The sequence below is a fragment of the Pelodiscus sinensis genome, chromosome 18 (assembly GCF_049634645.1).
Source record: "Pelodiscus sinensis isolate JC-2024 chromosome 18, ASM4963464v1, whole genome shotgun sequence".
Classification (NCBI taxonomy): domain Eukaryota; kingdom Metazoa; phylum Chordata; order Testudines; family Trionychidae; genus Pelodiscus; species Pelodiscus sinensis.
Genome location: NC_134728.1, coordinates 24,166,168 through 24,306,336, shown reverse-complemented (window position 1 = coordinate 24,306,336; position 140,169 = coordinate 24,166,168). Strand labels below are relative to the sequence as shown.

The window sequence follows — 140,169 nt, the reverse complement described above, 5'->3', positions numbered from 1 at the left end:
TATGCCTATACTGCTTGCAGTTCTGGTCACCTCATTTCAGAAAAGTTACATTAGGAGTGGAAAAGGTGAAAGGAATGGCAACAAAATTAATTAGCGTTATGGAACAACTTTTATAAGAGGAGAGATTAAAAAAGACTGGGATTGTACAGCTTAGAAGAAAAACAATTAATGAGGGACTATAAAAACATGGTATTGAAAAAGTGAATAGGGAAGTAATATTTACCCTTCACATAATACATGAACCATCTAAGGAAGTGGGGTTTGCCCACGACAGCTAATGATACTAGATGTATTTTTGTTAGTTTCTAAGTTGTTTTTAAAGTTACAGACTAACACAGCTACCCCTCTAAGACTTTTAAACATGAACAAAATACACATGCAACCGGTTTAAAACAAACATAAACCCTACTTCACACTAAGGATGTTAAGAAGTGGGTAACCGTCTAATCGTGTAGTCGATACAAATTGTATCGGCTACACAAGTAGTTGAAAAGGGGAGGCATTCGCTACCTCCACTGTGGCTCTGCAGTTTAAATATAGTAGGAGCCAGGCGCGCAGGCTGCCCAGCTCCTACTACATTTAAACTGCAGAGCCACAGTGGGGGTAGCTCCCAGGACCAGCACAAACCAGGACTGTTCATGCCGGCCTGTGGACTGCTGCAGCTCTGCATTTTAAATGCAGTAAGAGCCCCGCAGCTCTTCCTGGGGCTGGCGCAAGCCAGGGCTGAGCAGTCCCGGCTTACACTGGCTCTGGGACCACTGTGGCTCTGCTTTCCTGCCCCCCCTCCAACCCGTGCACTGCAGAGATGGTACTGTGGGGAACCAACTTTCAAGCCAGCTCAAAGAGTGGGGGGGAGTTAACCTGATAACCCTAGACTTATGGATTAGTCAACTATTCAAGGTACTAGTCGCTTACATTCCTACATCACACAACAGTGTCAACACATGGAACTCATTGCCATCAGGTGTTGTGAAGGCCAAAAGCATATCTGGGTTCAAAAAAGAATTAGAGAAGTTTATGGAGACTAGATCCATCGATATCTATTAGCCAAGATGGTCAGGGACACAACTTCATGCTCCAGATGTCCCTAAACCCTCAAATGCCATAAGTGGAACAGACAACAAGGGATGGTTCACTTGAAATTGACCTCTTCTGTTCATTCCCTCCGAAGCATCTGGAACAGGCCACTGTCAGAAGATAAAATACTGCGCTGGATGGATCATTCATCTGACCCAGTAAGGAGATTTTTGTATTCTTAATATTGGACCTTCATGCTACCTGCTTGACTCTGAAAGGAGAGAAAGAACACAGATACATAGAAGAGAATGACAGCATGGAAAGAATAGCAAATGCAATTTAATTTTTCCACTGTAAATTATAGATAATTATTGCATCACTAAAAAAAAAATATTTGAGAGCCTGAACTACTGAACTATTTTGCAAGTAATTAACCCTCCATTGGTCTTCAGGTAATAGTATAGTATCCCTATCACAATTTTAAAGAAGAAAAATCAAACCAAAGTAGTCTATAAAACAGCGGCACAATTATTTGTCATGTCATCCATCTATGCTTGCATCTCAGCAGGAGGTGTAACACAACATCCACTGACACGAATTATATGCCTGTTATAATTAAAACAAATTTTCAACATATTTGTTCAGCGCAGTGAGCCCTACCAGGTCAAGCACTGCCTTACAACCCTCAACTGCATCCAAATTACAAGCCTGGCTCATCACCAGCAAAGGAATGGATCAACAGTAAACAGAACTACTGCTGTTTGTGGCTGTCAAATTTAGCCCAGACCAGTTTTTATGAGGTGTGCACATTGATTTTTTTTTTAATTTAAAAAATAAAGCTGTGAAAACTAAGAACTGGAATAAAGGACATCTATAGACCCAAAGGACATGAAGGGGGATTAGAAAAGAACTACATGATTACAGTGGTTCTCTTTTATAATGGTAACCCCTCTGACACAGCAAGCCTCTAGCATAATCCCCTCCCACTTAAAAAATAAAACATTTTTATATTTAATACTATTATAAATGCTGGAGATGAAGTGGGATTCTGGGATGGAGGCTGACAGCTCACAATCCTCCATGTAATAATCCTTGGGGCCACAACCCCCCGTTTGAGATCCCTGTGGTAGAGGATTCAAAGAGGAGGGGACTATGTCGATCTAGAGAATTCAGTCAAATGGCTCAGCAAAGAAACGGCAACGGAGGCCACATTCCACGCCCCTCCCAGTGCACGAAAGGCAGACCTGCCAGAGCACCCTGCTCTGCTCTCCGCGTACCTACCAGCCCCTGGCGAGACGGGGGCCACCCCTGCCGTTTACATCTCAGCTCTAGAGAGCGCCCCGCGGCTGATCTTCGCCGAACACCGGAGTCAGACCCCCCCCCCCGCCCCGGCTTTAAGCAGCGCGGGACCCCCCAGGCAAGGGAGGCCCCGCGGAGTCTCCGGAGTCACTGCAGCCCCCGGGCGAAGGGAGACCCCCCGCCGGCTGTCAGAGCCCGCGGCCCGCCCACGAGGCGGCTGACGGGATCCGTACCTCGGGGGCAGCAGCCGGGCCCCAGCGCGCTGAGCGAGCCCCGGCTCCCAAGGCAGCTACCGGCCGGCGCGGGGCGGAGCACCGGAGACAAGCCCCGCCTCCCCCGAGCCGGGGGCCTCCCTTGGGCTCGGAGAGACCCCTGCGGCCCCAGGCCTCGCAAGCGGCCCAATTACCTGCGCTGTCCGCCATGGCGCTCGCCCCAGCCCGGACCGCCCCGCTCCCCTTTGCGTCCGTCACTCTCTCAGGCCACGAGCTCGCTGCCCGACGGGTCCTCCCTGGGGCTGCCCTTTACAACCGCCTGACTCTCCACCCCATGTCACCCCGGCGGCCTTGCTCACTAATGGGCAACACGCTTCCCCGCTCTGTCTCAGCGCCCTCCGGGAAAACCTGGCCCGATGGAGCTGGTCTGGGCGTATTTTGATCAGGCAGCGTCATGGACAGCCCCGGCTGCGTTCCGCGGCCGCCTGGAGATTCCAGGCTCGTGCAGCAGGCTGGTGGGGAGAGGGACAGAAATCGCTTGGAACCTCGTGGTCGAACTGCAGCAGGCCGGGCTGCGTGCGCTGTAAAAGTCGTAGGTGCATTCAGATGGCGGTGGCAACTGAATAGCTCTGCTTGTGTCTGCAGCGCATCCCTCCCCAGGCACAATGCAGCGGGGCATTTAAAACCAAAGCAATGCACGCATTTCTCTGGGGATCTTACAGATCCAATTTTGCAACGCCGGGGGCTGCGAGCTGCCTTCATATGCGCCCTGCGAATCAGGGGAGCAAACTTCTGTGCGGGCGGAATTTGCGGTGATGGCTGGGTCAGCCTCAGTGGTGCATCTCTTTGATATTCTCCTCTCCTCCTCAGAAAACCTCTCATGCACAACCCAATCATCTATCATGCACTGCAGTACATAGTGAGGGGAAACGCACTTTTTATACCCAGAAACATGACTACCCTGGCATAGCTTGCATAATAAGGACATACATTAGTTCAGAATCCAACAGGCATAGCTTAATTGACTTTAATGAAGGCTCATCAATTTATCCCAGCTGAGAAAACAGACTTGCCAATTTCAAATATTAAAAATATCATGAATCAAGCCCCCCAAAGCATTAAACAGGCTTAGTAGTCTTTAGAACTATCTTATACTTTTATCTTTGTAGCAGATTCAATGAAAACACTAGTTCCAAACACCCTTTGCACATCAGTTTTAATGGCTTTGGCTTACCTGTAAAGCTAGGTAATACCTAGAGCCATGGGGCTAGTTTGTCTCGTCTCTCTGGTGGAGAAGCATCATAAAATGCACATAGTAGGGAAAGGTAAAGAGCTACGTTGCTGATGTTACCAAAATTACAGCCCTTCTGTGACTTTGTACCGTACCGTTGTATCTCCAAAAACCAGCATTCTCTGGTCTGGCAACAAACATCCGTAATCCAGCGGGACCACTGATGCTCCTGGACCACAGTGTTTTCATTTAATCTGCTACAGGGCTGTGGCTGGAGCCCCCTGGCTGCTTCTTGGAGCACAGAGCTGGGGCACTGCAGCAGCCCATGGGAGCTTGGGGCTGGAGTCAAGCCCTGCAGCAGAGCAAGGCCAGAGCCCCACAGCAACCTGCTGGAGGATGGAGCCAGAGCCGGGGCTAGAGCCCCGCAGCAACCCCGGTGCCACGGAGCCCTGCAGCAGCCTGCTGGAACACGGGGCCAGCGCTGGGGCTAGAGCCCCGCAGCAACTCTAAGGCCATGGAGCTTGGAGGGCAGAGCCAGTGCTGGGGCCAGAACTCCGCAGCAGCTTGCTCGAGCAGGGGTCTGGGTACAGAGCCTCTGCTGCCTAGGAAGCTGGCAACAATAGGGCAAGGGTTGCGGGTGCGGGAGGGTGAGGCAGGATGCTTGCTGCGGCAGCCTGCCAGCAGTGGGCAATGGGCTTGGGAGCCAGTGGCAGGAGACCTCCCCTGGTCTGGCAAATTCTCTCATTTGGGACTGGTCAGGTCCCAAAGGTAGTGGACCAGGGAGATCCAACCTGTAATAGAAATATTGTTTGTTCATGTACATCTCATTCTGTGTAGCAGACTCAATTGTTAATGGTTCACAAACCTGCTCGAAAGGTATAACAAGTGGGGTTCCGCAGGGGTTTGTATTGGGACCGGCTCTGTTCAATATCTTCATCAACGATTTAGATATTGGCATAGAAAGTACGCTTATTAAGTTTGCAGATGATACTAAGCTGGGAGGGGTTGCAACTGCTCTGGAGGATAGGATCATAATTCAAAATGATCTGGACAAATTGGAGAAATGGTCTGAGGTTAACAGGATGAAGTTTAATAAAGACAAATGCAAAGTGCTCCACTTAGGAAGGAACAATCAGTTTCACACATACAGAATGGGAAGCGACTGTCTAGGAAGGAGTACGGCAGAAAGGGATCTAGGGGTTATAGAGGACCACAAGCTGAATATGCGTCAGCAGTGTGATGCTGCTGTAAAAAAAGCAAACATGATTCTGGGATACATTAACAGGTATGTTGTGAGCAAGACACGAGAAGTCATTCTTCCGCTCTACTCTGCACTGGTTAGGCCTCAGTTGGAGTATTGTGTCCAGTTCTGGGCACCGCATTTCAAGAAAGATGTGGAGAAATTGGAGAGGGTCCAGAGAAGAGCAACAAGAATGATTAAAGGTCTAGAGAACATGACCTATGAAGGAAAGCTAAAAGAATTGGGTTTGTTTAGTTTAGAAAATAGAAGACGGGGCGGGGGGGCCTTAATAAGCCGTTTTCAGGTATCTAAAAGGTGTCATAAGAAGGAGGGAGAAAACCTGTTTATCTTGGCCTCTGGGGATAGAACAAGAAGCAATGGGCTTAAACTGCAGCAAGGGAGGTTTAGGTTGGACATTAGGAAAAAGTTCCTAACTGTCAGGGTGGTTAAACACTGGAATAAATTGCCCAGGGAGGTTGTGGAATCCCCATCTGTGGAGATATTTAAGAGTAGGTTAGATAAATGTCTATCAGGGATGGTCTAGACAGTATTTGGTCCTGCCATGGGGGCAGGGGACTGGACTCAATGACCTCTCAAGGCCCCCTCCAGTCCTAGTATTCTATGATTCTATGATTGTAGCATGATTACAATGTGTCACTCCTATCTGATCACACTGGGAGAAACCCATGTTGCCCCCTTTGACCTGAGTAACTAGCCAAAAATAGGGTCTAGTAGGTTTTTTTGGTTAGGAGTTGAAATTGGTGACAATGGTGTATTTTCTTGAATGCAGCTTTGTCTATTTAGGAAGAATGTACAAAGCCCTGTGTCTCTGAATGCAGAAGGGACCAAATAGAAGGAAGCTGCCTTTGTTCAAGCTCCAAGGGTGCTCTTTTCAGCCTGTACCCCTGACCCAAAAACCAAGGTTTCTTCCTGGGACAGTCACAGGGCTTTCAACTGCTCTTTCAGGCTTTCTGCAGTCCTGTGTTCTATACCCAGCTCTGGCACAGAGGTCCTGTCTCCTGCATCGAACCCTGTCTCTTCATTATACCTGTGCAAAGTGGGGAGTTAAACAGCATGGTAGATCTTTTTGCTGTGCACAGATGTTGCCTAACAAGAACTTCACAGTGTCCTGCCCAGTCTCTCTTAAAGCCAGAGCCCCTGCACAGAGTTCCTGTGTGACTTTGGGCAGTTACTTGGGTCCCTGTGTATCAGTTCTCCATAAATGGGGGCAATAATACTTCCTTTCCCCCATCCTTGTGTGTCATCTATTTATGGTGTATGTGCTTTGGAAAAGGGACTGTCTTCCTTTTCATGTACATACAGTATCCAGCATGTCAGCAGTTGGGTCCTGTGGTGTACTAAGAATCAAGCTACAGGTACAGGCTATTATTTTAAGTTTTGAAGCGGTTTCCTAGTCCGGCTTGCAGACGAGGGGGCTCTGTTGTGACGCATGTGATCTGGAGCGAGTGGTATCTTTCTGCCTTAGTAAGCAGCCTGTTTCTCACGGGGTGCATCTACACAGCACCTTTTCCTCGAAATAAGCTACTCAATGTGCACTATGCAAAAAGCGTAGTTTATTTTGAGGTAATTTTGAAATAGCTTATTTCAAAGACAACGCCAAATTTTGAAATAAGGCGTGAATCTGAAATGTCCCTTAACCCTTGTGCAATGAGGTTTACAGGGACGTGGGAATAGCGCACCCATTATATTTCGATATAACGGGCTTGCTCTTAATATGTGGAATAGCTCCACATTGTAGACGTCACCTCAGTGTTTGATGATTGTGAGGAAGAGTTCTGGATTATTAGAAATAAAGAGATGTTACATTTGCAGTCTTCCAGTAAGATGTATGGGAAGAGGGATTCTAATATTTTATGCATATGCCATCAGTGTAAGAGGGGTGCTTCTGTAATATGTCATAATCCTAAATTGACCTAGACTGTAGTGTAGGTTCTTGGTACCAGCTGATAAATATGCTTAGTGACGTTGCAAAGAAACCTCCATGTTAAAGTGGTGATGTCTCTATGTCAGATATTTGTGCGGCTGCTGAGGTCACAACTGTAGTATAGATAGGCCCCAAGTACCCCCTAGTGCTGTGGTGTCCAACACACTAGCCACATGTGACTATTTGGCTGGTTGAGTGTGGCTAGTTCAGAACTGGTTGGACACCGCGGCCCTAGTGGCCTAGCAAGACTCATGAGGCATAAAGGATCTGATAACAAAGGGTTCTGGGGGCAGCTGACCCCGTATAGACTACCGCTCTGTGCTGACAATCAGCTGATTGGCACAGCGTGGTGGCCATTTTTATGTACATTTTGCTATGTCTAGTAAACTCATCTACATGGCTCTATCAACTGAGCCATGTAGTCTAGACACACCCCAAGGTTCTAATGTGGTTCCCTGCTCCAAAAGAAAGCATTAAGGCTCCCCAGCTGCCTGTACAGCTGCTGTTCAGTGTCAGCATGAAGCATGGATGTCTATACTTACATACCTGAGACCTCTGCCAACCCATACAGTAGGTAGTTATCATTGTCAGTTTAATTACAACTCTGCTACTGTGGTGCCATGCAGTGACACATTCTATTATTGTCTGGTATGTGGGTCTCTCATCCCAGAAGGAGCCATGCTGCTGTCAGTGCTCACGTTACAGCCCCACTATGAATCCGCTCTAGCTCTGTTTGTGGGACTAATGGCAGACTAGGTAGTACCCTACTGGTTCTGTGAAAGGCTGGGGAATGCTACAAACCTGAACGGGCTCCTTTGCTCTCAACTGCTGCCAGCAAATGCGGGAGGCAGGAGAAATGTGTGTTTGAAAGAGGGCTGGAAAAAAAAGGTAAGGATCACACTGACTTCAGAAATCCTCAAGGCACAGCTTCAAGGGAGGTTTGGGTTGGATATTAGGAAAAGCTTCCTAACTGTCAGGGTGGTTAAGCATTGGAATAAATTGCCCACGGAGGTTGTGGAATCTCCATTATAGTGAATTTCTAAGAGCAGGTTAGACAGACATGTGCCAGGGATGATCTAGATGGTGCTTGGTCCCGCTGTGAGAGGAGGGGACTGGACTTGATGACCTCTCGAGGTCCCTTCTAGTTGTAGAATTCTAGGATTCTGTTAGGGACTATGAGGATAATAGACTTGGTGCTCACTCCCAGCCAAAGGTATGGGGCCTCCTCACCAACCCCTGATGTTAGTGTAACCCAGGGCCTGTAACACATGCTCACTAGTGGGTTACAATGGTTCTAAACTTGTGCCATGGCTCTGCTTCCATTTGCAATGCAGTGCATCTGTGGGTGAACATGCCTGTGTTCACCTGTAATGCCTGCCCACCTATGTTCGCATGGATGATACATAGGCAAGTGGGTGTGAAGCCACAGCCCCCTAACAGCCTGAATTCATTGACATCTTCAGTGAGATGGCACAAAGGTGGTTGCAGCAGAACAACAGGGCTTCCTGCTCTCTATACCTTTCTGAACTGTGGGACTTCAGCGCCTCATGTTCAAACCATAGCAAACCACGAAATGGTCAGGTAAGATGTCTCTAGAAAGGATGGTAGTGTGACAGGAAAAAGCAAACCCCAGGCTCACCAAATGCAGGAAATGCTCAGCTGAGCTGCTGCTTTACACACAACATAACCTTAACTCTGCCTGGCACCTTTTAGTCTTGTTCTTGTGGCAGTGGGGTAAGAGGACGATGATGGACTTGTTTAGGACACACTTTAAGGATGACTTCCATAGGAAGTGATAATATACCACCACCTGGAAAAAAGAGGACCACCAAGAGACCTGTAACAGAACCACAGAGAAACAAACCAAATCCATCAACATGACACTCAGAAGCTGGAATAAACCAGCACAAGTCTGAAATAAATGGCAGAAACTGATGGATACCTAAACATCTGAAGGTGCAGGAGGACAAGGAAGATGCTAATAACAAATCAAAATCAAAATGAATGTTTGATCTAGTCAAACAAAATGAGTTTGAGGGCAAGTTTTAGAAAATCACAATGAAAAAATTTTAAAATTCAAAATCTTTCAGGCAACAGAACTTCTGGAAGCTGCACAGCTCTGATTATTCACCATTTGGCTGTGACTGAAACAAAGAGGAAAGGCAGTTCCATGTGCCCTGCATGGTACATGCCACAAAAGGTTACCCACAGACCTACCTGCCATTATTCTTGAACCCCTGGGTGCTGGATAACATACAAAGCCTAAAGAAGAGGACAAATGTAGAATCCTGCACTTGGGACGGAAGAATCCCAAGCATTATTACAGGCTGGGGACCGAATGGTTAAGTAGCAATTCTGCAGAAAAGGACCTGAGCATTACAGTGGATGAGAAGCTGGATAGGAGTCAACAGTGTGCCCTTGTAGCCAAGAAGACTAATGGCATATTAGGTTGCATTAGGAGGAGCATTGCCAGCAGATCTAGAGAAGTGATTATTCCCCTTTATTCAGCTCTGGTGAGGCCACATCTGGAGTATTGTGTCCAGTTCTGGGGCCCCCACTATAGAAAGGATGTGGATGCATTGGAGAGGGTCCAGTGGAGGGCAACCAAACTGATTAGGAGGCTGGAGCCTTGATGACCTGTGAGGAGAGACTGAGGGATTTGGTTTGTTTAATCTGCAGAAGAGAAGAGTGAGGGGGGATTTGATAGCAGCCTTCAACTACCTGAAGGGAGGCTCCAAAGAGGATGGAGAAAGGCTGTTCTCAGTAGTGATGGATGGCAGAACAAGGAGCAATGGTCTCAAGTTACAGTGGGGGAGATCTAGGTTGGATATTAGAAAAAACTATTTCACTACGAAGGTGGTGAAGCACTGGAATGGGTTCCCTAGGGAGATGGTGAAATCTCCATCCCTCAAAGTTTTTAAGTCTCCGCTTGACAAAGCCCTGGCTGGGTTGATTTAGTTGGGATTGGTCTTGCCTTGGGAGGGGGCTGAACTTGATGACCTCCTGAGGTCTCTTCTAGCTTTTTGAGTCTATGAAGCAACAGTCCCTGGTTCCAGGAGCTGACAGTCCTGCTGTCAGCACTGCTGCATGGAGGATCTTGAGACTGCAGGGCTGTGTTACTGAGGACTCATGAGATCTGGAATTGTGATGGGCATAAAGTGACATTGCTGTTAGGGGCAGGTAAGGTAGCATGATGATCCCATTACCAAAAAGGACAGAATTAAGTCTGTGTGGTTGTAGCATATTTTTAAAAGTTTTTCAGTTTTTTAAATTCTTATCTGGATGATCATAACCCCTTACTTATCATTTGTATTAGTCTCCATCCTCACAGGTTGGATTTCATCAACTGCTCTTTGCAAACACCTGCTTCTAATAATTTCCTCATGTCCCATTTAGACACCTTCATCAATTTAATTGTGGACAGTTGCTAGTCATCACTGTCACCAGCGCATGTCACAAAAGGGCTACCCAAAGACATGGTCCTGGAAACACAACCAAATCTTACTGGCTTAGCTCCTACTTTCTAATTTAGTACTTTGAGTACACCTTGTGGCTAGACTGAGCCATTGCAGAAATGTTTGTAATGACTAGAGAGAGGAGAGGAGAAAAAAGTAGAATGAAACTATGGTTATGGGAAGTTTATTGTCCTGTATTGAATGGGATGTTACTCCTAGACTAGGGGTGACACCAGCCTTCAAATGTGAAACAAGATGGGTCTTGTAAAATTTTCCTTACACAGAAGCTGAGGGCAAGCAGGCTTTTCTTTGATGGAAAGAAAAATAGCAACAAGGTGCAACTGCACAAGAGTGATCAGGACTCTTAAGACTAGAGAACTGTGTGAAGAAAGCAGCATGGGAGCAGGTGGGATTAATTGCTGATGAATGCAAAGGGATGCACATTGCAAGGAATAATCTGAGCCACATGTGCACCTTGCTGGGATCTAAAATTAAGTGTCTCAGAAAATAGAACTTGGTCTCATTCAGTAAAGAGCTCTGCTCAATGAGCAAGTTATAAAAAAACAAAAGCAAATAGCTAAGAGATAAAAAGGACAGGCTAGACTAGAGAATCGCACTATAATTAGGTTAGCAGTGGTTGACCCTTACCTGGAATACGGGGTTCACTTCTGGTCACCCCATTTCTAGAAATCAGAAGTAACAGAATTAAAGGGGATTCTGATACAGATAGGAAAAATAGCTAATGATCTACAGAGATTTCATAGGTAAAGAGAAGCGATTAGGACTGCTTAGTTTGGAAAGGGAACACAGGGGAGGAAAACACACTAAATGACAAGTACAACAAAGTTCAGAAGGTGCTCCTATTTATCTTCCCATTTTGCCAGGGAACAATTAATGAAATAAGGCAACCTATTTAGAACTGTAATAAAGGACACATCTCCCCCAATTTCCCCCTCCCTCATAATTAATCTGTGGAACTCCCCACCACAAGATCTCAAGGATACAAAAAAGGGTCAAACACCTATGAGTACAGGCAGTCCCCGGGTTACATCGGATCCGACTTACATCGGATCCCTACTTACAAACGGGGTGAGGCAACCCCGCACTAGCTGCTTCCCCCCAGCAGACCAGGGAGACGCGAAGCGGCTTTTCTCAGCAGACACCTCAGCTTGAGAATAAAGGACTGAGGGAAGTGAGGTGTGGGAGAATAAAACTGAGCTCTGGAGAAATGTTTGGCTAGAGTTTCCCCTACAATATGTACCAGTTCCGACTTACATACAAATTCAACTTAAGAACAAACCTACAGTCCCTATCTTGTACGTAACCTGGGGACTGCCTGTAATGAGCACATCCTCAGCTACTCTAGAGAAGGCAATAAAGATAAGGGATCTGAACCTGCAAGCCTTGTGCCACACACGTAACACATACAAAAGGCATACAAACCTTTTTGTTCAGCACTGGGGAAAAATAGTTGCCCACAGCAGTTTCTCTCTCTAAAACAGCTAATCTTTGCCCTGGGGAATCAAAGTATTGCAGAGTATAGCTGTAGCTGTAGCTCTAGGCTGACACTATGCAGCTGTTCTTTTGTTACTAAGGGATAAGAAGTTAGCTAGAACATACGGTCTTTTAAGAGATCTTCCTGGCACTGACTAAAATATAGGGAGCCCCCCAAGGACTCAAGTGAAGCTCATGGGAGTCTTGCTAAGGACACTGATCCCAGATCTGGGCTAGGGAGATGCAGTTCCTCTCTAGGTGCATTTATAGTGTGTTAATTGCCCACTACTCAGAGCTGTCTAGATAAGACCAGCCTGGAGTCCTGGGGTGTAGCAATGACATTGTGGAGGTAGTTTTTGCTCCAGATGATTGCTTCATACTCTGAAATCCTGTATCATTTTCCTCACTGCACCAGTGGGGCCATGTCACTAAGCTGGATGTATGGTGAGAAATAAACACATGGATGTGGACCCATAAGAACTAGGGATCATCAAATGAAATTAATAGGTAGCAGGTTTAAAACAAAAAAGTTAGTTTTTCTTCATACAGTGCATAGTCAACCTGTGAAACTCCTTGACTGAGGATGTTGTGAAGACCAGGATTTAAATAGGTTTCAGAAAAACTAGATACATTTATGAGGATTAGGTCCATCAATGACTATTATCCAAGATGGGTAGGAATGGTGTCCCTAGTCTCTGTTTGTCAGAGGCTGGAACTGGATGATAGGAGAGGGATTCACATGATGATTCCCTGTTCTGTTCACTCCCTCTGGGACATCTGGCATTGGCCATTGTCAGAAGACAGGATACCGGGCTAGATGGACCTTTGGTCTGACCCAGTATGGCCGTTCTTGTAACCCTAACAGGTCCCTTTGTGTCACTATGGCTCAAGGCCAGAAGAAGCATTCAAGAAGAAATCATCAACCTCCAAGTCTGGCCAAAGATGAACTTCAATGTATGATTATGCCACCAATCCACTATTCCCAGCTCCTATTGGCCCTGGTTCCATCTACAGTAAGATTCCTCTCCTCCATGTCTGTTTAGTGTTACTACAGCAGCTGAGGTTGAGAATGTTCCCAGGGAGCAGAAGAGACTGTAAAACAGCTTCTGACTGAACCTCAAAGCAGGGCCATGGCTCCAGCCCCACTAACGGTATTCCTGTTGCAACATGGGGAGGAGCAACAAACCCCAGAGCAGAGTGTAGGACTTGTGGCCACATGGGGTTGTGGCTGTTGCTTCTCCCCCTTCTGTACTTGGTCTTCAGAATTTTGCCAGCTCAAGCCCAACGTTGGCCCCAGCAGGGCAGCATTGCCAAGGGATTTCTACAATTCTATGTCCAAGTTCTCGGACGTTTATACTACAGAAGCTACAGAGAGAACAGTAACTGTTCCATCCTGCTACAGAAAAGTCTTGAGTGCAGACTCCTGAATGTGACAAAAAACCCATGTGGCCAATCAAAACCTGCTTCCTGTGTAAAGCTAGATAGATAAATCACTCATTAACTTTGGCCTCTCTTTCTATGAATACATTTTAGTTTGTATGTGATTCTCTGAGTATCTGTATCGAAAATTCAAGATCTTTTGCTCAGTTACATGATACTTTTCTGTTCTGACTGGATGAGAGCAACTCTTGTAATCAGGATCCAGGGCAAATAATTACAATTACACTAACATTTTCTTACCACAAATATTTTCCAAGACGTCATTAATTCATTTTTAATGCTCCAGACAAGTTATCACATTCCTGGCAACTGAATGCCAAAGGAGTGAGCCTCACCTCCAAAAAAAAGAAATGGAAAACTTCAAAGTAGTATTTAAGAAAGTCTTTCCAATTATCCAAGGCAGAGTACAACTGCCAACAATGGAAAGATGCACACATCTACATTTGCATGTTCACGTAAGCTGTCTGTGCAAAATCAAATCACTGTCCTTTCACATCCATTTGCTACTCATGCCCTCACTAGAGACACAATCCTGGAAGAGTTGCCCTTCTGCCAAATTTTTTTTTTAGACCCTGGGCAACAGAGACCCCCTGCTAGCGAGATCCCCAGCTCATGACTACTGCATTGGATTTGACTGACTGTCGTTCTCCATGCTTAGTGAAATGTAATTAAATTTCAGACTTCAGAACGTACAGTGATCCAGGCAGCAGTCAGGGGAGATTTTAAAATCTCCATGCAGCATTGCTCCATCAGCCAGGGAAAACATGGGGAATTATTAGTGTTTCATGAAACCTCACAGACAGGCACTGACCACTGCTGCATGCTGGACATGCCCGTGAGCTGGTGCAGAATGGCAGGTAGAAGCAATTAAAAAAAAAACAAACACCAAAAAAACCCCACCACACACAAACAGCACAGGCCTACAAAAACAGCTCAGATTTATTTCTTGAATCTTTTTACAGAACATAAGTTACCCCTCCCCAGAACTGGACTATAACACTTCTTTCCTGATTATTTGGCTCTGCATTTCCCTGTGACAACAATTCCCAGCAGCCTCTTAACTGGTGGAAGTTCTCTGACCTGTTAGTTTCAAGGACTCCAGGAGACAGAGGTACATGAGGCAGCAGGGCGCCTGGCCTCTCTTCAGGAGGAGGTAAAGCAGCAATGTTTTTTGTCCCCTTGCTTTCCCTGCAAGCCCTGGCTACAGCATTCCCACTGAAGCCCACATTACATGCCAACTGCACTGGCTGAGTTGGCTCCTCTCAAAGGGGTGGAACCCCTCGGACTCTGCGGATAATGTTGGCCAGTCGCTTTGCTAAGCCATCCCTGCTTGGCTCTTCCACATGAAAGGTTCTGGTCAGCAGATTGTAGAAGGAGCCATAACACACGGCCACCACAGTGCAGGTCAGGCAGATGACGTTATATGGCATGCTGAAGTCAGGGGTTGGCAAGTTCACCAGTAGTGGCTCCGTGTAGAGACGCACAAAGTAACTGGAGCCATCGGAAGAGGGAAATCTGGAGATGAAAACAGGAGTGGGAAATGTCACCCAGCACAAAACATTCCTGAAGGATCCTTCCTAGTGTGATGGAGAGCAACACTGCCCAACTTCTCTGACAGACACCCCAAAGGAGTGCCTGTTAGATCCCACTCAAAACCCCTCTCTCCAGCCAGCGTTACAGACAGCACCTGAGCCCCATGGGAGAGGCCAACAGCATCAAAGGGAAAAGCAAATGTAACCCACACCGCCTTTGGGTGTGGTGGCACCAAGATCAGTTAGAGAGAGAATAATGAGTCTGCTCTACAGTCTTAGGTAACAGGCTTTTAAGCTCATGTGGTAGAGGCTCACACATTAAGCTCCAGAGGTCCCAGGTTCGATTCCTCCCACAGACGACTGGGCTCTGTCTGCATTACACAAACAAGAGGAATAGTTCATCTGGGCACAGGACTATCCCAGACTAAGTGTAGGGCTTACAGGGGATACCACTCTACAGACTCTATAGGTTCACACTGAACCTGTAGCTGTCCAATCTCACAGAGATGGTCACACATGGTTCCCCCTCCTGGAGCTGGCCATTCCCCTCACTTGGGCTCCTAAGGGATGCAGCGTGGGGCTCAGATTCTGAGCATGCCACCAGCAAGACTACCGAGTAGCTACAGGGAAAGAGTGCTAGCACATGTATTTTAGCACTTACGAGGTGGGAGACCCGTGTGCAGTAAGTAGCTAGGAATTCCAGCCCAACACATGCAACCCTCCCTTTCCCCCATGGTCAGAGACAAGGTCCACTCACAGCGAGGTGAAGAGAGGACTCTGCTCTGCATCTTCTGCCTTCATTGCTATGACACTTGGCACCAGGGCACTCAGGACAGATGGGCTAAGGAGACAAAAGCAGCAGCAGAGTAGGAAAGATGCTTGAAAACAAATGGCAAGTAATATACCCAATGGGAGCCAAATACTGTGAGCTGCACAGGGCCCGGAACCCATGACAGATCTAGAACAAGAAAGCCCAGCAGAAGCCTGGCTCAGTTCTGTAAGTTGCCCCAAAACTTGGGCACATGGCCTTACCTAACATAAAAGCCATGGTTGGGGTCAGGGGTATACTCTGTCCACTTCAGTAAGGCTCTCTCAAACTGGATGGTGATTTTGGTGACAGAGTTTGCTGGGAGCTGGATCAGCATCTCCAGCAGATGGGGCCGCCTTCGGTCCTGAGCCGGCTGGTAGTGGATATAACCTAAACCAAAGACAGCCACATGTCACCCTGCGGGGAACTTTCCCCACTAACAGACTGCCCTGAGTGATACTGATGCCTCCACCCTCCCCTTCAAGAGTCTGCGAGAAGGGGAGAGGGAGGGAGGGAGGACGCACGCACGCACGCACACACCCTTCTGTTCTTCACAACTAGAACATGAACTCCCTGAGGCAGGGACTGAGTTATGCTCTGTTCTGGACAATTAGAGCTCAGCATGTAATTCACGGGAATATTACAAGGCAAAAGATGCTCCAGTTGATCAGCTCTCACTAACCCAAAATGACACACAAAGATAAATACGATTCTCATGTCCAAGGCTCTATGATGAATACACAGGATGCCTCTTCCCATCCACGGGGACACCATCGTAAAGGAAGAAGTTCCCACCCACCCTGTTCCACATCTCAATGGAGGAGAACGGAACATGGACAGACGGACTGTTCTATGTCCGTTATCAGTCCAACCTCTTTACTCTTAAAAGTGTAATGCCCTCGAAAGCCAGGCTGTAACTGAATTGATATGTGCAAGCTTCATGAATGCACAGCTCTGACACCCTAGGCCTGGCCTGCTGCTATTCCAGCCCAGGGCGCTCCAGAGCAGACACTGCTGTTAGTGGTAAACTTGAGAGTGTTTCTGAAATTAGCTTTCCACAATAACACAGCATCTAAGGAGCTCACACTGAACCTCTGGTGATCTGGGCAGGGACTGATCTGTCTGGAATAAGACCCTGTTTACCAGGGGAGGCTGCAGAGTGCGTATTCCTTACTTGGTTTGTTTTCCTTTCCCTTGGTGGTGATAACCAAAGTGTGAACGTAGAGTCTCAGATACCAGGGCACCGTCTCCAGTAGTATCACAGGGAAAGCCCGGTATGGGTGGGTGTTATAAACCAGGGTGCAGATTTCTCCTGTCTGCAGGCCATATCCACTCACATAACGCTGAGCATAGAGCACAGGAGTTGACAGATCCGCTGCAACAGAGTAATCACACAGGAACCAGTAACACCTAAACCCAGCTGGAATTCTGAACACAAAAATATTCCTATTAACTCAGCAAGGAGCTGAGAGGCAGGGGGCACTTCCGTTTCACATGGCTCCTACTGCCTCCCGTTTCACAAGGAGCAGAAGAGGGGACAAGGAGTAGTTTTTTATCTCACGCCCTGAGGAATACAGGAAGGGTTTCCTGAATTTTGCTGCTCTGTGGCTCTCTGCAGCAAGCAGCTCGCAGTCTTCTCCCCCTTCTCAAGGCTCACTCAGTGGGTAACAGCAACAGGAGCCTGAGCACCCCATCCCAGATTGGCGCATTCTGAACTGGGGAGGGAAGAGGGGTAGAATGAAGCCACTCATCACTCACAGCTGTCCTGCGGACGTTTCCACTTCAGCTGCACATTGAGGCTGCGAGATGCATTAAAGAGCAGTGGGCTCAGTAAGTCGTAGACTGCATAGGTTCGCCTGTCTCCTTGCACAGATGCTTCATGCAAAGACAGTGGGGACGGGGTTACCTCCAGCAGTTCATTCGCCTGAGAAGGCAAGCAGAGCACAACGGAGGGGAAAGCAAGTCCTGCATTAACCAGTAGACAGAGAGGCAGTCCTTAGCATCCCCCTCATGGGAGTGACTGGCCTACAGTCTAAGTATACTCCCCTACCTTGCATGGGGATGGTTTGCATAGGGGCCAGCTGAGGCTCTTCCCTAACACAACTGCAGTAGCTCTGTTTCTGGACTGTACTACAGTTATTTCACTCTTCCAAAAAATAGTCACATCTGCCCAACTTGCAACAGGAAGCCTTTGATCAAGAATCCCATTCTTGCAATGAGCTCTAGATGGGGGCATTCCAAGGAGTTCCATCTCTGTGCTCTGATGCAATTAGAGATGGCAAACAATGCTGTAGGGAATCCAAATTCCTCCTACCAGGGTGCTATGTCAGGGTACTAGGCAGAAGAATGAACAAGTGTTACCTGGGTCTTACTAGAAATATCAACATAGATTTTGCTCTCAGATGCAAGAGGACAAGCATCAGTGATGGTGCGCGAGAACATCTTAAAAAGGGACCAGTCTGGAGGAGAAATACACAAAAAGAGAAGTCAGCCAAGATGCAAGTGAATGAGGCTCAGTGCACCCATAGAACACAACATATTGAAGGTTATTCCAGTTACCACTCTTTCCTTGACCAATGGAGAAGGTGTCAAAGACCACGGTAAGCGTCTGTCTGAGCTCCCAGGAGACACTGAGACACAAAGCATCCTGCAGGACAAGACAAACCAGAGTCTGGGTTCAACACAAACACAAGGGCAAAATATCATAAGAGGGAGATGGGGCTATAATAGGATAATGAGACGCACTGCAGGGCCCAGATGGGACTGATAAGAGTGGAGAAGAACAGCACAGAGTTGGATGAGGGTAGATTAGGTCCCACACAGCCAATTTCACAAGACCAAGGGTAGAGCTGTTCCCTAATGAGTATTCTCCAGAGCTTTGTCTGGTTCAGTTTAATGTCCCAAATGATTAGGAAATGATACACTGCCAGTTTTTGGACACGAACAATGGTACTCACCCTGCAGATGGGGCGAATATGCACTGCCTGGGAGTGGTAACTTGTGTGGAACAAACGTTCTGCCTTCAGCAACACCGCAAGACCAGCCTGCAGGCAGGGAAGGAGAAAATGTGATTTACTCACCAGCCATATATGTAACCAGCCCCACACTATCAGGCATCCCAAACTTTCAAAGAGCCAAGGAGAGGCTTCACCACTCACCAAGTATCCCAACTCCATCTGCTCCTACTGAGATGGGAGCAGACTCCAATGGACGGTATAGCCATTCAGTAACATGCTATTTGGGAACCCAGTTCCAAAGACTCTGGCTATGACCTCATCGGGCAGTAGAAAGCTTGGAATATGCCCTTACCTTTGAACCACATGGCAGCAGCTTTTTCCAAGGTGTGAGGTTCTCAGTGCAGACAACCTCCCGGGGCAAGACAGCATATCTCAGGAGATGGTGATCTGTAACTGGAATGGGAACATGGAGGATTAGGAGCATGGGGTCAGTCTGACCAGGTGCATCAAAGCAAAAACTCTTCTCTCCCCAAAGCTGATCAGTCTCTGAAGGGATCTAGAATCCCAAGAGTTCTGTGGAAAAGGGAAGAAACTACTGCAGGGCTACTTCATCAAATAGATCTGAGGGGACAGCTATGTGGTGTGAATCCAGCATATAGGAAAAAAATCTGTTGGTCTAGTTTCTGGAAGACAACCTGAAAGCTTCCAATCCCCATTACTTTCCAAAGTACTTTGCATGGACAGGCCTGAACAACTTGAGATATGAGAGGGTCTTTGCGTCACAGGTTCAAATTAAACCCAGTTTGGTAGGGACTAGAAGATGCTTCCAGCTGCCTAGTATCTGGTCTGAAGTTTAAGATTTGAGACCTGTTCTTGCTATGCAGGTATCCATATCACAATAATCAACTGGCACTAACTGACCCCCTTGTCAGAAGTCTCAGAAAAGAGGCAGAGGACCAAATGAGTCAGAGAACCTAAATTCCTCTTTTCCCTAAAAGTGTTCCCTTCAAGTTAAGAATGAGACCCAGATGGGGATAATCTAGCATCACTGCTCCCATGCTTTTTATGTCTTGTGGACATAGGTAGCTTCCATTTCTAGAGCTGTCCAATACCTCACCACTTCCAAATTCGCTTAGAAGACCTACGATGTTAGCATAACCAAGTCCTCCCAGGACCTGCATCCAAACTCTGCACTCAGAACAACAGTGACCTGTCAATCTACCAGCATTCTCCCGCAGAGCAAAGCAGCCCTTCCACATAGGTTGTCTGTCTGTCTCACCATTAGCCAAACCCAGAGGTTTGAATGATGCTGTTGGAGTGACGGTGTTGGTGGAATCAATGAAGTTCAGAGAGGCACAGAATATTCCAGAGAGGATATTACTAAGTTCTTTCCAGGCTTTATCAACACTGATGGAAAAATATAAGAGCAACAAGTTATACGACTATCATTCTCCCCATAAACTATAGGGGTCTGCTTAAAGTTAAAAGTTTGGAGAGTTTTTTAAATAAATGAATAGATCACTGCAAAGAGAGCTTTGTTAGTAAATGTGTAAATATAATTACTGGAGCCTTAACGAGACAATAATAAAACAAGAGCACAGGAGACAGCCAGAAGGAAATGAGGTTATGGAGCACTGACATTGGAAGGAGGATAGGGATGATTGCTATGTACAGTAAAAACTCCAGTTGTCTGGCATCCAGTGGTCCAGCACTCCTGATAGTCCGGCACCACCTGGAACCCAGAAGTGCTCCAGGCAGCCAGACAATTGGAACTGCTCTGCCCTGGGCTTCCCCAAGTCAGCCGCTGGTCAGTTTCAGCAGCAGCTGACTTGGGGATGCCTGGGGCAGAGCAGCTGGGGTGCTGCCGGGTTGGTCCTGCAGCGCCGCCCCTCAATCTATGCCCCCCTTACTGCCATAATGTTCAAGCATGATCATTTATGCCATCAGATGAATCACCCCACATTGTTTGGAGCATGTGTGAACAACAAGCAGCACCATGGGCTGGATACAGTTTGTCAGGGCTATCTCTTGGCAGGATACTGAACTGTTTACTTGATAGTCCACAGGTACAGCTTCTTGCAGTAGTTGTGGTTTGCTGTTTCCAGCCAATGGCCAGTAACGGCAAACTACGGCCAAAGGGAGCTGCAAGCAGTCATATCTGCAGAGGCTCATATAAATAAAAGTGTCTGGAGGGTCACCAAGGGCTAAGCCTGATGAGTCACATGTGGCCTGTGGGCCACTTATTGCCCATTCCTGGTGTCAAAGCTACCAATTAAAGATATGAGCAGCTGCAATAGAGTCTATCGGGTGAAAGCTCAGTGTGACCCATGGGCTGCTGGGAACGGGCATTGCTACATTCTTGGATGGGGAAGCTATAATACTTCCCTTTGGAAAAGTGACTTGTGCTACCACCTGAGACACTCACTCGGTCACAGTGTCCTGGAACCAGACCCAGAGCTCAGCCCCGGCTGGAGCTTGCAAGTAGGGTTGTCCCCAGGTCCGCGTTCGCCAGAAGCCCTGGGTGAGGGACAGGTGCAGTTCCCGCACCAGGTACTTGGAGAGGAGCTGACCCAGAGCCTTGGGGAAGAGCCTGTAGTGAGAGACTGCGGGACGCAGAGTGAGCGAGACACGTGCACAGCGGGGCCAGTCATCCCGTAGCGCCCGCGCCCCCTTCCATCCCGCCGGACACGTCACCAGCCCCGCCCCTAGAGCCCCCCCAGGCCCCGCCCCTCACCTCCCTCCCGGTGCAGCTCCGAGTCCCAGCGGGCCCGGAACTGGAAGGTGGCAGCGAGATCGCCGGAGGGGAGCGGGCTGAGCAGCAGCTCCTCCCGCAGACTGTCCCGGGGGGGGCCCGTCGAGCCCCCAACGCCGCCGGGGGCCCCCAGCAGCAGCAAGAGGCCCAGAACCGCAGCCGCAACCCCCGCCATCCCCGGCGCTTCCGCTTCCGGTCCGCTCATCCAATAGGGCGGCACTTCCGGCACCCATGACGGAGACTGACGAGCTCTCAGAGCTTGTCGGGAAGGGGTGGGGGTGGGGGTGGGGCGCGATCAGGGCTTTCAAGCAGAAATGGGGCGGGGCCTTATGGTAGCCTCTCGCCAGCGGCGTTCCCGTTGCCGGGGTAACCGCTAACCGCCCGGTGCGCGAGGGGGGGGGGGCACGTGCAGCACACGTGCTTGGTCTCTCGCGCAGGGAGTTCGCAGCTGCCCATCCAGAGCGGACAGGACGCTGGTCCCCCGCGGGGCAGCCACAGAGCGGGGCTTGGTCACCGCCATAGGGAACTGGAGCCTGGGGGAACGCGGGGTGCAGAGACGGCCACCCAGACCAACAGGGAGGGGGCATCCGGGAGCGCCCTAATTAGCAATTAACATTTTGGCCAAGGCACCTCCCCTATGTCCGACTGGACTGGATCCAATACGGTGCTCGCCATGCAGAATGCTCCTTGTGCTCTTCCCTGCCCCTATATCCCCAGCTAGCTAGTACCCCTCGCCTAGGGTCACACTGGAGATGAAGGCCTCTGTATCTCCATTCCATAATTGCAAAGACACATTCTCTGGCCTGTCCAGTACCTTTCTTGGGGTGTGTGTGTGTGTGTGTGTGTGTGTGTGTGTGTGTGTGAATGCAAGTCAATATCTGTTTTTCAAGGAAAGAATAGATGGATCATCCTGGGGAAATGAGACTTTTATGTGAATGGAGACTTTTATGTGTATATCAGATCCAACTGCAGTCCATCTAAACCACTGGCTTGTCTCAGACAGTGTGGTCTGTTGTAGATACTTCAGAGGAAGATGTTAAAAACACACAATAGACAGTTATGTCTTAATTTGCCCAAAGGAATTTTCTTCCTAAAATGGCCATACTAAGTCAAACTAAAGGTCCAAATAGCCCTGTATCCTGTTTTCCAACAGTGGCCAATGCCACCTTCTCCAGAGGGAATGAACAGAAAAGGTAATCATCAAATGATCCTTCCCCTGTCACCCTTTTCTGAAAAATGCTAGGGACACCGTTACTGCCCATTCCTGGCTAATAGCCATTGATGGGCCTATCATCCATGAATTTATCTAGCTCTTTTTTGAATGCTGTGAAGCAGGAAGGTTTCTATTACATTGATATGTTTACCTTAAAATATATCTGAATATATGTGTACCCAAGAACCCCTTAAAGCTGTGTTGGTAACTAAGTGCATTTGCTAGAGCCCAGAGCCAGAGCAGGGTATGCTGGTCTCTCCACTTTGCCTTGCTTTCTTATAAAATTCTTCTACATGAACCTGAAATTCCAGTTCTGGGAGAGTGTTTGGTCTTTTATGGCCTTTGCTACGTGCTCTAACATTCTTTGCTTTGCCACTGTGGCCAATGTATCTGTGGTTTAGCACTGGGATTATTCGTCTAATGAACATTCTTCAGACATCATGTTCCTGTTGTTTTGAGGTTTTGCAAATTTAATCCTGGAGTTGTCAGTATGGACAACAGGAGGCCAGACCAGTTCCCCCAAACAGCTAGCGTGATAAAGCAGACTCTGATCCTGGCAAACTTTCCCTTGCTTGAAATGCTTCATTAACAGTACTTGGCAGTTGTTTAAATTCTTCTGGAGCTAGAATGTTGTGTTTGTTGCACTGTACAAGTGCCTGGCAGTTGTGTTTGCTCTCTATACCAGTGTAAAACATATCAGCAGGCCTCCTCTGTAAGAGCATGGCATAGCGTATAGGCCAATTCCTGAACTCATTTCTAATATCTAATTACATTCCCCACTAGGGGGCAGACACAACACACATCTTAACTTGAAATTTTATTGAACCATTAACCCCCATGACTACATTGCAACCTCTTCAGGGTTAATGGATTATATAACGCAGGGCAGGTTTAGCATCTCACTATGAATAGTCTGACCTACCTGCTGGAGCAGGGTGCAGCCTTTCAGCAAAGCTTTAACATATGCTAAAGAGCAGGATCTTACATTATAGAGTAGACACAGTACAAGGACCCCTCAGCTGTACAAGAGACCTCCTGGTCCCGCCCTACTTATCCTTAACTGTACATAAAAGCTACTCACATCAGTTTGTATCTCAGCCAGACAAACAGTCACAACAGTGCTGTTGTTTTGTCCAGTAAGTGCATATGTAAAAAATCATTCCTAAAATACCACAGTCCAACCTTGTGCCATTTCTGCCATCTCCAATGTATGCTGAATTCCAGAGCTCCCCAAAAAACAAAGATAATGAATACTACGATCCATACAAAACATTCAGGGTATCTCTAGACTACAGGCTTACGTCGACATAAGTTTTGTCGACAGATACTGTCGACAAAGCTTCTGTCAACAAAGAGCGTCTAGACTACATTCAGTTCTGTCGACAAAGCAAGCTGCTTTGTCGACATGGCAGTGTAGACGCAAAGGACAGTTTAGATGCAATAACGCCTTCTGTTGACAGAACTCTGTCGACAAAAGGCGTTATTCCTCGTAAAATGAGGTTTACCAGCGTCGACAAAACTGCTGAGTTCTGTCGACGTTATGTCAACAGAACTCAGCGGTAGTGTAGACGCAGGTTTAGTTTTGTCGACAAAAGTCCACTTTTGTCGACAAAACCCTGTAGTCTAGACATACCCCTCAGAAACAAGTCCCGTATGTTGGAACTACTCCCTAAGTATTGACATGAGTGTAGGGGAAATTCAGCTAGCCCATTTAGGGCTTGATCTTGCAGTGTGTAGAGCATGCTGGCTCTGATCCAGTGAAAGTCTTATGCTTAACATTCAACATGTGCTTGTGAATAAGTCCATTAACTTCAATCGGCTAGCCACCTGCTCTAATGTTCATGCTTCTCTGCATCAGGGTCAGAGTGCTCCACACCTTGCAGGAACAAGTGCTTGCTCAGAAGCCCATATGGAATCTAGACACATGAGCTCTGTGCCAAGAATTTGTAAGAGAATGTGAGGGACTCCATGCTTAGGAGATTGGCTGGGGGCTACAGATGCCGCACAACAGATCTAGCTTGAGTTTGTGAACTAAATCTAACAGCTGGGAAATATCTGCCAAATTCTGCCTTGCGAAGTCACAAACAAGTATTTGATGCAGCCCCAAGCAATTCCCCAAAAGTCACAACATATGCCCAGCCCTACCTCCCCCAAAACAGCTGGGACCTGAAAAAGCACTTCTATAAGGAACGTGCCAAGTTTCCTAACACAGGAGTAGAGACTTGCAGTGCTGGAATGATTAAGCTACGCATGAGCCCAAATGGCCAGAGGCACTGGACAAATTCTCGGTGCTTAGGCAATTCCATGCACAGCTCTGTCCCCAGACTGCTGCAAACTGGTTCTAAAACCAGGGTTCTGGGGACAGCCCTTGCTCAAAAGGGCTCTTTCATTTCTTGGAGTTTTCCATAGGTTTAACTGATCGCTAGAACTTTGTATGAGCTACCCCCATCTCTCAGGAGTTGCCAGTCCCCTGAGTCACTTCCTCTTTTCAGTAGAATAGTGATAGAAATGTAGCCGTGTTAGTCTGGTGTAGCTGAAATAAAATACAGGACTATGTAGCACTTTAAAGACTAACAAGATGGTTTATAATAAAGTTGGTTTATAATAAAGCACTTACAAAGTGCTACATAGTCCTGTATTTTGTTCCTCTTTTCAGGCCTTTTCCCTTAGTCTCTTTCTCTGGATAGTGCTTTAGGAGGCAGTATTGTGGACAGGATGTGACTCATCTGCACCTGGCTAGTAGTTTTATGGTACCTGGGGTGCTAACTGCTGCAGCCAGGGGTCAGCAGTGTCTGCTGAAGTTAGTATATGTTCTGTGCTGCTCTGAGAGCTCCCTGGGAAATGGCCTGGATCTACAGCACTACGCAGCCTCTGTTAATTATATCCTAGACTCCCCTCCTTGCTGTTCTACATTCATCATGGTCCTTACTTGGTTTTTCCCTTTACATACAGTTTCCTTGTGGCCAAAGCTTTCCTGTATTAGAGCAGTTGGTGGCAGTAGCACACCTCCCTAAAATGGTAATGCAGCTTGATCTGCATGTGGCTGTGCTCACTGGAGAGGGCAGGGAAAGGGCAAGATAAATAGCAAGGAATCTTTCACTCAGCATGTAACATCCTGGGTAAGGCAGCCAGCGGTCAAGCTGGGTGTTGTGCTGTACTTAAGGGGCTAGTCTGCTATGCTGCACTAGATGGGTGCTAGAATTAGGGACATAAAGTTCATGGGGAATTGCATTCTCATGGGGTCATGTTACAGATGTCAGCGCTCTCACGCCCACCAGTCCTGTGGGTTTAGCCCTGTGGGAATCGGTGTTCTCACTGCGGTCTCAGGCTGTCTCGTCTGTAAGCGTAAGTGCAATCAAAGCCTATTGAAAATGCAAAGCACCAGAGAAGTTCTCAGTATTCTTATTGGGATGGGTTGGTGATTTTGCCCCATTTACCCCCATAGTTCTCATGATGTGTGATGAGGACTATGCTACTTGTATTTATCTTGGGCATAGGAATGGCCACTGGATCGGGCTGGTGTCTGGTTTGGGAACAAACAACCTAAGACCCGCCTATACTCCAGCAACTGAGAAAATCTGGCTCATCTGCTACTGTGGTCTTGTCCTTGATAGTGTAGCTGTGACTGCTTCATCCCCTCCCTTAAGCCTGTCTCCCTTGCTCTCTGCCCTTCTGAGGCCAACCTTCTCCAGCCCCACATCCCCACCATCCAGTGAGCATTCAGGGCTCTCCAATAACACACACCACCCTGACTGCTTATTTGACAGGTTATTGAGTGTTATTGCTCTGTAGATTCTTGTTACACATTTGCCTGGAGAGGGAGGTCCCACTGGGACTGGGGGGACTAAGATCCTGTGGGGAGGCCTTCCCAGGAATGGGCACAACTCAATCCATGGCTCATGTCACAGCTGAGGTGACTGAAGCGGGGGTTAGTAGCAAAGCCTGAAGAGTTAATTTCGGAAGCACTACAATACCCCCTCTGCTTCTGCACCACTCTCTTCCCCTGGCTGACTGAAGAATGTGCGGGGAAAGACGTCTCTCCGCATTTTGAGGGCGGCAGCAGCTTGGGATGGGGAGATTGCTCGGCGTGCACTGAGCAGCAGTCAAACAGCCAGCAGCCTTCCTTCCTCTCATGCTGGCAGGTCCATGCGGAGGGTGGACGAGGAAAGAGCAGGGAGCCTGCTGCTAGCTTCTGGCTGCCTGCGCTTCAGGGCTGTCCTCCTGTGGCTCCTCGTCATCTGACTGCACCACGGGGGTCTCAGCCCCCTCCTCACTGGTGTCCAGGCTATTCAGGTCTGTGGAGACGGAGGATGTGGATGAGATCCGAGATTTTATCTCAGCCGTGTTGGGCACTTGCAGGGTGATTTCCTCCTGGTAATGGCTGGGCTCTGCCCAAGAGAAAAGCAAGATTAGCAGAAGGAACCAACACCCTAGCACAGTGGTCACAGACCAGTCGATCGGGATCTGCTGGTACATCCTGGAGCCTCTGACAGGTGGTCCTGACTGGTTTGTCCAGGAGGTTATCACCTGCCAGCACTTTGGCTGCCCCTCCCCCTTGCTGCCATGGTTCTCCTGCTTTGGAGCCTGCACTCTACATAAGAACGGCCGTACTGGGTCAGACCAAAGGTCCATCTAGCCCAGTAGCCTGTCTCCCGACAGTGGCCAGCACCAGGTGCCCCAGAGGGGGTGGACTGAAGACAATGATCAAGTGATTTGTCTCCTGCCATCCTTCTCCAGCCTCTGACAGACAGAGGCCAAGGACACCATTTTATCCCCTGGCTAATATCCTTTTATGGACCTAACCTCCATGAAATTATCTAGCTTCTCTTTAAACTCTAAACTCTAAACCCTGAGATCTTCCTGCTTGCTGTGCATAATGGGGGAGAAAAAGACGGAGTGGTAATGTCAGGGTTTCCCCCTCTTCCTACCCCTCTACCATATCTCCACAGGGTGAGCAGGGCGAGGCCTCTGAGAAGGAGTGGGGCAGGGGCAGGGCTTCAAAGGGGTGGGGAAGGAGGTGGGGCAAGAGTATTTGGGTTTCAAGTAGATCCTGGATTGACTTAAATAGAAAAAGTGATCTTGTGCTTAAAAAGGTTGGAGGCCCCTGCGCTAGCATCTTCACTGGCCCTGTGCCCAGCCCCCTTCACTTCCACAGCAGGCTAAGCCGTCATCCCTTCCCCAGCCCATTGCAGGGGCTATATATGTGCAGAGCGCCACTTCCGCAGCGGCAGTGAGCCTGGTGCACGGGGTTTCTAGGCCCTTTTGGAGGAAAGGAGACGAGGCTGGAATGATCCCTGGCAAATAGAGATGGGGTAGGAAGGATCTGGGTGGGAGGCCCTGGACTCAAAATGTGCATGGTCCAGGAGCTGTCTGTAAGCAGGGCTGCGATGCAGACCCACTGACCTCCAGCACAAGCTGAGCTACTAACCCCTACGCCCTGCTTTGATCCCCAGCGGCAGCCAGCTGCTGCTGGAGCTGGGTCTCCTTCCCCAGTTCCAGACTTTGGCAGCAGGGCATGTGGCTCACATTCCTTCTCCATTTTTGGCAGTGGAGCCTTTTCTATTTCACTTGTAAAATTCCAGCTTCGGGCCTTCATGTGTGCAGCCGTTTAACTGGAACAGAGGGGAAGCTGCTGGTATATGGCTTGACTCACTCTCGGTGACTCATTCTCAGAGTCACTCCAGGGAGTGCAGTCTGGGGCCATCAGGCTCCTGATGGCTCCTCCTCATCCACTGCAGCCTGCTCCTCCCCCGACTGAGGCTCCCCTCCCCAGGTAATGAGCTCAACACAGGGTACCTGGGGTCTGCCTGGCTCCCCACTCTCATACGGTGAGCCCAGCCTGGGTGCTCACGCTACCCCTGCCATGCACAAGGTCGCTCACCGCAAGACAGGGCCTTGCCACCACCCCACACTTCGTGCAGAGAGCTCACCATGGGCAAACAGGCCCAGGGGGAGTGAGTGTGACAGAGCAGTGGCTCTACAGCAGGTTGGAGGGCCCAGACCTGCAAACACTAAAAAGCTCAGAGTGCCTCCGCCCTGGCGAACTTGGATCTAGAAGTCTCTGCTCACTGCAGTGGTGGCTATTAGACAGGGGACAGGTGTTTGTACAATGGTATTGCTCCCTCAGATTAGATGTCGTCATGCTGAAAATGCTTGCGCCCTTTCTGCTCAACAGCTTCCCATGCCCATGTCGCCGAGGGAGCTGCACTAGGGGAGCTGGTGTGTACTTTTCCAGCCCTACCAGCCAAAGCCCAAAGTTTGTTTCCGGGACTGGGGAAGTCACAGTAGTTCTTGGACTGGGTCGAAGAACTAAGTAGGCAGGCAGCAGGGAGCTAACAAGCAGGAGTGAGGATGTACCTGGCAGGAGACCAGCAACACTGTTATCCTCTGTCCCGCAGCTGAGAAACACATCCACAGTGTCCTGGTCAGAAAGGTCCATCATGTCCATCTGCTCCAACATGTCCACGTTCACCTCCATGGAGGAAATGCTGCCCAGAGGAGCTGCAGAGACAAGGACCAGAAAACCAGGGAGAGACCATCACTTAGCCCAGCCACATGAAAACCTATTCGCCCTGGACCTTTCATGGAGGTTAGGTCCATAAAAGGCTATTAGCCAGGAGATAGAAATGGTGTCCCTGGCCTCTGTTTGTCAGAGGCTGGAGAAGGATGGCAGGAGACAAATCACTTGATCATTGTCTTCGGTCCACCCTCTCTGGGGCACCTGGTGCTGGCCACTGTCGGCAGACAGGCTACTGGGCTAGATGGACCTTTGGTCTGATCCAGTACGGCCGTTCTTATGTTCTTATGACCAGCAGCAGCTGGAAGATGATGCCATAGGAGGCCAGCCCAGGAAACTATCCTACTGGCTTGTTTATATTGTGAGCTCTTCAGGGCCCTTATCTCTATGGCCTGTTCAGGGCTCAGTAAATAACAGGTCAGGGACTGTTATTCCCCCTCAGCACTGCCTTCCATCCTCTGATGTGTGTGACAGGCACCCCCTCCCGGCTGCACTTACGTCTCCTGTGCTCGATCTGCAGGTGGGACATGGGGAAGTAGAAATCCACATCATGCTGGAAAACCTCCTCAAAGAACTTCTGCCTGTCACGAAATTTGAGCTGCTGCTGCATCTGCTCTGGCTCCAGTCCCCGCTGCCCTTGCTCCATGTCAGCTGTAGAGGAACAAGGTGGAAGATCAGGCACAGACTAGATGCTGTCATATGTGGCATGGGAGACGAGCCAAGGCCAAATGGGGGCTGTGCAAGTCCTATCTGTTCCTTCAATGGGTGCCTTGCAGGAGAAGTACTGCTCTCTAGGGGTGCCTTTTGACTTGGTAGCAACGCAAGAGAGATTACAAGCCATGGAGCTTGCTCCAGCAGTGCAGTCTGTGCTGTGTGTGGGGGGGTCACTGCTACAGATTCTGCTCCTGTGATATGGCCCAGATAGTTCCAAACTTTGGGCTTCACCACCCGGGATCTCAACGCCCTCTACAAACTTTAATTCTCACCCCTCAGTGAGGGGGGGGGGGATGTTGGGTGATCCCCATTTCCCAGTGAGAGAAACCGAGGCATGGAAAGCAGAAGTGACTTGCCCTAAGGTCACACAGCAAAACAGGATCAGAGGCAGGAATAGAACCAGGTCTCCCAACTCACAGGCCTCTGCTCTAGCCACTAGATGATGCTCCTGCCTCTCATGGCAGAGAAGAAACAGGGCAGCCCAGATGCTGAACATTCAGCATTGTGTAACCAGGGAACTCAGGTGTGTGTGCTAGGAGGTAGTCTCAGCTCCAGCCTGTCACACTCTGGTTTTCCTGCTGCCTAACAAAGGGTTAACCCACGAGTTGCTTTTGAATATTAACATGCAGCAGAAACTCTCCAAGGAACCGAGTCCCTGTGATACTCAACTAAGAAATTTGACAGTAATATAATGGGATTAAGATTCCCAGCTCCACCTGCAAACATTCCCTTCCATAGGCCAGTCTGTAATCCCAGCCCCGCTCTCCTCCCACATGCACACACACAAACAGGCTCCTCCATTCGCCCCACCCCTTCCACACACAGCCAGCCTGGATTTTGCGTCATCCCTCCCATGGTTTAACTCTGCTCCAAAGTGCAAAGAGGAGCCACTGGGAAGTGGCAGGCTGAGCCCTCTGCAGGGAACAAGGCATGGAGGGTCAGTTCCTCCTAAACACAGCAGGGCCTCTCTCTGTCCCTCCGGCTTCAGGAACCCAGAGGAGCAAAGAACAGGGAGACCTTCTAGCTTGGCCGGTTGCTTTCTTGGGCCCAGATCCGCTAAGGTGTTTGAGTTCGGTGGAATTTAGGAGCCTAAATACCTTTGAGGAACTGGGCCTTGCTGGAATATTCCAGCAGCTGCCTGGATGCTCCTAGACTGGAGTCTCATTCCAGGATCTGTCTCTGCTGCCCCCGGGGCAGCATAAGTAAAATGTGACAAACCAGCGGAGCAGGGCAGTAACCAAGGAAATCAAACAAACATCCCAGCCTGTTCCCAACCCAGCACTGACCAAACCCACGTCCGGTAGCAAAAGGCAGCAACTGCCTGGGAGCCCCACCCTGTCTGGCAGGGGCTGTGTCAGTATCAGGACCAGAATGGTAAAATATAGGACCCCAGAGGAAACAAACTTTCCCCTTTCCCCGGCACTTGCCCCATGGAAATCCTTCAGGGCTACTTCCGGCCAAACACCTGCCCCAAGGAAATCCTTCAGGGACAAATTCCCTGCCCATACATCATCCCCAGGGAAACCCGGAAGCCTCTCAAGGCTAAACTTCCCTCATGAGATATATGCCTCAGGGAAACCCTGGCCTCAAGACTATTCCCCCCACCAAAAACCCTTCAAAGCTAACCTCCCCCTGGAAATCCCTTAGGTTGCACATGGATGTGTGCCCCCCCCCCAAATCCCTTAGGGTGCACATGCACAGTCGTATTAACCTTCCACCCAGAAATCCCTTAGGGCGCACGCACATACATGCAGAGCCCCTCCCTCAGAGCTGAACTCAAAAGAACCAGCTGCTAACACTTCAGAATATGTGGCTCAGAGTGACCTGCACATTTCCTCAGGGATACTATTATTGCTGGTTCTGCTTATCCCATCACTACTGGGCCTAGGTCCGTGCTCTAACCCGCCTGGGATAAGTTCTGGTTTCCCGGTCTAGGCCTCTCCACTTACTGCAGCCCCTGTCGCCGTCTGTCTCCGTGTCTATCGTCAAGGACAGGCTGGAAAGGTGCCCGTGTAGCCAGGATCTCACACGCTTTGCCAAAAGACTAAACCGCATGTTGAAAGCGCCTTAACAGGATGCTGAGATTAAGCCCATTTTGCTTTCCTTGCTGATCTCACCATCTGCTGCTGCCCACTGGCCAGGATCTCATTCTCCTCCTTATCCTGGTGCAAGGCCACACAGAAACCAAGCCCCCACCCTCACCCCCAAACACATACCCACTAATCCATCAGCAACTCCAGGCCAGTGTCACAGAGAGTCTGGGAGGCAGAGGGCGATAGGGGGTACAGCTCCGGCACATAGGCAAGGAGGAGACTGGGGTGGTCTAATTACAAAGCTGTGGACTGCACAAAGAACAGGTTAACCCTGGAGGATTGTGTCTCCTTCAATTAGCATCGAGGTAACTCGGCCCCTTTGACAGTCGGTGCAGGGTAGCTAATGACACAGCCCAGCTGCATGGAGCCTGCCCTATTGTACTCTCCCACCCAGGCAGAACCGCAAGCTTCCCACTGCTCCAGGAAAGCTGCAGCTGTACCACTGTTGGAATCCGTGGCTAACGGGCTGGACTAGCCAGTGGCTTGTCACAGTTTTCCCAGGGAAAGTGGCCAGCAAAGTAGAGATGCCAAGATTCATATCCTGGGGGCATTAAAAAGCTCCTAGCGAAACCCCCGAGAGCTGGGGACACTTTGGAGTAGGTGCTTCGGAAGTTCTTGCACCTCACTTCATCTCAAGGTCCCCATTCCCCATCTCCTTGGTAACCACTGTGGGCACCACCACCACAGGCTGGCTTCCAATTCATCTCTCTGTGCTGCAAGTGTGATTCTTGCTACGTGTTTGTACAGCGCCTAGCTTGGCTGATCCGGGCCTCTCGATCCTATTGCAATATCAATATGAACCAGACAGATTAAGAACACTACTGTTTGGGGGCCCAAGAGCCCATGTTACAACTTCACTTTCCAATGGAACAACAAGCACCATGCGATCCACTTAGTGCACCTATTCCAGTGGAACAGAGGACACAGAGACATGCTGACCCCAGTCACATGAGTGGTGGAGGAAAACAAAGTACTCTGGCTTCCCTTTGATTTGAGCCCTCCCCTGTCTGTAGAGATGAGCTCCCAACAGCTGTCAGTGGGGGAAAAGGGGAGCTCACAGCTAGTCCAGGCTCAACCTCCTCTCTTCCAAGAACATTGCAGGATAAAGGGCAAGGCCAGCCTAAGAATTTGACATTTTCTGCACAGTTAATGCACACGACGCACAGCTCTCTCCAAGGTGTGGCCATTGCCACCATGGTATGCAGCCATGCATCCAGATAGAAGGGCAGATGCAGGGAGGTGGCATGGGTTGGCACATTAACAGTTGGTGGTGGTGGTGCATTACCCTCACTCAAGGGTTGTGCTGGAGCCTCAATGGTAGAGCCCTAAACAGATACAAACTCTGTATCCCCATTCATATCATAACAAAAATGTGCTACGGAGATCTGCATCCATATCTGTGGATACCCGTGGATATAAAGTGGATATCCACAAATTTGCAGGGTTCTAGATACAAATTTGTATCTGCCTCCCCAAAAATGAGTTGTGGCTGTAAAGCGGATATCTGCGGATTTGCACGGCTCTAGCAATGATGTGCCTGGATTTATTAGCAAACTTGTCTGTAAATTCCTCCGTGAGATTTTATTAGCCAGCTGGGCAGCTGGCACTGCAATACCATTATGTAACTAAAGCAGACATCGAGCGAGATGTGCAGCTGGATGACTGACAGGTGACTGCAGTGAGAAACGGAGACAGAACCTTCTTCCCACTCCCTCATTTCCCCCTCTCCCCTCCCCCTCGCTCTGCTCCTGGTATCTCAGCACTCTGGCAGCCAAGAGTTCTGCTCATGTATTTGCAGCTAAATAACCACCATGAAGGAAATAAAAGAGAGTAACATTCCCTGTCTCTGCCCTTCTCCACGTGACTGATGGTCGCATTCTCCTCGCTGTCAGTCGCTGTGATTGTCTCATCGGGATGGCATGTTCCCAGCAAGTGACACACACACACACACACAATGCAGCCCCTGTGAGCTGCAGGCAATTCATTCTGGTGTTTAAATACCTGCTGGTGGTCTTTTTTACAGGGCACTCAACCAACCGGCTGTGGGTTGAGGCTTATGCTCATTCACAGCTGGGACACAGCACTGCTTTCCCTGGATCACTGACCCCCCCCCCCCCCCCAACACGTCAGCCTGTCACTTCCCAAGAGTGTGAAATGGCACCAGGCTCCCTGCTGCCTTCAAATCCTTCCGGCTCTTGCTGCTTATTAGGCACCAAAGCCTATAGAAGACCTGGACCTGAATGCTAGTGTGGGGAATGGTGGGAAAGGAGCCAGCCTACCACAAGCCCGTGAGAAGGAAACAGAGAGAGGGGATTTCTTTCTACTGCCACTGCTCAGTTTCTCTAGGCTCAGCCTGTCCCAGCAGGAAGCAATGTAAGGAGTAAGGGGAAGCATTCTGACTCCATTGCTACCCTGCCTTTGCAAGAGGTGCTGAAGGAGACAGGGCAGAAGTGCAGCTGGGTTGCACAGCGGGGATCATGTGAACTGAAGTAGGGTGCCTAGAGAAAAGCCAGACATGAAAGGTGCTCATAGCTTCTCTGTTCCCCCATCTTCCTGCAGGAGGCATAACAGTGAATCGTGTAGGGGTGCCAGCCACGAGGAGTACCCAGCTATTCCAAGTCAGCAGGGAATGGAGCGTGGGCACTGGCAGTGGGTAGCTCCCAGTGAGGGAGGGTGACATGAGCCTGGGGGTAAGAAGGCTGAATGAGTTTTCTGGGACACAGAGAGATCTTTTCATCAGTGTCTTGGGCCAAGTGCTGAGTGCATTGCAGTGTGTCTGACTGTGCTTCCGCTGGGAGTGAACATGTTTGTCCTTTTCCCTTATCCTGCTGGATGCTAGTACAACCCTCACTCTGTGCACCAGGCAGTATGAATGGGTGAGGAGGGCATGCTTGTTAAAGCAGGCACAATCCAGGAGGAGATGGAGAGAGGCTTTCTTCAACTGATGGCTCTTTAAATGCCTGAAAAACTCTCCAAGAGATTAAAGAGACAAAGTAAGCCATGAATGGGGTATGGTCAGAGGGGGAAGGGGAGGTTAACAGAGTATAAATGAGGGAAGGGGGTACACTCTGCAGGGTATGGATCAGTTCTTGAGTTAACAACTCCAAGAAGCACAACTTCACACCTAATCTGGCCATGTCATGACTGGGCACTCCCTCAAAAGCATCACCCCTGGTCCTCTGAACTGGAACAGGGACACAATGACTCCAGTCACACTATTGGTGGAAGAAATCACAGTATTCTGGATTCCCTTTCACTGGAGCCCTGTCTGCAGGGGTGAGCTCCCAACCCCTGCCAGAAGGAGGCACTGTAGGGAACAAGTTGGGGTACTTACTGTGGGGGAAGCAGGCACAGCCCCTCTCAACAAGACCCTACTATGTAGAGCCACCCTACAAGTCTGCGACTTTCTTCAGTCTCAGAGAAAGGCAGCTGGAGCAGAACCTTTGGGATGATCTAGAAGAGTCCTGTGGTGATGAACTGACCATAAAGTGGATGCTAAATGATCTGGTACAAACTCTCTCCACAGCCTCCCTCTCAGACTCCGCATCTGGCCTCATGTTGCAGCTAAAGGCAAAACTAACCCCAAACCCGCAGGGCGAGGAATGAAGAGGAAGGGGAGTGGGAGGGAGATGGTTTTAGCAGACAGAGCAGGAAAAAACAGGAGAGAGTCAGTGGGGGGAGGAAATGGCACCTTGTGATCGAGGTCTCTGACACGGATTCTTAGTGAACGTATTCCAGCCAATCCTCAACTCCTCTGTGACTCCACACTAAAAATATCCCCACAGCCCAGGGCTCTCTCCTCAGCAGAGGCTGCGTCACAAGACCCTGCTATTTACAGGACCTGATTCACTTGACATAGAACCCTGAGCAGGATAAAGTCAGGAGAGCACTAGGGAGGACGAAAGGGGGTGGGAGGCTCGTAAGCCACAGAGGAGACCTCTACAAGCCGGCAGCAGGTTGGCAGACGGGCCAGGAGAGCTCGCACTAGAGCTCTAACAGCAGCGAAGTAAACACCGCTGTGAAGTTGTGGTGCAGGCTGGAGCTCTGTAGCCTGGGGATGGGATTCCCAGCCCGAGCTCCAGCCCAAGCGTCAAAGCGCTGCCCGCACAGCTACTTCTAGAGCACTCGGGTGTTAGCCTGAGTCTGTCAACCCAGCAGGGAGGCTCACAGCCGCAGGCTGCATGGACAGGCAGCCTCTGCGCCACATGCTGCCCCACACACCAGAGCTCTTCCAAGTCCTGCTGAGAGGCCATGAAAGGAGCTGGGATATCACCCGGTCTCTCCTCCCCAGCTTGGCCTGGAGCTGGCCTGGCTGTGCAGAGACCTTACTGACCCTCTGTCTGCTCAGCTCCACAGAACTTCTCTACCCAGAACACATGCTGCTTCCCCAGCCAGCCCTGGGCCTGGCTTCTGGCAGCAGCCAGTACCTGATGCTTCACAGCAAGGAAGGCTGCATCCCACCCACAGGAATGCCCCAGCCAAGGGCCCAGAGTGACCCTTGCAGGGGCAGGGCAAGCCCTCCCTGACACCCAGCATGGTTCAACTGCCTGGATCTCAGCATGTAGAACTACTAAGGACATCACAGCAAGACATGAAAGGATGCAGGGGCCGATCACTATGCGGTGTGTGGGAAGGGAAGCTTTAGGGGAGGTTAGTGCATGGTGACTGTGACATGAAGGTGGGGGGGTTTGGCTGCGCAGAGGTGAGCAGCCAGGAAATAAGAGCTGTAGAGCTGGGGGCTTTGGTGAGGGAGCTGCTGCTTAGTGGGGTAGAGAGGTAGACAGCACAGAGGGGACGGAGAAGAGCTGGGGGATGGGTTGCGTGGGGTGTATGGAGGGACGTACGTAGGCAGGTGCTGGCAGAAAGATATTTTGGTATGGTGAGACATGAGCAGATGCTGGCCGAAGGGTGTTGTGGGGCTTGTGGAAGGGTGCTGTGGGGTGTACAGAGGGATGCAGGAGGGCGCTAGTGGTTGGATTGTATGGGGTGGATGGAGGGACATGGGCGGGTGATGGCGGAAGGGCGCTGTGGGGTGGATGGAGGGACGCAGACAGGTGCAGGCAGAAGGGCTGTGTGGGGTTTACAGAGGGATGTGGCAGGGTGCTGGTGAACAGACTGTATGGGGTGGATGGCTGAGCAGTCTGGGGAAGGATGGAGAAGGACTATGCCTATGAGAGGAGAGGGCTGTAGTAGCCATGGGACCATTTGTGGGGGGTGTTCTGCCTGGTGCCTGTTCCCAGCACATTTTGTGGCTGCTGCTTGGTGAGTCTCTGCAGTTCCAGGCAGGGTCTGGCAGCTGCTTCCAAGAATGAGCCAGAGCTAAAGAATTCACTAAAAAAGGAAAGGGGTCGTGTGCTGGGGGGAAGCAAGGAGGTTGCCAGGGGAGCAGAACCCCACCGAATTGGCACTTCCACAGGAACCAAACCCCAGCTCCCTCTGTCACACAGCTCACTCCCTTATGCCACGGGATCCTCTCAATCAGTACCTTCTGGGAAGTGTACACGCACACGCACACACACACGCACACACACGGGACTGACAGAACACACAGGCGTCTAGACAGAGCAGGCGTATGTGGCTGAGCAGTAATTGCTCATGTCTGACTGTACATTTACAGAACAAACGTTTGGCTGGGAGATGAACATAGTGGGGGCTGGTCCAGGTGTGGCTGAGTGGGTGTGTCAGTGTGTGAGTGAGGGGCCAGTGGGTGTAGGTGAAAGTTGTGTGAATGCGAATCAGACGGGAAGTGTGTGTGAGTCACAGGAGGGCCAGTGCCAGTGCCCATGATATATGATACTTTGGGGACAGAGGTGAATCAGCCTGTTCCTGTGCAATAGCCAGGATTGTTCTGAGCTGCTGACGGCTGCAAGATAATTGTGAATCCCTAAACTCAGTGGCTCAAGGGGCCTGGAAAAAGCGGGGGAGGGGCGGTCTGTGGTACTCCCACCACTAGGACCAAACGCTAACAGCGCCCGACGCTCGTGGCATCCTTTTTTGCCGGGACTGGGACCCACTGCCACCCTGCCCACTGTAAGCCCGGCCGAGTGTCAGCAGGGTGCCCCGCCTGCGGGAGGCTGCCCAGACAGCTGCTGTCCGTGCGCGTGGGGGAGCGGCACTGGCAGGGGTGCGGGGGCTGCTCCCAACCCCGCTCAGCGCAGCGAGCACCAGGAGCCCCACGTGGGTCTCGGCCCCGGGGCGCTGTCCCGGCCAAGGAGGGCGGGTCCCTCCTGCGGGGAGCGCACCGGCTCCGCTTCCCCACCCTGCCTGGGCTGCCCGGTCCTGGCCACGTCCCTCCACGCCGGCTCCCGGACCGGCAGCGAGCGGGGGGGGGGGGGGAACGCACCAGCCCCTCCAGCCCCCAGAGCCGGGACTTACCGGGCAGCCGCCGGCTCTGGCTGTGAGCTCCGGGTCCGGACATGGCCAGCAGCGGGCGGGCGCTGTCTGCGGCGGGCAGCCCGGGGCGCGCTCAGGGCTGGGCGGGGGCAGCGGGCGCTGCAGCCCGGCGCTCGCTCATCCCGCCGGCTGGGCAGGCAGCGCTCCAGCGGGGCTGGCCCGGCCGAGAGTCCGGGGGGGGGCTCTGCTCCCGGCCGGGCTGGCTGGGGCTCGGCAGACTGTACCAACTGCGTGATCCGCCAAGGGGGGAGGTGCTTGTGCCCGGGCCAGGCGCGGGAGGGAGCGCAGGGCAATCGCCTGTGGCTGGCCAGGCAAGGGGCAGGAGAGGGAGGAGGAAACGCTACGGGCCCCCGAGGGAAGCAGGTGCAGGCGGGACCGCAGACAGCGGCCTGCGCCCGGCTGGGGGGCGGGGGGATCTATGGGGAGCTTCCCAGCTCTGAGCCCGCAAGTGGCCCCCTGCCCCCCAGGAGCTGCCGCGCTGGCCGCCTGGCCCGTTTGCACAGCGTCACCTCTGGCGGGCGCTGGGGAGCCTGCGGCAAGGGGGCACCGTGCACCAGGGCACGGGAGCGGGGCAGCGAGGCGGCCTGCCCAGGAGACCCAGGGGACTCCCGTCGGCTCCCTGTCTTCACCCCTCCTTGGGCCGCTGCATGGAGCTTGGTCTGCAGCTCAGCACTGCAGCCTGAGGCCTGCCAGCAAAGGGAGCCAAAGAAATGACAGCGGCCTCCCTGCTGCGCTGCACGCTGCTGCACTTCGGGCAGGAGCCGGGTGGGGCTGGAAGATCAGCACCTCCCCCCTTCCCAGAGCAACAGGCAGCCCCTGCTGTGGAGAGAGCTCTGGAATCCAGCCTGCAGGACCCAGTGCATCTGGAAAATGGCGTCCCCCTGTCTAGCTGGTGCTAATGTTAATAATTAATGTTTTGTGCTTTATATGCACGGCACAGATGATCCCCTAGAGAGCAGACAAGGGGCTGCAGACTCCATTGGTATCATAACTGATTCTCTGTCGCCAGAACATGGATTCCCTAGAGGCCTCTGTCTGCCCCAGTCTGGCGTGTTATCGTCATTTGCTCTTTGGCTGTCACTGAAACTACTGGGCTTGGTTCTGCTCCTACTGGAATCAATGGCAGAGCTCTCAGGAACAGGGCCTCTGTTTCCTTCCTCTGTCTCCACGCAGTGACTCAGGCCCTCCATCCTACCAGTCCCCACTGGGCAGGCAGGATCTGATCACAGCCAGGCCAGGGAGCAGGATTCCCTTCCAGGGATACAGACCAACACAAGAGTGTGTTTTATGGTCTCCCTGCATGAAACAGCCAGAAAGGGAGTTTCCAGCCACCATTGTCCGTCCCACCCAGTCTGCTGCCTCAGAGGGTTTGCATCACCACGTTACCAGCCAAGTGAAGAAGTTGTGTTTGCGTCCTGGCTGTTCCTGGCATGGTCACTCTCTTTGCTGTTGCCCAACCCACAACTTTGGCCCCTCAACATGGCGGTTGTAACACAAGCCCCTGCCGCCAGTGGCAGTTATCCTGGTATAGTAGGGTGCTGGTCTGAGGGAGCGAGATGATTCACACCTCATGCTCAGAGATTTATTTGTGCAGATTTGATGCCACTGGTACCATCTGATGTAAGTTAAATTAGTTGTGAGGCTTCTGTTTTGCCCATTTAGCCATATTGATAACACACCCCAGATTTTCCTGTCATAGTTTTTGTCCAGGATTGGAATAGCCTGGTATCGGGGCTAAAGATCGTTAGTAAGAGCCCAAGATTAGCAGAGGGACTGCAGGTCAATATTATGGGTCTCAGCAGAGTGTCTGTCAGGGGCACAAGATTAACATAACAGGAGTACTGCAGAACTGAAATGGGTACACTAGTAATGCTCTACAGCCGTGGTCACCAACCAGTAGATCGCGATCTACCGGTAGATCTCAGGGGCTCTAAGAGTGGCTCTTGAGCCCTCTCTGAACTGCGCACCTGCGCAGTACATTTACATTAGATTTCCTCATGTAATGTAGGCGGGGCTTCAAGGAAGGGGCGGGGCAGTAGATCTTCTCCTGTTCTGAGACTTAAAAAGTAATCTTGGGTGTAAAAAGGTTGGAGACCACTGCTCTACAGAGAGCTGTTGCACAGAATCTATGAGTATTATGAGTTGCTTTAGCCAGTAGTATTTAGCCAGTAGTATTAGAGGATTGGGCCAAAAGAAATATGATGAGGTTCAACAAGGACAAGTGTAGAGTCCTGTACTTAGGACGGAAGAATCCCAAACATTGTTACAGGCTGAGGACCAAATGGCTAAGTAGCAGTTCTGCAGAAAAGGACCTGGGGATTACAGTGGATGAGATGCTGGATATGAGTCAACAGTGTGCCCTTGTAGCCAAGAAGGCTAATGGCATATTAGGTTGCATTAGGAGGAGCATTGCCAGCAGTTCTAAAGAAGTGATTATTCCCCTTTATTCGGCTCTGGTGAGGCCACATCTGGAGTATTGTGTCTCGTTCTGAGGCCCCCACTATAGAAAGGATGTGGATGCCTTGTAGAGGGTCCAGCAGAGGGCAACCAAAATGATTAGGGGGCTGGAGCGCATGACCTATGAGGAGAGACTGAGGGATTTAGGTTTATTTAGTCTGCAGAAGAGAAGAGTGAGGGGGGATTTGATAGCAGCCTTCAACTTCCTGAAGGGAGGTTCCAAAGAGGATGGAGAAAGGCTGATCACAGTAGTGATGGATGGCAGAACAAGGAACAATGGTCTCAAGTTACAGTGGGAGAGGCCTACGTTGGATATTAGGAAAAACTATTTCACTAGGAGAGTGGTGAAGCACTAGAATGGGTTCCCTAGGGAAGTGGTGGAATCTCAATCCCTAGAGATTTTCAAGTCTCGGCTTGACAAAGCCCTGGCTAGGTTGATTTAGTTGGGATTGGCCCTGCCTTGGGCAGGGGGCTGGACTTGATGACCTCCTGAGGTCTCTTCCAGCTCTGTGATTCTATGATTCCTAGAATTCCTGTCCCAAACCTTCCTTTCTGACACCTTCCTTACTGTCCTCCCCACAGGACCTAGAGGCCAGGGCTGGGGCATCAGCCCAGATCTCTGCTATAGAACACCTCTTTTTGCTGGTGCCAGTCACTGACTTGAGCTTTAAGTCCAGATTCTGCCACCTTTATTCACAGTGAGTAGTACTTTAGTTTTCTTTAGTCCTCTAGTCCTGGTTATTTTAATAGAGCTGATTGAGGACTAAAACACTACTCAGTAGGAATAAGAGAAGCCTAATCTGGCAAATAACACAGCAAATATGCACCCATTTGCTCTCACACTTTACAGTTTCCATGGCGAAGAGATATCTTAATTGTTAAATTTAAGCAACATCGCCTGCTGCAAGTAGAATATCTTGAAGCATCCTGATGTTTCATCATAGGCACACTACTTCTTGCAAATCAGTTTTACTCAAATTAACCAGTCTTGCAAGTTCCATCTTGGGCTCTGCTGCTTCTTTCTGACTGGTACCTGAAGGGTCTGGTACTTTTCTTTACACTCGCATCACTTCTGGGGCAAATAAAGTCTCCGTGAATTGAACTGCCTCTCTCCAGGTCATCATGAAAACTAGTGCTCAAAATTACTGAGATGACATCATAATCACGGGTCTGTTGTGACACCCTATTGTGAATCTAAGTGGGGGACATGGTTCTTTCATCACCATGACATAAAGTTCAGTTCCTGCCAGAGCTCATGAGGCAAGCTGGTAATCTGATCTTCAAAATAAAATGCAGCATGATTTGTTCATCCTGCATTTCCTGCTCATGGTTGTTTCTTTCCTCTATTACAGGTTTGCAGAATACAGGAGGTTACTCAGGCTCCTGGCCACGGGGGTGGGGTGGGAGGATTAGGGAATAAATCAGCTGCAAAGTAAAAGGTGAACACGCCCCAGCCAGACACTGAATCATTAAGCAGTGAAAATAAATCTTATTCTTTGCAGGCACCATGCGTAAGAGGTTGAATGCGAGATCTGGCTTGATTTGCTCAGTGAGTTGCTGGAGTGAAGGAGGAAATGGGCTTTTTGCCCATTTTGGGGACAGGGCAGAGTTTCTATCCTAACAAATGAGGCAATACATGACAGCTGAGCCAGAGTGCAGCCCATTCAGGGTGAAACACCATCTCTGATCCCAGCAACCCTGCAGTTCCCTTAAAAGGGAGAATTTGATGTTGGACAGATGGGAGGCTGAAAAGCCATAAATTCCATTGAAGGAGTGTGGCTGCTGTGACGTGAACTGTCTCAAGAAGACCTGACTGGCTTTGACGAGAAGCCCAGCAAATCCATTAATGCTGCTTCAGAGGCAATGTCAGTGATGTACGGGAGGCCTTACAATGGGGTCAGTTAGGCTGTCTCCCCTTTGTGCTGCTCCTTTAGATGGATGCACCACTCTGACCTGCTCAAGTCACCTTCTAAGTCCTGTCTTGGGACAAGTGGAGCTAGTTAAGGTTTGCCAGAGCCAAGGAGGGAGTTCACAGCAGGAAGTTACATCTTTACGATCTCTCCCTGTCTTCTGCTGACAGCACAATATGCCTAGAGCAGGAGTGGGGAACCTTGGGGCCGGATCAGAGCTGGCCCAAGCTATGGGCTGACCGGGCTACCGACCAGGATGCCCCATGTATGGGGCACCGTGCGGGGCTGCTGCGCATGCACTGGGTGCCCAGGGCGGGGGGCGCGCATGCCCTGGGCCCCTGGGAGTGGGACCACACATGCGCCACACTCCTGGGGGAGGCGCTGCGCTCCCGGGGTCTGGGGCACACAAATGGCTCAGGCCAGCCCTGGGCCGGATGTAGACCCTGGCTTGCCTGGATCCAGCCCCTCAGTATCAGAGGCCCCTCCCGCCCCAGCATTTGGGAGCCCTCACTGGAGCTCCAGCCACCCTGCTGCCCCACTGCGGAACTGGAGCTGCTGCCCCACTGCGGAACTGGAGCACACAAAATCTAAAAGGCTGGGCCGCCCTTGGCTCTGGTGTGCGAAGGGAATATGGGGGGTGTCTTTCTCCTCAGTTGGGGGACTCGTCAGTGAAGGGGTTTTTTAGTTATGAGTTTTTTGTTCTTTTGCTTCTCACTTGTGTGTGGCCACCCGCCAGATTTTTTGTGGGTCAGCAGCCCCCGACCCAAAAAGAGGTTCTCCACTCCTGGCCTCGAGCAATAGAGCATAGATGTTTTGAGATCTGGGGACTCAGCTAACAGAAGGTTGTTGAACTCGACATCTCAACTTCATCTGATATGCTGTCTGTCCCATGCACCTCCTCTAAGGAGACACTTCAGGTAACGTCTGCCCCCCACCATGTGCTTTTACCCTTGCGAGAACTTTGTTTAGCTACTTTTCTGGGTTCCAAACAATGAGGAATACATCCACTAGAGCAAAGAACTCTGATTTGTCAGTAGAGCTCTGCAGAGAACAGAAATTCTGTTTCATGGAGGATTTTGAGATCAGATTTCCCATTTTGTTTCTATTCTGAACAAACTCTGAAAAATCTGAAATCCTCTGCAAAAGAAAATATTTAAAAGAGTTTCATTTAGATCAATCAAAATGTTTCCTTTTGATTTTAACTGTATTGTAGTATGACAATACTAACTCTAGTATAGAATACAAAACAGGTTTATACAAATAAAAAGGAAAAGGAAAATGTTTCATTTTGAAAATGTTAAGCTCAGATGTTTCAACACTGTCTGAACTATTCACACGCCTTTTGTTATCCTAAATGAAATTTCAGCAACATTAATACAATTCCATGAAACAATGCATTGTTAATGGAATTGCATTTTCAGCTGGAAAACTGTTCCAGTCATGTTCTTCTGAACCACTCTACCTGGTAGGTCTTCACCACCACTACCCTCACTCTTGCAAACCTCCCACCATCCCACATCTCCAGCATTCTGCCCTCTCCCCCTATATTCCCAAGACCTTGCCCTGGCTACTGCACCCTCCTCCCCCCATACCACAAGCCCCCTGCCCTGAAGGACTCAGGCAACGCCGGGTAAGTCTTCTAGTAATCTCTAAGGAGAGGAAACTCACAGCTGCACTCCCAGGTAGGGGACCCCTTTCTCCCTTCATAATCCTCCTCACCCCAGTGTTGCACTCAGTGGTGGAGTCTGCACTGAGAACAGTTTGCTCCTCCCTTACTCCAGCTGTTGTTAGGAGCAGCAGAAAAATGCTCCAGACATTCCCAGAGTGGTTGATTCTGAGAGCTGATGAACAAAACAGAAATGTTGGTCCCTTCTTTGCTGCCCATCTCAGGACCAGCAGGGATCCAGTGCCCCATGGCCTATGGGGACAGGGATCCAGTGCCAACAGCAGGAACTTTACACAGCGTGTTAACAAGGCAGCTTTCACAGGTAAAGAAATCAGCTATTCTTAAAAGAATTAGCCAATTAGCCCGTCATAAGACGGGATTTTCAGGTCTCTCCTCCACGTCAGTGTTCTCTCCTGAGCTGCCTCCCCCTCCTCCCTCTCTCTCTCTCTCTCAGCTCTCCTCTGCCTCCTGCCTCTCTCTCTCTCTCTCTCTCCCTCTTCTCCTCCCACTCCTGCTTCTCACTCGGGGGACTACAGAGCCCAAATGGCTGTTTGGGCACCACGCTCCCCGTACTGCATGGGGAGCATGGAGCCTACACAGTCACTTGCACCACTTGCTCTCCTGCGGCAGCCTGGCTGAGTGGCGCAGAAGTCAGCTGAGCCCCACTGCGAGAGGCGAAGGAGGGCGGGGCAGTGATGTTCACGGCCAGGGGGCGGGGCTTGGAGCCACTGTCACGCCCCCCGTCACTGCCCCGCCCCCCTTCGCCTCCAGCCATGGTGCTCGTCTGACTTCTGCGCCACTCAGCCGGGCAGCCGCGGGGAGCAAGCGGCCGTTTGGGCTCCCCCGCGGCGGCTCAACTGAGCAGCACAGAAGTCTGCTGAGCGCCACGGCGGGAGGCGAAGGGGGGCGCAAAGGGGGGCGGGATGGTGACGTACACAGCCAGGCCCTGTCCCCTGGCCGTGTACATCACCGCCGCACCCCCCTTCCCCTCCCGCCATGGTGCTCGGCTGACTTCTGTGCCGCTCAGCTGGGCCACTGCGGGGGAGCAAGCAGCGCAAGCAGCTGTTTGGGCCCCGCGCTCCCTGTGCTGCATGGGAACCGTGGTGCCCAAACTGCCGCTTATGCTGCTTGCTCCCCTGCGGCAGCCTGGCTGAGCGGCACAGAAGTCACCCGAGCACCACGGAGGCAAAGGACGTGACTCAGGCAACAGCGTCACCCAGAGGGAACAGCCAGTATTTCAGTGTTACAGAATCACAGACATTGGGCTACTATATATATGATGTCTCTAAAGCAGGCATAGAATCATAGAACATTAGAACTAGAAGGGACCTCGAGAGGTCATCAAGTCCAGTCCCCAATCACTGTCTAGATCATGGGTTCCCAAACTTGGGGATGTGACCCCTTGGGGAGAGTGAAGAAATTCCAGGGGGTGTGTGAGGCAACCCAGCCCATCAATCCCCCCCCCCCAAGTTTTTCGGCTCAATAAGTTTTGCTGCTACTTTGTGTGTGTGTGTGTGTGAAGGTTTCTCAAAAATCAAAAAGGGGGCGAGATGCCAAAAAGTTTAGGAACTACTGGTCTAGATCATCCTTGACAAATGTCTGTCTAACCTGCTCTTAAATAATACAGTTCTATTTCCCATCTTCATAATGTGCTTTGATATCTTTTGATGAAATGTGTTTTAAGTGCAGAGCGATAGCACTGTCCTCAACACCAGTGATATTTTTGACATCACAAAAACCAAGCACACAATTTGGTACTTGAGTAGACAATGCCAACTGTCAGATCAGAACAGCGATATCGATACAAAACAGATCGCTATTAACTGGCAGACCCACCTGTGATGTTACATATGTGCAGAGCACAAAGGTGTTATAGCAGATTACGGTGCCTTGGCAGCATGTGTGGGAGGAAGATGTTTTCAGAGTGTCTGCTTGTAGTACAATGGGCTCAAGCTAAAGCCATATGTCCTTCATTTCCCCGAGTGATCCATTTAAAAGGCACCCAGATGCAGTTACCACTGATTTATTCATAACCTTTATCTTCAAATACTGCATTAAAATAAAACCATTGAGAACTCACTGAATGGAAGGGGGAAAGGAAGAAAGGAAAGTCTGAACAGTGTGAAAAATAACTTAGTCCCCTCTAGTCCAAACCTGCAGAATTCAGCCTTTGTGCTGCAGCTCCTGTCTCTTCTGTGCCTCACTGATGAATCATACACTGACCCCACTAAAAGGAAAGAAAAGAGGGAAAGTTTCAAACAGGAAAATGCCCTCACGGGCATAAGAGCATCAGAATGGCCAAAAGTTCATTTACTTCAGTATACTGTCTTCTGATAGCGGCTAGTGCCAGGTACCCCAGAGGAATGAACAGTACAGGTACTGTTGTTATTATTTTGAAATAACTAGTGCCATTCTGAAATAACTTAGTCCACGTCTACACATCAGGCAGTTATTTCGAAATAATGTTGAAATACTGTCAAGCTGGAGGACTTCTTACTCTGACTCCTGTAACCCTCATTGTACGAGGAGTAAGGGAAGTTGGAGGAAGGATGCTCTATTTAAAAATAAAATACAGGACTATGTAGCACTTTAAAGACTACCAAGATGGTTTATTAGATGATGAGCTTTCGTGGGCCAGACCCACTTCCTCAGATCAAATAGTGGAAGAAAATAGTCACAACCACATATACCAAAGGACACAATTAAAAAAATGAGCACATATGAAAAGGACAAATCACATTTCAGAACAGAAGGGGGACGCAGGGGGTGGAAGGTAAATGTCTGTGAGTACTACACCAGACTAACACGGCTACATTTCTATCACTATTTAAAAATAAGTGCTGTGTAGATGCTCCCTTTTTCAAAATAGATACGCAATTGACATAGCTCATTTTGCATAGCTTATTTCGAGTTAAGCCCTGGCAGGGCAGACACACCCTTAATCATCAAATGATCCATTTACCTGTTGCTCATCCCCAGTTTCTGACAAAGAGAGGCTAGGGACACCATCCGTGCCCATTCAGCCTTATAGCCATTGATGGACCAACCCTCCATGAATTTATCTAGCTGGTTTTTTTTAACTCTGTTATAGTCTTGGACTTCACAACATCCTCTGATGAGTTCCACAGGTTGACTGTGCATTGTGTGAAGAAATCTTTTCTTTCTTTCTTTCTTTCTTTCTTTCTTTCTTTCTTTCTTTCTTTCTTTCTTTCTTTCTTTCTTTCTTTCTTATTTCATCTGGTGATCTCTAATTCTTGTGTTTTGAGTAAATAGCATTCCTTATTGACTTTCTCTACACCAATCATGATTTTATAGCCAACAATCATATCCCCCTCTTTGTCATCTCTTTTCCAAGCTGAAAAGTCCTAGTCTAATCAATCTTTCCTCATACAGAAACCATTCCATGCCCCCTAATAATTTTTGTTTCCCTTGCTGATCTTTTTCCATTTCCAATGTATTTATTCTGAGATGAGGTGACCACATCTGCACACAATATTCAAGATGTGGGCGTACTATGAATTTATATTGAGGCAATATGATATTTTCTGTCTTATTATATATTCCTTTCTTAATGCTTCCCCAAATTCTGTTAGCTCTGACCGCCCCTGCACATTAAGTGGATGTATTCAGAAAACTATCCACAACGACTCCAAGATTACTTTCTTGAGTGTAACAGCTATTTTAGACCCCATCATTTTATATGTACAGTTGGGATTAAGTTTTCCAATGTGCTTTACTTTGCATTTATCAACATTAAATATCATCTGCTGTTTTGTTGCCCAATCACCCAGTTATGAGAGATCCTTTAGTAGCTCTTCACAGTCTGCCAGGGTATGTCTACACTACAAAGTTAATTCGAACTAACAGACGTTAGTTCGAATTAACTTCAATAGGCGCTACACTAGCAAACCGCTAGTTCGAACTTAATTCGAACTAGCGGTGCGCTAAATTCAAACTAGGTAAACCTCATTCTACGAGGACTAACGCCTAGTTCTAATTAACTAGTTCGAATTAAGGGCTGTGTAGCCACTTAATTCGAACTAGTGGGAGGCTAGCCCTCCCCAGCTTTCCCTGGTAGCCACTCTGGGCCAAACCAGGGAAACTCTTCTGCCCCCCTCCCGGCCCCAGAGCCCTTAAAGGGGCACGGGCTGGCTACGGTGCCCGTGCCAGGTGCAAGCCTGCCAGCACCCAGCCAGCAGTCCCTGCACCTGGCACAAGATGAGCCAGCCACCCACCGCCACCCAGCCCTCCGCCTCTTCCTGGGACCAGGCTGGCGGCTCCCGGGAGCCTGCCCAGGTCCGCAAGAGGCGGGCACCCGCCTGGTCTAGTGCAGACATAGTAGACCTCATCCACGACCTCCACACTAGGCACAGGAAAGTGGCCGTCTAGGGCAGGATAGCTGCCAGACTGGCCACCCAGGAGCAGGTGTGCATGAAAATCAAGGTGGTCCAGTGAGACCCCCGACTCTGAGCCCTGAGCTTAGAATGGCTGTACTGGGTCAGACCAAAGGTCCATCTAGCCCAGTAGCCTGTCTGCTGACAGCGGCCAACACTAGGTACCCTGGAGGGGATGGACCGAAGACAATGACCAAGCCATTTGTCTCGTGCCATTCATCTCCAGCCTTCCACAAACAGAGGCCAGGGACACCATTTCTACCCCCTGGCTAATAGCACTCCATGGACCCAACTTCCATGACTTTATCTCACTTCTCTTTAAACTCTGTTCTAGTTGTAGCCTTCACAGCCTCCTGCAGCAAGGAGTTCCACAGGTTGATTATTTGCTTTGTGAAGAAGAACTTTCTGTTATTAGTTTGAAGCCTTCTACCCATTCATTTCATTTGGTGTCCTCTAGTCCTTCTATTATGGGAACTAATGAAGAACTTTTCTTTATGCACCCTCTCCACACCACTCGTGCTTTTATAGACCTCTATCATATCCCCCCTCAGTCTCCTCTTTTCTAAGCTGAGAAGTCCCAGTCTCTTTAGCCTCTCTTCATATGGGATCTGTTCCAAACCCCTGATCATTTTAATTGCCCTCCCCTCTCCCACCCTCTCTCTTCCCCTCTCCCACCTCCTTTTTCCAGTCTCCCTGAGTTTTGTTCAATAAAGAGAGTTTCTATTTTTGAACACACGTGTCCTTTATTTTGTACATCAGGAAGGGGGGCTAGGGAGGGGTAAGTGGAAGGAGGTGAGGGAGGAATGGGGTACGAGCCCCCGATGGGGAGGACTGGGCTGGCTCTGTGGGCTCCTCGGGGTGGAAGCTCTCCTGCAGCCCCCCGATTGACCCCCCTCCCCGGATGGCAGCCTGCAGCAAGTGCAGCCGGGCTGATGGCCGAGTGCTGTGATGTGCCGAGTGTGGGCACTCAGGGCACTCCAAGCCAGGACTGCTTTGCTGTTCCTCATCGAGTTAGACAAGCGAGCAGGGAACCCCTGAGAACTGTCTGTCCGGGGTGGGGGTCAGGTCCCTTTAAGCACAGCCCTTGGCTAGCCGAGACAGCAGCTCCACGCTCTAAGTCCTAATCTGATGCCCTACCGGCACTGCTTCCGGCCATCCTTAACCCCGGTTCAGGGTCCACTCAATGTGGACATGCTAGTTCGAATTAGCAAAACGCTAATTTGAACTAGTTTTTAGGTCTAGATGCACTAGTTCAAATTAGCTTAGTTCGAATTAACTAATTCGAATTAAGTTAGTTCGAATTAGTGCTGTAGTGTAGACATACCCCCAGGGACTTAACATGTATGCAGGACTGTTAGATGCATGCACAGGTACATGTGCCCACACACACACACACATACATATACTGGGAACATACGTACATTGGTAAAGCTCTTTGAATTTAGTAGTGTTTTGTACACAGGAAAACATGCTACTAATATGCTGACATGGATGCATTTCTAGATTCATACACCCATTTGAAACACAAGCATATGCACACATAGTTCAATGCACACTCACATGCATATATATATATATATACACAATGCCTTCAACCCAGCAGCACTGTAGGCACACAATCTACACACACATCTGGGTCCACCATCTCTAGGCCCGACAGGAACAGTAGCAAGAGTGGCAGTCTTTGTTCACCTAGTCATCCTGATATTAAAAGGAGAAGGTAGCACTGTCCTTGTCTTGCTATATATTTTAGAAATGTGGGTCTGTCTGTCCGTCTGTTCATCCGTTTGTCCATTTGTTCAGAATGCCTCCTAAACGTTAAGTACTAGGACCACCACATTTTGCATGGAGCTTCCTCGTATCACAGCTTAAAGCAAGATCAGGGTTTGGTTATGTCAGGACAAAGGGATGTGTCTGGAATTTGATTGTTTCTTATAAAATGGAAAGGGAGGGGGTCTGATAGTTGTACTGAAGAATGACCACAAGGGGGCAGCAAGGGGCCAGAGATGGGGACCAGGACAGCTATAACCCCATCGGGCCAGCAGGGGGCAGCTATCTCCTATATATTTCAGAGAGTTTGTCTGTGTGTCTGTCTGTCCCCCAGCCAGCCATAGACAGGGGCTTCTCATCTAGCCCTAAGCTGCTGTAAAGACAGAGAGCTGGGGTTGTCCTCTCTTCCCATACTGACCCCCTCAGCCCCACCCCAGAGCAATGATTCAAATGAAAAAAAAATGTATTTTAGTTAAGGACCCAAGCAACATCAGATATATCTTCTAGTTCTGTATATGTGATCACTGACCCCATTCACTCCTTGGCCTTTCCAGCCCCATCGGGAAGCTCCACCCTCTGGCTACGTCTAGATTGCTTCCCTTTTTCGTAAAAGGGATGCAAATTAGACGTATCGCAATTGCTAATGAAGCGGGGATTTAAATCTCCCCCGCTTCATTAGCATAAAAATGGCTGCCGCTTTTTTTCGGCACGGAGCTTTGCTGGAAAAAAGCGCCAGTCTAGACGCGGATCTTTCGGAAAATAAAGCCTTTTCCAAAAGATCCCTTATCCCTTTTAATAAATAAAAACACTCCAGTCCTAGCTTTCCCCTTCCTTTTTGGGCTCAGTTCTCCTTTATATTATTCGACTGAGGGTGTGGGCCAATCATGAGGAGTTGCTCAGCTGTGTCAACCAAACTTCCAGCACCTGCCTCTGGACTTCTTTCTGGGGCAGGGGCAGGGGCAGGGGCAGGGGCAGGATTCTTTGTCCCCCTTCTGCCTGCACTATTAAAGGGGCAGACTGCCCTGTTATTGATGTTCTCTCTAATTATTTTCCATTCGTGTGTGGAATACATTTTGTCAGTGAGCCAAGGTGTGTGGATGTGCACCACCAGTCAACACACATACTGCTGGCTGTGGGAACTCTGCTAATCAGCTGCATGGCATTTGAATCTCTCCTGTACAGCTGCCCAAGTGCTCAGCTCAGGGAGAACACTGCCTGTTATACCCACTTTTACCTCCAACCAATTCATCTTCCTTTATTATGAATGACTGGCATCAGAAATGCCGGCTCGGGAGAGAGGTCACCAGAAACATTCTGTATGTAAGAAATCCAAAGCTGGTTCCTTTCACATTTCCCCACCTTTTCTCACCGTGGGAAGGACAGGTCTGTGCCCTTACAGAACTACCCAGAGCCCCAGCACATGGCCAGTCAACGCTTTTCTAGTGCCAGGAATCGAGAGAGCTCCTGCTAGTCATTTATTTATTCTTAATCATAATTAAGTTTGCACAGCTACATTGTCTTTCATCTCAGGATCTCAGCAGCTTCATACCTACTAATTAGCAAAACCTCACAGCCTCAGGACTATTCCCATTTTATGGATGAGGAAACTGAGGCATGGACTGGTTTTTCTCAAGGGATGGCATATTGGGAGTGGAGCCCAAGAGTGGCTGCCAGTCCTCTGCCCTGAACGTTTGCTGTACTGCTCCACTTCTTGGTTTCCTATGTTATATTAGAAACTGTCCTATTGGGGAGATAGAACTTCTCACTACTAATGTTACACCCTTCTTTTTATTCCTCCCCCAGGTATGCATCAACCCCACCCCACCCCATCATCCCATCTGCACCTCCCCAAGCAGACCCTGTTATCCTCAATACTGACATCTGGTTTCAGGTGTCACAGATAAATGAGGTCACAGCCTCTGTCTGAGTTGACATCACCCCAAGATATCAGACCCCGGAGGGGGCAAGTAGCATCTCAGAGCAAGAGGGAGCTCCCTGGTACCTCTCAGATATCTTGCTTGTCTGCTACAAAACCTCCTATCCAAACCCTTACAGAACTATCCCTGAAGGACTATGAAGGCTTCAGGGAAGAAGAAAGCCCCTGTTCACCAGGTACGGTCAGTCCTTCTTCAGACCCTTCATGAATTGTAGTGATCTCCTCCCTGAACCTCTCGGGAGTGGCAAAGGGACTGTGTGTGTGGCCGGGGGAGAGGGGAGAATTTGCCCTCAGATGGGAATGTTGCAGACTCCCAGGCCTGTGGGCCGGGACCTGGTTTTCCTACATGTGCTGTATAATGCTGAGCACTTTGATGGGACTCAACCACGAAAGCAACAACCAACACACCCAGAGGGGGAAGTCCCAGCAAGGCCCTGATGTAAAGAACTCTAAGGCAATGCTGCACACGTAGTAGGGTGATCCAGCAGTGCTATTTAAAATGTGGCCCTAACTCAGAGACTCAGAGACATTAAAGATAAGAAAAAGACTGATCAGGTCCCATCTAGACCCTGGTTCCCCCAGAGAACAGGGCTGCATTGCTCCCTACAATGCATTTGCTAGTGCTTTGTCCACTCTAGTTTTAAACAGAATCCTAGGGCTGTTAGAGGCCGCAGGGGGCCATTGAGTCCAACCCCCTGCCCAAAGCAGGACCAACCCCAACTAAATTATCCCAGCCAGGGCTTTGTCAAGCCAGGACTTAAAAACCTTCTAGGGATGGAGATTCCACCACCTCCCTAGGGAACCCATCCCAGTGCTTACTGCCCTCCTAGTGAAATAGTTTTTCCTAATATCCAACCTAGACCTCTCCCACTGCAACTTGAGCCCATTGCTCCTTGTTCTGCCATCCATCACTACTGTGAACAGCCTCTCTCCATCCTCTTCGGAGCCTCCCTTCAGATAGTTGAAGTCTGCTTTCAAACTCCCCCCTCACTCTTCTCTTCTGCAGACTAAATAAGCCCAGTTTCTTCAGTCTCTCCTCATAAGTCATGTGCTCTGGCCCCCACATCATTTTTGTTGCCCTTCCTGGCACTTTCTCCAATGCATCCACAACCTTTCTGTAATGGGGGCCCAAAATTGGATGCAATGCTCCAGATGTGGCTCATTAGTGCCGAATAAAGGGGAACAATCACTTCCCTAGATCTGCCGGCAATGCTCCTCCTAATGCAGGGGCAGCCCGTGGCTATAGGACAACTCGGCTGTTGCCTAGGGTGCCACCTTCAACGGCACCTGATGATGATGTAACGGGGCACCCAGAGCACCCGATGATGATATCACCCCATTGACAGCCGTGCGAACAGGGACACAAATTGCGCATTCCGCCTGGGGCGCCAGCTGCCGCAGCCTGCCTCGGGCCACTCCTGTCCTAATGCATCCCACATGCCGTTAGCCTTCTTGGCTACAAGGGGACCTCTCTAGCTCCAATCTATTGCCTCAAGTGTGCCTGGTTTTTCCCTTTCACAGACTGAAGATGTGGGGATTGCACCATGTCAACTGAGTGACATGGAACAAGAGAAGAATCATCTAAAGAGAGTAAGAAGCCACCCTGGTTTTGTGCATGTACCAGCTGCTGGTAGATAGGTGTCACCCTCACTATGAGGCAATAGACACTAAAACTGGATGGTAGTGTGAGATCTGTGCATGTCTCTTGTACCCTGCCCCTCTGCAAGCCGAGCAGCAGTACATGGATTCCTGAGATGTATGTTCATCTCAAGGTGTCCCAGGCTTGTGGTTGGAATGTAAACAGAGGGCGATGGTGTGCATGTCACCATCTAAGTGTTTCTCTCGTCTATGGGCCAAGGGCTGTACAACTGGGGATCTGTGTGACATGATAACTCAAGGGGCTGGAAAGGATGTGTGGGTGGATGGAAGTGACCTGTAGCTCCTGTCCTGTGACAGCCTCAAGGAAGGCAATAAAGTATTTCAGCCCGTAATTCCCATTGTATCCAATCTGGCAGATACTCAAGAAACTGTCGCTGCTGAAGCTGCTGAAGAGCGCTGATCGCAGGATCCTCCGTCTACGGGCATTAGCTGTCAGCTACTGGAAGTCGCTGGCATTCGAGGAACCTCCCAGCCTCCCAGCTGTCCCCTCAGGGTGAGTCACTGTGTAACAGAACCTGTGGCTTTTTGCTTCCCTGTGACTCTATCTCATGGACATGCTGCATGGGACTGAGGATGCTTCCGTGATGGGGAGCATTATGTGAGTACAGTGTGGGATGGGGTGTCTTTGCAGGCTGGGCCAGGAAGCATGACTGGGGCCCAGGAGAGGGGGAAGTGAAAGGAGGCAGGTGATGAAATAAGCTCATTCCGAATCTTTTAGGCCTCTCCACTGTGATTCCGCGGGGTTGCACAGTCTGATTTCTGCTTCTGAATGCGAGAGATAAAAAGAGGGAAATGGTTTTGTGCCCAGATCTCTCCCAAGAGGCTAGTGGGCAGGGGTGGAGGGACCAGAGGAAGGACCCCCGGTAAGTGGAATAGAGGGATTTCAAATAAAAGGTGGCTATTTGGAGTTGGATCCTGTAATAATCTTGGGGGACAAGAGCTGTCTAGAGATGGGAGAGAAAAGTGCTTGCACTTAGTAGGCAACATCAGCAGCAGCCCATTCTGCATAAGCTGGAGTTGGGAGAGCTGGGCCATGGAGAAGTGTAATTGTTGAAGCAGGATGCAATGATGGACAGGATGAGGCTGGGAAGCAGGCTGTCCTGAGGTCTAATCCTGGCTTTGCCACTAACTCAGAGCTTGGCCTTGGGCCATTTCCCCCTTTAAATCAGGCACTCAGAAATAAAATGGTCTGAAGTACCAGGATAAAATTCAATAAGGACAGCTGCACAAATGTATCTGACTTAGGAAAGAACAATCAATTGCATATGTACAAAATGGGAAATGTCGGCTTGGGAAGGATGGTGGAAAGGAATTTAAGAGTCATAGTGGAGCACAAGCTAAAAGCAAACTTCATTCTGAGTGTATTAACAGGAGTGTTGTCAACACAAAAAGTAATTCTTCTGCTGTACTTCATGCTGAATAGGACTCAGCTGCGGCCTAATCAGCATGACATTTTAGGAAAGATGTGGACAAACTAGAGAAAGTCCAGAGAAAAGGAACAAAAATGATTAAAGGCCTAGAAAACATGACCTATGAGGGACGATTGAAAAAACTGGATTCCTTTAGCTTGGAAAAGAGAAGACTGAGAGGGGACATGATATAACCTAAGTACATGAAAGGTTGTTACAAGGAAGAAGGAAAAAAATATTTTCCTTGAACTCGGATGAAAGGACAAGAAGCAGTGGGCTTAAACTGCAGCCAGGGAGGTTTAGGCTGGACATTACACACTTCCTAACTGTCAGGATGGTGAAGCACTAGAACAAATTGCCTAGGAAAGTTTTGGAATCTCCATCATTAGTGACTTTTAAGAGTAGGTTAGACAAACACCTGTCAGGGATGGTCTAATACTAAGTCCTAACAGGAGAGCAGGGACTGGACTGGATGGCCTCTTGAGGTTCCTACAATTCTATGATTCTAGTCATTTCACCTCTCTGTTTCAGTATCTCTGTCTGTCAAAGAAGAATAATACAAGTTCCCTTCCCTTCCTTCCTCATAGGGTGTCGTGAGCTGGAGTAATCAGTTAATTTGCCAGATGAAAAAGCCATGCATTTGAAATAACAGCAGTACAGTCACAGTCTGGACCACTGTGATCATCTCTAAAACTTTGTTTTCCTTTCACTCATGTCATCGTTCCCCACCTCAACCTTTTGTCCAGGCCCTTGAGACATTCAAAGTGGCAGGTCCCTTGTGAATGTCACCTCGCAGGACCTCATCCTTCTCTCTTTGCAGCAGCTCCTTTCCAATGCTTGTATCCTGCCCTCCGTCCCTGAGGGTATGTCTACACTACCCCCCTAGTTCGAACTAGGGGGGTAGTGTAGACATACCCTGAGTGACTCTCAGACTGTTCCTCCTCCTCCTTTTTGTAGCGAGGTATCTGTTGTGTGAATGGTTCCCAGCATGTTTTCTTTTGGGTTCTCTCCCTCCTGCGCCCACTTGCCAGAATGATCATTACCATTCCCCACGGGTTCGGAGCTCAGTCAAAAGGGGGTCACTAACTAGGAGATCTGGGTCAGGAGGAATTTGTTTCACAAGCTGTTTTGGAATCTGCAGATGGTTGGAAGTGGGACAAACAAGCATGTTTCTGGATTTTGTTTTAGGACAAGTGTCTCCTCCAAGGACCCAGACACGCCTCCAGCAGATGCCAGTGCTGATCCGGTCTCTGATGCTGATGCTGATGCTGAGGACATGGATACAGACCCTGCAGCTATGCAGAGTAACCTTGAGCTGCCCTTGGAGACCCAGCCTCTTGATCTGCCCCAGAAGTGCCGGTTCGAAGGCCTTCCCAAGCGGCTCCATGTACCCGCTCCCAAGGTGCTTTGTAGACCAGCGACCCAGCGATGGATGAAACCCTGCTGCACCCGGTCATGTGGCGAGACTCTGGAGCACACTCTGACCATCCAGTACCAGGAGTGACAGGGTCTGCTTCCTGTAAGCTTCCCGCCTCTGGCTTTCCCCTGCATCTTTCTCTCCTAGGCGTTAAGTCCCTGCAACTTTCTCTCCCCTAGCCAGGCTGGTTCCTTCTAAATCCAGTCAGGGGCCAGAGGAAGTCACTGCAGACCATTCCCACCCATCCTGCTGCCTGCACACTGCCAGGATTCCTAGTCCTTGTTCGTCCTGTGAAGCTGGTGATTGAATGAGGGGCCTAAGCTGGAACTGTCTATGTAGCGGCAGCAGGACTAGTATGGGGCTCCCCTTTTCTAAAAGTCCTTAAACCTCACTCCTCACCACAGTGTCCAAGCACATAGAATTTTCACTCCCCAGCCATGGCTCGTGGGGGATGTGAACCCAACCATGCTAGCAATACAGGCAAGCACCAAGGCCTCCTTTAATATTTTCCTCCTTTTTGCCCATAGCTAGCCACTCTTGTCTCAGCCACTCTGCACAGATGGGGAAGGACAAATTGGGTCTATCCAGTGCCAAGTTTGTACATGTCTCCTTGAAATTTTTGCCAAGATTATTCCCGATAATGGTCGTGCCTGACCCTGGTCACCAGTTTGGCCTGTTCTTCACCGGTTCTTCAAAGAACCATACATGGAGCCTTTGCCAGTCAAGACAATCCCTGCTATGCAGGGCTCACATTTAAAGTCGGCTTTCCTTGATTGGGTAACACATTGTCCCCAACAGAATACGTTCCCTCCCCATGGAGGAGGCCACCGCTCATTAACAGCCCCCTTTGATGAAATCCCACCATCCCCCTTGACACTAAGAGGATTAGGACATATGTAATCATCACCCACATTAGCTCTGTCCCTGGATGAAGCACAGGATTCCAAGGCAGGTAGGCGGCTACTCTCCTGCTGTGCGGTTGGTGTTTCAGTCTAGAGAAGCTCTGATCACTGCACTCCAGGATTCTTCTCTCTAAAAAAACAAACCACACTGATGTTTGCTTTCCTTTCAGGGCTTGCAGATATTCTGAGCTGGGCAGAGACTGAGATGGGCTTTCAAGAGAAAGATGAGCTGTGTGATGCACTGATCCATAATTCTACAAATAAAGGGAATAATCTGCATCCTTCAGACACAAAACGTGTCTCTGGCATGTGCCAAAGTGGGAGCCGATTGGAGTAGTTTGGCAAATGGGGGAGGGAGGTTGCAGTTTTCACCTCCCTTGCATTCACAACAGTAATGCAGCTCTCTGAATGGCCACCGTGGCTACTGAGGCTACTTGCATGATTTTACTTCTTGAGTACAGACACTTGAACTTCTGCTCTCAATAGGGCACGTCTACACAGAAGGGCAAAATTCAAATTAAGATACATAACTTCAGCTACATCAATTGCATAGCTGAAGTCAAAATGGCTTAACTTGGCTTTTGGCGCTGCCTACACAGCAGGAAGTCGAAGCAAGAGCACTCTCCCTTTGACATACTTCCCTTACTCCTCATGAAATGAGGGTTACAGGAGTCGGAGTAAGAAGTCCTCCAACTCGACATTATTTCGAAAGAATGGCTTGCTGTATAGATGCATACTCTGTTATTTCAAAATAACGTTGGTTATTCCGAAATAACGCAGCCATGTACACATAGCCTATACAGTAATTACTCGTTGAACACATGCCTGCTTAACATGTTTTCGCAATAGCAGGATTTTTTTTTAGGGAACATTTTTCGAATAACATGACCGTCCCCAAAATAACACGAAAATAATCAAGTGGCGGACTACTTTGCACGGTGGTATAAGTTGGTGAAAACAGTGGTAATACGTATGAGCGTATGAATACACGTGGTCACAGCGCTCCTCCACTCACTCACGTGTTCATCTTTGTGTTTTAACAAACCGTGGTGTCTTGTATTGCTAGATATCTAATGCTGACGTTGACGACCCAGCACCAACAAAAAATTGACTTTGCCACCACCATCTGAAACGCAACCCCCACCTTTTCCATTATTTTTAATGGGAAAATTGACCCCACATAGCACGTTTTCGCTTAGCTCAAACATTTTCAGAGATGCATCTATAGTGTTAAATGAGGAATTACTGTAATTGGTCTCTGTAAACTCCATTGAAACACCACCTAGCCCGACGACAGTGGGTGGGAATGGGAGGGCAAAGGGGGCAGTTGCTCCAGGGACTGGCAGCAGCAGCGGCAGCCAGAGCCCTGGGCCCTTTAAATGGCTGCCGGAGCTCTGCGCTGTGTGCTCCATGCATCTCTGAGGGCTGGCTGCCCCGCCCCCGCCCCCACCCCCACTCCCGCCCCCGCCCCTTCCACCCGAGGCCCTGTTCCTTCTGAGAGTGCAGGTTGTCCCCCCCACCTTGCCGAGGGGCCCGTGTTGGCTGTCGGCTCCCCTGAACTCCACTAAAGTCAATGGCATTATTTCAGGGACCGATTTAGCTCATACTGCTATATTTAAATTAAACCCAAAGAAGAGCTCCATCGTTTACCAGCCAATTTGTTCCTTGTCCTAAACCAACAGTCCTAGCAGAAGGTCATTTGTATGCTCTCCGTCTCCATCCTCGGAGGGTTCTTCTCTCTGCGGCAGGAGAAAGGGCATTCCCTGGGACATCTGTAGCCCAAAGAGCTTGCTTTGTCCCTAATCCACAGATCCAGGAGGGAATGGAAAACGACACAACCCTGTGCCCATCTCCCACTTCAAGAAGGCCTTGACACTGGTCACAGGCAGGGTTAATGTGCTGTTACAGTGACAAGTGAAACATGCTGCAATGTGATGTCACTAGGCTGAACTGTGACACTCCCAGACCATGAAGTGATGTGAGAGTGGGCAGGAAACAGCGTGTCTGGGTAAAGGTGGGATTCGGCCCTGATTACTACCAGTGTAAATGAAAAGTGACCCCTCCCCCACATCACAGGATGTAAGCAAGAGCAGAACCAAGCTCTAGCTATGCAAAATGGTATGTTTAATCTCCAACGCACACAGGGTGGAGGGATGGAAACAATGGTGGGCAGATTTAGCAAGAGCAGATTTGTTTATGTGATAACATTTAAGGCCTTGATCCAGCAAAGACTTACACATGTGCTTAGCCTTATTTACCATGACTAGCCCCATTGACTTCAATTAAGTTAATTGAACTACTTACTGTGCATATAGTTAAGCACATGGATAAGTCTTTGCAGGATTGGGGCCAAATGTACAAGCCTTCAGGAAAAATATCACCTAGATCCCGAGAGATCATTGAGAAAACAAATATATGAATTATGAATTAATTATGAATGATTATATGTAAATAGAATCTTGTGATGATGCAGAATTGTTTTAAACAAACAAACAAAGAATAATCTGTTATTGTAGGGTTGCTTATAAGGGCTGGCCTGCCCACACTAGTTTGTTGGTTGGTTGCATGTAGGTAACTCCTGAAAATCCCAGCTATGGATCATGGCCCAGTTGTGCTAGGTGATGTACAAACAAAGAACACAAAGAGTTTACAATTAAGACAAAATGCAATTCAGCGAGCTCAAGGAAACAATGCAACACTACTAGCCAGCATGATAAACAGTGGTTCCAGTATCCCAGCCTACCCAACGCTATTGGCATCAAGGCAGAAGTTTGGTACTGTGAGTTGCTTCTGAGGGCAGATCTACTGCCATTGGTTTTGTGTTACATAAACGTTTGCAGAGACTTTTAAAACAGAGACAAGAGTGATAATCTCCATGGAAAAAGGGCACTTGAAAGTCCTCAACTTTCTAATCCAGGGTTTCCCAGACTTTTTCAGATGTGGAGTCCATAAGGAATCTTGAATATCTGGCGGAGCCCTTAAAATATCATGATTTTTAATTCAATAGGTATCCAAATACATAGGGCAAGTTTTGGAATTCTGTTTTTATTTCTTGAATATTTCTTATAAATTCTTTCCCCCCTCCCCCAAGAAAACAATCAGAAAGTTAGTTACTAAACAACAGGATCATATAACTGTCATTAATATTTTCTCACAGAGCTCCTGTACCTCCCCAGGGCTCCAAAGAGCACACTTTGGGAAACTCTGTAATCCATGGCTACTCAACACATGGTCTGTGGGCCACATGCGGCCTGTGGCCCGTTTATTTGTGGCCCGTGGTGCAGTTTGGATTTACACAGGGCTCAACACGTGGGTGGGAGCCAAAAGAAAAAAGTAGTCAATATAATGGTCTTCTGTTGATATGTGTTTTAGTAGTTAAATTCCTGGACTGCCATTGCTCATTAAAAGTGCTGTCCTATGGGTGGAAATCGAGTAAATATTGCATTTTATTAATATCAGCAGAACTGACTTCAATGGAGCCTGCGTGTTGTGTAGTCTTGCCTTAATCTTTGTATTCATGCCCATCAGTGTGAAATAACTTGTGTATATTTGCATATATATGCAACCACACTTAAGTTGCGGTGGCCCTCTGCATGTGCTGTGAGTATCTTTGTGGTCCCCGGGGCTTCTAAAATTGAGTAGCCCTGCTGTAATCTAATCCATGTCCTCCATGAAACAAGAGAAGAGGCCAGCAGGTGGCACTAGGATTTTGCATTACAATTCAGTTTAGGGAATTGGCTGTGATAAAGCCTAAAGGGAAAAAGACAAGATGAGTCAGGTGTGGGAGGTGGGAGTGGGCACCACTTGCGCAGGCTGGTTCACATGCTGTGTCTGGGGTTTGATCCCTTGTGTCCATTTACCATTTCAGCTCTGGTGGCAGCTTATTGGCCAGGACGGTTTTTCTATTTGGGTCTGACCTCAGGTTGCCAACCCTCCAGGATTGGCCTAGCATCTCCCAGAATTAAAGATTAATCTTTAAGTAAAGATTAGGACATGTGCTGAAATCTCCAGGAATACATCCAACCATAGTTGACAACCCTAGTTAGCCTGACCTGAACTGGGCTGAAATCCAAGGGCCTTTGGATCATGCCCTGAGTCTCCAATACCCCTTGCCATCTCCACGTGTCAATCCTTGTTGCTCCTTTTCCTATCTCTAGCTTTGCTGCTCAGTGCCCTCTATACTTTGCACAGTTTCTTGAGGGGAGCTGACAGAATTGCCAGGCCCCTGGGCAAGGTGAGGAAAGGGGGTCCAGCTCCGTGCACCTGGAAGGGGCAGGACCTCGGGCATAAGGGATGGGGCTTGGACAGCCAGACTGCAGCACCACCCCAGAGTGCACCGAACTGCAAACCCTCCCTCTCCTATCCAGCCCTCTGAACCACCCAAAGTGTGCCATGTGGCACTCTGGCATCGGTTTAAAGGGCCCAGGGCTCTGGCTACCACTGCTGCTGCAGTAGAGGCATCCAAGAGCCCCAGGGCCCATTTGAATTTCCTGGCCTGGGGCAGCTGCCCCATTTGTTCCCCTCCCCCTCATCAATGGGTCTGGTAATCTCAGATAAATGCCTCTTCTTTTAGCAACCGCTCCCTTGGGACAGCCTATCTCTGGAAGGAAGCCCTGGGGCATAAAATCCTCCTGTCCCAGCCACAGCTGAGAACCTCACATGCCAGTTCCCTGCTGCTGGTTTCTTTGGTTCAAAATGGTTCATGGTTACTGTTATTATTTATGAATTTGTATTGCAGTAGCACCCAGGAGCCCCACACAAGGATCAGAATCCCACCGAGTGAGGTGCTGTATATGCACAGTACAAAACATTCCTGCCCTGAAGAACTTACAATATAAGGTTAAAATGAGATGGATACGGACAGAAGGGCAGTACCAGGAAACATAATATTGGTCAGCATGGCGGGCTGTGGTCTTAGCACACCAGCAGCCTAAGTGCTGTGAAATATGTTGTAGGCATCTTGGCAGAGGAGAGCTTTAAGAGAGGATTTGAAGGAGGACAAAGATGGCTTTGCACATGATGACAGGGAGCTGCACTTCGCCTTCCAAAAAACAGCTGGTGGCCTAAAATATTCCTTCCACTGAGTCTGCACAAGCGCTATTTGCCGGTGAGGGAGAAGGTGAATGGGAGAGAGAAATGTGTGTGAGACTGGGATGTTTCTGTGTGTCTGAGAGCGTGGGCTTATTATGTATGTTTGGGAGTTTGTGTGTATGTGTACACGATAGGATCTGTATGTTTGTAAGGGAATGGGAATGTGTGTCCATGGGAGCTGTTTCTGTGCATGTGTTTGGGAATGTGTGCATTTGGGAGTGTGCGCACCCAGGTGCATGATGGGATCTGTGTTTGTAAGGGTGTGCGAGTGAGTGTACCTGGGGGTGTTTGTGTGGGTATGTGATGGGATCTATACATTGACAAAGTGCAAGTGTGTCTCCATAGAGAATGTTTGTGTGTGTGCCACCAGGTGTACCTGTTCATAAGGGGAGTGGGTACCTGACTGCCAGGCAGCATGAGCACAGAAGACCCCTACATTCAATTCCTTTCTTCTGAGCCTCCTCTCTGGACCATGGTTAGGTGGCTCTCAAGGCTGCTCTTTAGAAAAGTGTCCTGACAAAGCCAGGGCCCAACCTGCCACACCTGGGGAACCAGAAGGTGCCAGGTCAGTCTGGCCCCGGCTAAAAAAAAAAAGGGGGAAAGGGGGTGGATTGGTAACAACCCCCAAGGCTGGGAACTAACCTGCTTGCTGATGCACTTTCGTGGGTTTCCTGATGCCGGGCCCCTCACTTAGGATGGAAGGGGGGGGGAATATATGAGAGGAGGAATATCCCCCCGCCCCCCAGTATTCCCTATCCCCTATCCCCTCCCAGGCACCGCCCCTTGAGCGTGCCCAGGGGCTGGGCTACCCCTCTCCCGCAGAAGCCAGGCTCAGGTGTGGGGTGGCGGGGCTGTGGGAGGAGCAGGGAGCGGGGGGAGGAGAAGGGGCCGGGGAGGGAGCTGAACTCTCCAGATGCCCGAGCCGCCCAGCGGTGCCGGGCCAGGAGCTGCTGGGGAAGGGAGCTGGTGGATGGGTGTTAAGGGGACTCCCCGCGGGGCTCCTCATCCCCCCGCAAGCTGCACTGGGGGGCCCAGCGCGGACCGAGCGGCCAGGGGGCAGAAGCCCCGGGACAGGCAAAGGGCTTGAGAGGCAGCTGGAGCCGGGCAGGGCGATCGCTGAGTCTCCAGCACCATGGCCTGCCCCTGCCGCGCCGGGCTGCTGCGGGTCCCGGGCAGCGAGCCGCGCCGGAGCCCCTGAGGAGCGGAGCCGCCGGAGGAGGCGATGGGCCAGAGGCTGGGCACGGCGCTGCTGCTCCTCACGCTGGGTAAGGGACGGGCACCCCGCGCGGCTCGGGTCCCGCAGGGGACACGCTGGGGCGAGCGCAGCGCGGGCCGGGTCCCGCCGCGGGGCGAGGCCGCATAGAGCCCCGCGTAGAGACCCCCGCCACCGCGCACAGCACCGCCCGGTGGGGTCGCCCCCGCGCTGCCCTCTGGCGCCCCCTGGGTGCCCGGCCGGGGTAGCTGGAGGCGCCCACAGCGGGGGGCTGCCCTCGGCGGTCGGGCTCAGGCAGCTGCGGCTTCAGGGAGCGCATCCCCGCGCGCCAGCGCCCAGCCGCGGGCCCTTCCCGTCTGACCCGCGGCGGGGGCGAGACCTGCCCAGCAGCAGAACCTCACCCGGGGCTTTCCTTCCTGGGCGACTCAGTGGCTTGCAATTGCCGCGTTTCCGCTCCTCCCAGCGACGGCTAAGCAGCCCCTCGCCGTGGGAGGGGGCACGGCTGCCCGTCCCCTAGGCATGGAGCAGGGGGGGTTGGCTCGGAGCCCTGCGGGCTGCTTAGCCAGGCTCTTGTCTCGGGTCATAGAGGGAAGGACACACAATGAATAAACTAAGCGCCTCAGCCAGAGCAGCCTCTTCTCTCCCACCACACAGGACTCTTTGATATCCGTCTCATAGGCTATGTCTAGACTGCAAGCCTCTTTCGAAAAAGAGCGCCTAGACTGCAAGCAGTACTTTCGAAAAAGCAAGCCGCTTTTTCCGAAAGAGAGCACCCAGGCAGTCTGGATGCTCTCTTTCGAAGAAGCCCTGTTTGCATTCAAGAACGCCTTTTTTGGAAAGAGCACTTTCGAAAAAAGGCGTTCTTCCTCGTGAAATGAGGTTTTCCACCATCGAAAGAAAAGCTGCATTCTTTTGATTTAAATTTGAAAGAACGCGGCTGTAGTCTAGACTCAGGGGAAGTTTTCGAAAAAAGGCTACTTTTTTCGAAAAAACCGTCAAGTCTGGACACAGCCATAGATTCCAAGTCCAGACCATACCCAAGATCTTCATCTGACCTCCCCTATAGCACAGATCATAGAACACAAAAATGAGGAGGTTAAACAGAAATTAAAAGGTACAAGGACAAAGTAAAATCCCTGCAAGCTGCATGGAAACTTTTCAAGACACCAACTTAAATGTATACCCCAAATTAAAAAACACAGTAAGAGAACCAAAGAAGTGCCACCGGGGCTAAACATCCAAGTAAAAGAAGCAGTGAGAGATAAAAAGGCATTGTTTAAAATGTAGAATCTTAGTGAGGAAAATAGAAAGGAACATAAACTGTCAAATTAAGTTTAAAACGATAATAAGAAAATCCAAAAAGGAGTTTGAAGAACAGCTAGCCAAAAAATCAAAAAGTAATAAGTAGCAAAATGTTTTTTTAAGAACATCAGAAGCATGAACCAATGAGACCCCTGGACTATCAAAATGTCAAAGGAGCACTCAAAGAAGATAAATTCATTGTGGAGAAACTAAATGAATTCTTTGCTTTGGTCTTCACAGCTAAGGATGTTAGGGGAATTCCCAAAGATGAGCCATTCTTTTTAGGTGCCAAATCTGAGGAATTGTCCCAGATGGAGGTGTAATTAGAGGAGGTTTTGAAAAAATTGATAAACTTAACAGTAACAAGTCACCAGGACCAGATAGCATTCACCCAAGAGTTCTGAAAGGATTCCAATGTGAAATTGTGGAACTTTTAACTGTGGTTTGTAACCTGTCTTTTAAATCAGAGTCTGTACCTAATGACTGGAAGATAGCTAAAGTGACACCAATATTTAAATAGGGCTCTAGAGGTGATCCTGGTAATTACAGTCTGGTAAATCTAACATCAGTACCAGGCAAATGAGTTGAAACTATAGTAAAGAATAGAATTGTCAGACACATAGATGAACATAATTTGTTGGGGAAAAGTCAACATGGTTTCTGTAAAGGGAAATCATGCCTTACTAATATACTAGGATTTTTGAGGGGGTAAAAAAAAAAAAAAAAAAAAAAATGTGGACAAGGGGGATCCAGTTAATACAATGTACTTAGATTTCCAGAAAGCCTTTGACAAGGTCCCTCACCAAAGGCTCTTTAGTAAAGCAAGCGGTCATGGGATAAGAGGGCAGGTCCTCTCATGGACTGATAACTGGTTAAAAAGACAGGAAACAAAGGGTAGAATAAATGGTCATTTTTCAGAATGAAGAGAGGTAACTAGTGGGGTCCCTCAAGGGTCTGTTCTGGGACCAATCCTATTCAACCTATTTATAAATGATCTGGAGAATGATCTGTAGGTGGCAAAATTTGCAGATTATATTAATCTGCTCAAGATAGTTAAAACCAGATCAGACTGTGAAGAGCTTCAAAAAAAATTACCAAACTAAGTGGTTGGGCAACAAAATGGCAAATGAAATTTAATGTTGATAAATGTAAAGTAATGCACATTGGAAAAAATAATCCCAACTGTACATACAATATGATGGGGACTAATTTGGCTACAGCTACTCAAGAGAGCTATCTTGGAGTCATTGTGGATAGTTCTCTGACAACATCCACTCACTGTGCAGTGGCAGTCAAAAAAACCCAACAGAATGTTAGAAATCCTTAAAAATGGATAGAGAATAAGACAGAAAATATCTTATTGTCTCTATATAAATCCACGGTACGCCTCCATCTTGAATACTGCATACAGATGTGGTCACCTCATCTAAAAGATATATTGGCATTGGAAAAGGTTCAGAAAAGGGCAACAAAGTGATGAGGGGTTTGGAACAGGTCTGATATGAAGAGAGATTGGAAAGACTGCGACTTTTTTATCTTAGAAAAGAGGAGACCAAGGTGGGATGAGATAGAGTTCTATACAATTATGACTGGTGTGGAGAAAGTAAATAAAGAAGAGTTATTTACTTGTTCCCATAACACAAGAACTAGGGGTCACCAAATGAAATTAATAAGGAGCAGGTTTAAAACAAAAAAAAAAACCTGTTTCTTCACACAACATAGTCAACCTGTGGAACTCCTTGCCAGAGGATGTAGTGAAGACCAGGACTTTGACAAGGTTCAAAAAAGAACTAGATAAATTAATGGAGAATAGAGCCATCAATGTTTATTAGCCAGGATAGGTAGGAATGGTGTTTCTAGCCTCTGGTTGTCAGAAGCTAGGAACGGGTGACGGGGAGGGATGACTTGATGATTTCCTGTTCTATTCATTCCCTCTGGGGCTCCTGGCATTGACCACTATCAGAAGACAGTGTACAGGATTGGATGGACCTTTGGTCTGACCCAGTATGTCCTAGCATTTGCACGGTGTGCTGATTGAACCGTAGCAGCACTTTGATTGGATGCAGAGGGAGTGCATGGCTCTTACAGGCAATGTTGTGTGCACATACCTCACTTCATGTGCCTTGGCTTTACGTATTTGTCACTTTGGTAACACTGTGCAGACAAAAACCAGCAGAATCTGGCAATCTCGCGTGCAAGCCACACACAGAACCCGGAGGAAGGGGAGGGGGGAGTGCTGCAGGTGACGCACAGGCTGCAGGGTGCCCACCACTGCTCAACAGGCTTTTACATGTGTGGAGCCCTTCAGAGAACATGGCTCCTTTCCCAAAGAAAATGCTAGAAGTGGTGAGGAGGCGACCACACTGGGTTGATGCAGGGCTGGTTGCCACACTGTTACATAAATCCCCTTTTTGGTTTATAGGCTATTTGAGCAGGTCGTTGGCCTCAGAAACTAAATGTGAAAACATTTACCAAGGCTTCTCTGACTGCATCTTAAAACTGGGGGAAAACATGGCCAGCTACGAGGAGGCAGCCGGGGATGACGTGCAGGGGCTGCACTCTATTTGCGGGTGAGTAGCAAATCCTAGCTGTGGCTTTTCTTCCCTACGAACACATGGCAAATGCACATGCTGCCATGCTCACTCGGACCCGAGAGGCAGAACACACACCCAGGTAATCATGCACCCTAATACTCACAGTCCCATGCAGACTTGGACAATAAGGCATCACAGAGGCTGCAGGACAGGGAGTCAGCAGACCCTCCAGGGACTCCCGATGCAAGCCGAGGATGCAAACCATACAGTGTAGTTTTGGGTATTATTATTATTGTACATTTTTAGCCGTCTCAATAGATACTTCTAAGGGTTTAGATACTCTGCTCCACTGGGATTCTGTGCTTGCCTCTCACTGCTCTGACAAAGATTTCTTTCAAATATAAGCCAGGAGCTCACTGCCCTCTGGCTTCTCAGCCCTGGCAGGACCTGGGTCAGAGGCTGCAGTTTGCATTTACCATGGAGCCAGTCCTTAATAATTTCTTCCCCACCCTCAGGCTACGTCTACACTACAGGGTTTTTGCACAAAAACATCAATTTTTGCGCAAAAACCCACGGAGTGTCCATACCTCACACGTGTTTTTGCGCAAGTAAATTTAGAGTAAATTGACAGAACAGAGGGGTTTTCGCAGTGTAGGTATTCCTCTTTCTACAAGGAAGAACTCCTTTTTGTGCAAGAGCTCTTGTGCAAACAGGTGTGTGTGGGTGGGCAACGGGGTTTTTGCCCAAAAAGAGCCAATCGAAAAAAGCACAGGTGCCCTGGTGGCTGTTTTGTGAATGGCAATCAGAGCTTTCTTTCGAGAGAGCGTACGTGCAGTCTGGATGCTCTCTTGCGCAAAAGCACATTGCTTTTGTAATGCGCTTTTGTAGTGTGGATGCGCTCTTGTGCAAGAAGTTTTTGCATACGATCTCTTCTGCAAAAAGCTTCTTGCACAAGAAGCCTGCAGTGTAGACGTAGCTTCAGATTCTGGCAGCAGACGCTTTGCACCCAGCTAGTGGAGGTGGAGATAAAGGTTCCAGCTAAGCATGGTTCTAGCCTTTAGGGCCTCATGAGACACATTCTCTTACCCACAGTGAGAAAGGTGTCAAACAACCCTGCCAGGGTAGGCCACGCTGAGGACTAAGCACACAATAGCAGTTGGCATCACACTGCAAACTGCATTTAATCAGGTTTCAGCAGCCTAAAAGCAAGCTGAACTCAAGGGTCCATGCTGCAGGGTCAAGGCCCAGCTTGCTCCTAGTGAAAGTCTATTAATTTCAGGCCAATCAGTGAGCAGATGAGCTTTGCAGCCCGAGTTCCGAAGGTGGAGGTGGAGGAGCCATTCAGTTACCAGGGGTGATAACCTAATCAGGACCGAAGGGTGTGATGGCACGTCGGGGTTCCCCCGACTCCTGCACCCCCGTAGTGGCACAGACAGACTCCACCAGCCAGTAGAATAGAGGGAGTTTATTGGCTTCTCCAAGATACAGCACAGCATAGATGTAATCCGGTTACAGGGCCAGGCCTAGGATGCCTCAGCTCCCCTTGAGATGGGGGAGACTGGGCCCCTAAATCCCAGCCCCTTGCTTAGGCTGCTTCCTCCGTGAAACCAGACCGAAAACTAAAATCCTCCTCCAGCCCTACCCCCCAGCCAGGTGCTAGTCTCTGCCCTCCTTCCTTTGTCTCTCCCTGGGAGGCTGAGCCTGGGTTAATACACATTTAGGAGAGTCAGTGAGAATCTCCCATCACAGTGCAGGGGGACCCCGGGTCACTGAGCAGACAGCACCCCCACTATGCCACAAGGGGAAAGCAAGAAGGGGGTAAAATAGCAAAGCTGCTGGAATTCACCACAGAGCATGTTCAGGGAAACCTTGGATTGAAACAGAATGAATTAATGCAAGTGAGAAGAGGGGGACGAAGAGAGAAAATGAAAAGTTGGCAGAGATAAATGAAGGTGCTTGGAGTTTCGAGCACCCCCAGCAATGAATCCACAGAGTGAAAAGGCTGGTGGTGTGGGAGGGAATAAGGAGGTGCAGAAAGCAATCAAAGGAAAAACAGATGTACTGGGTGGTGTAAACCTTTCCACCCAAGGAGGAGGGCTCAGAAGATTAGAGGAGGAAGGACATTTGAAACTAATAGGGAATGAAAAGAAAGGGGGAGGGCTGGAAATGACAGGCAGGATGGGAATGAAGGCATTTCTCTCCTACCTCAGAGTTAGAAAAAGGGACAAACAGTGGGACTGGGATTGATGGGGCTGCTGAAAACTGAAATGAATTCCTAGCCTTGCATGGGAACAGGAACGAGATGCCACAGGCAACCCTTTGCCAGGGAAGAAAGATACAGGACCGAGCTGAGAAGCCCACCAGCCCAAGCAATTGGAAATTGGAACCTGACAGAACTCCAGCACCACTGGAGACTCCTACCAGCTCTCTGCAGGATCCCTGACCTTTAGTACAGGAGCTATTTGTCCCAGATGGAGAGAAGCCAACCTCCTACTGTTGTGCAAGAATGTGGAGCAAAGGGGAACATTGCTCTGAAAGGGGTACAGGATGCTTCTCTTTTCTTCCTGTCACTTTCTATCCAGGGATCTCAGTGCTTCCCAAACATTCACCTTACAGCTTCTTCCATGCCCCTATGCAGAGAAGGATCACTATCCCCAGATTATAGGTGTACCTGAAGAACAGAGGAAGGAGGTGATATGGCTAAGGTCACAAGACAACTCAGTGTCAGTTTTAAATATAGGTTACAGATCATTTAAGATAGCTCTGAAGAAAGTAATGCAATCCAGGAGCCAATTATTTACATATGTATCTCCAGCTTCATAAGGGGTGAGATCTCTGTTTAGCTGACACCATTAAGTTCATGTCAGGGGGCTCCCCCCTAGTTTGGGGTTGCCACCCCCATCCAGGACATTGTTCAGCTCACCTGGGCCTAGCCCCAAAGTGCAATGCCCCTCTTTTAGGGGTAATACGGCCCACTGGCCTAGTCCCAAAGTATGAGGGCTCTGTAGCCTAGTCCTCAGGCCGAGCGCCCCACTCGCCGGGGTTCAGGGCAGGAGGGGTAGGGGGGCCCAGGCCCTCCCTCTCCACCGGGCCCTGACCCAGGGCCCTATGAGTGGCGGGTGGCTCCCACCACTGGCTCGGCAGGGGGTCCTCCCCACAACACACCAAGCCCTCAGGGGCTTTTCCAACTCCCTGCCCTGGGTCACTTCCTACCCCCGGCCCGTAGCGGTCCCACCTGTCAGCGTTGGTCGGGTGGCTGTTGCGACACTTCCCCAGTCAGCGTCAGCAGTGTCCAGTCTGGTGCCTGGGTCACAGGGGGTCGGCCAGCGGCTCCGTTGCTGGGGCCGAGCCCGGCTGAGGCCTGGCAGCAGCACATTCAGCAGTCCTAGCAACTCCCTCTCTGGCAGCTGGGTGCTAGCTCCCACTCAGACCATGGTCTGCCCCTTCTGAGCAGGGCAGCAGCCTTTTATATCTTGGCTCCCCTCAGAGCATGCCCAGTAGGGCTGTGTGGGTGGGGCCCTCTCCACCCCCGGCTCCAGGTGGTTTCCCTGGGCTTGAGTGCAGGGCGGGCCACCCTGTCACAGTTCACAAGATCTATTTCTGGGATACGTCTGCCATCTTATAGCCCAAGTAACAAAGGCTATAGAGTGGTAAAAGTAAGTGGGGTGTGCGTGGTTGTGCATGGGGCGTAGTGGGCTGAGCACAGCATCCTCAGTCTAAGCTAAAAGTAGAAGGGAGCTGCCCCACTTCTCCTTGAATTGACCCCCTTCCTCTTTGACTGGTCAGTAAGAGCTGTGCCCTCTTGTTCCTGTTGGCTTTAACCACTAAATTGGAGTGTCCTGAAAACTAACATTAGGCCTCCCAGTGGATTAGAACGGTGAGATAGGAGGAGAGATCTTTGTTAAAACTCTGGTGCCTTGCTAGGCTGGTTCAGAGAACAGATTGGAGTTCTAGATAGTAAGTGCCCTGAAGGAAAAGCTGCCTTTCTGATTTCCTGGGGGATCTTTGGAGTAACCCTGCCTTCATCCCAGTAATGGAACCTGACCCAGCAGCCAGGTGCAAAGTAACCTCTCCCACACTGCCAGGTGTACATAAACCTGGCCTAAGTACTCTTTGGTTTTTGATGGCTCTTTCCCATCACCTTTGCACACGTGACTTTCCCCAAGTCTGTACTGTGAACCAAATCTGAAACTCACCCATTTTCCACATTAGTAATGCTACACCAGCGTAGCTACATCAATTTTAAATAGATCTATTTAAACTAGTGCAAACTCTGATGTAGACACAGACTAACTAGTTTAATCCAAGTGGGTTTTAGTTAGCATGGAATTAAACTACACCAATCTGGGCAATGATTAAACTGTTTCAAGTGTGTGCGCGTTGCAGGTTTGTACCACTTGAACTAGACTGATTTTAAATCAATTTACTTGAACCATTGCATCTTTTCTAATGTAGACCAGCTCTAAAGAGGAGAAACATGAGGCCCAAGCTAGTAAAGCTGGTCACAAATCAGAATGTTTATGCCATGGAAAATTCCAGTATGTCACACTTGGCTTTTGTCTTGAACTGGTGCATCATGGGAGATCTTGTCCATTGAGAAGGAAAGGGGCATGAAAGACTTGAACTGTAAGTCCCTTGAGGTAGCATGACAACTCAAACACACAGATTAATATCACACTGACCTGCAATGAAATGTCTCCATTTATTTTGACAAACCAAAATGTTTTGTGTCAGGTCCACCCAGCATTAAACAAACTAATTTTGAAAATAGAACATTTTGTACATTTTTCATTAATTGTTTTAAAATGACAAATCCCATGTACAAACTAGAACTTCCATAAGCATTAGAAGGGGTTAGCATGGAAAACCGCCTGGAGTGATAATGCTGGGCAAAGATTCTGGCTTGAATTAGGAAAGGAAGATAAATAGGATCTTGCTAGTTGTAGAAAATGCCCAAGTTCCTTTAAAGGGGCTTTCAGTGGAATCCATGTGTCATACTGCAAATTGTAGCCTGTATCTCTTCCTGGCAGCACACAACAGCATATCATACCACTGCACTTTTTGACTTTTACTAAACAGCTCTTTGGTGTTTCTAAAAAACAAAGTTGGTTTAATTTCTAAAGAAATTGATTTCTGTTCCAATTTGCAATAATACCTGATTTTCTAGGAAGCTGCTGGAGTGGCTGAAAACAAATATGGATTACCAGTGAAAGACTGGAACTGCAGATGGTGCTATGTGGCACTGGAGTCCTGACCACGCTAGCAGGGGCTCTTGTGCAGTTCTTAGTGGATAGACTACCCTGCAAGACAACCTGGGCTATTGAGCTGAAGGAAAATAGTCACTATTCCCTTTTCTGCTAAGTATTATCTTGGGCAGTTAGGGTACATCTACACAGCAGCGTTAACATCAGTTATTCTGAAGTATTTCAAAATAACAGAGTGCGCGTCTACACAGCAAGCTGTTATTTCGAAATAATGTCGAGCTGGAGGACTTCTTACTCCAACTCCTGTAACCCTCATTTCATAAGGAGTAAAGGAAGTCAAAGAGCATTCTTCTTTCCATTCCCTGCTGTGTAGGCAGCGCCAAAAGGCAAAATAAGCTATTTTGACTTAAGTTACCCAGTTGACGTAGCTGAAATTACGTATCTTAATTTGACTTTTGCCCTGCAATATAAACTTGCCCTTATTGGCCTTTAGCTCTTAACTCTCCCTTTGCCATCTACAGCTTAGCTGATGTAGGATGGTTTTCTCCAGCCCCTCCTGTGCCATGTTCTCTCCAGGAGTGAGATACAGAGGCCACTGACAGATATGGAGATCAGAATAATTGATGCTTTGGAAGGCAGCCTAGTATGAAATCGGCACCATTTGTTCTTCATTTCTGATCGTGCAGTATTTCCCTGAAGCCCAACACGGATAAGTCATTTGATCATAGCCTGTCTAGCTGAACAGATGGAGCCTGGGAAGAGGGAAGCATTGTGGGAATTGTGACCACCCAGCTGAAAGTAGAACCACCACTAAAAGTTGACATTCTCTCTCCCCTGCCCCACTTAATCTTTTGCTTGAAGAGAGAGATCATTTTTAACCCCCTACCTGACCATGCTGTGTTTTCCTGTTTAGCGGCTGCAGGGTACTGCCGTGCAGCTCCCTAATGAACACAAGAGCTTACCTTGTTAGCACCAATGTTTCTCATTATGGTCTCCAGACATTTATTCTGCCACACTGGCTTTATTTAATGAACTCTGTGCAGCTGGTGTTCTGACATCAATCCCATTTAAAAAGAAAAGCACTCATATGTCTATACTTCAAGAAGAAATTGTGGACATTTCCAGGAAACAAGAAAGAAGTGGTCTTCCCATGCTTGTGGTGCTGACCCCAGCCAGACAGGGGCGGCCCGTCCATATAGGTAAACTAGGCAGTTGCCTAGGGCGCCAAGTTAAACGGGGCACCAAATGGTGGCGCAATATCATTGAGGGGTTTGGAGGCAGGGGCGCTGATTGCATGGTTCGCCTAGGGCGCCACTTGCTAGCAGCTAGTCCATCTGGCTGCAGGGGCGGCCCTAGTCTGCTCAAACCTCCCCGATTTGAGATGGAGCATCTAGATGTGTGTATCAAATCCCTCAGTGAGGAATATGGCCAGCAAACCCAGTAACATGACATAGGAGAATTCACCATCAGGTCTAATAACTCAAGAGACTGTAGATGGACCTATTTACCTTCAGCAACCTGGGGCAGGACAGGGCAGTATAGCTCTCCTCTGCTGGCCTGGAGGCTCCCTGCACAGAGGGTTTTCTCAGGGGGCCCTCCTCTTATTCCTTCATGTTGTCCCAGAAGCATAAAAGGGACATAATGTAACCAAATAACAGAATTGGGTCCCCATGTTATAAAAAATTCTCTTCGCCTCTTCTACAAATGACGCTGTCAGAGTTAAAGGGTGAGCTGCTCTTTGGATCCCTTCAATTCCCCTTGAGAGCCCATCAGATGACAGGCCTTCCTGCAAATGACAGAACCCCAGAGTCCAACTGCTCTTGGGCTAGATCTCTGTGTGGGAGCCCCGTTTCCCTACCGTGATGACATGCCATGCCAGCCGCATCTGGGCTCTGTAAACCCTTTTCCTCCGCAGGCCCCTAGAAGCAACCAATTAAAGTGACTCAAAACCAGGTTCTCCAAAACAGCATTATGCATTCAGTACCAACACACAGTATGCAGAGAGAAGGGATAAAACAACAAAAGCTCATATGGGATTTATCCAATGCTAGCAAGGAAAGAAGAAAGATTAGTTAAATTCCACTAAGCCCAGAGCTGTTTACTCCAGGGCTGGAAGCAACACACAACCCCTGAACATCCTTCCTCTATGTCAGAGATTCCTGTCCAGCCACTACTGCCTGCGCACCCCTCCTGCGTCCCGAGACCAGGGTCTTTAAGGTATTAGATCTCCCTTTGATCCTAGGTTCAGGCATGGGAAGAAAAAATCTTGTTGGCTTACTTCAAGCCAGGCATTCTTCAATCAATTCTACATAGTTTTATCCAAAACCTTTGGTATTTTCTTCAAAGTGTCTTATTTTTGTCATTGTTTCATTTCCTGTTTCTTCCTCTACCACCACCCTATTAATAGAGTTTTTAACTTCTATCAGTCCGGCATGATATCAAGTAAAAAAAAAAAAAATGAGGTACATAAAAATAATAGTGATAGAAATGTAGCTGAAAAAAAACCAGGACTATGTAGCACTTTAAAGACTAACAAGATGGTTTATTAGGTGATGAGCTTTCGTGGGCCAGACCCACTTCCTCAGATCAAAAATCTGATCTGAGGAAGTGGGTCTGGCCCACGAAAGCTCATCACCTAATAAACCATTTTGTTAGTCTTTAAAGTGCTACATAGTCCTGGTTTTTATAAAAATAATAGTGAATCCTTCATACCGTATAGACACTGGATTAGAACACTGAAAGTTTTCCGGAGCCAATGTCTTTATCCCCAGTCTGTGCTTACATTGTGCCCATCATTCAGTCTGAACAAAGACCAGCAATGAAATCAGTCAAACATTTGTTCTCAATCTGTTTCACTTTCAGTTTGAGTTCCAAGCATAGGGCTGGTGGTGGGGGGGAGGAGGAGAAGGGGACACATCAGTTTATGAAAAATAGATTTAATTGGCTTTCAAAAAAGTGTAAAAATACTTCAACAAGTCTGGGATTTTAGTTTTTCGCAAATAAGCTCGGTGAGATCAGAAAGGGGGATTAATGACATGAGAGTGGGGAGGTAAAAAGCTAAATTTCCAGTAAGAACAGTAGGACAATGGAACTGACTGCCTAAGGAGGTTGTGGAAGCTCCTCCATTGGAGACTGGCTAGCAGGGGTGGCCCGTGGACCTAGGCAAACTAAGCAGTTGCTTAGGGTACCGCGGGCCCGAGCGCCCGATGATGACGTCACGGCCACTGACGGCTGTGCAGGCGGGGGCGCCCATCATGCCTTCCGACTAGGGCGCCAGCTGCCGCAGCCGGTCTCAGGCTGCTCCTGCTGGCTAGTCATCTGTCCAGGATGGTTTACACCTAACAAAGCCTGCATTTTGGTAGGAAATTGACAAAATAACCCTGGCAGTCCCTTGTAACTCTCTCGTTCTAGGATTCCATTAACTAAAACCACCACTGGGTCAAGTCTCCCACACATTTCCCAGTGCATCTGGCTTCTGTTTCTCTTTAAGGCTCTGATCTTGCTGTCTCAGTTCAGGTAGAGCCATAAGCCTGTGCAGAACCCAACTGCACTCAAGGAAGTGTAGGAGTCCTCATGTGAGAAGCTCATTGCAGGATCAGGGTCTTACACTCTAAGCAGTTCAGGACTAAGGCTCTATATTGAGGCATTGCATAATGCCGAACACACAGCTATCACATGCCAAATAAGTTCTCCAAATATAAGTGTTGGGGCCAACTGAACAGACAGTTTCCAGTGGGGAGAAAGTTCATTTAAAATGCCAAAGAGTAGAAAGATCCAAGACAGAACCTAACAGCTTCCAATCTTCCCTTGGCTATAGGTATTGGGATGAATTTCACATGTGCACCATGACTGCTCTTTGGGAATGCCAGAAGGAGGCAGCCAATATCTGGGAGACTCTGAAAAAGGAATCTAGAAAAATCAAATTCCAAGGCAGCTTGTTTGATCTCTGCAGTCCCAACAGCTCCCATAGCTTCAGCGTGACAAATGTTTCAAACTTTGTTGTCTTAAGCATCCCTCTGATAGTCACTTGGCTCAATTTGTAAATGGAGCCCTTGGTAAGTATTGGAATGAAGAGGTACTGTCAGTGACATAAGAGTAGTTCTGATCAGAAATGTAGTATTTCCAACCCTCCTTTGAGAAATACGGCATATGGTGCTTGATACACACTTGATTTTATTATTCCAGGTCCATGAGCCTCAGCAGCATCTCCTTGGTTGCACTGTCTCTACATAACTTACATGATTAATCAAACTCAACACTTGCTATAACTTGACATTGTCCAGCTGCAAGTGCATCCATAGCTCCCACTGACATGGTGTTAGTGTTGGAAGCTGTAGACTGTGGGCCAGAGCACTGAGGAGGAAATTCAGGATTAGTGCTAAACGCTAGCCTCTTTTGCACTCTTCTATCTATAGTCACAGGAAGTGCATCTGTTTATTCAGCTGCCTGTTTCTGCCAGACAATTTCCCCACCTTTTTTCATTGGTGATGGGTAGGAGGAAGCAATTACTGGTGGTGTTTTTGAAGTGCAGGGAGAATGTACTGAACCTGTCAAAGGCAGGAAGCATTCTTTGTCATATTGCTAGTAAAGTTCTCCCCAAGGGGAAGCCCCGCCTTGCAGAACAATCTCGGACATGTCTGTTTCTTGTAAGATGCACCTTGCTGCCTAAATGGGTCTTGTGTTATGTGCAAATCTTTTCCTAAGGAACCAAGAGGGAAAAACATAATGGCTGTGTCTAGACTGGCCAGTTTTTCCGGAAAATCAGCCGCTTTTCTGGAAAAACTTGCCAGCTGTCTACGCTGGCCACTTGAATTTCCGCAAAAGCACTGACTTCCTACTGTAAATCAGTGCTTTTTGCGGAAATACCATGCTGCTCCCGTTCAGGCAAAAGTCCCTTTTGTGCAAAAGTTTTGCGCAGAAGGGCCAGTGTAGACAGCTGAGATTTGTTTTCCGCAAAAAAGACCCGATCGCAAAAATGGCGATCGGGGCTTTTTTGTGGAAAAGCGCGTCTAGATTGGCCACGGACGCTTTTCCACAAAAAGTGCTTTTGCGGAAAAGCGTCCGTGCCAATCTAGATGCTCTTTTCCGAAAATGCTTTTAACGGAAAACTTTTCCATTAAAAGCATTTCCAGAAAATCATGCCGGTCTAGACGTAGCCAATGGGAGATGGGGAGCGCTGGGCTAGTGGCAAGACAAAGATTTTGAATACGCTATTGCTTTAAAAGTATCTCAGGAGGCACCTGTGAGCAGCACAGTAACTGACTGTGTAATTCATGACTATCAAATGTTTGTTGTATAACCTACACCTGTCAAATTGGAAATAATCTGTCTTACTTTCTTGGTCTATAGAACAATCACTCCGTGTCTCGTCCTGTGCAGCCCTGAAAATTGTTCATCTCACAGCTTCAAACACTGCCATTAAATATATTTGCAATACCTAGAGACTCTTGCATGTGATTCAGGATATGCTGAAACACTCAACTGTGTTATTTGGCAGTTGAAAGCAATGACTTAACCATGCCCTTTCAATTCCAGGGCACTAAGAACTGTCTCTTAGGCCCTACCTGAGTATGCAAGGAAGTAAAAATAATAATAATAAAAAAAAAAACCCTGAATGCTGGCCTGCTCCTCCACATCTAATACAGTGCTTCAGAGAGAACAGAAATTTCCAGAATGGAGCCAACTCAAGATCCACCTCATCCGGTAACCTATTCCTTGACAGGCCAGTACCAAAAGCTTCAGAGAAAGGTGCAAAAAAATCTGCAGTAGGCAGATGTGAGATAATCTGTTCCCGTTGAAGTCTCATCCTCATTCCTAATAATTGGGGATTGGTTTAAGACCTGAGCGTATGGTTTTATATCCTTTCCAAAATGTATGTTAGCTTCCCTTATTATAACTTCAGATGCTCTGGTCATTGGTATTACTCCAATCTCTTTCTGAATCTTGCTATTTACTTGGGCTCACCAACTTCCTATGACGAGTTCTTGTTTAATAATGTGCTGGATGAAAAAAGTCTTTCCTTTGATCAGTTTTCAATTTTCCATCATTTAATGGTATTGAAGGTCCCCTTGTTTGTGAATTAGGAGACAGGGAAAACTGAAGCTCCTCCTCTACTTTCTCTGTAGCATTAATTCTGTATACTTTAAAATATGCCACTCATGACCATCCATCCTTCCCTTTTGAATAGAGAGAAGCAATAGCTAGGGTCAAAGTATGGATGAGATGCACAGCTCTGAGGATTCCCATTACCACAGTAGGAAAGAATTTGTTAGTTATCCCAAACTAGGAGTCTGGGTTTATTGTTAGTCTGTCTCACACACAGAGATTGGTTCAAACCAGCACGTATGAATGAGGAATAAGAAGTATAAAAGTTCTAACAAAAACTCACAAATCTAGGAACGTGCTTTAGCTTGGGATGGAAAATTCCATTTAGAATGTTAAACAGTTAAACTATATGTTGAACTGCCCCAGGGCAGTGGGCCCAGTCAGGCAGGGCCCACTGCATCATGCCACAGGCAGGGGCTGGCTCCAGTCAGCCAGGCACTAGTTAACCAGTTACGCCGGTAAGCATGTCGGTAAGGCAATGCTTACTGGGTAACCAGTTAAGTGGTTATCCCTTTACATCCCTAGCGTTAGCGTGTTAACTGACATTAGTGGGCCAACCAGTGAGTCACGGCTAGCCCTTGGGATTTAGCCAGGTGTATTACAGAGATGTATGCAAGCTTCTCATTCAGCAAAGAACATCTTTGGTCTTTCTGCTGACACTGCAAACAAGAGGTCCTTCGTGCCACCCTTGACAAGACAAGTACCTTCCTAACATCTTGCACTCTGCCTACTGCCCTAGTTACTATTTACCTCCTAAACAACCCAGCTCTCGTTGTCAGCAAGGAGAGACTCCTGTACAAAATCAATGAAGTGGCAGCTCCCAAGAAATGTGAAACCGCTCAGGGAAAGATGAGCAGGTATTTAAACTCCACTTCCAGGTGATGCATAAACTCCACTTCCAGGTGATGGGAAAGACATTAACACCACGCTCATAACGGTGACACGCAGGGCTTCAGGGAGACAAACACCTCTGGCACTGGGCACAGTGGTAAACAAGGCGCATTGTAGGATTCAGATTGAATTAGTTTCAGCTCTTTATCCAGCTTGGCTCTTGTTTCCGCTCTGATACAAATGCACTATATTTGTGGTGGGATTCTGTGGCTTGCAGGCCATAAACATCCTGATAGGGTAAACTGTGGTTGGACCGCCAGAAAGGTTGTTTACTTGCGTCCACAGGTACAGCCACCCACAACTCCCACTGGACACAGTTCACCATTCCTGACCAATGGGAGCTGCAGGAAGTGGTGGCCAAAAAGTCTATGTGGCCTGCATCTTACCTTGATGGTTGCCCACCACTGCACTACATCCTGTGGCTTCACTGCATTCTCTCCTCTCCCCGCTACCTGTGTCCCTGCATATTCCCTACACATCCTCCTGTGGAGAAAAGCTAGAGTAGCTGGCCACTACCTACTGCCAAGGCAGAGTCTGCTTTGTGGTCACACCTGTTTAACTCTGCTTTAGAGGAAGCAATTTAAGGTAGATCACTACCAAACAAGCTTCCTCTTCTTAGCTGCTCTAACAGACTGGTATCATACCCTTTGTTAATCTTTCAAGCTTTTAAATAGTTCTAGAAGACAAGATAATGTCTTCATGATTAGTGCCCTCTGCAAAACCTCTTTTCTAACAAATCTAACAGACCCTGGACGAAAATATCCAGTTGACTGACACTACTGCAATCCCCAGAAAGGGCGCAGGTGTTGGAGAAAATCTCCCTGGGAGCAAAACCCTTCAGCTCTGATATACTAAAGAAAAAGTTAATTAAGAAATAAACCATCTGCCATTGCTCTGGAGTGGAGTAGTAAAAGTTGCAAGAGCAATTCATCAACTATGTGTAAATCAAAATTAGGCTTTGTGACTTGGCATTTCCAACTTCATTTTTTATTTAAAATGACACTCTCTCTGTCAACTAAGGATAGTTAGGCATTACATTTTCCTACAAAAGGCATTGACGTATGGTATAAATGTAAGTTCTCAGAGGCAAAGTATCCTGAACTTTAAACAAATATTTCAAATCCCACATTACAGCATTTTGTGCCAATGAAACATGGTCCAATCCAATGGTTCTCAATCTTCATTGCACTGCAATCCTCTTCTGACAACAAAAATTACACAGAAAATGAAGCCCTCACCCCACTGCCTCAACTCAATCCCTTGAACTTCAGTCCCGGATAGAGGGGTTCAGGCGTTAGCCCCAGTAAGGGTAACACTGACTAGGGATGTAAGAGTGTAATCGCTAATGGGTAATGAGCTTATTGGTTATACACCAGCTCCCAGTCCAGCTCCTGGGGAGCCAGATGTCACCCTGTACTGCTGCCTCCGTATCACCTACATCTGTCATCTGATGACATCTTCATCATATAGACCCACAGGAAGGAGATCTTTGAAGAATTCCACAGGGATTTCAGCAATTTCCAGCCCACTATCAACCTCAGTCTAGACCAGTCCACACACGAGATCCACAATTGAATACTACAGTTAAACGAAGGCCACATTAACACCACTCTATACTGGAAACCTACTGACTGCTATTCTTATCTACATGCCTCTAGCTTCTACCCAGGACACCTTCCACAATCGATTGTTACAACCAAGCCCTAAGATACAACTGGATTTGCTCCAATCCCACAGACAGAAACAAACACCCAAAAGATCTTTATTAGGCTTTCTTAACACTTAAATACCCACCTGGGGAAGTGAAGAAACAGATTGACAGAGCCAGACAAGTACCCAGGAATCTACTTTTTTCCAAGACAGGTCCAACAAGGAAAACAACAGAACTAAAGATGTTAAGTAGTGAGTAAATGACTAATCATACAATTTGTATTGAGTACACAATTAGTTGATAAGGGGCCGTTGGGGCTCTGCCTTTTAAATGTAATAGCAGCCCGGCATGCAGGCAGCCTAGCTCCTACAACATTTAAACTACAGAGCTGCAGCAGAGATAGTCTGCGACCCAGCATGAACTGGGAGTGAAGTAGTCCCGGCTTGCACCAGATCCAGACCACTGCAGCTCTGCCTTTTAAATGTAGTAAGAGCCACAGCACCACTATGCCTCTGACTCCCCTGTTCCTCCGCCTCTGCCCATGGTCCTGGGGGAACCAGCTTTTAAGCTGGTTCCCCCCAGCACTGGCTTCTGCTTCCCCATGCCCTTGCTGCCTCTGATATAGAGGCAGCAAGGGGAGGGGGGAGAAATGCGAGTAGCAGTTGACTAATTGACAGCTCTTTTACATCCCTAAACAGAACACCACTGGTCATCTCCCTATAGCCCCCCAGTTTAAATGCCTCCAGTGCATTGACAATCTACAACCTATCCTAGAAAACAATTCCTCGCTCTCACAGGCCCTGGGAGACGGGCCAATCATCACCTTCAGACAACCCCCTAAACCTGAAACAAATACTTTCCAGCACCTCAGATACACTCATCCAGGAACCTATAACTCTGTCCACATATCTTTACGAGCAATGCCATCACAGGACCTAAACACATAAGCCACAACATCAGGGGCTCAGACAGCTGCACTAATGTGATATATGCCATTAAGTACTAGCAATGCCCCTCTGCCATGTATATTGGCCAAACTGGACAGTCTCTACAAAAAAGGATAAATGGACACAAATCAGATATCTGAAATGGTAACAGACATAAAACTGTGTAACCTGTAGGAGAACATGTTAACCTGCCTGGGCACTCAGTCATGGATTTAGAAGTAGCCATTCTTCTACAAAGGATTTTCACCAGCCAGTTAGAGAGTGTGTGCACAATTGGTATTCATCTGCAAATTTGACACATTAACTGGATGCCGCATTATAAAGCCAGTCTCTCTTGTCTTTAACACTGCATTTTTACATCAAAAGCTAAATGTGGGACACTTCCAACCCACTTAATTAGCTTCAACAACACTAGTGATGTTAGCATATAGTGATTTAAATGATTAACCAATAAGTCTGGGCTTATCGGTTAATCCAAATGACCACACACACACCCTTGCTACCTCTGTATGGGGAGGAGCAGGAGCCGGTGCCTGTGAGGAGCTGGCTTTTAAGCCAGCTACCCACATGTGCGGGTTCCCGCGGAGCCACCGGCCAGAGGCAGCAGTGCAGAGGGTGAGGGGAGCAGGCAGGAGCCTGTATACGGAGGAAGCCGAATTTCAAGCCAGTTCCCTGCGTGTATCGGTTCCCGCAGAGCTGCTTGCCCTGCCCCCCCCCCCCCCCCGCACTGCTTCCTCTCTCTCAGAGGCAGCAGCGCGCGGGGGGGGGGGGGGGGGAAGAGGGCAGGAGCCAATACACAAGGGAAGCCAATTCTCCATGCGTGCTGGCTTCGCAGAGCCGCCTGCCTCCCTGTGCTGCCTCCCACAGAAGCAGCAGGGGGGAGCCTTTGCATCAGAGGCAGCGGAGCGGGTGGGGGAAGAGGCAGGTGGGATGCCAGAGCAGCCTCTATCTGCAGGGAGCTCTGGCCCCATGTGGGCATGTGGGATGGCAGGGGGTCCCTCGGAGTGGGGCTAGGTGATAGGAGCGCAGTGGCTGCTGGACCCACTCCCAAAGGGAGCATTTTAGTAACCATAACAGCTAAAAGTTATTGTGACTACATGATTACTAAAATAAATGATATCTAACACCCCTAATTAGCACTGGTCCTACAATTGACAGGTATTTTTTTTCTGTTATAAAATACCTGGTTTCTGTTATTTTACTTCAGCTCATTATCTCAGGAAACAGGTTTTGCCCATGAAAGCTCATACTATACAGTTGTTTAGTTACAGACTAACAGGGCTAACTCTCAGACTTCCTTTCTAGGACAGGAAACAGTGCCATCTCCTGGAAGAAATGGTAATTCAGATGCAGGATTGAATATGCCTAAAGGAAAGAAAGATATTCCTAAAACACACTTGGAAAGAGTAGAATTTTGGCCTAGGCAAAACAGGACAGGGTGGTTTAAGGCTGGTTGGCTAATGCAGTTTTGAGAGGCTATTACCTACTCTTTGCAAAACATTTGTAGGGAGATCTTTTTCCTAAACAGAGCACATTCCTCCTCCTTTCCTAGGGTTATTTAATGGAATCAGATTCTTGAATTCCTAAATCAAAATGGAGTTCATTGGAAAGACTTGTAATGCCAACAGAAGAAGATTCTGACTTTACTGGTACAGCAGGGAACAATTGAACTCTGAGGAAACTAGGACCCTGTCATTGTACAAATGCTTCCCATCTCTATGTGTCCAAAGTAGTGAAGAAAAAAAAAACAGATTAGCAGAACTTTGCTTAAATTGAAATAGTTTGTCTTCTCCAGACAACACTTAAAGGTCCAAGAGGACAGGCTGAAGTCTCACACTGTCCCTATTCACATAAGACAGATGAAAACCAAGAGATACCAGCCCTCATAATTAGGGATGTTAGATAGTAGGTAACAGAATTCTTAGTTGACTATTCTATAGTTCCCAGGGGAGGGGCCAGAAGCCAGTGTGCTCTGGCACCATCCCAGGGAGCCCCCTGCAACCCCATGTTGCTTCCTTTGTATCCCTATCTGCAGGGGTTCGGAGGTTCCCAGAGACAGAGGCTGCTCCAGCAGCACCCCCCGGCAGACAAAGGCTAGTCCCTGGCAGCAGCCCCTCTCTATGGTGGGCCCAATCAGCTTCCCCTCTCCCACGTGCTGATAGAGGCAGCAGCACACAGGGGGACAGGTGGCACCATGGAGCTGGTGCTAAGGGAAACTGGATTTTAAGCCAGCTCCATCCCAGCACCAACTCCTGCTTCCCCCTTGGAAGGAAATGCAAGTAGTCGACTAGATTAACCGATAAGCCTAGGGTTATCTGTTAATCGTCTAGTTAACTATTCATTGACATCCCTAGTCATAATGCCACTGTGCTCTAGTCATGAAAGCAGCAGCAGTCTATTCATTGACAGTACAGAGAGGCTCTCTATTCCACAATAAGTCAGTTTCAAATAAATAAATAAATTACCCTGGATGAAAACACTATATAACAGTGGTCCCCAACCATTTTAGGTTGTCGGGCGCCAGGGGGCGTGGCCGTTTGCCCGCCGGGTGCCAGGGGGCGGGGACCGGGGGCGCCCCCCCCCCAGCCGCGCGCCCTGGGGCGGGGCCCCACCTAGCCGCGCGCCCGGGGGCGGGGCCCCCCATAGCTGCGCGCCCGGGGGCGGGGCCCCCTCCAAGGGCCGAGCGCCCGGAGCCGGCGCTCCCCCCCTCCCACTGAGTGCCGCGCGCCCGGGGCTCCCCGCCCCCCCCGCGTGCCGAGTGCCCGGAGCCGGCGCTCCCCCCCTCCCGCCGAGTGCCGCGCGCCCGGGGCCGGCGCTCCCCCCCCGCCGCGCGCCCGGCGCTCCCCCCGCCAAGCGCGCTCCCCCCGCAAGCGCCCGTGCGCCATGTGCCCGGGGCCAGGCCAGCCCCGAGCACCTGGCGGGCGCATTGAAATGCCCCCGCGGGCGCCATGGCGCCCGCAGGCACCGTGTTGGGGACCACGGCTATATAAGAAGTACGGATGTAAGCAGGTAGTCGAGTAGTCAACTACTTGCTCCCCGTCACTCCTCGCTGTCTCTGGTACAGGAGCCTGTCTCCACGGTGTTGCCTCCTCCTAACCTCGCCACCTGGCTCTTACTATGTTTAAAATGCAGAGCCACAGTGGTCACAGCTCTGTCCTGGCTTGCAGCTCTACAGTTTAAATGTACGTAGTAGGAACCAGGCTGCCTGCTCCTTCTACATTTAAACTGCAGAGCTGCAGCAGAAGTAGCGCCTAGATTGGTGTGAGTCAGGACAGAGCACTGATACAAATTCTACTGACTACATAATTAGTCAATTACTAGCCTCTTAACATCCTTAATATGAACTAGGTAATTGGGCAAACATGTAACCGCTGAAAATCTCAGCAGTTACATGGTTACCTGCACCTGCAGCCAGCTTTTAAGCCATCTCCCGCACACACCAGCTCTTGCCTGCTGCCTCACTCCTGGGGAGCTGGCTGCTGTCCTGCGCTGCTGCCTCTTATAGAGGCAGCAGCTGTGGGCAGGGTGGCAGCTGGCTCCCCTGGTGCTGAGTGGGAGCCTGCGTGTAACCATGAATGTTAATCGATAAGTCCAGGCTTATCCATTAACTGTTTACTTGTTTACACTTTCACATCCCTAACATGAACATATGAGATGAGCAGTTGCAGTAAACTTTGAAATTAACAATAACAAAAATCAAGAGACACATTATCAAATGCCATGTCAAATCATCCCAATTTCAATTATTTACAAACCGCACATTAAATTAGCAATATAATTTATTTAAACTAATAATATTCACCAATATTAATGTACAAAGAAAAGAGGTGGGTAGCAGCAAGACACACAGGGGAAAAAAAAGGAATTTCAACATTAAAACCCTAGTTTGCCCCCATTCAGAATGACACAGTCAGCACAGACTTAACATCCCTTAAAGGGAAATTGCACAACTAGAGATAAGACTGTCCCCTTGGGATACAAGACCATAGGAGACCATTTGGCCTCCAGCTTGCTTAGGGAACACTAGGGTCAGTGTCTTGTGAAGGGAGGTTTTATTTAAAGTGCCTCATCAAAGGCACCATCTCATTAAACAGCATAAGAGACAATTAACAGTCCTCTGTATGGCATTCTCCAGCAAGAAACACCTACCAATTTCGGAAAACTGTCTCTGGTGGCCACTTTCAGGCAGGATTAGGAACTGGAATCTGACAATTGGTAGGAAGATGTAGGTTATTATAGAATGGGGATGATGAAAGATACTTGTAACATACAGCAGCAGAAAGCTTCCCTCAACCAACTCCAACCTACAATTCAACATTTGGTGAATGTTATGGCCAACCCTCCATGCAGGATGAGAATAAGATGGTTAATTTTAACTGGCTTCTGATTTTCTGGCTTGCGGTGTTTAACAAACCTTAGAATGCGATCACTGATGTTCCTTTCTGGCCAGACCTTACACCACTGCTATTATGTGGACATTCACTGTGAAGCTCAAAATGTTCAGCTCACCAGGAAGGCAACTCAATACCATTTTTACCACTTTGTTAAAAAAGAGTTTCTTCAATCCACCAATGTATGTTGCCTTACATCTACACTAGGAACTAAACACAGCAACATTAACTGAACCTGTATGAACTTACAGGCCTTTGTAGGTTCACAACTGGTGACTCAGACAATTATTTTTAATCCTACATCAGTTTAGCACCTTGATTTTAAAACAAAAAAACAACAAAAGGAAAAAATGTGTTAGAGGAGGTAAGCAGCAGCTCCTAGTCAAACACTATGCATTTCTCCCAGACAGTTTGATCATTCCAGCTCCACCATCCAAGGACTTTGCACCTTGTTAAATTCCAGTTGATTCTCATGCTCTAGGTTTTGTTGTCTGATTTTTTCCTGGACCATATCACTTGAATGAAGAGTGAAAACACTCACATGTAATAGTCACGTTAAATGCCTTGTGTTATTAAAATAAATCTGCTTTGTTCATTTTCTTATGCCAACCACAAAGATCTTCACACTCATGCAGCCTCCAAAATCTAAAAAAAGTCTAAACAGACCAGCTGTGCTTCTTTAATGGAAGTTTTCTGCACTGTCTCGTGCCACTGCCAAGGTCCTGGAAACGATGACCAGATACAACACATCCTCAGAACAAGTTTATACACTGGATTTGGGGGCTGAATTCAATGGGATTTCTTTGAGTTCTGTTCTCATACAGAGATATTCCCCAATCACAGCCATGAGTGCAGTGCACACTATATGTACTAGCCACCATGTTAGAGCTGTGGGAAAATGTGCATTATAAATCCAGCAACTCAGCAGATGGAAAAAATGAATCGTAACTGTGAAATCCAAACACTGCTTTCCTCGCCGGACAAAGTACAACAAGCCCAAAGCACTGCAAGAAGAAAGAAGAGACAGATGTAACCGGAACTATATGTAAACATTTTAATACTGTAGGGGCCAACTGAGGGAGGGATCTAGCAGCACCATCTGGAATTATCTGGTTAAAAATAAATTTTAACTGTTCTGAAGTCAGGACTATTCTGACATTGCTCAACACTACTACAATAAAATGTAAGCACTTGTGGTATTTTAATTACGTGAAGGCAGAGGAATGAGATTTTAGTTTAAAAATTCTAGGCTGGCTCTCTGCCTTGTCTCTCTCTGTAGTCTTTGGCCTCAGGCTGTGACTAAATACTTTGCATTTTTTTAAACACTTTATACACAGATAATTATTTACAAATATTAATTTCCATAAAATCCATCAGGTGCAGATTTTATCCCCACCTTAAAAGATGGGGAACTGAGAGAGTGATGTTAAATGATTCAACCAGGGTTTAGAAGAATCAACATCAGAGTCAGGAATAGAACTCAGGAGTTCCTCATTCCCAATCTTGTACTGAGACCTTCTAATTGCCAACTGTTCTATTGAGGGATTATTACTGAGGGCATGTCTTCACTACAGGCTGGATCCTTGGCAGCGATTGATCCAGCAGGGGTCTATTTACAGCATGTAGTACAGACATAATAAATCGACCGCTGAGCACTCCCCTACTGTCTCTGGTACTCCACCAAAACTAGAAGAATAAACAGAGTCGATGGAAAAGTGTCAGCTGTCAACTTACCATGGTGAATATACCATGGTAAGCAGACCTAAGTACATTCACTTCAGCTACATGAATAGTGTAACCGAAGTTGAGTAACTTAGGTCAATGACCCATGGTAGTATAGTCCAGTGTTTCTCAATCAGTGGTATGAGTACCCTCAGGAGTACTCGAGAGAAGTCTGGGGAGTACATCAACACAACTGAAATTTAAAGAAAACTGAATTTTTGTTTAAGTTTTACAGCGCATTATTACCGGTATTTTTGTAGTTCTTACACCCAAAAATTTCATCAGCCGTCCAGCTACGATTAAGTTATTTAAACAAATGTGTTGCAGAAAAAAAGTTGTGTGTCTGAAAACTGTCAGTACTGAGGACACAGACACACACGTATTTAAAAGGGGTAAATCACCAAACCCAAACGACATCCCGGCACCTCGTGGAGCAAAAGCCTTGCTAATATGGTTTAATTCCATCACACAAGACCATCAGACAATACCAGCTGTCTGCTTGGATAACTTGGCAAAGGGGCAGGGGATAGGAACAACCCTGGAAGCTTTTGAGAGCGGGACTAATGCAGCATTGCTGAGGAAAGGGCAATTGTCGCAGGAAGAGGATATGCCTGGGATTGACATGTGAAGTAAGGACAGGAAGTCGCTGGATAGCAAGGAAGGCTGGGGAAAAGATGACTGTCCAAAGGGGGCACTTTGCCTGGAAGAGCATTTTAGTTGATTGAGATGGAGGTGATTAGGAATACAATATGTGCGTAAATGTATGATCTGATTTTTATAGTCTTCATCTGTCTATTCTTCCTATTGTTTGTAGCTCTCACTTGTTGTATGATGCCTACCATTAGACTGAAAGCTCTTGGAGCAAGGAACTTGTGGCTCTGTATGCTTTGTAAGTGTAGGATACCAGCATCATGCCAGTGCTAAGAACAAGTAAATAATAAAAATAGGGTCTCTCACTGTGACAGATTTTACTTACTGTCAAAGCCCCAGGCTCACACAGTGGATACATAACAGGCACCTACATCACATCCCTTCAGGCTGCAAGAAACAATTTCCCACAGAGGCTTCAAGGTTCACCAGACAAGACTTAAGCTAGTTCTGAACCCAGTCCACAATCCTATCATCAGCACAGCATGAGTCTCATCAAGAGTAGGGAAACAAGCTGTGTTGTTAGCAGGTTACCTAATGTGTACTAAAACATTTGAACAGTCTAGCACAGACAAGGCAGCATGGTAGACTTTAATACATGCTAAACTGGTTGAATTAAAGCCTCTGTTCCCCACTGTGGTAAAGGCAGTATGTCTTGTCTATAGTGGCCTTTTCAAAGATATTAGGTAGCACATGCTAACATTTAAATTCTAATGTAAAGGCAATGATGACTAATCTCAGTATGGCTAAACAGAAGCTCGAAATCCTGCAGAGCTGACTTACCAGGTAAGTGCATTGAGGATGAAAGCCATCATGGAAAGTCTTCCAGGTGGGGTAGAGAATCCCAAGATCTATATAGGATTTTAAATAAGACAGGCACTGAAATAAATTGAAAATTGCTTCAGCTAGGATTCTACTAAACTCAGGCTCTTCCCAGTGACCCAGTTCCATTAAAAAGCTAACAAACTGATATTTCTAGATTTGAAACAAAAAAAGCCCAAAACAGAAACAACAAAATTATTTTGTTTTCCTAAATTATGGATTTATATTTACAAAGTTAACTCTACCTATATATCTGAGAATTGTAGAGCTTGTGTGTCAGAACACCTAAGGGAGAAATTCACCTTGGATAGAACTTAACTAATTTAGTAAACTTACCTCAAGGCTGAATTTGACCCTATAGGTGTGAATGTAGGGTCTTGATAAGACTGGATAAGCTTCTGCAACACAAGTGTCTTTAGGTTTCAGAGCAAGGTTCTCTCATGATCATTCCCCATGATTATTGCATCTGATCACTAAATACAGAATGCCAGTTGCCCTCTGAGATATTGACTTTTCTGGAGCACTCGAAAAATTTGAGTTTTGGAAGAATTGCCTATGTGCACACTGCAAAGAGAAGTGCTGTATGGATTGTTGTAGTCCTCTTTCTAACAATGGTACTGCCAGAAGATTAGGTCTTAAGCCACAATCAGTAGCTGAATATTGTCATGTATGAATTTTCAGTTAGACTGAACCCAGATCTCCACCGCGGAATCACCCTAATTCTGTGCTCAGTGGTGTTAGATACTCAAGATTCAATGTGGTCTCAGGGCTCCACATTTCAGAGTATGCCAGTGATCATGTTAGACAGCAGTGTTTTATTTTCTAAATGTGTGACACCTTCTCTATGTTCTAGTTAAGGAAAAGTGTCTTACCTCATCATTGAAAATCTGGTCAAGAGAAGGGCTATTCTGTACCAGGCTGTCTACCAGAGCTAGCCAGAGTCCTAAGGAGCTGTAATAGACTGCCTGCATGAGGACAATCTGTGTCAGAATGAGGACAGGATCCCAGACATAGCTACGGAATTGTCCCGCCATTTCCACTGCTGATTGCACACAATCAAAGGAAAGGCAATTCACCTCAGCCCCCAAAGGAAACACTAGATGATTTCCTTAACAGCACCTGGAAGTAAAGAGCAGGGGTAATGCCAACAGCAGCTCTCAGCTCACACCCTCAGCCCAGCCACAGGGACACCCCCCATCCCACTCTCAAGAGCTCTCCATAATTACATGGTGTCAGCTCCCGAGCCCCTCCCCAGCATCCCCCTCAGCTCCCGAGCCCCTCCCCCACCATCCCCCCCAGGTCCCGAGCCCCTCCCCCCCAGCATCCCTCTCAGGTCCCGAGCCCCTCCCCCACCATCCCCCCAGCATCCCTCTCAGCTCCCGAGCCCCTCCCCCCATCCCCCCCAGCATCCCTCTCAGCTCCTGAGGCACTCCCCCATCATCCCTCTCAGCTCCTGAGGCACTCCCCCCCCATCCCCCCCAGCATCCCTCTCAGCTCCTGAGGCACTCCCCCACCATCCCTCTCAGCTCCCGAGGCACTCCCCCACCATCCCCCCCAGCATCCCTCTCAGCTCCCGAGCCCCTCCCCCCATCCCCCCAGCAACCCCTCAGCTCCCGAGCCCCTCCCCCACCATCCCCCCAGCATCCCTCTCAGCTCCCGAGCCCCTCCCCCATACCCCCCAGCATCCCTCTCAGCTCCCGAGCCCCTCCCCCACCATCCCTCTCAACTCCCAAGCCCCTCCCCCCATCCCCCCAGCATCCCTCTCAGCTCCCGAGCCCCTCCCCCCATCCCCCCAGCATCCCTCTCAGCTCCCGAGCCCCTCCCCCCATCCCCCCAGCATCCCTCTCAGCTCCCGAGCCCCTCCCCCCATCCCCCCAGCATCCCTCTCAGCTCCCGAGCCCCTCCCCCACCAGCCCCCCCATCGCTCTCAGCTCCCGAGCCCCTCCCCCCCATCGCTCTCAACTCCCGTGCCCCCCCCCTCCAGCCCCGTACTCACGAGCCGCTGCCCTCGGCGTCCGCCTGCCGAATCCCTCCTCCCGGGACAGGGCGCTAGGGCCGGCTCCGCGCGGCGCTCTGACTCACTCGGGACGGGGCGATAAACGTCACCTCGCAGCCAGGCCGCAGCTCGGCTCCTGACAGCACGGACCACAAAGGCCGCAACCCCTCGGCCATCTACCATAGAAAAGACGCCCGCTGCCTAGAGCGTCATCATGGGACCAGCTTTCCGGAAATACCATGGAGACGGCGCCTGGGCCTAGCGCGGCCTCTCGGACCCGACGCCGCTTGCGCATGAGCAGTGGCTTGCAGCGCTCGGCGCCGTCCCGAGGTTCGGAGGGCCGGTGAGCTCTGAGTCCCTCAGGGCGGTGCGCAAAAGGAGGCGTGACGTTGACTCCAGCGTGGCTCTGCTGGGCACGGCGCTGTGACCTCTGACCCCGGCTGCCTGTCAGGCCTGGGTTGATCAATCGCCCTGCCTGGCCCAGGTGGGGCTCACAGAAGGGCCGGGGGGGTCATTGTGGGGGCTCGACAGCGGAGCACGGAAGTGAGCAGCACAATCAAGAGCAACAGGACTCACTGTCACATGACTGGGGGGGTGTAAAATGACAATCTACAAATTAACAGCCTTGGGAGACGCAGGGGTTCATATAGGCTGCAAGGCCAGAAGGGGCCACTGGGACCACCTAGTCTGAGCACCCATATAATAACATGGCCCATAGAACAGTGGTCCCCAACCTTTTGGGGCTGCCGGGCGCCCGGGGGCAGGGCCACGCATACTCCGCGTGCCCAGGACAGGCATCAGCATGTGCCATGACCCCAGGCAGGGGCCACCCATGCGCCCGGGGCTTGCACTGGCATGTGCTGCAACCCCAAGCAGGGATAGCCCATGCACCTGGCGCCCAGGGCTGGCACCAGCATGTGCTACGTGCCCGGGGGTGGGGGCATCCCAGATTGTTCCGCGGGCACACATAAATGTCCTGGCGGGCGCCATGGCGCCCGCGGGCACTGCGTTGGGGACCACTGTTTTAGAAAAAAGCACCCATACTTGATTTGCAATTGTCAATGATGGAGAAGCCAACAAGATAGTTGGTAAGTTGTCCCACTGGATAATTAGTGATAAAAGTGTTTTATGTTCAGTCTTATTTTGTCTAGCTTCACTTTCTAGCCATTACATCTTATTACACATTTTTCTGCCAGATTGGAGAGCTGATTAGTAAATATTTCTTCCCAGTATAGGCATTTACAGATTGTAATTGTCATCTCTTTGTTGAACTAACAAGAGTGAGCTCCTTAAGTCTATCACTTTTGAACACATTTTCTAATTCTTTAATCATTCTCAGGGCTTTTTTTCTGAACCCTCTCCAAGTTTATCAACATCCTTCTTGAATAATGGACACCAGAACTGGACCTAGTATTATAGTAGCAGTTGTACTAGTGCTAAATACAGAAGTAAAATAATCTTTTTATGCCAGGGCTGTGCAAGATGTGGCCTGGGGGCCAGATCTGGCCCGCCTAACACTTGGATCTGGCCCATGGATGGCATCTGCCTGGTTTTTATTTATATCCTGCAGCCCATGCCACTGGAATTCTAGGCAGTGGCTCAGACAGTAGGATCCTATTTACATGGCTCATGGCTCCCAGTTGTGATGCTACCCTAGCAGGGCCTGGACCTGCGAACCTTTTAAATAGCTGCAACAACCCCGGGCGGCTGCCAGGCAATTCAGTAGCACCAGGGCCAGGAGCCCTTTGCTGTGTTTTTAATTCAAAGCCTCCAGCCCCAGACAACTGTGTGAGGAGGCTAGTCCCCAGCCCCAACCCTTCCACCTCAGGCTTTGCCCCTTCCGGAGGATGGAGCTGACCCGTGACTACATATTAAACTTTATTAAGTGGCCCCTCTGTGAAAATTATTGCCCACTCCTGCTCTATGCCTATGTGAGATTTCCTTGTTTATGCTTCCAAGATTCACATTAATCCTTTTGACTACTGGTAGTTCATGTTCACTTAATAATCCACCACAACCACCAAATCTTTCTCAGAATCATTGCTTCCCAGGATACAGTCCTCCATCCTATAAGTATGGCCTACATTCTTTGTTCCTAGGTGCACACATTTATATTTATCCATATTAAGACACATAGGGTACTTCTACACAGCATGGCTAAAGTCAAATTAAGCTACACAACTTCAGCTATGTCAATTGCATAACGATAGTTAAAATCGCTTAACTTAGCTTTAGGCACAGCAGGAAGTCGAAGGAAGAACGCTCTTTCTTCAACTTCCCTTACTCCTCATTAAATGAGGGTTACCATGAGATGGAATAAGTCCTCCAGCTTGACATTATTTAAAAATAAAGGCTTGTAGTGTAGACATGCTCTTTGTTATTTTGGAATAATGCTGCTGTGTAGACGTATCCATACTGTTTGTGCCATGTCTATCAATAAGTGATCCAAATTGTTCTGTATCAGCAACCTATCCTCTTCATTATTTACCACTCGCCCAATTTTTGTGCCATGTGCCAACTTTATCAGGGATGATTTGTTTTCTTCTAGGTCAGTGTTAAAAATATTACATAGCATACAGCCAAGAACTGATTCCTGTGTGACCACACTAGAAATGTAACTAGTGAGAGGTAGATACGCTGGAGGGCAGGGATAGAGTCCAGAGTGACTTAGACAAATTGGAGGATTGGGCCACAAGAAATCTGTTCAACAAGGACAAGTGGAGAGTCCTGCACTTAGGACGGAAGAATCCCAAGCATTGTTGCAGGCTGGGGACCAACCAGCTAAGTAGTAGTTCTGCAGAAAAGGACCTGGGGGTTACAGTGGATGAGAAGCTGGATATGAGTCAACAGTGTGCCCTTGTAGCCAAGAAGGCTAACGGCATATTAGGTTGCATTAAGAGGAGCATTGCCAGCAGATCCAGAGATGTCATTATTCCTCTTTATTCGGCTCTGGTGAGGCCACATCTGGAGTATTGTGTCCAGTTCTGGACCTCCCAATACAAAAAGGATGTGGAGAGGGTCCAGTGGAGGGCAACCAAAATGATTAGGAGGCTGGAGCATATGACCTATGAGGAGAGGCTGAGGGATTTGGGTCTGCTTAGTCTGCAGAAGTGAAGAGTGAGGAGGGATTTGATAGCAGCCTTCAACTTCCTGAAGGGAGGTTCCAAAGAGGATGGAGAGAGGCTGTTCTCAGTAGTGACAGATGGCAGAACAAGGAGCAATGGTCTCAAGTTGTGGTAGGAGAGGTCCAGGTTGGATATTAGGAAAAACTTTCACTAGTGGTAAAACACTGGAATGGGTTACCTAGGGAACTAGTGAAGTCTCCATCCCTAGAGGTGTTTAAGACTCGGCTTGACAAAGCCCTGGCTGGGTTGATCTAGTTGGGATTGGTTCTGCCTAGAGCAGGGGGCTGGACTTGATGACCTCATGAGGTCTCTTTCAGGTCTATGGTTCTATGATTCTATTATGCCAATTCCCTATACAGTTACATTTTGAGACTTATCATTTAGTCAGTTTTTAATCCATTTAATGCGGGCTCTCTGCCTTTGAAATACAGAAGAGCAGCAGGCAGCTCCTGTACATTTCAGAGGAAGAGAGGCAGAGGGAACCACTGCATCTGTCCCTTTGAAATATAAAAGTGCTGCAGTGGCTCTTGTACATTTCAAAGGCAGAGAGGCAGTGTCACGGACTGGGCCAGGTCTGGGCACTGCTGAGGGCGTCCACTCAGGGCGAATTGCTCAAATTCGGGGCTCCTCACAGCCCCCAGACTGGAGACCTTTCCTAATAGGCCACAAACCAGTCCCACAGAGCGCTTCAGCTGCTTGCCTGAAGCCTCACAAGCAAAACCCCTCCGACACCCCAACAATATCTGTGCCCCAGATGGCCCCGGGCCTCATACACAGGTGAGGGGTCTTAGAGCCCAATCTCACCTTCCCCGAACAAGTCCTGTCCGGTTCCAAGAAACCAGCCACAGATCTCAGGTCAATTTACACTCTGGATCTTATCCTCAAATCACGCTGAGTCAATCCTTTAGAATCTAACATCTAAAGGTTTATTACTACAAGAAAGAAAAGCATGAGAGTAAGGTTGTTAAAGTATCATACATTACATGCATCGAATCTCCCAGTTCTCGATGCAGACTTGCAGCAGAGATGTTATAGCTGCTGGCTTAAAAGTCCTTGGTGCGCATCCTATGCCAGGATGGGGCCACAGTTCTTCCTGGCTCATGAATCCCTGCGAGGCCGCATCTGGGGTCAAGAGCAGATCTGGAGACCAAGATGGAGTCGACCACATGGCATATTTATACCTCCTTCCTGGTCTCTTCTTAGCTGCAGTAGGTCACCTGGCCCGTGGCCTATCCCTGTGTCCCCTGCTGGTAGCCCTTAGATATCAGTTACCATTCTTGAGGTGTGTCCTTGGCCTATAGAGGGCTATTGTTCCAGAGCTTTGCTCGTTATCATGTCCATGGGCAAACATTCCTGGCTCATTACTCAACCCCATACAGAGAAACTTCCAGTCTCCATACAGAGTACCTATTCCTAACTCCACACACAGACATTATACAGATATATGAAGAGCATATACAGAATCAGTAGAAAATAAGATTTTGTTTGACACCTCACATGGCCCCCTTTGTACCAACTTTTAGGGCAAACACCCCCCCCCCCCCCCATGGGTGCAGCAGTGATATGGCTGCTCCCTTCAAAATCCAGTAACGTGACAGCAGCGGAAATGCTGCCTCTCTCCCTTTGAAATATAGAAGGGATGCAGGCAGCTCCTGTACATTTCAGAGGGAGAGAGGTAACGGGAACCCCACCAGTGGGGAGCAAAACAGTCCTTCCTGGCATGGGTTTCCCTCTGTGCCTAGTCCTTGGAAATGTACAAGAGCTCAGGAAGCTCTTGTACATTCCAAAGGGAGAGGAGCAGCAGGGGGGCTGGTGTGAGCGGGACTGTTTCAATCCCCGCTTGCACCGTTTCCCCGCTGCCCCCTCTGTCCCCTGCGGAGACGGTGCTGGTGGGAGGAATCGGCTTTTAAGCCAGCTCCCCCCAGCACCGGCTCGTGCTCTCTCTGATAGAAGCAGCAAAGGGAGGGAGCAACTAGTCGAGTTCCTACTTGACTACCCAATAAGCATTTGCTTATTGGCTAGTCGACTAGTTGCTTACATCCTTTCCTCTGACCCTGAAGGGCATGTGACGGGCAACTTCTCTGGCCCCAAAGAATGGGTGGTACCCAGTCCCAAGAGACTGGGGGAAATGCTCTGAAAGGGTTGTAATGTGGGTGGGGCTGGGATGGCATTGCCTTCCCCTGCCTCTTATACCTGTCACCCATTGGATTCAGTTCTGGTCACCTAGTTACAAGAAAGATATTGACAAACTGAAGGAAGTTTGAAGAACCATACCAAAAATGATTAGAGAGCTGGAGGGCTAACAGGAGGCAGACAAGACATGGTGACAAAATAATTGTCTTCAAGATCTGAGGGTAAAACAGTGAGGGAGAGAAACTTTTCCATGTGTTACATTGGGCTCAACATCTGAACGGCCGGACTGGGTCAGACCAAAGGTTCATTTAGCCCAGTATCCTGTCTGTGGACAGTGGCCAAAGCCAAATGCTCCAGAGGGAATGAACAGAACAAGTAATCATCAAGTGACCCATTCCCTATTATTTATTCCCAGCTTCTGGCAAAGAGGCTAGGGATATCATTCTGGCTAATATCCATTGATGGCCCCATCATCCATGAATTTATCTAATTTCTTTTTAACCCTGTTACAGTTTTGGCCTTCACAGTATCCTCTGGCAAAGGGTGCACAGTTAGCCTGTGGAACTATGTGAAGAAATACTTCCTTTTGTTTGTTTTAAATCTGCTGCCTATTAATTTCATTTCCTAGTTCTTGTGTTAGGCACTATAATCTGAGTGCCTGCGTGGCCATCCAGAAAAGATTCAAATGCCACTCAGATGATTAGCACAGTGCCCACAGCCGGCAGCATGTGTTTCTACTGGTGGTGCACATCCTACATGCTTTGGTGCATGTGACAAAATTTATTGTGCACATGGATAGACAAAATTAGAGGGAACATTGGTTAGCAAGAGTACTCTATACATCATGATTTTATAGACCTCAATCATACTGAAGACTGGAAAAGGGCAAATATTGTGCCCATCTATAAAAAGGGGAATAAGAACAACCCAGGAAACTACAGACCGGTCAGTTTAACGTCTGTCCCAGGGAAGATAATGGAGCAGGTAATTAAGGAAATCATATGCAAACACTTGGAAGGTAATAAAGTGATAGGGAATAGCCAGCATGGGTTTGTGAAGAACAAGTCATGCCAAACTAATCTGATAGCTTTCTTTGATAGGATAACGAGCCTTGTGGATAAGGGAGAAGCGGTGGATGTCATATACCTAGACTTTAGTAAGGCATTTGATACGGTCTCGCATGATATTCTTATTGATAAACTAGGCAAAGATAACTTAGATAGGGCCACGATAAGGTGGGTGCATAATTGGCTGGATAACTGTAGTCAGAGAGTTGTTGTTAACGGTTCTAAATCCTGCTGGAAAGGGATAACAAGTGGAGTTACTCAAGGGTCTGTTTTGGGACCTGTACTGTTCAATATCTTCATCAATGATGTAGATATTGGGATAGAGAGTACGCTTATTAAGTTTGCAGATGATACCAAACTGGGTGGGGTTGCAACTTCTTTGGAGGATCGGGACATAATTCAAAATGACCTTAGCAAGTAGAGAAATGGTCAGAGGTAAACAGGATGAGGTTTAATAAAGAGAAATGCAAAGTGCTCCACTTAGGAAGGAACAATCAGTTCCATACATACAAGATGGGAAGCAACTGTCTAGGAAGGAGCATGGCGGAAAGGGATCTAGGGGTCATAGTGGACCACAAGTTGAATATGAGTCAACAGTGTGATGCTGTTGCAAAAAAAGCAAATATGATTCTAGGTTGTATCAACAGGTGTGTTGTAAGCAAAACTCATGAAGTCATTCTGCCGCTCTACATTGCACTAGTTAGGCCTCAGCTGGAGTACTGTGTCCAGTTCTGGGCGCCACATTTCAAGAAAGATGTGGAGAAATTGGAAAGGGTACAGAGAAGAGCGACAAGAATGATTAAAGGTTTAGAGAACATGACCTATGAAGCCAGGCTTCATGAACTGGGCTTGTTTAGTTTGGAAAAAAGAAGATTAAGGGGGGGACATGATAGCGGTTTTCAAATATCTAAAAGGGTGTCACAAGGAGGAAGGAGAAAATTTGTTCCTCTTGGTTTCTGAGGACAGGACAAGGAGTAATGGGCTTAAAGTGCAGCAGGGGAGGTTTAGATTGGACATTAGGAAAAAATTCCTAACTGTCAGGGTGGTCAAATATTGGAATAAATTGCCAAGGGAGGTGGTGGAATCTCCCTCTCTGGAGATATTTAAGAACAGGTTAGATAGACATCTGTCAGGGATGGTGTAGACGGAGCTTGATCCTGCCTTGAGGGCGGGGGGCTGGACTCGATGACCTCTCGAGGTCCCTTCCAGTCCTATTATTCTATGATTCTATATCCCCCCTTGTCCTGTCTTTTCCAAGCTGAATAGTCAAAGTCTTATTAATCTGTCTTCATACATAAGTTGTTCCATACCCCTAATAATTTGTTTCCCTTTTCTGAACCTTGTCCTATTTCATTATAATATAAAGTGGTCTCCAACCGTTTTACACCCAAGATCATTTTTTAAATATCAGAATAAGCCAAGATCTAACCCATCCTTCTCCCAAAACCCCACCCCTTCCTTGAAGCCCTGCCCTCTCTGTTCTCCTCCTCTCCATCACTTGCTATCCCCAGCCCTTATACACTCTCAGGGTATGGATACACTGCCGCTTTTTTTTCGATTCTTTTGTAGGAAGAGGTTTTTCCAACATTTGGCCTGTCTAGACTGGGCCTAATGTCAGAAAATCCCTTCTTTCATAAGCCCCCTTATTCCTCATGGAACAGTGAATACGGGGGTTGCCAAAAGAGCATGTTTGCTCTTCCGCTAAAAAAAGCGGAAGAACAAACGTGTCCCTGGATGTGGAAGAGTTTTTCCGGGATACCTCTTGTAGTCTAGCTGTACCCTCCCTGGGTTGAGACATGATGTGTGGGGTCTAGGGTGGGAATGAGGGATTTCAATGTGGGAAGGTATGAGAGGTGCAAACTCTGGAAGGGAATTTGGATGCAGGAGGAGGTGGAGAAAAGGATGCTGGCTCAGGGAGGGGGCTCCAGGCTGGGGAGTGTTGGGGTCAGGTGGAGGGTTGTTGTGCTGAGCAAGCCACAGGCTTGTTGATGTGAGGGTGCAGGAGTTTGGGTTGGGATGTGTGAGGGGCTCAGGGCAGAGAGGCTGGGAGTATGATGGGCTCAGGACACAGATTTGTGATGTGTGGGTGGTCCAGAAGTGTTGTGGCAGAAGACTGAGGATGTGGGAATGCAGGAGTTTGGGGATGAGAGGCTCAGTACAGCAGGTTCCAGTGTATGACAGGCTCAGGTTTGGGGTCGGGGGGGTGTGCAGGAGTGTTATGATGCTGCAGACAGGGGAATTGGCCCCAACTGGGGGCTTGTTGGCCAGGCTTCATTTTTAAATAAAATATTATGTCAAACACAAAAAGTTTCAGCATTGTCTTTATTTATGAGAAGGGCAGGGAACCTGTTTTGAGTCAGGGGTCACTGACCCACAGAAAAGTCAGTTGGGGCCACACAAGCAGGGCTGGACAGAGGCATGGGCGAGCGAGGCAGCTGCCCAGGGTGCCAACACACGGGGGGTGTCTGATCCCTTACAGCTGCCATCAGGAGCCGTGCGCCCGGCTCCCACAGCGCTGGCCCTGTGGCGCCGGACAGCAGCGCCCTTGCCCCCATGGCTGCGGGGCTCTGCACGGCCCAGCGCATGCGCCAGCAGCGCTGGCCGAGCCGGGCTGGGAAGTGCATGCACCGTGCGCCCTGCGGGCGGGCCCTGGGCTGTGCACCAGCGGCCGTAACGGCCCGCACATGCGCCAAGCATCCCAGGGGTGGGTCTGCGCATGCACCCTGCGCCAGGGGGCAGCGCCACACACCCAGGCCCAGGGCACCAAAAGGGCTCGGGCCGGCCCTGCACACAAGTGAGATGAAAAAAAAAACCTCCTCCAAAAAAAACCAAGCCTCACTAATGTGGCCCCCAACTGTGCTGGGGACATGGTACTGGGGAAGGGTGCTAGTGGGTGCTGGGATGGGGACAGAGTGCTAGTGGGGCAGAAGACAGGATGCTGCGGCAGGGGACAGGGTGTTGGTGAGGGCAGGGACAGGGTGCCAGTGAGTGCTAGGGTAGGGAACAGGGTGCTGTGGCAGGGGACAAAGTGTTGGTGGGGGTAGGACACGGGGTGATGGGGCAGGTAGCAGGCTGCTGGTGGGTGCTGGGGCAAGGAACAGGTAGTCCCCAGCATGCGCCTCCTCAGGGGACTCCTAACCCCTCCCCCCCACCCCTCCCGTGGTGGAGAGAAGTCCGTGTTTTCTTCCTCCAGGGACTCCTACCCTCCCCCCCCCCCCCCCCCCCCCGCTGAGGATGGAAATCCACACACACGCCTCCGGGGACTCCTACCCCTCCCCTCCGCCCTGCAGGGGAAGGACGTCCTGGCGTGTGCCTCCTCTGGGGACTTCTACCCTCTCCCTCCCCTATAGAGGAGGGAAGTCCACGCAGCCAGCAGGAGCGGCCTGAGGCCGGCAGCTAACGCCCCAGCTGGAAGGCGCAATTGGCAACCCCCCCCCCGCATGGCTGTCAATGTCCGTGACATAATTATCGAGTGCCTGGGCGCCCCATGACATCATCATCAGGCACCCCGGGCTAGCGGCGCCCTAGATGACCGCCAGGTCTGCCTAGGCTCATGGGCTGCCCCTGGCAGCCAGTGCATTTCCAGAACCCCCCGAAGTGGCGCGCAGCTGCACGACTTCCGTCCACCCCACGGGAAGCTGGAGCTACCTCCATTGTCGCTGGAGATAGGTAGTGGGGATGGGGGGATATGGTGGGGCCCCAAACACCTTGTGATCGACTGGTCGGGCCCTCCCGATCAATGGGTTGGTAACCACAGCACTATATCTTTTTTTGAAATGAGGCAACCACATCTGCATGCAGTATTCAAGATGTGGGTGTATCATAGATTTATATAGAGGCAATATAGTTTCTGTCTTATTTATCCCCTTAATGATTCCCTACATTGTTTGGTTATTTGACTGCCACTGCATATTGAGTGGATGTTTTCAGATTCACAAAGACTCCATGATCTCTTTCTTGTGTGGTAACAGCTAATTTAGACCCCATCATTTATATGTCTAGTTTGGATTGTGTTTTCCAGTGTGCACTACTTTGATTTATCAACATTAAATTTCATCTGCCATTTTGTTGCCCAGTCCCCCAGTTATGAGAGATCCTTTTTTAGCTCTTTGCAATCTGCTGGGACTTAACTATCTTGAATAGTTTTGTACAGGGCTTTTTTTGTGATGGTACAGTGCTTCTTTTTGGGAGCATTTGCCACTTTCCCCCTATATGGGACAACCAGCAATTAAAGGGGTCACAACTGCATTTTGGCTTTCGGCCCTGACCTCCCATGTCTCCCTGGCACTTTTTTTTTTTTTTTTTGCTGAACAAATTTTTTGAAACCCTAGTACCGGCCCTTTTTCTTTTCTTTTTTTTAAACAAAAAAAAAGCACTGGTTTTGTATCATCTGAATGTTTGGGGTTTGATTCTTGAAGCTTGTTTCGATCATTTTCCATTTTCCGAAAGTATGATCATACCTAGCTAGTTGCTCCCCTCCATACTGATGATTGAGGGGACTTGAGAGCTTCCTCCCACTACTCTTGCTATCCTCAAAAGGTATAGGACAACTTGGGCTTATGCAGAGGCTGTTGGGTAAATATGACCTGTAGGAGTTTACATTGGATTTACTGTGAAATGTTAAATGGAGATAAATAGCAGTTACTTGAAGCTTACTGGTTTTTTATTATTATTATTTGCTTCTAGTGCTCAAGAAATGCGAGGCACTTTCTAAATAAGACACAATTCCTGCTCAAGTACCTTTCACTCTAAAGTAAGAGAAAAGAACAGACAAAGATTAGAAGAAAGGGGTACAATAGAAGAAAGGGTTACAACATATAACATATGTCCAAGTAACACTGCATCTAGGATTATGTAGTATATGTCCATTTGATTCCGCATAGGCATTGCAGCAGAAATGGCTCTTCAGCAAGGGGCCTCATGACAGAGGGTGCACCAAGCATGCAAGGCAGTATGGAATACAGGATTTTCCTTGGTAAGCTCACTGCACACGTTTGTTTACTCTAGGGCTATGTCTAGACTGGCATGATTTTCCAGAAATACTTTTAACGGAAAAGGTTTTCCGTTAAACGTATTTCCGCAAAAGAGCGTCTAGATTGGTCCCGGAGCTATCGTTAGAACGATGCGCTTTTGCGCAAAAGCACGTCTAGATTGGCGGCGCACTTTTGCACAAAAGCAGAAGCCCGGAACCATTCTGAAGAGGGCAAAAGGGCACCAGCCCTTTCCGGGGGCGGGGCTGGAGCTCTGTTCAGACACGTGCTTAAAGGGGTCTCGCTGGACATCCGTTTGTCTCCTGCTCCATGCGTTAGGACCTCTTGCAGGGACTGACAGCCATAGCAGGTTTGGTGGTTGCCCTCTGCCTTTTGGACACCACCCTTTTGCCCCCTACTGCTTTTTCCTGGTTTTGGTTTCTTGTGCCTTGATATGTCTGCCATGGAGCCACAGGTGGCCATGTGCCTGCTCTGGCCCCTGTCGGCCATTTTCGAGTGCCTGCAGCTGGTGCTCCAGGCTGATGCCCTCGTGTTCCAGGACCAGGAGGCGCAGATCACCTTGGACTCCCTCACCAGGGAGGCCAGAGATTCCCTGTGGCATCCCCACCCCACTCTGGAGACTGGACACCAGAATGGACTGGTGGGACCAGCTGGTCCTTGGGCAATGGGACGACCAGCAATGGCTCCGGAATTTCCGCATGCGAAAGCGGACGTTACTGGAGCTGTGTGCCTGGCTCACCCCCGCGCTCCAGAGAGCCACCACCCGGCTGCGTGCACCCATCCCCATCGACAAGAGGGTCGCCATCGCGCTATGGAAGCTGGCCACCCCGAACTGCTACCGATCGGTGGCACAACAATTCGGGGTGGGAAGATCCACCGTCAGTGTGATCGTCATGGAGGTAAGTCCCAGGGGGAGTGGTGTGGGGGGAGAGTGCTGCACTCCATGCCCAGGGGCAGCCAAGACTCCAGGCTGGGTCACCCAGGGGTTTGGGCCATCCCTCCCTTGCACAGGCCTGCTGGTGGGGAGGGGGGCGTGGGGGCCCTGGTGTGTGTGTGTGTGTGTGCATGCGTGAGGACAGAGGGAATCACGGGGGGAGGGCCCAAGGGAGTGCACACTCACCTCTGCCTTATGTGATGTGTTCCCTTGTGTTTCTCTGCACCCTTCTGCAGGTTGTCCACACCATCAATGATGTCCTGCTCCCGAGAGTGATCCGCTTGTGCGACGTGGACGCTACGCTGGTCGGCTTCGCTGCCCTGGGGTTCCCCAACTTCGGGGGAACCCTGGATGCAACCCACATCCCTGTCCGGGCCCTGGAGCAGCAAGCAGCCCATTTAACGAACAGGAAGGGGTACTGCTCTATTGTTCTCCAGGCCCTCGTGGACCACCGGGGCTGCTTCTTGGACATCTACGCAGGCTGGTCCAGCAGGGCACACGACGCCCGCATCCTCTGCAACTCCGGACTGTTTCCCCTGGCGGGAGTTGACTGTTGGGGATGTGCCTATGCCCATCTGCGTCAGCAGGGACGCGGCCTACCCCCTGCTGCCCTGGCTAATGCGGCCCTACACGGGGCGGCCAGACCAGAACCGGGCCCAGTTCAATGACCACCTCAACCGGGCCCAAAATCAGGTGGAGCTCGCCTTCAGCCGCTTAAAAGCCCGCTTCCGTTGTTTGCTCACCCGTCTCGAGATGGGTGAGCAGAATGCAACGGAGGTACTGGCTGCGTGCTGTGTGCTCCACAACATTGTGGAGCAGAGTGGGGAGGCCTTCCTCCCTGCATGGATGGCAGCCGAGGCACAGACGTTTGCACAGCCCCACACAGCTGCCATCCGCCAGGCACACCAGGATGGGGTGCGCATCAGAGAGGCCCTGATGGACATGTTCGCACAAGCCCCATAGTAGGGTTGCCTTGGTCTCCCCATACAACTCCCTCTCATCCCCTACGTTTCCCCCTTCCCTCCCCTTGCCTCCCCCCAATTGTAAAGCGTCGGTTCCAAGCACATCGGCCGTCATCGTGAATGTTCGTTGGGTGCGTCGGACATAGCTAGGGTTTTTCTTTTTAGTTTAGGCTAGGGTTTAGGCCACCATCGCCTGTCCTAGCTGTCCCAAAGAACAGGAAGAGGATTCATGGTTCGTGCGGAAGGCTCGAGTCAGCGTACCCGATTCCAGTCATCTTCGAGGGATCTCCTGGCTGTTCCTCTCCCGAGGCCCGGAAGGACCAAAGGATTGAGGTTGCCAGCAACACTACAATCGTCCCCTGCGTCTAGACTACGTACATATTCTTTTGTGTGCGTCTTTTAATCTTTCTTGCTTGTTTGTTATCTATGTTAATATAGTTGTGGTTTAAATTTTACTTAAAAGTGTCAGTATTTATTTATTCGCCACAAACCAATGACCACTTAAAGGAACAACTGGTGATAGATACAGAATTTGGTGTCCGCATTTTATAATCTTAAATTTAGTTGGCTAATTGGCATCTCAAATCATTTATTACAGTTATCTCGAGTAACACAATAACCAACACAGTTTTGTTTTCAACTGAAAAACTTGTAAGTTTTTATTTACAAGGGGGAGGGGGAGGAGACCTTCAACTGGGAGGGGGAGGAGCTACTCCTGGGAGGGATGGCCCCTGCGAGCGCTCCTGCGGGGGCGGACCTGGACATGTGCGGCAGGCCACATTGGGGCAGGCTGCACGGGGAGGTGGGCAGGAGGGGCTATTGCAGGGGCGGCAGGAGGGGGCATTGCAGGGGCAGGAGGGGGCATGGGCAGTGCTAGGGAGGGATGGCGGGGGCATGGGGTAAGGCCATGCCATAGTGAATGGCATGGGCTATGTGGGCAGTGAGGGTGGCGATGGAGTCAGCTATCCGCGTGCACTGGGCCTGGAAAGCGGCCTAGGCCTCCTGGCGCCAGTGCAGGTCCCCCTCGACATGTTGCCGAATTGGTGCCTAGATGCGCTCAATGGCCTACACATGCCGGCGAAGGAGCTGGTCCCAGTGGCGAAGCCTGTGCCTCCGTGGTTGGGCAGCTGGGGGTGCTGCTGCTGCTGGACTGGAGGGTCCCTGGCTTGTGCATGGTCTTGCTGCAGGGAAGAGAAGAAAGGACGGGTCAGTCAGGCAGGCTGGCCACTGTCCCCACACCTCATGCCCTCCACCCCTGAGCCCAGGTGACACCACAGTAGTGTGGCTTGGGCCCACTCGGTTCCCTCCCTGCCCCCCGTGTTGTATGTTTGCAAGGAGGACCGCCCCTGGAGTAGGGTCCCCCTCCATGTATTGTAATCACCGGTCTGTGTCCTGGCCCCGTGGAGGGTGCTTGTGTTGCGTTAACCTGTGGAACTCCCTGCCGGTGGAGCCTGTGAGGCTTTAGGCTAATCACTGGTGTTTGAGAGGGAGCAAGATGCATCCCCACACAGTGCCTGGGAGCACATCTGGCAGAGGTGGTCTGGGCTCTCAGATCCCCATCACGTGGCATATCTCCTGGACAGAACCAGAAGAGTGACTGGGGGGGTATCCCATCCTTGCAGCAAAACTCAGGCGGCCCTAAGGGTGGCCCGAGCGCTTTCCCCCCTTCTCCCTCCCACTATCCCTCACACACGTAGCCCAGGGACATGTGTGGCCGCAGTGGGGACTTCCCTCGGGGAGCCAGCCAGGGCACCGGGAGCAGGCGAGGGGCTCAGTGGGGGCCATGTTCACAGGGCTGTAACGCTGCGGTTTTCCCAGGAGCAGCTGGCTGTGCCTCACAGCCAGGCATGGGGCAGTGTGCCATTCTCCGTGCTGCACCCTTGCGGAGGTGCGGGTTCTGGGCTCAGTCCCTGGGGCCCTGGCTGGTTCCAGCCGGCATCCACCCTTCCCTCTGGTCCCGCCGAATGTGTGTGAGCAGCACAGTCCCAGGCGTGCCCTGCAGCTGCCTGCCGCAGCCACATGCCGCTCGGTCACCAGGCTGCACGTGGTTGCACGTGCTGCTTGCTGCCTAATGCTACACAGTGTGCAGCTCACGTGGCCTGAGTGACATGCTCTCCCCCTCCTCCCTCCGGGCGCCTGGCTCCCCCACTCTTGTGAGTGCAAAGTGCAAGACTCACTGGTGGATCCTTCCCCGGCCTCGGAGGATGCGCAGTAGACATCAGGGCTGCTGGAGGGGGCCTGCTGGGTGGAAATGCTGGCCTCCTTCCCCCACCTCGGTGGTCCTGGAGACGGGGGGGCGCATGCTGCTGTCTACTGGCACGTCCGGGGCTTGCGGGGCTGGCTGGCCAGGATGGCGTGCAGCCGGTCATAGTAGGGACAGGTGTCTGGTCCTGCCCCCCTGCCCCGCACATAGCCCAGGTGCTGTTCTTTCACTTTAGCTCAGACCTGTTCCAGGTTCCAGGCTGGATGGCCCTGCTGGGCCAGCGCCTGGGCCATGCGGCCGAAGATGTCGGCGTTGCGGCGCCGGGACCGGGTGTCGTGGAGGCCCTCCTCCTCCTGCCACAAGTCCAGGAGGGTCTCCAGTTCCCCTGAGGACCACGATGGGGCCCTTCTTTTCCAGCCCCTGGGGGCCTCCTGCGCTGGGGGTGCAGGTGGCTGAGCGCCCGGAGCTGCCATTCTCCCTGCGAGGTGGCTGCTGGGCATGGCAGGGGCACCGTGACAGACCTCAGGCCAGAGGTCTGAGGCATGCTCCTGCCCGTGTCTGCTTTGAGCTCGGGTTACCAGGAAGTCTGGAGCTCCTACGGGGTCTCCCAGCGTCCAAACTGCTTTTTTCATTTAGCCTGCTTTTGCGCAAAAGTCTTAGCTAGCTGTCTACACTGGCCCTTTTGCGCAATAGTTTTTCGCAAAAAGGACTTTTGCCCAAACGGGAGCGTCAAAGCTTTTCCGGAAAAAGCACTGATTTCGGACAGTAGAACGTCAGTGCTTTTGCGGAAAATCAAGCGGACAGTGTAGACGGCTGGCAAGTTTTTCCAGAAAAGCGACTGATTTTCCAGAAAAAATGGCTAGTCTAGACACAGCCTAGATGTGGAAATTCCTCAGTTAAGTTAGCATTTGTTTTTCTCTGATCAGGTGAGTGGCCTAGTTTTTCCATGGTTTTTTATTTGTCCTCTTCCTGAATAGTGTGAGCTGTCATGGCCAAAAGGAAGCCTGGATGCTGTACATTAAAAAAAAAAGTCCAATTATCCTACCTGTCAGTATTTGTTCACTTCCTGTGGACCAGGAGTAGTTAGTTCATTAGCTAATGTGAAACAAATTGATGGTGGAGACATTTCAGGTTCTCTGTGGAACAGAGGAAGAATCCCGGGTTTTTGTAGGATGTAGGGGGTAACTGAGGAATTCTAGATCCCTGGGAGTGGAAGGAGGATGAAGAATAGCTACCTCTTTTTGGTGTAAGACAGGGGTCTCCAAACTTTTCAGCCCGAGGGCCGCATTAACTATCAAACAGCAGTTCGGGGGCCGACTACACACTTGAGGTCCAAATAAAAAACAATCAAAACATGGATGTTGTTTTTAATTATTTATTTAATATTATTTTATTCAGTTATTATTTAATAACACATTGATACACTACACATGAACACCTGTAGTAGTGTGAATGGTGAAATTGTTTCCTGGATGCCAAAATAGCAGACATTTCTGGCTTTAGATTTGTTGTCCCTAACATCAACAGTGACCTGCGAATCCGTTTCTCCCGGAAGGGGGGGGGGGGCTTTTCCCCCTGCTCTCCCCTTCCTCTGCACGCTGTCCTCCCCTCCTGCTTGCCACCGCTCACTCCTTTCCCCCCCCCAGGCGGAAGGGGTCACCTTTTTAAAGTTCCCGCCGGGGTTCACGTTCCCCCGCACGTCGCCGGGCGGGCGTTACCACCACCGCCCATCCTGCCCCCTGATTGGCCGGCTGCCCTGTCAGTCTGGGCGGGGGAACGCCGCCCGTGCTAACCCCCGCCCCCTGCGCCGTTTGCAGCCGCGCGGCCGCTTGTCAGCGGAGCGGCCCGCTTCTCCTGCCCCGGCGCGGCGTGAGTACACGCCGCACACCCCTGACAGGGCCCCCCCCCCCCGCGGCAAGAAGGGCCCAGACAAAAATGTCTCCACGGGCCAGATGAGAGGGCCTCGCGGGAATGTTCAGGTTCTCTGTGGAGGCTGGGGAATGTTCCCAACAAGAAGTTGCTTAATTCTCTCTGGCAGATTCTTCAGTGACTCGGTTTTTCCCAGTGACCCAGCTGGGGAATTCCTTCTGTAGTTTTGATGTTTTCCTTTCCTTCCCCATTCTGGGTGACATCACTGCATGACTGCAATGATGCAGGCTCAGCTCTTGACAAGTTTCCGCCCTCTGAAACCAGCTGTTTCTCTCCTTCCTCAGAAGGGTTTGTGCAGAGAAGAGGAAGCTCTTTATGGTTGTACGATTTTCAAAAAGCACATGCTGGCTCAGTGCCCTCCATATAGCTTGATTCTGATGAGGTAATTTCTAGAGCTTATTAAATATCAAAGAAATGAGGGAAAGTCCTAAATCCTACATGGAGGCCCACACAGTTTCTCTGCTGCCTGCATATAAAATTACAAGCCATAGCACTAGCTCTTTTTAGTACTTTGTAGGTGTTAGTTTCCAGTTTCTAGCCCTGTTGTGCAGTGAAAACTGAAAGCCATTAGCTAGACTTTAACTCCCACTTCCTAGTTTCGTTTTCAGTCTTTACTAAATGACTTTCCCTTTGACTATGTAGTTTTTGAGTACAAAATTAAAAACTCAAATACTATGCTAGTGGTGACTTTGGAAATGCTTATATAATAATCTGATCTCCCATCAATCCACTATAGTAACCCAGCTAGAACTCTTAGCAAGCAGCTCTCTGATTCAGCTTGTGATCATAGAAACCATCTGATACTAAAGACATTTTTGGAGGTTATAGAATTTGAATCTCTGATAAAAATCACAAGACTTCCACTTGCACAGCTACTGGACAGTGGTCCACCAAGCAGCAGTCACCTCAGAAAAAGAAGAGTGTTGAATGTAACTGGGCTGGAATTTTGAAGAGACTCAGCCCCAAAGTAATTAAAAGAAAGGGTCTCTGAGGTTATGTCTACACTGCATTCCTCTTTCGAGAGAGGAATGCAAATACAGACGAATGAAATTGCAAATGAAGCACGGATTTGAATTTCCCGCACTTCATTTGCATAATTGCGTCTGGCCGCTTTTTCGTAATACCCTATTTAAAAAAAAGAAATGCTGTCTAGATGCGGTTATTTCGAAAGAAAACCCTTCTTTTGAAATAATCGTTAAACCTAGTTTTTTTAGGAGTAAGGATTATTTCGAAAGAAGGGTGTTCTTTCGAAATAACCACGTCTAGACAGTGTTTCTTTTTTTGAAACAGGGTTATTCAAAAAAGCATCCGGACGCGATTATGCAAATGAAGCACGGGAAATTCAAATCCGCACTTCATTTGCAATTTCATTCGTCTGCATTTGCATTCCTCTCTCGAAAGAGGAATGCAATGTAGACATACCCTGTGTCAGCTGCATAGCCTAGGAGCAGCATAACAGATCCAAACTTATTTCCTTTCTTAGTCAGAGGCATGTTGCATGTTCAAATGATTTACATTCATTCATTAAACCAACCTTTCCTCTTCCATGAGGCTCGCTCCATTTCAGTGGCTTCATTACCCAGCGAGAGTGCCTGAGTTATCCTCCTTCCACATTTGGAGAAAATGTCAGTGAACAGATGGCAAAATGTGCAGTATTTACACACCTAATTTTCCAAGTTTTTAAGGAAGGATAAGGACATATGTGAGCTTCAAAAACAGGAACTTTTGGGGTAAATTAGCAATACATTTTAAATACTATTTCTTAATCTTAGCCCATTAGGGGAGAAAGCCGTTTTCAGGGAATGTGAGTTGGGGGATGAGTCCCATAGAAATACTACCAGTTTCTGATGGGAGACAGTTATTTTCAACCTTTTAATACAACAGCTCTTCCCTCCTGGATCAAAATCCTTTATTTCTCGAAACAGTGGTCAGTTTTATGGCTATACCCTTGGGACACAAAGGGTACGTCTAGACTACATGCCTCTGTCGCCAGAGGCATGTAGATTAGGCTACCAGACATAGGAAAATGAAGCGGCGATTTAAATAATCGCCGCTTCATTTAAATTTACATGGCTGCCGCGCTGAGCCGACAAACAGCTGATCAGCTGTTTGTCGGCTCAGCGCGATAGTCTGGACGCGCGGGTGTCGACATCAAAGGTATTTGTCGACCACCCAGGTATACCTCATCCCAGGAGGCTTACCTGGGTGGTCGACAAATACCTTTGATGTCGACACCCGTGCGTCCAGACTATCGCGCTGAGCCGACAAACAGCTGATCAGCTGTTTGTCGGCTCAGCGCGGCAGCCATGTAAATTTAAATGAAGCGGCGATTATTTAAATCACCGCTTCATTTTCCTATGTCTGGTAGCCTAATCTACATGCCTCTGGCGACAGAGGCATGTAGTCTAGACGTACCCAAAGAGCACCAGATGGTGAGAAGTGGCAATGTGCCCATGACATGTAAGATGTCCTGAGAATTTGTTTCAGTGGAGATTACCCAGAGTCAACTGCACTTCTTAGGGTTATTTCTCTATCATTGGTGTGGACGAAGAATTACAAGTGAATTAACTTTTCCAGATATTTTTTACCCACAATTATGATTCAATTTTAAGATTTAATGAACAGTGCATTATTAAGTAATGGGACTGGAACAACAGAGGATGAGCCAAGCTGACTTTTGTGTCATTTCTTTGAAAGTTGTAACTTTTTTTTGTACAAAGGCCGAAATATACGGTACCTAAAAGTGTCATAATTCACTAGTCTGATCAAATCACAACATTGAGATGTGACTTTTTATGCCAGTGGTAGTGGATTTCAGAAGAGAAAATTTCAGTTACTTATTTTCTCTGAGCCCATTTTATTCTATTGCTCTCAGTGAGTCTCAGCTAAACAAGATTTTTTCCTGGATTGTTCTATTGAGAGTAAAATGTAAACATTTTGAAAGAGGACATTTGAAGGGCAAATGAACCAAGCAATATTGTATTATGAATTCACAGCACAGTGTTAAGATTTTTAGTATTGTATTTCCATGCAGTTTCTTTTTGTGACAATAGAAAGTAAACTTACATGTCAAAAAGAGAAAATATAATCTACAAAATGTGCTCAGAAGTCTGTCATTACTGGATTATGCAAATTTACTCTGAAGGCTGGAAAACACATTAAAGGCAAGTTTCATTTCCCATTATATTTTTGAGTAAGCCTGGGCCAAAGATTTTATCAGTTTGGTTACAAAGAGCTGAGGTTCTTATTTAAAGGGACCTTGTCAGGTTAAAAAGCATAAACAAATTCCCTTACTTGGGTTATTAATACTTTGAATTGATTAAAACTGAACTATTTAGTCTTTCTTTTTACCATCTGCAATGTCTGTTTGTACTTGCCTCTGCTTAAGATACAGAAAACTAATCAAGCAGTTTTGCTTTTAGCATCTCATTGAGTGATGTAATGTTCCTGTTTCCAAATACAGCAGTAGCAGTTTTAAATTCAAACTGAAAACTATTTTCATTTTTTCATCAGATGTAACAAACATCTGTATTCATGTCAGATTCTGTAAAAGTTAAAAAAAACCCTACATTTTGGACCTATGTTACTTATGCATATTCTTTTATGGATTCCACGTTTTTATGGTAATACTTGTTGCACCTTAAAAGCAAAAACTACCTAAAACCCAAACTGCAATGAGCTGCATGCAAGCAAAGTCCTGCACTTGCATGAGATTCATAGTGGGATCAAGCTCAAATTGCTACCTGTGCCAGATATTATTAGCATTGAAAGAATGTTATTTTAAAATATCTGACCTGAAGGCTGAAAATATTCCTTAAAATTCCACTGCACTAATCAATAGCAGATATACATTTTAAATGCCTTACTGTGAAGCTTCCAGAAAAAAAGTTAAATACCTGTTTGCTTCTAACATACATAAGTAACAGATTATTTCCATGTTTATCAAAATATTGTAGGCACTGTAATATATAATTTCAGTGTTAAAAAGTCGGTTGTAGTTGCAGTTGTAGTTCAGGGACAAAATAGATTTTCCTGGAAATTATTTTGCATAAAGATTGTCTCTCGTAAGATTCCTTGGAAACATTACCAACCTTCACAGCTTAGTCTGAAATGGTGGACAGAACATGATTTTTATTTTCTAGTCAGATATTGTCCTGAATCTGTAATTAAATCCTTGTGGCAGTTAGACACTTATGCTGGAGTGGTGTCTTATTGAAATCAATAGGGCTCTTCATTCTCATAGGGGTCTAAGTGCATTAATCAGATTACAGGATCCCGGCTTCATTCTTATAATAAAACATGTGCCCTGCTTGTTTCAGTAGAATGACCAAGAGAACATTTCTGGTACCCTTAAAATGCAACCTTATTTTTTTAACATTTCTTCCCCCCCCCCCCCCCCCCAGAAAATAAAGTCACTAACTTTGTTATTTCATGGTGCACGTTTTTTATATTTCTTTTGACCCCTTTTGCAATAACCCATTATTTGTTAACTGCCAACAGTAGCATAAGTATTGTGTCAGATCCAGAACTATAGCCAGGCTTTATCTAGAAGGATTTATAATCCACAGGAGAAACCCAGAGAAGATAGGTAGAGAAGGCAATTTCGAAGGAGTGGATTACAGTAGGAATTTTTTAAAAATTCCATACCTACATATATATATATATAAAATCATGTTTAGAATGGTATTTTTGTACTAGCCAATTAGCCCGTCGTAAGACGGGATTTTCAGGTCTCTCCCCCACTTCCTTGGTCTTCTCTCCTGAGCCTCTGGTCTCTTGCTCCATCTCTCTCTCTCTCTCCTTCTCCTCCTCCTACAGCCTCCTGCCTCTCTCTCTCTCTTCTCCTCCCCCTCTTGCCTCTCATTCTCTTTGTCTTCTCCTCCCCCTTCTGCCTCTCACTCAGAGGACCGTGGAACCCAAATGGCCGCTTACGCCACTTGCTCTCACGCGGTGGCCTGGCTGAGCGGCACAGAAGTCAGCTGAGTGCCACTGTGGGAGGCAAAGGACGTGACTCAGGCAACAGTGCCGCTCAGAGGGAACAGCCAGGGAGGAAACAGCGCCACCACGAGGGAACAGCCAGCATTTCAGCGTTACAGAGTCACAGACACTGGGCTAATATATATATATATACATATATACTAGCCAATTAGCCCGTCATAAAATGGGATTTTCAGGTCTCTCCTCCACGTTGGTCTTCTCACCTGAGCCTCTGATATCTCTCTCTCTCTCTGTGTGTGTGGGAGGGGCGGGGGGGGGTGTCCCCTCCTCCTACTGCCTCCCCCCCAAGCTTTCCTCCACCTCCTGCCTCTCTCTTTCTCTTCTCCTACCCATGCAGCACAGGCCGCCCAGAGGGAACAGCCAGCATTTCAGCATTACAGACTCAGACACTGGGCTACTATATATATGCGATGATGCTGGTTTCTCTTACATACCTTGATTTTTAAGAGAGACAGTGGAAGGAATGTTAAAAATTTGACTTAACATTTCCCTCCTTTCTCATGTGTCTCTGAAGTTCTTAATAGTGTAAGAAGGGGAGGGTGTATGGGAAGGTGGTAGAGGGTCAGGCTGAGGGCAGAAGGACAAGGGTGGGTATGCCAAGGACATTCAGGAAGCAGGATGTAAGGAGATGGCAGGGCCTTTAAGGGTGAATACAAAGTGTTAAAAGTTGCACATAGGGCCATTTTGTGAAGGAGATGCAAGGGGGCTATGGAGGGATTGGTCAATGATGGGGAGGTGCAATACAGGGCACTAGGGAAAGAGACAGTTGGGTGGATGCAGGACAAAGGTGGTGTCAGCCCGGCGTTTGGGGGACGGGAGGTTGTGACAGACCTCTGGAGGTTGGGGAAGGCTGAACAGGGCGGTGTCGCGCCGCGGGAGTCGCGGAGGGGCTGTTGTTTGCGGGGCAAGGCCGTGCCGGACCCCAGGAGGGCGAGGGGGATCAGGGCAGTGTCCGGCCCTAGAAGGTTGATGGGGAGGACAGGGCAGAGAGTCCGACCCTGGAGGGGAGCGGCTGTTGGAGGGGGCCAGAATGGTGTCAGGCCCCGAGAGACTGGGGCGGCTGGGGGACAGGGCGGTGTCAGGCCCCGGGAAGTTGGGGAGGGGGCAGGGCGGTGTCGGGCCCCGGAGGGCGGATGGGGGCAGGGCGGTGTCGGGCCTCGGGAAGGGGGCAGGGCGGTGTCAGGCCCCGGAGGGCGGCTGGGGGACAGGGCGGTGTCAGGCCCCGGAGGGCGGCTGGGGGACAGGGCGGTGTCAGGCCCCGGAGGGCGGCTGGGGGACAGGGCGGTGTCGGGCCCCGGGAAGTTGGGGAGGGGGCTGGGGAGCGGCGGGGAGGAGCCGGGCCAGGGCGGGGTTCTCGTAGCCGGGAGCGCCCCTGGCGCGCTTGGGAGAGCGGCACGTCCCGGGCATTTCCCATCGCACTCGGGGCTCCGCGCTCCGCCTCTGGGGCGGGGCCGGGCCGCCTATAAGAGACGCGGCCCAGCGGCGGGTTCTCCAGTTCCAGTCGCCTGGTTGTTCGCTCCTGGTCCCCCGCGCATCATGCAGCCGCTGTCAGCGAGGCGCCCCGGGGCGCTCGGCGCCGCCGCTCTGCTTCTCCTGCTGGCCGCCGCCTCCGCCGAGTCGGTGAGTACCCGGGCTCCGAGCGGGGCCGCTTGTCCTCTCCCAGGAGCCTCTTCCCGCCTGTGCTTGTGGGGGCCCCCTCGCCCGTCCCGGGGGTGGCAGCGACAGCCCCGGCGCCCGCCCTCCTGCGGCCGCCCCGGGCTCCAGCATCAGCACGTGGCGCCACTAGCGCCCTGCCCTCATAGCTGGAGCGTGAGTCAGGCTGCCTCGACCGCGGCTTGCGGCAATCGCCTCGCCGCTGGGGCTTTCCTTCGCCCTGTGCTAATCTCGGGCTGCCCAGGGGAAGCCCAGATCAGAAGCTGCTGCTTCTTCCCTAGAGGCTCCCCCGTCCATAGCCCAGCTGGGGCAAGAGCAGCACTGCTCCGATTCCATCCTGGTCTCTTGATCTCGAGCGAGGTTGAATTCCTCTTCAGGGGGAGTCATGGATGAACCCCTGGCTTTGCTCATCAAGAAGGAAACGGGCTTTTCTGAATAATTGAAAGGCCTTTCTTTCCGGATGACTTTGCGCTTGCTCCTGAAGCAACTTATAGCCATTTTCTAGGGAGGGGGCATGCTACTTGGTAGCAGGGCTTTGCCGTAAATATGGTCACCATGTTCCCCACCTCTGAACTTTGAGTAGGAGGAAGGAACAGGCTTATCTAAGTCTGTCTCTAGTTCTGTCGGCTTGCGTATTGAAAGGAGTGGGGATGAGGGCGGAAAGTAGCTGGCTTCCATCAGAAAAAATGCTGGTGATACGTTTGTGTGGCTTGATGGATTCTGAACCACTCACTGTTCGTTATGTATTGCCATATAAGTGAGGAACATTTTCTTGTCTTGCCATTCAAATGGCTCTGTTTGCCTTTGCAGTGTTATGCTTCCAAATACCATTTGCCTTGTCTACCTGACCTTTATGCCCCAGAGTCAACTCCCCACTTGCCTGTCTCTACACCACATTCTTGTTTTCATTTCATCCTTATTGCATTCTCTTCCTCTGCTGGATCAGAGATGCCTTTCCTCTCCTTTGCACCAGCACAGGATCCTCCATCTCCACTTTTAACTAATCTACCACAATACCTGCTATTTCTCTTGTGTTCCTTTATCTCTGCCTTCTCCCCTTCTGATTCTGCCTCTGTGACTACTGTGTCCTTGGATGGGCCCTGCTCTTACCAGAGATGCTCAGAAGTGGGCTACCAGGATTGTTGCAGATTAGGCTTGAAATACAATGGTAGCGTTTGGGGAAGGGATGGCAGGATTTCTATAGTAAGGCTGTAGATTAGGATTAAGAAGCAAAGATGTATGCAAGAGCAAAAGCCTTGGGGAGGATGGGATTTTTTAAAACCATCACTCGAGTATCCTATTTTGAACTTGTAAGGTGCTCAGATACCTTTTACAACACTAATCACTGTAACCAGAAATTTTACATGCTTATCTAAATAAATGTAGTTCTATTGTGACCCCTCATTTTATGGGCATTAGATCTTTTCTAACTTCCAGGGAGGTGTTCTGGGGGAGGGAAGATGATCTGCCATTTGTAATGCAGAATGAGCCTGGACCCTGTGCACCAGTTTTATTGTGTGTGTGTATATATATATATATATATATATATATATATATAACCTCTGGACAGAGGGGTTTCAAGGCTCTTGACTTCTATGTCTACCCTAAAATAAAAAAGCTTCCCCTCTGACGCTTGCTTTTATTTTGGTTAATAGGGACTGCAATAGGACTGGGGAGGTTGCAAGAGACTTGAGTATCCCAAAACTAGATTTAATCATCCCTACTGTTTCACATGAAGCCTGAGATTCTGTAGGCAGGTCACTACTTAGTACTCTTGTTCAAGTTTCTGCCCTGAAACTTTGCTGTTGCTGTCTAATCCAAGATGTTGTTGGATTAGCAAGAAAACTCTCAGACCAGAATACATGAAGTGTCTACTCTTAACATTTGGCATCAGCCCTCTTTATGAACAGCAAGCCTGAGTAAATTCATCAGGTAGAGATCCTTGTGAGAACCTGATGGCAGCCACAACTACTAAAGCCATTAAGCATAGCACAGGACACAAGCTTCTTGGGTCAGTACAGGTTTTGAATGCTTTCCGACTGCATTTGATAAGAAATTAACATTCCCTATAGCGTGCTTGGGGAATATAATGGGCTGTAGGTTTGATATGCAGTGTCCTAAAGCATTCAAACAAAAAACAGGACTGTGTAGCACTTTAAAGACACACGGTCCTGTTTTTTGTTTCAGCTGCACCAGACTAACACGGCTACATTTCTACCACTAAAGAGTTCAGATGCCTACAAAGAAAACACTTCTGGATAGCTGTATCTCTTAGGGTACGTCTACACAGAAACATTCTTTTGAAATAACTTAGTCCTCATCTACACAGCAGGCCGTTATTTCGAAATAGTGTCAAAATACTGTCAGGCTGGAGGACTCCAACTCCTGTAACACTCATTGTATGATTAGTAATGAAAGTGGTTGGGGGGGGGGAAAGCACTCTATTTTGAAATGAGTGCTATTTTGAAATACAGGCAGTCCCCGAGTTACGTGGATCCGACTTATGTCGGATCCGCAGTTATGAACAGGGCTTTTCTCACCCCAGAGGACGGGAGCGGCAGGACGCCCAGATGTGCCGCGGTCCCGCTGCCCGCGTCCTCCGGGGCAAGAAAAGCTGCTCCATGTCTCCCTGGTCTGCTGGGGGGATAGCCCCCCCCCCCCCCCCCCCCCCAGCAGACCAGGGAGATGGGGAGCAAAGACGCGGAGGACCCGGGCGGGACCGTGGTGTGTCTTGGTCCCACCGCCCGCGTCTCCCTGGTCTGCTGGGGGGGGGGGGGGGGCAGCTAGTGTGCCCCCCTCCCCCCCAGAAGACCAGGCTGTTCTCCGGACGCCTGTGGTAGAGCAGCTGGGGCGCTGCCGGTTGGTCCCGCAGCGCCGCTCTGGGTGCTACTGGACCAACCCGGCAGCACCCCAGCTGCTCTGCCCCAGGTGTCCCCAAGTCAGCCGTTGCTGAAACTGACCAAGGGCTGACTACAGGAAGCCGGAGGCAGAGTTGCTCTGCCCCGGGCTTCCTGGAATCAGCCACTGATCAGTTCCTCGGGCTTCCTGGAATCAGCCACTGATCAGTTCCTCGGGCTTCCTGGAATCAGCCACTGATCAGTTTCAACAGGCTGAATCTGGACGCCAGTTCCGACTTACATACAGATTCAATTTAAGAACAAACCTATAGTCCCTATCTTGTATGTAACCTGGGGACTGCCTGTAAACTATGCAATTGATGTAGCTGAATTTGCATAGTTTATTTTGAGTTAAGCCCTGCTGTGTGGTAGCACCCTAACTGCTTATTCTGAGTTTGCAGAACACTCGGTACTATGTATTGCTCTGTGCTTAATTAGTTTGGCTGTATGCTAGAGTTGTAGCTGAACTTACAGCATCAAGTTTGCTTTAGGAGAAGTGCTGGTAATGGGCATGTCCCTGGTGAGGAGAGGGCTCTGCAGTAATGCAGCATCTAGATTAGTGTGGCAGGAGTTGGTCTCCTTTTGTTGTGTTTGGTGCAACATGCTGGATTACACAGCATGTCGCTTGTAATCATTTTTATATCCAAAATCGGGGGAGGTTGCAAACACATTGTTAGAACTCCACAGAACATGGATTCTTTCTTGTGTTTGTGTAAGGGGCAGGGACTTGAGGGCTATGCTATCCTGTCCGTGGATGTTCCTCCCACAGAGCCCTGCAATGGAAGAACCAGAAATGTTTTGGAGGAAGCTTTGCTTCTTTTAGGGGGTATGTGATGTTGCAACCAGGTTTTCTCTGAGGCAGCCTTACACATGTAAGAGGACTGAAAATATTCCTGAAAGGTCCATGGCATAATTCTTATGCTCTGGTTATCTTAAGGAAAAGACTGGAGCATGTTAACATGATGTAATTTTTAATGTGAGGACATTTCTGTGAGCCCTGTTGAATTTTAAGTATGGAAGATAGATATCTGAGGAGCTGTGCTTCTCTCTTTTAGGCTGTGTCTAGATTACAAAGGTCTGTCTGAAAAAGATACACAAATTGTGAACCGCAATTTGCATATATTTTTCTGCTTTTCTTCTGAAAGAGGCTTTTTTGATAATTGTCCCCTCTACATTGGGCCAAATGTTGGGGGGGGGGGGGAGGGGGGAGGAAGCCTCTTTCAGAACATCCCTCCTGCCTCATAGAACTAAGTTTACAGGGATGCTGAAAAATGCGTCTGCTTTTCCAAAAAAAATTTCAGAAAAGCAGACGTGCTCCTTGGACACGGCAGAGCTTTTCTGGGATACCTATCCTGGAAAAAATCTGCAATCTAGATGTACCCATAGAGGTTGGACTGCCACATCATAGCACCATTTCATTTACTAGTCCGCACTTGTGACATCCAGAAGGTTTCTTTTTAATTAAGCTTTTATTAAATGGGATATGAGAAGATGGGTGTGAGTGGAGCAGGTAGGATCTGTCTAGTTTATTAATGCTTCAGCGTTAATAATACTTCTGGAACTTACTGGGCATCTGACTGGCTGAGCTGATGTTTTGTTGATGGTGGTGGTATTTGGAGAATAGTGCAGCATTATTAATGTTTAAACCGGTTTGGCTTGTCCTGCTATCATCAGTCCCTGAGGCCTGTTCTTTCTGCCTGTTTCTCATCTGTTCCTCCCAATCAAATCAAGATATTGTTGTCATGTGTAACATTATTTTCCATCTGCTTCACTTTCTGACTTGGGCAGGCTCATAGGTGGGTGAATGAGTTCAGCCAGGATGTGATTTAACTTGTCCAGCGCAATACCTGTCCAACATAGAGCAGCAGACTGTTAGAGACTAATGTAGGTGGAACAGTGTTTGAAGGAAAAAGGCAGAGATGAGGGATTCTTGGCACTAAATCATACTCTTCTTAATAAATCTTCTCAAACTAGCAGCTGTTTTGGAAGGACTAGACTAGTGGGCTGCATCTAGACTGGCAAGTTTTTCCGCAAAAGCAGGTGCTTTTGCAGAAAAACTTGCCAGCTGTCTACACTGGCTGCTTGAATTTCCACAAGAACACTGACTTCCTACTGTCTGAAATCAGTGCTTCTTGTGGAAATACTATGCTGCTCCCGTTCGGGCAAAAGTCCTTTTGCACAAAGCTTTTGCACAATAGGGCCAGTGTAGACAGCTCAGACTTGATTTGCGCAAAAAAGCCCCAATCGTGAAAATGGCGATAGGAGCTTTTTTGCGGAAAAGCGCGTTTAGATTGGCACGGATGCTTTTCCGCAAAAAGTGCTTTTGTGGAAAAGCGTCTGTGCCAATCTAGACGCTCTTTTCCGCAAATGCTTTTAACGGAAACTTTTTTCTATTAAAAGCATTTGCGGAAAATCATGCCAGTCTAGATGTAGCCGTTGTTTTCAACCTGTGGTACATCAGAAGAGTTGTTATTGCCATAGAAGCCCCCTGTTTAGTGCCCTTCTCATCATATGTTATGCTGAGCATGTGCAGCATTTACAGTTTAATTCTGTTTGTCAGTTTTTAGTCTAAGACTTCACCGATCAATACCATAGAACCTCAGGTTAAATTGCCAAAGAGGTCTAACAAATTTCAAATGGACTTGCAGGGGTGTGATTAGGGAACGGGGGTGATTGAAAACAACTGGAATAGACAGTTGCTTTCAATATTTAACATTTCACTAAAATGTTTCCAGTATGCGTATTGGTTCCACCATGGAAATGATATCCGTGTAATCTGCTCAGTTAAGTATTCTGAGTACTAAGAACCACGTCTGCATCAGTAGCTTTTAAGTAGGAGTCCACAAAGCCTTTACTTGTAGCTCAGGGAATGAAATCCTTTGGAAACTTGAAGATTGGCAGCATGGGTCCCTGAGAAGAACTTCTCTCTATGAAGTGGTCTTTAGAATTGAAAGATAGGGAACAAATTCCTTGCTTAAGTCACTTGTCTAAGTCACCTATTTAAGAAGAGGTTGAGAGAGCTCTTTGCAATCTGAACAGGTTGAAGGAGCCCTGGGGCTGAACTTTTCACTTGTTCAGAGAATTCTAGTACTAGGAAACTCCCAAACAAGAAGCTAAACATGTTTGTTCTAATGCTTTATCATGTTTTACCACTCCCACATTGCTGCTATGGCACCAGGCCTTTGAGGTGGCTGGCAATGCTTTAGCAAATGGCTAAGATACTATGGACCTTTTGGGTTTTTTGAGGGGGGGGGAAAAGGGTGTTGAGAGGGTACAATGATCCTTTCATGTGCAAGACTTGAATCCATTTGAGGATATTAATATTGACTTTTATCCTGCTGTTTCTGCACATAGTGTCTTGTTTTGCCCTTCTGTCTTATTTCCCAATGATAAGGTTGAGCTCTGCTAGCTCCACTTCTAACCTAACAATGAAGAGGAGGGTCTGGCTGCCTTCACAGTGCAAACTTCAGCAGAATTCCTTAGACTCCTGTTGCTGCTGAATACTCTACTGAATGCTGGCTGCTTGAATCTACTAGGCCAGTGGTCTCCAACCTTTTTTGAGCAAGAGATCACTTTTTGCATTTAAGTGCAATCCAAGATCTAGCTCAAATATAAATAGCCTTGCCCCGCCCCTGCTCATTCTATCTTCCCTCTCTTGCCCTTCCTCCCTCACTTTCATCAGGATGGGGCAAAGGGTTGGGGTGCAGGTTCTGATCTTGGATTAAGGGATTTGGAGTGTGAGCAGGGCTCTGAGCTGCTCTTGGGGCAGGGAGTTGGGATGTAGGAGGGGTTTTAGGTGCAGCCTCTGAGGGTGTTTGGATGCAGGGGTGCTCAGGGCTAGGACAGGAGCTTGAGTGCAGGAGGGTATTCATGACTGGGGTAGAAGTTTTTGGATGTGAGCTCCAGCTGGGCACTGTGTCTGGTACAGTGGGGCTAAAACAGGCTTACCCCTGCTCTGGCCCTGCACCACTCCCTAAAGCAGCCAGCAAATTCCATCCCAAGTCCTGTTGTGCCCCCTTTCTGTATCCTTTCTCCACAGAGAGGAGTGGGAGGGGGCACCTTGACATCAATGCCCTGCACTTCCTCACCTTCCCTGCACAGAAAGCCAGAGGCTGCCCAGTGGCAGGGACAATTCCAAAGCAAAGGGCAGGAGAGGAGCAGCAGTGGGGGGAGGGGCAGCTGAAGTGCTGTGCTTGATGGCCTCTTGGCCAAACCAGTCAGGATCACCTGTCAGAGGCTCAAGATCTGCCAGTAGATCCCGATCTACTGGTTGGTGACCACTGTACTAGGCTGACCAAATCTTCATTTGGTTTGAATCTCGCAATAGTTTCTTCTCAAATGGGAGAATCTTTGTCAAGCTCTATATAGGGATGTTAAATAGCAGTTAGGAAGCTAATAGTAGCTGATGAAATGTCCATCGATTAGTTGATAAGGGGATTAGCTGCAGCTCAGCTTTTTAAGTGTAATAAGAGCTGTTAGGCTCTTACTGCATTTAAAAAGCAGAGCTGCAGCTGTCTGAGACCTGGCATGAGCCGGATTTGCTCAGTCCCAGCTTACACAGTTTTCTCCTGCTGCACTTCTGCCTTCCCCTGACCTCCACAGAGGCAGCAAGGTGGGGGTGGGGAAAGGGAAGCAACTAGTTGAGTAATGCCTAGGCTTATTGGGTAGTCAGGTCTTATCAGGTAGTCTACTGGTTGCTTACATTTCTAGCTCTGTTCATTAAATGCCTGGTCTGATTTGTGCTGGAACTTGAATCTATGGGGATAATGTTGTATCATGAGTTCTAGTATCCATAAAATAAGTGACCTCTGTCAGATCTAGCCTTGTCTCACACGGGGCTGAGTAGAATAACATTTTTATGTAGTGAGGGACTCCTGGGGAATTCTCTGGTGCATAACCTTGCAAATAATGGATTTCCTCAAACTGGAAAATACCTACAGCAAACATACCACAGCACTGCTGTGACCATAAGCTTTATCCTGTCCTTACAGGAGGCATGATCTTCTGGCTGATCTGAATAGGGTTTTTTCTTTTTTGGCACCACTTTAACCATTTGGTTTAGCAATGGATTATATAGTTAAAGTAGAATCCCCTTGATGCGTTTATACCAGTATAAAGATGCAGAAATAAATAAGCTATACAGTACACCTTATTTCTGTCACCACCCTTACACTGGTGTAACTGTCAAACAATAGAGGGTTGTACAATATAGTTACAGCAGTCAAAAATTGTGTAGACTAGCTGTGAGTACATTTGACCTGAGCTGTTTGTCAGTGAGCTTGTGCTTGCTGAAACCTGGTGGAATGTAGGCCCTATAGATTAAGGCATGACATGATTTGCACTAGAATGGAGCTGTTTGGGTGAGGCAAGGCTGAGTCCTTTGCTAGTGAATGGGATGGGGGCAGTGTGTTAAATACTTCCCACTAGATGTGGTAAGTTACTGCATTGCTGGGCCATAAAAGATCCTACTTGAATGCAATTGCCTTGGCTTTTTTTATTGTACTGAATACTTAAGACTCCCATTTCCAGTTAGGACAGAGTCGTGGGTGGGGACAGAGTGGTGGGTGGGGATTTTCTTTCAGTGATGCATAGTTTAAGAAGTTGCATTTAAAATCTAATGCCTTTTCATCATGAATTGCTGAAGTATTAAAGCCCCAGCTATCTCTTTTCAGAACTTTTCCAAGAATTTACTAATGGTAATCTAGAGATTGCATTCTGATTTGCACTTGCACTTGTGGAAGTCTCTTCTGAAAGAGAAGCTTGTTGGATTCTGATTACTTTTTCTAAAAGCTTGCTGTGGTTTTGTAAATGTTTTGTCAGCGCTTGAGTAATAGTTTTGTTTCTCTTATAAAAATCCCAGTGACTCAAACTTTCCTTGATGTCTCAGTTCTGGAGTGTAAGAAGGGTTTTTCCTAGAACATTAGGTTCTGGCTATTTCCGATAACTGGATGCTGAAATATTGGACCAATGAACTGATGTAATGTGGTGGGAGGAAGAAATACCTCTGAGATTATGGAATTAAGTCTAACTTAAAATAATGAGTAGTTTGCTCATTGTCTTTAAAGTTACAGACTAACATGGCTACACTTCTGAGATTTTTAAACATGCAGTTAGCCGTATGAAGTGGAAATCTAACTTAAGTGCCACAGGGCTATATTGCCAACAGGGCTTGCTGCAGAATCCCCTATCCTATTTGATCTGAGGAAGTGGGTCTGGCCCACGAAAGCTCATCATCTAATAAACCATCTTGTTAGTCTTTAAAGTGCTACATTGTCCTGCATTTTGCTTCAGCTACCCTTTCCTTCAGGTAGTAGAGTCCAATTTTATTTCTGAGTCCAGTAAAAAAACAAATGTTTCTACTTGTGGTGGTAGGGAGGGGGGTATTTAATTTACTAGAATTCATTTGAGAGAGGATTTTTTTTCCAAGAAAAGAGTATATTTATTGCAAATAGAAATGTACATTGCATCCATAATTCTAATGCTCTGAAGCCTCTTATATAGGAGGCTGTCTATATACTTTGTCTTGGCAACAAGTTGAAAAGGTCAAATCAGAAAGTGTGTGTGTGTTGCTTCTGAAGCCTTTTATATAGGAGGCTGTTTATACACTTTGTCTTGGCAACAAGTCGAACTAAACAAAAGTGTGTGTGTAAAAACACAACAAATATTCTGGTTCTGGTAAAGTATAAGTACCTGGAATAGTTAAGACTTAAGTTTCTTGAGCCTGGACAAGACTAGTGGAACCTCTTAGTTATCCTTAAAGGCTTTTCTGGTTCAACTACTCTCTGGGAAGATTTTGCTGGCATAACTGCTTTTAAAGTGTATCTAATTCAAACCTAAATCTCGGGATCTCTATTGTTATTGGGCCAGCTAGGAAAGGCTCCAAGCCCCCATCAGGTGAGGGAAAGAGAAGACTGTACTTTGGAAAAGAAGGTGATTTACATTGCGTTCTCTGGTCTTTTGCAGATCACAGTTTGATGTTTGAATGAAAATCCTCTGATAAGAGGATAGTCTCCTGAGTACCCATTGTTCTTCACCTCCCTGTGAACAGGCATAATGGAGTCTTCCCACCTCCACCCTGATCTTGGATACTATGGCTCTCGGTTACTGGCTTTATTTATCCTGTTTAGATCAGCTTAACTGAATCCCTCTTTAAAAAGGAGTAGATCCCTGTGGTGTTGGTGCTGAAATTGGACTTCAGCTTAAGATTTCAAACACCTAAAGTTGGTTCATCATAAAAGTTTATGATGCTAGTTAATGAGTTTGCTTTCTGTAAATAGATCCCTGAATGTGCCAGTCTGGCATGGGAACTCTGCAACCTCTTCTTGGCTCTGTTTGCTAATTATCAACTGCATATAGGCAAGAACTCTCTCCCAGTCAATCCTTTATCCATCTTCTACAGGGTTTTTCTTTAAGTGATATGCAGTCTTAGTCTTAAAGTGAAGGCTGTTAGGGAAATGCACATGGGCCAAAAGCTAACTGATCCTAGAGAGCATGAAACCCTCATACAATGTTACCCAGAACTTGCTCTGATCTACATGCTGGAACTCGCTATCCTTGGGTTCTGGCTACAGTAAAACACTCTTGGTGATGGCAAATTGACTTCTGTGCTTAATATATTGTCCTTTTAACTGGCTGGCTGCTAGCAGGGTTGTGGGGGAAGCAAGCCCCTCATTACCACTGTTTTAAAGCATCACATTAGGAATGTATAGAAGGAATAACAAGTGATCATCTCTTACTACTGTCTACCTGCTGAGGCTCTTGGTAGTGAACCTCAGGTGGAAATTCAAAAAGCCTACACTGGGAGACTTGCTTTCAAATTAGTCTCAGAAAATATATGCCTCCCTATAGTCTCCACCTTGCCCCAGTCTGACTTCCATGCAGACACCTGGATAGTAACTGTCTGTAGAAGTCCTGACCTGACATGCTCTTGCCACTTCCTACTCAAGTTCTGGGTTTATTTTGACAAACTTATCTTTATCTGAGGACACCATAGCCAAGTAGTTCTGTGATAATTTGGGTGTAAAGGTAGCTTTTCCTTAGTAAGAGCTGCTGCTGCAGCTTCATCAATATAATGGAGCACTTAACGCTTCAAAGTCTATTGGAGAAAGTGCAGTGTCTCTGAAAGCACTTTCTCTGAAAGTTCCTAGCACAATTGGCTGAGCAGGCTCCAGCCAATTTAAGTGCATGCACATGCAGGAAAAACCTTGATTAAACTATCTTTCTGGCCACTAAAGCCAGAAACAAGCCATCTATCATGTGAATAATGTGGAGCAAGCTGACCAGCAAACGTGCTCCAAAGATGATCAGAGGGCACAGTGAGCCAGCCGGGTTTTGTTTCAGTACTTGCAATGCAGAGGAACACTGATCTAGTTAGGAGTGACCTAGATTGAAATGAGGTTATTTGCTCTGCTCCCAGGCACAGAAAAGATTTTTCCTGTGTTTCTCTAAGGAGCTTACATGTGTAAAGAGGAGGAGCTTTGGAGTGAGGAAAAGAAGCAACCCACTTTCTGCTGGTGAGACGTGAGGTTTGTTTACTCTTTGGGCACTATAGCAGGATTGTAGCAGTACTGCAGTGCAGATGCTTTCTATGGCGATAGTATGGGGGTTTTTGTTGTTTTTCATTGCTCTAGGTAACTCCACCGTCCTGAGCCACAGTAGCTAGGTCAACAGAAGCATTTTTCCATCAACCTAGCTGCATCAGGTTCTAGATCACTTGGGTGTAAACTTTTCAATCCAAATACTAAGTATAGACTAGTTCTTTGTGCTTGCCACAACAGAAATGCTTGGGGTAGCTCCACTACCTCAACGTGTGAGAACCGAGTTGTCATGTGTCTGACTTGATATCATCCAACTTCTGCCTTGTGTGACCGCTTACTACTGTGGAAATAGAAGTTCCAAGAAACTCTTGCTTCTGAAGTGGTGACTTCCTTCAATAAAGCGCCGTGTGGGAGATGAGGATATTATCTGTGCTTTAAAGGGGCAGATAGAGGGTGACATACCCCATGGCGCTATAGTGTCAGTATTAGAAAAGCTGAAGGGGGAAGCTTTGAGCTTGATGTTACTTCAAATTAGGGAGGTTAAAATGTGTTGGTTCACCATGAGTCAGTTTTAAGCTGACTCCCCACATGTCCCAGTTCTCTTGCCACCCCACTGTCTCATACACCAGCTCATGTGAAGCCAACTAGGAGCAAAGGGGCAGAAATGAAGTATTAAGTGAATTCAGTGATAATGTCAGGGCTGCCATGGAGATTTTGGTCCCATCATAAGCATGTGTGGTGAAGCAACTTTGTATTGTACTTATGTCCTTGCCCTGGAGGAGTTACTTGCATCTAGTACTGATGCCTTCACTCTTTGGTCTCTAGTAGTTGTTTTGGCCTCACTGTAGAGACATTCAACTAGAGGGCTGGTCAATCAATTTCAGCAGTGATGGCTTTTGGGTAAGTATGCTTTAAAATAGATTCTTAGAGTACAGACTCCTGGGTTGGCTTCAGTTATTGTGTAGACCCCATTTTAAGAACCCTTTAACTTAATCTAGATATGCATTTTAATAACTTCTGCTGCATGTGACCTTATGTGTCTATGGGAGTATGCACTGGTGTCATAAAGTAAACACATGCCACTCCTTTCCTCAGAAGTGAAGCCAAGAATAAGCACACTAAATGTGATTAAGTTTTAGCCTGACTATGTTGTAAGAGCTCTTGTCTCTATCACAAATTCCTAGTTAACACAATAGCCAATAATGATTCTGTGCTAGTCCCTAAATCCACAAGTACACAAACTACTGAAAGTCTTTACCCTTTGAGCTAAATCTCTGAGGACATCCCAAATGCTCACTGACCTGACAAGCTTCTCGAAACTACTCCAGCCAGTTTGGGTAACCCGGGATCCAGCAGTCCTCCTTACTACTAAGCTGTGTGAGTAGCTTTTCTTGAGTGATTATAGTTTAAAAGCCCTAGGTCTCACACTGGACAGCTCAATGGGAAACTTCTGCTCATTGTACTGCAGAACTACAAGAGGCAAAACAAAGCTAGAATGAATAAGGAATTGGCTAAAAAAGAATAGGTAAAAGATTCAGTTCTATTATATAAATCAGTGGTATATCCTCACTTGGAATACAGTGTTCAAACAACCTCCAAACATGGAGCATGTTCAGATCTAGCAAGAGAAATTACTCGAGGCATACAATACAGTCCATTGCATTAAGACAATGAAAAGATCAATTTAGATCACTGAGTTTAGTGCGGGGACAAGATGGTTCTCCACATAGAATGTTATATGGGCGAAGGTAGATCAGGAACTTATGTTATGAGACACGGAGTCAGAACAAAGGAACCATCAAGGAAACGGAGGTGTAAAATTCAAAGCTACAGGTTGAAACTCTAAAATCTGGTCGGGCAACATCAGTAGTCTGGTGGGACCATGAATGTTGCTGGACCAGAAAGCTCTAGCTGGCCAGGCTGGAGGCAGTGAGGAGAGGACCTTCTCTGGTCCAGCAAAATCTATGGTTTGGAACTGCTCAGGTGCCAGACCAAGGAGGTCCCACCTGTGGGAAAAACTTTCACACAATGCACAATTACACTATGAAACTTATTGTTAGAGGCTATTGAGACAAATCAGAATAGAATTTGAAGGGATTAGATATCTGTATGGTGAACAGCTGGCTGTACTGAGCAGGATGACTGCTTCAGAGCATAAATTAACCACTGTCAAGATTAGGAAGAAACTTCCTGTATGGGCAAGCTAGCCCTTGAGTGTTCCAATATGGAATTTTTCACACTTTGCTGTCAGAGGATACTGAACTAGATGGCTCCTTCATCTGATCCTGTAAGACAGGTTTCCGGTTCACTGGGGGAAACTTTCAGCAGGAGATGCCTGGGTAGGCATCACACACCATTCTGCTAAGGCCATTGGAAAGTGTTAGACATGCATTTTGTTGAGCCTAAACTTAAGGCCGTCAAGAACAATGGACTTTATACTATGTGTAAACATTATCTGTAAAGAAGCCATCAGACCAGCTCTCCCCATACCTGTCCCTCCATCCCCCCAGCATGTGTATAGTTAACTAGGTGCTGATTTGCCTCTTGATTCCCCACCCTCCCAAACTTGGCCCAAGTCCATGTTCTTTTGTCTGTGAAACATTTGACTTTCACATCACTCTTGTTTACTTCTGGCTTGTGTACACAGTGCTGGGAAATAATACTGAAACAAGTTATAGGGCTCCATTATCTGGCTTGCTGGAAACCCTCTGAAGAGCTCACTGCATTTCAGATGCCTGGGACTTCCACATACGCACCTCCCTGTCCAACTTCCATTCAACCAGCCTTGCATAAGAAGCCTGGAGTGAATTCAAACGTCTGTCGGTGTGTTTGATCACAGACAATGGCCACCCCTAAAAGTTGATGAGGTGCATTTTATGCTCTTGCCCTAGAATAGAAATCAAGTAAAATTCTCCTGTGAAAGGGCATGTAAGCTGCTGGGCTGGCGCAGGCAGGCTTAGTCAGTTTACTATTTTTCTTTCTTGGAACCAGTCGGTAGCTGAGCAAAGTGAGTTCTGTGTGCTGCAGTTCAAACAGACTTCACTGAGAAGCAGCTAGTGCTGATCTGAGTTCCTGAGATGGAGCCAAAGCCACTCTGAAATTGGACTCCTTGCCCGGAGAAGGGATCAGGTATCGCAGCCCTGCCAGCTCCTCTGCCTGGAGCCATAGGCTTCTTCTACATGAATGATTCATACAGAGGTACCTGCCTCCTGTGTTTCTTGGCACAGCTAGTGTGCTAATCCTTATACAGTGTAAACATTAACTTCTCCAGTGTGGATCCTACTGAAGTAGCATGTGAAGAAGGTAAAGTCAGAGTGCTTGCATATCTACACCTGCCTGGCAGCTCAGTAGTAAACTCTTTTGCTACTGGTACACAGGGGAGGGGGAAGCATTGACCCTCTTTCTCCTCCCTTCTATTATGCCCCCCCCCATGATGTCTGTTAATCTTACTTGACAGTCACTGAGTAAAAGCTGCTTAACATCAAGAAGAAATCCTGGAACTGAATTTCATCTTTCTGTAGCTAAAGGATTCTATTAATGCACATTAGCAGTAAGGTTTGACTTCAGCTGCCAGAAATAGGTGGGGCTGCAGTCATTAGTCTTGCGCTCTCCCATCACAAGAGTTGCCCTGAGGCAGTTCCAACACTGTAATAGCAAGTGGCAGGGCAACTGGCCTCCAGCAGTTTAGATCAGATGCCAGCTTCCAGCTGGTAACTGCTAAGTATTAGGCTGAATGTGACTGTGGAGGACATTTGGCAAGTGCCAGATGGTTTTATGTAGGCTGCGTCTAATACTATCTATATGGTCCTGAGGCTGTCCTATAGGCTGCAGGCAGGGAGCCACTGGGTTACTGACTTGTCACTCCATGGGCTGAAAATTCCTATTTAGGGGAGAGTCTGCATGCCCAAACTGCCTTCTAGGGGAACCTGTAGACTATATGTGGGGGAGGGGAGGGGACTTTCCTCCAGCTTTTAGAAGAGCAAGTCCCTGTAATGTTAAAAGAAACTCACATTGCACTAAGCCTCTCCCTGAGCCCACAAACCCCACTGGAGTCTCTGAACTGCTCATGTGCCCTTTGCAGGCGTGTGTGAGGAATGTCACTGTTCCAGACCCACTCTGCAAAAGAGCACAGGCTCTTCACAATTAGCAAGGCTGGAGTTGCGCCTTGCTCCAGGGAAGGGTCTGCTTGCTATATGGCATGTTTTGAGTTTGTGTAGGGACAGCCATGGAATGACTACCCTGCCTGCATGTGTACGTTGGCTGACAGTGAGATGCCCAACAGCAGTCTCTCACACATTAATCTCCACTCCCAGCTGCTAAGAATGTGTGTAACAGCAAGTCCTGCTGCCGCCCCTCCCCCATCTGCCCCAGTAGCTGCCTGAATGTTTTCCAGGAAGTTACTGTGGATGGAGATTGAACCTCCCACTTCTGTTCTCCTGGGCCCAGGGCCAAACAAGCAATGGCATGGAACACTCTGTGTATTTGTATCTACGGCTGTGAGTCAGTAACCTTGTTAGTTTTGGACCTCATTCACTCATACACACACAGTGTGTTTTGCTGAATAAGCCCCTCTGATTCTAGACCTGGTGTATTCCTAACACTTAGTCATGCTTGGTGTGATGTGATAATGCAGGTTACTCAGTCCCTTCAGATTCTCTGATCCAGTCTAGCTTTCTTTCTTCAGCCTTCCTGGTTAGGCCTTTGCTTTGTCTGCTTGATGGCTCTGATTCATCAGTCGTCAGTACAGTCTGAGTGAGCTGGCACTAAGGTGTAACCTAGCAATATTTGTCTGCTCTGCAAGGGAAAACCTCAGTGCATTGCACTATATGAAATAAGTGGTAGGGGGAACACCCCCTGGCTTGCTGAAGAGGGGCCTGGTGGCAAATGGTAATAAAATCCTTTGTCTGGGATGGGAGCAGCAGCTTCTTCATTCCACCTATAGACTGTGCTGCAGGACTGTTCCAGGAAGCCCTAGTGTATTAGCTCACTTCAGATTCCTCCTTTTTATTTAAGGATGGAACAAAAGCTGTTCTATATAAGGGTGTGTCTAAATTTCATTCTCTCTCGGAATGCAAATGCAGACACCCAAAATCGCAGATGAAGCGGGGATTTAAATATCCTGCGCTTCATTTGTATAATCACGTTATGGCACTATTTCGAGGGGGGGGAGGGGTTATTTTGAGAACCCCTTCCCTTGAAATAACCCTACTCATTTTTTGAGTAAGGGTTATTTCAAGGGAAGGGTTTCTCAAAATAACCCCCCCCCTTTTTTTCTTGAAATAGTGCCATAACATGATTATGCAAGTGAAGCACAGGATCTTTAAATCCCCGCTTCACTTGCAATTTCGGGTGTCTGCATTTGCCTCTCTCTCTCTGTGTCTCTCTCTCTCTCTCTCTCTCTCTCTCTCTCTGAAATGTAGACATACTCTAAATGACCAGTGATGCTGGGAATGTTTGTTCCAGCTGTACTTCTAGCTCTTAGTTGGGGCATGATGAGAGGTCTGGCAGCATCAGGCTGCCGCCTTGGTCTTTCAAGAAACTGAGTTGAGTGTTTCCTGGTCCTTTTCCACTCTGGATAGGTGGAGTGAACCAGAGCATCTTGAAAATCTATTGCCTTCGTTCTGGCCCCTCAAATTCAGATATGAGGCGAGTTTTTGTACCTTGACTTGGAGCCTGTTGACTGGGGCATCCCCAGTATCAACAGATGTGGAAGTGTTATTGCAGTGGCAGGGGAGGGGGACACTGTGTAACACTGCAACAAAGTCTCTCTGGTATCTAGGGTGTAGTTTTTAGCCCTGCAGTCTGAGGCCCCACAAGTTGTGTGGGCTATCTGCTGCCATGCCACATGCCTTTTTATTGCAGGGAGACCTGCCTGGGGCGAGGCTGCTTTCTAACCCCCCTTGAAACCAGTAGCTACCAGATAGGACAGCATTCTTTCTAGTGGGGATGGGAGCTCTTGTGGTGGAGAACCAACATTTTGGTGTCTTCTCTTCTCTTCCTCTCCCCCCCTCCCCCCACCTACACATACAGATACCCCTCTGCAACGCCATGCTTGTAACAGTTTGCTGGTGGCACCTGGCCACCTTAGTGCTCCCGGCATTTCTGTTGCTGGTCATAGCAGTGGGAATCATTAGAAGAATAAGGCTAGTGAAACTGGTGGCAGCGGCAGCAGCTGTCCATTCAGCTTGCACTGTACTTTCAGCAAGGGGAAAGGGTTGAATCCCTTAACAAGCAAATGATTTAACGGCTGTGGAATTGTGAATTGCTACTGGAATTCCACAGAAAACACTAGATGGTGCCAGTTTGGAAGTGGGGGACAGTCCATTATCTCAGGGTTATGGAATCCTGGCCTGGCCCTAAGGGGAGAATCTCTTCTAAGTTTGTCCCACTACAACTCTCATCTGTCATGCTGAATATATTCCTCCCTGCTGCCTTAAGAGGATCTGCCATGAGTTCTTGCCCAAAAAAGCTATTTTCAGTCCATTTAGACCATAAGTCATTCCATGGGAGTAAAACTCACAGCCCATCTGGAAATCCTCGCTCAGGCTGATCCTTGATCTCTAGAACAAAAATCAGCCTCTCAAGCTAGTAAAGAACATGCTTTTTGCTGGGCTGAATGGAACTTCATCAGTTAGATGGTGAAATATTATTTTGCTGGCTCAGATGGCTGCTGGCAGCTTGAGAACTGGATCCGGGTCTCTGCCAGCTATCTAATGCTAATTTTTCCTTCTCAGGTGAGAGAAACTGAAACCATGGACCCAGAGAAGTTTGGGGAGGTCTATTTCTCTTCTGGTGCCTTGCCAGATGATGAAGATATTGGTGACCGCAGGCCTGCAATCAACGAGGATGACTGGCTTTCTGGTTCTGGAGATGAAGGTACATAAGCAAGAAAGACATAGCCTTTAAATTGGAATCTTCCTTTGACTATTGCAACTTCATAGTTCTGACCTGGGAAAGGTACATAGATAGACTTGCTCATCCATTAGAGAGTCTAAAACTTAAGTACATTGATGGGAACAGCTAAAGGGCACCATACCTTGCTGTGCAACTCCTTTTGTCTTCTCTCTCTAAGGGGCATCCAAGTAAGTCACCCTGTAATGAGGTTACATGCTATCTTCATACCTTTCCCCAGAGGGGACTGTTTTGTAAAGTTAACAATCTATTTCAAAACTCCTCTCCTCTCTCCAGACCCAGCATTTGGAATCTTCCATCTTTTCCCCTAAGACCAGTGTAGTAGTGCAAGCTAGGCAAGTAAAAGGAGTAAAGTTGGCACTTTCAGATAATTTCTTGGCTTTCCAAATTCCCATCACCAACTAGTTCCAACAGCTCCTTGTTGACTTTTTTTGTATGTGCACATTGTGTTCTCAAAAGCATGCTCTGAAATTGGCACATGGCATGTTTGGACATGTCTGGTGGTTAGTGTGTTAGCAAATTATCCTCTGGGGTGGATGTTCAAACAAGTGGCCTGCAGAGCACAATAGTGTGTATTGGTTTTCTGAGCAAATTCTAGCACCCTGCAGCAAGAGCCACTTGATGGAGCTGAAGATTTCTATCACTGAGTGAGATAATCTTGAATTTGCATCGTGGCTTTATGTAATCAAAATTGTGTTAATGGGTGAAAGTAATCTCCGATAATAGGGAACTTTAATCAAAGCAGAGCCCTAATTAGGCAATAGTAGGTACTGGCTGGGCTTTGGGAAAACACTCTGAAAGCAAAAGAAAACTAATACTGTATCTTTTTTGAATGTTTTCCAGATTCTGAAACTGACTTGGCTTCAACCATTGAAGAGCATCCTAAGGTAGGTGGTGTTTTGAGCAGTCTCAGAAAAACCTAGTCCAACAGCTCCTTTCTGTATGGCAAAACAGCCATCTGGCCTGCTTGTGAGGCTTTTGTTGCCTTAACTCCTTCCCTTCCCCTAGCAACTGACTTCCACATCCAGTCCATGGGCGTGAGTGGGAATCATGTGCTCACAATGCACTGAATGCAATGGTCCTACCATTAAATGGTGTCTGCCCTGCATCTCCTGTCTCACTCTGTTTTGAAGTGTGTTGTAGCTGCTCATTACAAAGTGTCTCTGCTTTATTCAGTTCTCTAGTGACAATTCTATCCCTGAAGAAAACCGAATAAAGGATGTGGATGAAAACCTGGTCAGCAATGAAGTAATTCCACGTAAAGTCTTGCCCCCTGAGGAAATGAACCCGTCCAACAAGATTTCAATGGCCAGCACAGCCAACAGCAGCCTCTTTGAGAGAAAAGAAGTCCTTGCAGGTAACTTCACTGTCCCCCAAAATCTAGTGATACATCAGCCACACTGTAAGTGCGGGGGAGGAAGGGGAAATGGGGAATGACAAAAATGGGGTTGTATGATTGGTCACCTCTAAAGGCGGGGAAGAAAAGTACACAATCCACAAGTCACTTGCAACTGAGCCAATCTGGCTTTGTTCCAGAAAGCTTTTTAAAATTATGGATAAACTGGGTTCCAAGTAACTTCTGGACTTTAGATGCCACTTGGACTGAAAACGTCACACTTAGCATGATAAAAGCTGCTAGTAAAAGGCTCCAAAATGCTGGAACTCTGGGATAGATGTTCTGGTTTAGACAGAAGTCTAATGGGGTAGCAGTTTCCTCCTAAATACTCATCTGTTTACTTCATACTCTCTTTTAGCTCTTATTGCAGGTGGGGTAGTGGGTCTGCTGTTTGCCGTCTTCCTGATCCTTCTATTGGTCTATCGCATGAAGAAAAAGGATGAGGGCAGTTATGACCTTGGCAAAAAACCCATCTACAAGAAGGCCCCTTCAAATGAATTCTACGCTTAAAGGCACTAGCACCGTGTCCCCATCTGGGGGTGAGAAACTGACTCTTAAAGCATTTGGACCTCAGCTGAGATGCTCTGAACAAATGCGGTCTTGGATCTAATTTCAAAGTGACTTTTAAAAAAATCTTCCTGCACAACCATTCCATCTTGCAAAACTAATCAGGGTACAATAAAATGCGAAGAGTTTGGAGGGGAAATATGGTCATGACTCTATTTGGCAGGATGTGGGATGCAAAAAGATTGCCAAATCCTTATTTTTGGTTGAGTAGAAGATGTATATAATGCTGTTTATATGGAAGCTAACTGTATGGAGAGTTGCACCCAGATGCAAACACAATTTGCCTTTGTTTTATATAAGGTTTTTTTTATTCTGTTTTTCCCTATAGTACTGGGCCTGTTCTGCAGCAGATTGTCTCTCTGAATTTTTGTACACTACTGTGTATCATTGCCTTTATTAGGGAGCTGCTTTGCCCTTGGCTCAGGATGCCCATATGCCATAAAGGGTCCATGGGAGAAATAATTAGATGGCTTAAATGGCTGTTAGGAAGAAATCTCCTCTTCCTTTTGGTAGGGTCACTATTCATAAAAATCAGGGAAGTCTCTTAGTTTGCTTGATTCTGAGACTAAACTTCCTTTGCACCAAGTCTCATAAAGGTTAGAAATATTACAATTTAAGGTAGGATTTTATAAATTTAGTAGGAAAAATAGCCGAATGTTATGTTTGTAGAAATAAAAGGTACTTGAAGAAATTTTTTTTTAATCCTTTTGTTTCCTTTGGCTGGGCATTTCTCTAGATGTATAAAACAATATACAATTCATATTCTGGAGCAGCATTGGCTACAATGTTACAGGTTCTCCATTTCTATTTAGCAGCTACTGTATGCAGTTGATAAAGATATGTATAGGGATTTTTCATTATTTGTTTAATTTGATTTTTATAGGATTATTTATAGTTCCTTCTCATGACTTTTCTTTTATATATAAAACACTAATATAATGAATCTCTTATGATTGTGAAAACTATTTAAGCTTTATTCTGTGAATTTTTAATTATGAACTGAAGACAATAACTTCTGCTAGAATTACTCTGTATGCAAAATTGGATTCTTAAAACATGATTAAAATATATTATAGGGAAAGATGGGATTTTTTTTAGCCTGTAATATATTGTAATCATTCCTATAGAGCTATATATTATATATATTTTTTCAGCAAAGTGTACAAATGTTAAGAATAAAAAAGCTAGAGGCTTTTGGGCTTGTGCAGCCTTACTGTGTGTAAGGGAGGGTGTATTGATCTTGTTTATATGCTGCTCTGTGTGTGCAATGTCTGTTTTATGTTGAATGCAGTAACATTTTCCTTGTGGTTTTTGTTCCTAACTGCTGGGGAGGCAGGCTTAATGGTTGCTGAAGTTCTAGGTCACAAACTCTGTGCATTCTGCTCACTGCATTCAAGGCATATGCAGTGGCCATCCCATTAGCTTCCATGGGTTAGAAATGGGTTTGGTATGTTGAAAATGTCAGTCTTGCATCTTCATAGCCAGGTGGTGGATCTGAGATCCCTTGTCCCTCATTTTCAAAGTGACACTCCTGATTTATGGCATGAGATGCAAACAATAACCTTTACCTTTTCTCTTGGAAAAACTGCTGTTCAGTTTTATTGCCTGAGCTGCTATTTTAAGTGGTTTTTAACTAGTCTCCTTATTCCCTTTTCCCCTTCAGAAGGATGGCTTTCACTATTTAGATTAGAATATTGTTTGATCCTGTCTCCTGCTAAGGTGACTATGGCAACACTGACCTTCCTCAAGCCACTTGCTGTTAACTTTTTTTCTTAATGTGTTCTAATGATCACTTAAGCAGATCCTACCTCTGTCAGAGTTGGTCTAGTACCACAAAATTTTCAAAATGAGTAGAAAATGCATGCCTGTCATACAGGGAGGGCTTTTCTGGCAGTCTTTGGCCAGTTCCAGAATTGGTATACAAAATTCCCACCTATTTTGGTTCTGTTGCATCAGTCTTATTTACTAGATCTGAGCCTCTACTTTATTCCAAATACACAAGGAAGATTACAACATAGCTAACTGGGGTGGAAGAGTGGGGGCAACCGCATAGTTCATAGCATGGTGTGATGTCTTGCACAAGACTGCTTAAAATTACACTGATTCTGAAGGCCGTGGAGAATTTTTTTTTCCCTTAGACCTGATTCTCTTTGTAGCTATGAAGAGCCTGTATAACCCAGCTGAAATTGGTGCAATTGCACCTGCTTCTAGACTGGTGTAAGGGGGAGAAACAATTGAATCTCTTCTGTATACCATAGATGTGGGGCAAGGGGTCTCCTCTCTGGACTCCATGCTGAAGTTTGTAACTTGGGAACCCTTGAACCAAACACTTTTTCCAAGAGGCAGTGACCTCCTGCTAGAAAAACAAGCTTGCTTTAGAACCTAGCTCTGGAATTAATATATGGAAACTTTTTTAACTCTGCTATTCTGTAAATAACCCATTTGTAATGATCTACAGACAGCACCACCTGTGAATTGTCTCTTTTTTTTATATTTGGAAGTCTCTCTTGTAACTGCTTTTTGTTTGGGGTCTCTCCCTAACCTGTGGTACTCTTATCAATAAATTGGTACTTTCTAAAACATTGGGTGTTTCCTTTTTTGCATAAGTGATGCATGGTACTTATATTTGACATTTGCATAGACTTAACTAATTTACACATCCAATTGAATGGAGACCCAAATTGGCTTAAAACCTAGTTACATGGGTTTAATGCAAGCATGTATGTCTACTGACAAGCTAATTGGATAGGCTTAAAACCACATTTGCAGAGCTTATCTGCATGAGTTATTGAGTAGTAGCTCCTGATTAAATCCATGTGTGAATGTGGTGCTTCTGGAATAAAAGCCTAGTCCAAACTTGCTTAAAGTGAACTCATATGGATTATCTTATTTCAGATTAACACAATAATTAAAGTGGTTAAACTCCAGGTATGCACAGAACCTCAGAGCTACTGTTGCCTTCAGGATTCAGTGCACCTATTCAGCTTCTCCATCTCCTAGCCTCACACTGTTAGAGATGGACAGCTTGAATACAGTGGTGTGGGCAGTCTCTCCACCTTCATGACCATGTGGCAACAGAGGCTGCAAACAGGATGGATTGCTAGGGGCCAGGCCTACACTACTGAAAAGCTGACCCAAGATAAGCAACTCCAGCTTTGAGAATAGTGTAGCTGGAGTAGATGTACCTAAAGTTGAATTTCTGCAGCATCCCCACCCACTGCAGGAGGTCCACAGGTGAAACTCCATCATTAACTTTCCGTACTCTTTGCCAGCCCATGGAGTCTTGGAGTTAACAGGGCTGCCATCAGTTGTTGGGGGCCCCCCCCCCCCTTTTTTTTTAAGGTAAGGACCTGCTGTAAATCAAACACCAGTAGATCGATCTCTAGTGTCTGTCTTGGAGTACTGGCCTAGGAAAAGTGCTGAGGCTTCTGAAGGTATTCTATTTAACTGGATGAGAGCCTGAGACTACATCTACACTGTGCATTGTTGTGCAAAATAAGATATGCAAATGAGGTG

General features: G+C 48.2%; 7 protein-coding genes and 1 long non-coding RNA gene across 17 annotated transcripts in view; 4 read left to right on the top strand and 4 right to left on the bottom strand.

Annotated features, from left to right (window-relative positions):
- BLCAP (BLCAP apoptosis inducing factor) overlaps positions 1-2,886 on the bottom strand; it is a 21,780-nt gene extending 18,894 nt beyond the window's left edge. The window contains exon 1 of one of the 5 annotated variants that reach the window (XM_075901302.1): positions 2,723-2,886. The gene's annotated coding sequence lies outside the window, so the exon portion shown is untranslated. The other 4 variants (XM_075901303.1, XM_075901305.1, XM_075901304.1 and 1 more) reach the window with 4 other exon arrangements.
- An 11,361-nt stretch (positions 2,887-14,247) lies between these two features.
- On the bottom strand, positions 14,248-21,628 carry PIGT (phosphatidylinositol glycan anchor biosynthesis class T). 2 transcript variants are annotated; one of them, XM_075901301.1, is made up of 12 exons: positions 21,365-21,558; positions 21,056-21,233; positions 19,910-20,037; positions 18,983-19,083; positions 18,631-18,717; positions 18,233-18,320; positions 18,035-18,132; positions 17,432-17,597; positions 16,848-17,048; positions 15,898-16,063; positions 15,623-15,706; positions 14,248-14,848 (listed from the first exon to the last, which is right to left on the bottom strand). In XM_075901301.1, exons 1-12 carry the CDS (start codon positions 21,555-21,557, stop codon positions 14,596-14,598), a joined length of 1,743 nt encoding a protein of 580 aa, XP_075757416.1. In that variant the 5' UTR covers position 21,558; the 3' UTR covers positions 14,248-14,595. The 2 variants fall into 2 exon arrangements, with proteins under 2 accessions (XP_075757416.1, XP_075757415.1); XM_075901300.1 differs by lacking the exon at positions 21,056-21,233 and having other exon boundaries at positions 21,365-21,628.
- Positions 21,629-23,399: 1,771 nt separating this feature from the next.
- DBNDD2 (dysbindin domain containing 2) lies at positions 23,400-59,670 on the bottom strand. Of its 3 annotated transcripts, XM_025184023.2 has the most exons (6): positions 59,483-59,670; positions 57,842-57,962; positions 46,500-46,572; positions 29,611-29,763; positions 28,953-29,096; positions 23,400-26,983 (listed from the first exon to the last, which is right to left on the bottom strand). In XM_025184023.2, exons 4-6 carry the CDS (start codon positions 29,756-29,758, stop codon positions 26,781-26,783), a joined length of 495 nt encoding a protein of 164 aa, XP_025039808.2. In that variant the 5' UTR covers positions 29,759-29,763; positions 46,500-46,572; positions 57,842-57,962; positions 59,483-59,670; the 3' UTR covers positions 23,400-26,780. The 3 variants fall into 3 exon arrangements, with proteins under 3 accessions (XP_025039808.2, XP_075757411.1, XP_075757410.1); XM_075901296.1 differs by lacking the exons at positions 46,500-46,572; positions 57,842-57,962; positions 59,483-59,670 and adding an exon at positions 38,295-38,773 and having other exon boundaries at positions 23,400-26,890; XM_075901295.1 differs by lacking the exons at positions 46,500-46,572; positions 57,842-57,962; positions 59,483-59,670 and adding an exon at positions 38,295-38,758.
- On the top strand, positions 52,463-58,153 carry TP53TG5 (TP53 target 5). The gene is made up of 5 exons (XM_025184022.2): positions 52,463-52,621; positions 53,967-54,035; positions 54,461-54,597; positions 56,702-57,032; positions 58,003-58,153. The coding sequence occupies exons 1-4, from the start codon at positions 52,583-52,585 to the stop codon at positions 57,015-57,017; spliced, it is 561 nt and encodes a 186-aa protein (XP_025039807.2). The 5' UTR covers positions 52,463-52,582; the 3' UTR covers positions 57,018-57,032; positions 58,003-58,153.
- A 4,187-nt stretch (positions 59,671-63,857) lies between the features above and the next one.
- LOC112545585 (neuritin-like) lies at positions 63,858-78,612 on the top strand. Of its 3 annotated transcripts, none has more exons than XM_075901298.1 (4): positions 63,858-64,188; positions 67,861-68,008; positions 76,994-77,231; positions 78,526-78,612. In XM_075901298.1, the coding sequence occupies exons 1-3, from the start codon at positions 64,146-64,148 to the stop codon at positions 77,217-77,219; spliced, it is 417 nt and encodes a 138-aa protein (XP_075757413.1). In that variant the 5' UTR covers positions 63,858-64,145; the 3' UTR covers positions 77,220-77,231; positions 78,526-78,612. The 3 variants fall into 3 exon arrangements, with proteins under 3 accessions (XP_075757413.1, XP_075757414.1, XP_075757412.1); XM_075901299.1 differs by having other exon boundaries at positions 77,362-78,612; XM_075901297.1 differs by having other exon boundaries at positions 76,994-78,612.
- An 8,193-nt stretch (positions 78,613-86,805) lies between these two features.
- SYS1 (SYS1 golgi trafficking protein) lies at positions 86,806-92,516 on the bottom strand. The gene is made up of 4 exons (XM_075901293.1): positions 92,350-92,516; positions 91,226-91,472; positions 90,315-90,382; positions 86,806-88,165 (listed from the first exon to the last, which is right to left on the bottom strand). The coding sequence occupies exons 2-4, from the start codon at positions 91,385-91,387 to the stop codon at positions 87,925-87,927; spliced, it is 471 nt and encodes a 156-aa protein (XP_075757408.1). The 5' UTR covers positions 91,388-91,472; positions 92,350-92,516; the 3' UTR covers positions 86,806-87,924.
- A 23,640-nt stretch (positions 92,517-116,156) lies between these two features.
- SDC4 (syndecan 4) lies at positions 116,157-139,235 on the top strand. The gene is made up of 5 exons (XM_006121910.3): positions 116,157-116,311; positions 134,513-134,654; positions 135,534-135,577; positions 135,867-136,047; positions 136,445-139,235. Exons 1-5 carry the CDS (start codon positions 116,228-116,230, stop codon positions 136,594-136,596), a joined length of 603 nt encoding a protein of 200 aa, XP_006121972.3. The 5' UTR covers positions 116,157-116,227; the 3' UTR covers positions 136,597-139,235.
- LOC142818860 (uncharacterized) lies at positions 119,284-132,795 on the top strand. Its single transcript, XR_012896554.1, has 2 exons — positions 119,284-125,745; positions 125,835-132,795. It is a non-coding gene; the product is annotated as an uncharacterized LOC142818860 (long non-coding RNA).
- Positions 139,236-140,169: the final 934 nt, after the last annotated feature.

Coding starts and splice junctions, on each gene's coding strand:
- PIGT (XM_075901301.1), bottom strand. CDS start 21,557: ATGGCGGGGGTTGCGGCTGCGGTTCTGGGCCTCTTGCTGCTGCTGGGG. Junction 17,598..18,034: donor ATATTTCTAGTAAGACCCAG/GTAACACTTGTT, acceptor TTGCCTTCTCAG/GCGAATGAACTGCTGGAGGT. Junction 17,049..17,431: donor GAAACGTCCGCAGGACAGCT/GTGAGTGATGAG, acceptor ACTCTGTTGCAG/CGGATCTGTCAACTCCTGTG.
- DBNDD2 (XM_075901295.1), bottom strand. CDS start 38,337: ATGTCCGGACCCGGAGCTCACAGCCAGAGCCGGCGGCTGCCCG. Junction 29,764..38,294: donor CCAGAGCCGGCGGCTGCCCG/GTAAGTCCCGGC, acceptor GTTCCTCTACAG/CTGACATGGAGCAAGGGCAG. Junction 26,984..28,952: donor TGTTGCTGGTCTCCTGCCAG/GTACATCCTCAC, acceptor TCTCTTGGGCAG/AGCCCAGCCATTACCAGGAG.
- TP53TG5 (XM_025184022.2), top strand. CDS start 52,583: ATGAAGGCTTCAGGGAAGAAGAAAGCCCCTGTTCACCAG. Junction 52,622..53,966: donor AGAAAGCCCCTGTTCACCAG/GTACGGTCAGTC, acceptor TCCCTTTCACAG/ACTGAAGATGTGGGGATTGC. Junction 54,036..54,460: donor AGAAGAATCATCTAAAGAGA/GTAAGAAGCCAC, acceptor CCAATCTGGCAG/ATACTCAAGAAACTGTCGCT.
- LOC112545585 (XM_075901298.1), top strand. CDS start 64,146: ATGGGCCAGAGGCTGGGCACGGCGCTGCTGCTCCTCACGCTGG. Junction 64,189..67,860: donor GCTGCTGCTCCTCACGCTGG/GTAAGGGACGGG, acceptor TTTGGTTTATAG/GCTATTTGAGCAGGTCGTTG. Junction 68,009..76,993: donor GGGCTGCACTCTATTTGCGG/GTGAGTAGCAAA, acceptor CCTTGGCTATAG/GTATTGGGATGAATTTCACA.
- SYS1 (XM_075901293.1), bottom strand. CDS start 91,387: ATGGCGGGACAATTCCGTAGCTATGTCTGGGATCCTGTCCTCATTCTG. Junction 90,383..91,225: donor ACCAGATTTTCAATGATGAG/GTAAGACACTTT, acceptor AATCCTATATAG/ATCTTGGGATTCTCTACCCC. Junction 88,166..90,314: donor ATCCTCAATGCACTTACCTG/GTAAGTCAGCTC, acceptor TTCTTCTTGCAG/TGCTTTGGGCTTGTTGTACT.
- SDC4 (XM_006121910.3), top strand. CDS start 116,228: ATGCAGCCGCTGTCAGCGAGGCGCCCCGGGGCGCTCGGCGCCGCCGCT. Junction 116,312..134,512: donor CCGCCGCCTCCGCCGAGTCG/GTGAGTACCCGG, acceptor TTTCCTTCTCAG/GTGAGAGAAACTGAAACCAT. Junction 136,048..136,444: donor GAGAAAAGAAGTCCTTGCAG/GTAACTTCACTG, acceptor ACTCTCTTTTAG/CTCTTATTGCAGGTGGGGTA.